Raw genomic sequence first — 125,405 nt, forward strand, 5'->3', positions numbered from 1 at the left:
TTCCATTTTAGTTTATGCCTGCAATGTAAAAGAGACAGAAGAATGCATGATGGAGAGGGGAGCAGTTGCTTCACGAGGTATCTCTACCTGAAAATACATGATCTAAATGACTGATAGTTAGTATTTAGCAGTCATAAAAGTATGCCTTATTTACTTTGAAGAACTACTAAAATAGGGATTTTGTCAGTCATAGCCAGCAACTCTATAGAAAGGAGGTGATTACTTGTAATTATATAATAAAGTAATCAAAGAAAACAAATGTAATATACACAATAACTGAAATGTTTTATTAAAGTAAATTATTGTGAATAGATGATAGTTAAGTGATAAGCAGTAATGGGCAGTCACTACCATCATGGGACTTTTATTAATTGTTATATTCTTGTAACGATCTTCATCTGAAGAACAGGAAAGATCGGACCAAAATGCAGCGTGGTACGTGTCCATGTTAAATGTATTATAACTGAACACTAAATACAAAATAACAAAAGTGAAACAACGAAAATCGAAACAGTCCTGAAAGGTGACACAACACAAAACAACTACCCACAAACACCAGGTGGGAAAAGGCTACCTAAGTATGGTTCTCAATCAGAGACAATGATTGACAGCTGCCTCTGATTGGGAACCATACCAGGCCAAACACATAGAACTAGAAAACATAGAATGCCCACCCCAACTCACGCCCTGACCAAACCAAAATAGAGACATAAAAAAGGAACTAAGGTCAGGACGTGACAATTCTGTGTTGTTACAGCATTCAACCCACATAATGCGTAGAGCATTTAATGTAAAAGATAATAATTGAAACCTAAATTGAAAACCTTGATATATTTTTTGAATAATCGTAACGAAACCGATCTCAAAAAGCACTAACTGCTCAGCACTATTAGCATTATAAGCTCTCTTTTTACACGAGGCAGTGTTGTTCAGTACAGTACAATTTCATGATCGTTTTGGCCGTAACGGGGCTTGCTAGTAGCACTTCAAGCTAAGCTAGCTAAGTTTAGCTAGCTAGCTTTGTTTGCTATACCTAAAATGTACTGTAGTCTAATGGAATAGCTAGCTAGCCTCAGTACATCTCATTAGGTGCAAAACTGGAGAAATGTTTTAATGACGATGACAAAGAATAAAGGAATGACTTTGGCTTTATGACTCATATTAGTCTTGGAGTGACTATACCTGTATGTTATAGCTAGAGTCACAGGTCCCAGTTTTGGGACTGGTGCAGCAGATAATAGTTCCTGTAACACAGGATAAATGATGAAACAGGAGAACGTGGCTTCTCTTTCAAAGGTTCTCTCAATTATGAGAACACACAGGTGCAGGATCGCATATAGTCCCAGTGCGAAGCTAACACGTCTCACTGCCCCTACTGGCCAACAGTAGTATAAATGCATCGCAATGGCGAGACCTTGGAGGACTGACATTTCAGTAAAAGCATTCTTCCCCAATACAAAGAAACAATACATAAACACAAATGTGACCATACATTATGTGTACGTCACACTGGCTAGCTATGTCTGTGAGATGTCTCATATTCTACATCATGCTGATACAGTAGGAATACAGACAGTACACAATGATTGCCCATGAATGTCTAATAGTTTTTTTGTCTTTCTCTCACAGACAATACAGCTTGGATACAAAGAAGTTGATGACTCTCAAGAGATGTGAAAGGTCCCATAACATCTTAGGGCTAGGCCCCTTTTTTCTCCTCTTCCTGTCTGAAAACATGCCCAAAGTAAACTGCCTGTTGCTCAGGCCCTGAAGCCAGGATATGCATATAATTGGTACCAGTCTTTCTCTCAGACAGTACAGTACAGTACTTGGATACAAAGAAGTTGATGACTCAGGGGAAGATGTGAAAGGTCCAATAACCGCAATAAAAATGACTCACTGCACCACTAAAAAACACCAAATATCAGTATTCCCTTTGCAGAACTGTAGTATTTATTATAGGCGTTAGTAGTATATTTTTCCGCTACTGTATATATGTCATACATTGCCGTAACTGTTCCTGCATACTACTGTGTAAACTCACCTCAGTCTCCAGAGCAAATACTTTGTCTTGAATACAAGCCATGTCTACTTCTTTGCTATATCGACAGACTAATCAACTGTTTTATTGAAACAAGTTTACTTACCAACAAATGAAAGTTTAAGTGATACCCTGCAACATTTGTTTTAGCAGTAAGATTGTAGCTAGTTTATCCAAATACATTTTGTGAATATCGCAATAAATTGATCCAGACGTTGAAGTCAACTCTTTACTGGTTTCTGATGCAGCTGGTATAATTTAGTCACTTGTCAGTAAACATAAAAAATTGATTATATAAAACACCATTATACATATGTACAAGAGTTAGCAATATCTATACCACAATGCAGTTGTGAATACTAGGCATACTAGGCATTCTATATTGTACTACAACATACAGTAAGTCTAACTGTATATGGATGTTGTGTTAGTTGTTTGTTCAAAGCAGGTTTCAGAATGGTTCAGCCTGTGAACCTTGTCTTATGTTGGTTAATAGCAGCTGGTTTAGAAGACTTTGGCGCAATGGCGATGTTGGCAAGGATTTTAGGTTTAGGGAGCTGTGACTCTGGCTCCTTGTAGGCAACCATCTGGTCCTTTCTGCACTCCACAGCTAGGTGGACAAGACTCTCGCTGAAGTGGTGGGTTCTGGGCTCGTACACTTTTTCACCACCAACTGCTTCGAGCTCTTGCAGAACATTTGTTTGTACTGCAAGTCTCCTCGAAAGACATTAAGACGGATCATTAGGATGTGTAACCATACAAAATACATGTTCATCTGTAAACAAAAAAATGGTACAGTAGACTGATATTTGTTTTGTTGCACTCAGTCAATAATGGGCCATTGAGATGAGCTGTTAGCAAAGGTGTGTAAAGTTGGAGGGGGGCTTGACTTGTTGACAGTCTAGTCGTGTATTGTTGTGTATGAGCACCAACAGCTGTGCTGTTGAGTAGACAAGCACTGCCAACCATAGAGTAAATAGGCTAGAAGCGTACACTAACAGCCGCTTTCCACCGTGCCAAAGAACTGACTGCAAGGGTGTGAAACGTTTTAGGAGCACTTGGCTTGTAGACAGTTTAGTGTATTGGTGATTTTGTTTTCTAAATAGGATATTGTGCTTTCATAAATACCTTTGGCTGTGCTGGATTGTTTCCGAGTCAGATGATGTTGAGCTTGAGCTTGTTCTCGGCTGAAGGCTTTCATCCAATGGGTCTACAGGCTCTGTACTACTGAAGCTGGTGTCAAGGTCGTCATCAGCAGCAGGGTTAGTCTGTAGGAAACACAGTAGTCAGTAATTAGCTAACATTTTACTACCTTATCCCCATCACTACACACTCAAACAAGGTACTATATCCACCCACCCCCCTCATGTCAATAAATCATGCCTACTAACCTTCACACACAATACCCACCCCCAACAGACATCAATCCATCACCCACACCATTCCCTTCTTACTAATACCTCCTTTTCTCCAATTTAGACTTTGTCTTGCATGAACAATACAGAGAAAACTACAGTAGACAATGTAGCCTACTTGTAAACACACTAACTATGACAACAAGACTTGGTGTGGCAGGGTAGCCTAGGTCTTGGAGCGTTGGACTAGTAACCGAAATCCCCGAGCTGACAAGGTGCAAATATGTCGTTCTGCCCGTGAACAGGCAGTTAACCCACTGTTCCTAGGCCGTCATTGAAAATAAGGATTTGTTCTTAACTGACTTGCCTAGTAAAATAAATGAAACACAGACTATGTTATTGCCTAGCTCCAGTATATGTATTTGCTCATTGTGGAAAGATTTAGCAAGGTGAATTAAACTAGTTGATGCCGCTGCAGATGTTGATGGGATCGAAATCCAAATAGAACACATAGCCACGTTAGCTTCTGCGGTAGTTAGTTAGCTAGCTAACGGTGAGATACGGTCCGGTAGGCTGTAACCTAACGAAGCTAACGTTAGCTTGCAAAGTTACAAATCACACCGCCAGATCGCAGCTGGCTAATTACATTGATTTGCTTTGGAATGTCTAGACAGCCTATTCTGAAAGCTAGCTAACTAGGTTTTGGTTTAGTTTTTAAAAATGTAGCTAGATCGCTAGCTCGTTAGCTAGGTAACATTAGTTATGTTACCTCAGCTATACTTATTTTCTGTTGGCTGATCAGATCCCTCCTCTTTGAAGTGAATAGGAAAATTGATGGAATAGCATCACTTTACAACGTTCGACCTGGCAACCCCATCAATTGAGATTACAGTTCCGTTTCGAAAATCCTCTTGCTGAAAGTGCTGGCTACAAATACAGACATTTTGATATTTCTCCACATCAACTGGATCCACCTTCACCGGGGCGGTACTATGTCCTGAAATCGCTATGAATTTAGGATATTGTGGTTTGCTTAAAACCAGGCAATGTAGATGGCCCGTTTCTACCGCTGTGATGCAGAAACGCTTCTATTTGCGTGTAGTGAAGAAATTCTCTAGTTTTATGACACAGCATATTTTAAGAACATATGAATGAACATATCCAGCGAAATAGAGCAGCAGTGAAATATCCCTTTAAGGAGTTTTACAACAATGTTTGTTTGATTTGAACGGTTTTAGAACAGTTTTAGAGCAGTTTGGTTTTAGTTTTAGAACATCTCACGTTGGGTGCTGGAGTTTCCAAGATTCAACATGTTTTTAGCTAAAGACGTGCAACGAGACAGAACTGTTTAGCCAATCAGAGAACAATGCGCTGACATTCTGTTTTAGCCAAGCAGCTAGCTAACTATTTTGCTGCACACAGCTAGCCTAGCTTGCTTATATTTATATGAGAAGTCACAAAGTGTGCCCAGTTTCTGTTGCATTTATTTCAGGACACTCGTTTGCTATAACACTTGACTACAGCAAGTGGCAACTTTGTTTCATCACGTCATTTTAAAGAGGCACCATAACCATGGAAACGGTCTCAACTGCACGTCTCATCTTTTTGATCTGAATGCCCCGTCTTTAAAGGCCCTGCCTGGTCAATCCGACTTCTGCATTGGCCGTGCAGCATTGACAGTGATACGGCCTCTGCAGAAGTCAGGACATTCATACTTCTTGCTCTTCGTGGAGCAGAGCTGTGAAGGAAGTTGTCAAGGAAGTGAGTTTGTGTTTATACAGGACCCACCGCCTATCGTCAACCAATCACGTAATGCGGATCTATACGGAGCCTTCCGCATTGTTTAAACATTTGGGAGGCGCACGGCGATGCGGAGGCTACGCAATTATGTCACACCATCCACAAGGCGCCTCCGACAACATTGTCGGATCAAGCATAAGTTGGCTCTTAGTCAGCTGTTGTACAACACAACATTCTAAAACGAGCTTGTTTTGTCTCGTCTCATGTCAGCTGTTCTATCTGAACTGGGCTTTAGAGGCATTAAGATGGAGTAGTGTGTTTATATGTGTGTCATTTGTATGTGTGCTTCTGATTATGCAAGTGAAAGTGTGACAAGGGGGCCATTTTGGCGTATGTGTGTCTAGGTGTAGGTGTGTGAATGTAATCCCCAGTGTAATAACAATGATTATTTTCCTCTGCAGGCACTAATCCCCTTTGCCTCCCCGTAGACCTTAGCCCTCACTCTGCAGACAGAGAGAACACAGGATTACAGCTTTCTTTCTGTGGGTCTGTCTGTCTCTGTGTCATCTCAGACCCGATGAAGGGTTGAAATGTTGTCAGTGAAGCACACATGAATATATTGCAGTGTACAAAGCCTCTTTTTACATTTTCACAATTTAGCTTTCACATTGATATGGTCAAAATATCCTTGTTTGAGTCGACAAGGCCCATTAAAAACCCCAGAGGTTAATGCCGCTGACCTGGTGTACCTAAGCCAGAGTTGGCAGGGGTTTGAATCCAACCCACTGCCCTTTTACGCAAACTTCTCCTACCTTTCCTCTTAACTCCACCGTCCAATAAAAATATGGGACTGCCCCATTTTTTACAGGGATAGCTCAGGATTTTGGAAACGAGGCCCTTTATCTACTTCCCTAGAGTCAGATTTACTAGTGGATAACATTTTTATGTATCTGCATCCTTTATAAAGCAACAACAACCCTCACCCACATATGCAAGACATTTTGCTGTAACAACACAACTGTTTCTACTAACCAAAGCCTTGATTGAAGACTACGATGAGATGATTAGTAGAATCAGTCATGCTGGGTTGTACATCAGTGGGATAAGGGGAGGGTGTGAGGCTTTTTATCTGCAGAACGTGAGGAAGAGGAGTAGCGCGTGACTCCTGGCTAATACTGGAGAGTGTGTCCTCGTGCCAGAGGGACCTCACACTATCTGTGTGTGTGTGTGTGTGTGTGTGTGTCTCTCTCTCTCTAATCCCACCCTGTGCTGAGCAAAGGGGAACCAATCCCAATCCGCTCAACTAGGTACAGTGGGCCCAGGAAGTCTGTGTGTGTACATACGTGTGTGCGTGAACATATCTGTGTGTGTGTCTAAGTGTCATTGTGAGGCAGAGAGACTCACCTGATTGGTCAGGGAATACATTGACGGACACAGGGTACAAATACAAGTCCCTCCACCACTGTTCTCCTCCGATTGTCTCCTGCTCTAGCAACACAGGTCTGTTTGTGTGTGTGTGTGTGTGTGTGTGTGTGCATTTTAAGTGTGTATGCAGTCACACTGGGCTACTGTAAATGAAACAGTTTGTTACAATGATGGATAGCAGTTAGGCAGGGAGGGGATCGATGGGAAACAATCGTATTGGATGCTTGTCAGGGCTGAGATGTCATTTATTTATTGTATCGTATTTATTAGGATATTCTTTACTTAACTGTAAATACCGGGTGGTTGTTCAAATTAATAATGGCATTAGTAAAGAAAGCATTGGGGATTTGTCTAATCAATTATTTCTCTCCCTCTCTTCTCTCTTTCTCCCTCTCTCTCCGTAAACCCATAGATCTCATACTCATACTTTTCCAGTTTGCCACCATGAGTCCCAAGAACGTCATCTTCAAGAAGATGGCCAAGGACAAGTCGGTGAGTGTGTGTGTGTGTGTGTGTGTGTGTGTGTGTGTGTGTGTGTGTGTGTGTGTGTGTGTGTGTGTGTGTGTGTGTGTGTGTGTGTGTGTGTGTGTGTGTGTGTGTGTGTGTGTGTGTGTGTGTGTGTGTGTGTGTGTGTGTGTGTGTTTGCAGGTATGCGTGCGCATGTGTGTCTGTGTCTGTGTGCTAAGCATTATTGTTAGAGTGGCATAATGCAATACTAACAAAATATGACTATTCTTGATATTTCACACATGGACTTGTATTCGACAAGGAAACCTAACAATAGTTCTGCTCACTTAGCACTTACATATCCCTCAGTAGTCTCTTTCCACGGTTGCTTGTGTCAAGCGGCTGTGGAAAGAGACTATTCACTTAGAAATGTCATGACTGTGTTGTCGTTGGCAAAGTGATGGCGCTAACGGGTGACACGGATGAAGCCATGCGTATGACAGATTACATTGAGATTAGATTAATGTATTACTCCTCTGAGGTGTGTGTGTGTGTGTGTTAAAGGATACGCAACACATTTCCCCCAAGGATAAACTGCTTGCAAGTGGGTTTAGAATGCTGTGAAAGTGTTTACATGTGTTTATGTGTTGTGTGCATGCATGCGCTAATGTGTTGACATAATTCCTAGTGAAGGACTCAGGTATGATTTTATGTTTTGTACTTGATCAGGTTGGAGTATACATGGCGAAGAGGGACTTTGTGGATCGTGTGGACTCTGTCGACCCAGTGGGTAAGCGCAGCTCGTGCTCTCTTCGTCAATTAAAACAACCCGGCCCGTGAACCAATCGGCAACTCAACAAGTCAGAAACGAACCAATCATTGCACATCAAACAATCTCACACGCAATTGATCAAATGCTGACAGATCTGGCTGAATCTACATAACAGATGACCTAGGATGTCGGATTTTCTCAAAGGTCACTTTTGAGGTCAGAAAACATCTGACAAACGTAGATATTGTAATGTCCCTTTAATTGAAACCCCTCATTCAAACGGCTTACTGGATTCACAGTATTGCTTTAGATAAGAGCCTTAGCAATAAACACTTACATCAATGTAATTAATTCTTCAGAGCCTTTGGCCAGGAATCAATCAAACGCAGATAAACTACCTGCAGATAAACAACCAATGTGATCTCCACAAACCTCTGAGAAATGGCCTTTAGAAGTCCATTGCTGTGCACCCGTTGCTAATCTGCATCGGTTTGAATCCTGGCCGCTGTCTTGTCTAATTCTGTCAATTCTAACCTATGCTGTTCTTCACTCACAATAGATGGTGTCATACTGGTTGACCCTGAGGTCCTCAAAGGAAAAAAAGGTCTGCATCTCACCAAACGTGTGCGTGTGTGTACATGGGCAAGTGTATGTGCTTGTGTGCGTGGAACAGGGTTGGGCTCCATTTTAATTGAAGGCAGAAAGTGATTTGAATTAAAAAATCATATAAAATGGAACAACTTTTAAAATAAATAGCTTTTACTTCAACTTTTATTGATAGGCCATTGAAAATAGCAGTACTTATTAATGTAATCATATATCTTTGACGCCCCCTAGCGTTCGTCCAGCTGTCCTGCACGTTCCGGTACGGTCGTGAAGATATGGACGTGATGGGAATTGCCTTCCGTAGGGAGATCTACATAGCCATCCGTCAGGTGTATCCGCCCATACAGGACAGGGAGCAGTCCACACACACCAAGATGCAGGGCAAACTGCTGCGCAAACTGGGAGACAATGCCTTCCCTTTCTTTTTCGAGGTGAGAGCCAAGGACCTCAAGAGATACCAACCTTTTATTGTACATGCACGTTGCAAATTAAAAACACATATACATGTCAAGGAAAACACAAAACTCACATAGGCCTACTCGCCTCATTACACACACACACACACACACACACACACACACACACACACACACACACACACACACACACACACACACACACACACACACACACACACACACACACACACACACACACACACACACACACACACACACACACACACACACACACGCCTCTCGTTCATCTTAATTACATTTTTCTGTGTCTGTGTGTGTGTTTCAGTTCCCTGATAACCTGCCTTGTTCAGTGGGTTTGCAGCCTGGCCCTAAGGATTCTGGGAAGGTAAGGATCGTGAACCTTGACCTGGTTGTCTCTTACATTGCTTCATTTTATTATGTGATATTTGTTCATTATATTTGAAATGCATATACTGTATTTTGTACTCTGAGAATCTTTACATTGTGACGATTGACGTATACAGTTCATATAATCTAAAATGTATCTCTGATTGTGAGCAAGCTCTGTTGTTGTCTTGGTAGCAATGTGTCGTGGAGTTTGAGGTCAAAGCCTTCAGTGCGGAGAGCCAGGAGGCCAAAGTACGCAAACGGTCAGTGGAGTTTTCTCTGTCCCAAATAACCCCCATTCCTAACCCCGAGTCTCCACCATCGGCCCTGGAGAGCTGCTTTAACAGAAATAGCCGGTTGTGGCTCTATATCACAACAAACTTTGATGGACGGTGTCACGAAACCAATAACTAGCCTACCAATGTTGTTGCACTTGCTTTGTTTAGGGGTCCTAGGCCTAGTTACATGGTCTGTAACTCGAATGAATGTGTGCATTTTTGTGAGAAATCAGCATTTGAGGACCATGTTGGATGCACATGTGCCCAGGGAGACAGCCCTTTAGGCAAAGGGCCAGCTCCTTCTTGATCTCTTGGTCGGCCAGTCCAAACTGATTATTATTTGTTCAGTTGGTGACAAAACAGAAATATGTAGAAAAGGAAAAATACAAAAGGCATGCCCAAACTAAAGACTCAAAAACAAACAAAAGGCCTCATGGACACCAAACTAAACCAGCAGCCTCACGGCTTTTCCAGCTGGGTCAGTGACAATCGCATAATTGGCAGCACCTGTCTCCTTATCAACCAGGCTCAGCACCTGGACACGGTTCCCTTGGGGAATGGAGTGTGGAATTGGTAGTGAGCTGTAGCGTGCTGTCTAAACTACCTAACATATTCCATAACAATGGTTCTTTCTCATCCATTCCCTCCCTTCCTCTCCCCTTCCCCCTTCTCTCCTTCCTCGATAGGAGTACAGTGCATCTGATGATCCGGAAGCTGCAGTATGCCCCGGAGAATAGCGGGACGGCTCCCTCTGCGAAGACCACCCGTGAGTTTGTCATGTCCGACAAGCCCCTGCACCTGGAGGCGAGTCTTGACAAGGAGGTGGGTAGGATACCATTAGAGTCAACAACACATCACTGGCCTTAGATTTTATGCATTTGCTCATAAATGATTAGTGAAGCATCTACAGCGCATTCAGAAAGTATTCAGACCCCTTCCCTTTTTACACATTTTCTTACATTACAGCCTTGTTCTAACATGGATTAAATCGTTTTTCCGCACACACCTGTCTATATAAGGTCCCACAGTTAACAGTGCATGTCAGAACAAAAACCAAGCCATGAGGTCGAAGGAATTGTCCGTAGAGCTCTGAGACAGGATTGTGTCGAGGGACAGATCTGGGGAAGGGTACCAAAACATTTATGCAGCTTTGAAGGTCCCCAAGAACACAGTGCCATCCATCATTCTTGAATGGAAGAAGTTTGGAATCACCAAGACTCTTCCTAGAGCTGGCCGCCCAGCCAAACTGAGCAATCGGGGGAGAAGGGCGTTGGTCAGGGAGGTGACCAAGAACCCGATGGTCACTCCAGATTTCTTCTGTGGAGATGGGAGAACCTTCCAGAAGGACAACCATCTCTGCAGCACTCCACCAATTAGGCCTTTATGGTAGAGTGGCCGGAAGTAAGCCACTCCTCAGTAAAAGGCACATGACAGCCCTCTTGGAGTTTACCAAAAGGCACCAAAGGACTCTCAGACAATGAGAAACACGATTCTCTGGTCTGATAAAACCATTGAATTATTTTGCCTGAATGCCAAGCATCACATCTGGAAGACACCTGGCACCATCCCTACGGTGAAGCATGGTGGTGGCAGCATCATGCTGTGGGGTTGTTTTTCAGCAGCAGGGACTGGGAGACTAGTCAGGATCGAGGGAATGATAAGTGGCGCAAAGTACAGAGAGATCCTTGATGAAAACTGACGCAAGAGCGCTCAGAATCTCAGACTGGGGCAAAGGTTCACCTTCCAACAGGACAATGACCCTAAGCACACAGCCAAGACAACGCAGGAGAGTGTTTGGGACAAGTCTCTGAATGTCCTTGAGTGACCCATCTAGAGCCTGGACTTGAACCCAATAGAACATCTCTGGAGAGACCTGAAAATAGCTGTGCAGCGATGCTCCCCATCCAACCTGACAGAGCTTGAGAGGATCTGCAAAGAAGAATGGGAGAAACTCCCCAAATACAGGTGTTCCAAGCTTGTAGCTTCAAACCCAAGAAGACTCAAGGCTGTAATCGCTGCCAAAGGTGCTTCAACAAAGTACTGAGTAAAGGGTCTGAATACTTATAAATGTGATATTGCATGTTTTTATTCGTAAAACATTTACACAAATTTCTAAAAAACAGTTTTTGCTTTGTCATTATGGGCTATTGTGTGTGGACTGATAAGGGAAAAAAACGATTTAATACATTTTAGTCAAGGGGTCTGAATATTTTTCGAATCCACTACATATAGTGTTTGTTGAAAGTGGGACCAGCGGTCGTATGTATTAAGAGTAGGATTTCCTATATAGGATCAGGTCCCTCCTGTCATGTTATCTTATTCACTGTGATCTAAAATGAAAAACTGATCCTAGATCAGCACTCCTACTCTGAGACGCTTGATACACACGACCCCAGCTTTTACATGTGCTGGGGCTTGTTCAATGGGGTCCAACATTTCAAACATTGCTGGTATAAATGTTATTTATAGACCTTGGACAAAGCCTGGGATTTTTTCAGAGTTCCATATGGTCATATGGCCACAACAAAAAATTGGCCGCCACAAGGAGCCCTCCTCTCTGACATGATTTCTTTCCCTTGCAGATCTACTACCATGGAGAGCCCATTAATGTGTGTGTCAACGTCACAAACAGCTCCAACAAGAATGTGAAGAACATCATTGTCTCTGGTAAGGAAAGACCAACACATGTGGCAAACTTTCAAAAAGGACACACATGCGAACGAACAAGATATCTACTCTATATTATATCAAAACTGTAACAAGCAATACCCCGCCATTTGCAAAGCACCAGATGTAAGAACACATCATGTTACCCTTATTATATTGCTGAATGATTTGTGAAGTGTCTATGTAGGCATTATAAAGACTTTATGGGTCCTGTGCAGCTCAGTTGGTAGAGCATGGCACTTGCAGCGCTAGGGTTATGTGTTTGATTCCCCACGCGGTACCAGTACGAAAAAACTTGAAAATGTAAGCACTAAGTCTGGATAAGAATGTCTGATAAAATGTAAAAATGTTATGAAGCCTGACTCGTGCCCTATAAGTTAGTCTTCAAAGTGTGACTGGAGATGTCATACTCATTCTATCTCTATATTTTATTTCTCAGTGGACCAGGTGGCCACTGTGGTCTTGTATTCCAATGACAGCTACGTGAGGGCAGTGGCCTTAGAGGAATCTGGGTAAGCATCCAGCCTTTGAGTGAATACATGTTTAATCTGCACTAAACCACAATGGGAAATGATATTTTAATCATTGGAATCAGCTATGCAGTGTGACTGCAATACATACAACCTGGAAAGCACCCCAAAATGTCTAACTCGGACTCTCCCATTGGTCTAGGGATGCTGTTGCTGCTGGTGCAAGCCTGAAGAAAGTGTACACCCTCACTCCCCTATTGGTCTGCAACCGGGAGAGGCGGGGCATAGCTCTTGATGGCAAGTTGAAGCATGAAGACACTAATCTGGCATCGTCGAGCATGTGAGTATCCCGTCAGTCATCGCCAGCTAGTTAAACAAGTGGTGATGCTGGAGGACAATCTGTGTCGTGTTCATTAGGACACTCCGTAGAAAACCATTTGGAAAACGAGAAACGCTTCTTACTGGACAAATTCAAATAGTACCTCCCCTTTACCTTTTCGCAACATTTTCATTCGTTTGTGCCTACTGAACACGACTATGGAACATTCAGATATATTGTGTAGAACAGACATCCCAGCAAACCAAAATTGTTAGGTCACTCGTTAGGTCATGTCAAATGTTCTCAAAACACAAAAAATGTCCAGTCGTGCTGATGATTATACACTGAACAAAAATATAAACGCAACATGTAAAGTGTTGGTCCCATGTTTCATGAGCTGAAATAAAAGATCCCAGAAATGTACCATATGCACAAAAAGCTTATTTCTCTCAAATTTTAGACAAATTTGTTTACATCCCTTTTAGTGAGTATTTCTCCTTTGCCAAGGTAAACCATCCACTTGACAGGTGTGGCATATCAAGAAGCTGATTAAACAGCATGATCATTACACAAGTGCAGCTTGTGGACAATAAAAGGCCACTCTAAAATGTGCAGTTTTTGCACACAACACAATGCCACAGAATTCTCATGTTTTGAGGGAGGGTGCAATCGAATAAGCCCCCACTTCCCGATTGAATAAACCCCCATTTCCCTCCATTTTGCTAGCAAACGTGCTATCTTTGGACAATAAAATCTACGAGTTACTGGGAAGATTAAACTACCAACGGGACATTAAAAACTGTAGCATCTTATGCTTCACGGAGTCGTGGATGAACGACGACAAAATCAACATACAGCTGGCTGGTTATACGCTGTACTGGCAGGATAGAACAGCGGTGTCTGGTAAGACAAGGGGTGGCGGGTCTATGTATTTTTGTAAACAGCTGGTGCACGATATCAAAGGAAGTCTCGAGCTATTGCTTGCCTGAGGTAGAGTATCTCATGATAAGCTGTAGACCACATTACCTACCGAGAGTTTTCATCTGTATTCTTTGTAGCTGTTTACATACCGCCACAGTCAGAGGCTGGCACTAAAACAGCATTGAATGAGCTGTATTCCGCCATAAGCAAACAAGAAAACGCTCACCCAGAGGCGGCGCTCCTAGTAGCCGAGAACTTTAATGCAGGGAAACTTACAGAAATTTGGTAAAACGGATATCAGCATGTTAACCAGAGGAAAAATAACTCTGGACCACCTATACTCCACACACAGAGACTCATACAAAGCTCTCCCTCGCCCTCCATTTGGAAAATCTAACCATAAATTTATCCTCCTGATTCCTGCTTACAAGCAAAAATTAAAGCAGGAAGCACCAGTGACTAGATCAATAAAAAGTGGTCAGATGAAGCAGATGCTAAGTTACAGGACAGTTTTGCTAGCACAGACTGGAATATGTTCCAGGATTCCTCCGATGGCATTGAGGAGTACACCAAATCAGTCATTGGCTTCATCAATAAGTGCATTGATGACGTCGTTCCCACAGTGACTGTACGTACATACCCCAACCAGAAGCCATGGATTACAGGCAGCATCCGCACTGAGCTAAAGGCTAGAGGTGCCGCTTTGAAGGAGAGGGAGACAGCCTATAGGGAGTAGGTCAGAGACCTGGCCGTGTGGTGCCAGGACAACAACCTCTCCATCAACGTGATCAAGACAAAGGAGATGATTGTGGACTACAGGAAAAAGATGACCGAGCACGTTCCCATTCTCATCGACGGGGCTGCAGTGGAGCAGGTTGAGAGCTCCAAGCACACCAAGACAGTTGTGAAAAGGGCACGACAAAACCTATTCCCCCTCAGGAGACTGAAAAGATTTGGCATTGGACCTCAGATCCTCAAAAGGTTCTACAGCTGCACCATCGAGAGCATCCTGACTAGTTGCATCACTGCCTGGAATGACAAGTGCTCGGCCTGTGACCGCAAGGCACAACAGAGGGTAGTACATTACTGGGGCCAAGCTTCCTGGGCCTCTATACCAGGCGGTGTCAAAAGAAGGTCCTAAAAATTGTCAAAGACTCCAGCCACCCTAGTCATAGACTGTTCTCTCTGCTACCGCAAAACAAGCGGTACCGGAGCGCCAAGTCTATGTCCAAGAGGCTTCTAAACAGCTTCTATCCCCAAGCCATAAGACTCCTGAACATCTAGTCAAATGGCTACCCAGACTATTTGCAGTGCCTCCCCCCTCAGCCCCTCTCACCCCCTCTTTACACCACTGCTACTCTCTGTTGTCATCTATGCATAGTCACTTTAATAACTATCTACATGTACATTCTACCTCAAAAAAACAGTGCCCCCGCACATTGACTCTGTTTTGGTACCCCCCTGTATACAGTGGCTTGCGAACGTATTCACCCCCCTTGGCATTTTTCCTATTTTGTTGACTTACAACCTGGAATTAAAATATATTTTGGGGGGGTTTGTATCATTGGATTTACACAACATTCCTACCATTTTGAAGATGCAAAATATTTTTTATTGTGAAACAAACAAGAAATAAGACAAAGAAACAGAAAACTTGAGCGTGCATAACTATTCACCCCCGCAAAGTCAATACATTGTAGAGCCACCTTTCTCAGCAATTACAGCTGCAAGTCTCTTCGGGTATGTCTCTATAAGCTTGGCACATCTAGCCACTGAGATTTTTGCCCATTCTTCAAGGCAAAACTGCTCCAGCTCCTTCAAGTTGGATGGGTTCTGCTGGTGTACAGCAATCTTTTTCGTCATACCACAGATTCTCAATTGGATTGAGGTCTGGGCTTTGACTAGGCCATTCCAAGACATTTAAATGTTTCCCCTTAAACCACTCGAGTGTTCCTTTAGCAGTATGCTTAGGGTCATTGTCCTGCTGGAAGGTAAACCTCTGTCCCAGTCTCCAATCTCTGGAAGACAGAAACAGGTTTCCCTCAAGAATGTCCCTGTATTTAGCGCCACCCATCATTCCTTCAATACTGACCAGCTTCCCTGTCCCTGCCGATGAAAAACATTCCCACAGCATGATGCTGCCTAACCATGCTTCACTGTGGGGATGGTGTTCTCTGGGTGATGAGAGGTGTTGGGTTTGCGCCAGACATAGCGTTTTCCTAGATGGCCAAAAAGCTACATTTTAGTCTCATCTGACCAGAGTAGCTTCTTCCATATGTTTCGGGAGTCTCCCACATGCCTTTTGGCGAACACCAAACATGTTTGCTTATTTTTTTCTTTAATCTTTCTGGCGCAGGCGTTCCACTAGCGACCCACCTCAACAACATATATATATATATATATATATATATATGGTATGGGCATAATGTGTCCAAACCTTTGACTAGTACTGTATATAGACATGATGTTGCATGAATGTTACCAGAACACATTTTTTCTGTTCTTTAAAAGGTTCCCAGAATGTTTCATTCAGGTGAGTTTTTGTGTTTTGGGAACATATAAACAGTATATTTTGTGATGTCCCCATAATGTTCTCACCAGACTGTTCCCACAACCTAATGAAACATTCTGGGAACCTTTTAAAGAACATAAAAAATGTCTTCTGGGAACATTCATGCAGCATCAGGCAAACGTTTTATAAAAACATTCTACACTGAAATATATATATATAAAAGCAGCATCCAACAATTTAAAAGATTTTACTGAGTTACATTTCATATAAGAAAATCAGTTATATATATATATTTTTTTTTTTAAATGGAAAACATTCTTTGAATGTTTATGGGATGTTATCCTAATGTTAGATAAAACCCTAACTAGAACTTAATGGGAACCTTATGGAATGTTCCCGGTTTGCTGGGATTTATCTCTAAACAAATAATCATGCAAGCTCTATTCTTGTCATTTCTATCTGCAACGTTCATGGCGTTGCTTCCTGAACACAAATGTTATCCCTTATTGAAACGTATTAAAGTGGCAACACTTTCGGGTGATACAAGTAGCCTTTTTATACTGGTGACTTAATTACACGTCTCCACTTTCTTCTTTCTTCATTTCCATTCCTTTCACCTCGTTCTCTCTCTCTCTCCCTCACCCTCTCTCTCTCTTTCTCTCTCTCGCTCTCTCTCTCTTTCTCTCTCTCTCTCTATCCTGCCCTACAGTGTTAAAGAAGGTGTGCTGAAGGAGGTTCTAGGAATCCTGGTGTCATACAGAGTCATGGTTAAGCTCATCATCGGCGGGTCAGTCCACTGTGTGTGGCGCGTTTGTGTTTGACGCTTGGGTTTGTTATTGGTTATGTTCATTATTTTGTATGTTTAATACGTTTTTTCCTCTTTTATGCTTTCGTAGAATAATGGGATCTAGGTATGAGGGCTTTATCTTCTTCAGCATTGCATTTCTAAGAGTGTGTGTGTGCAGTTGCGCGTGTTTGTGTGAGTGTTTGTTATGGTTGCTTATATTATATGTGCGGTTAATCTGTATCCTATTTGTTTTACTTCAGTGAGGTGGGAGTAGAGCTGCCACTCACACTGATGCACCCAAAACCTGACCTAGGTACAAATCTTTTTATTTCAAGATGTGGGCATGAGTGCATGTGTATGTTGCATTTTTCTGAAGCTTTCAAGGCTTCACTCCGTAGTCCAAAAGTACCTAACCCATGAAATCTAATCACTCGTGTTGTTATCTTTTGCCTTCTGAAGTGAGGGAAAGGTAAAATTGGATTATTTTTCCTCTATGTCTTGCTTCGAAGTCATATGTGATTACATGATTGATCAATTGCGATTCTGATCGCAAGTACAATTAATCCGTGGAGGGTGTCATATTCTGAACATGCACCTGGACACATTTAATCTCTCTATCTGTCTTTCTCTTGTTTCTCTCTGACCATGCCTCTGTGTCTTCCTCCTCTTATCTTTCTGTCTTTCATTTCTTTCTGTCTGTATTTCCGCTTATTTCCAATCACTGTTTGTCTGTCTTTCTGGCTGCCTACCTGACTCTGTGTGTGTGTGTGTGTGTGTGTGTGTGTGTGTGTGTGTGTGTGTGTGTGTGTGTGTGTGTGTGTGTGTGTGTGTGTGTGTGTGTGTGTGTGTGTGTGTGTGTGTGTGTGTGTGTGTGTGTGTGTGTGTGTGTGTGTGTGTGTGTGTGTGTGTGTGTGTGTGTGTGTGTGTGTGTGTGTGTGTCTAAACACCTGTCTTGTCTGTCTTTTCATACACCTACCTTCTTGCTTATCTGTCTGTCTATCTGTCTTCTTGTCTTGCCACCTCTCTGGCTTTACGTCTGTCTGTCTGTCTGTCTGTCTGTCTGTCTGTCTGTCTGTCTGTCTGTCTGTCTGTCTGTCTGTCTGTCTGTCTGTCTGTCTGTCTGTCTGTCTGTCTGTCTGTCTGTCTGTCTGTCTTCTTGTCTTGCCACCTCTCTGACTTTACATCTGTCCGGTTGTCCATCCACACATTTGTTGGGAGCAGCGAGCTGGAAGAGGAGATGGTGTTTGAGGAGTTCAAGCGCTCCTACCTGAAGGGGATGCCCGATGATGAAGAGGAGGGCAACGTGTCTACAGGAGACGCCGCTTCCTGAGCAGGGCCCCTCGTCGCTGGCCAGGCAGCCTCGGTCACAGCACCCCTTGTGGTTGCCTCCAGTACTCCATGCAATGAGGATGGAAAACGGAGATAGTATTGAGTAAAAAGTATAACGATAGCAGTCAGAACAATTGTGGTTAGGTGTTTGAGTCACCCTTAGAGGTAGTTTAGAACATTGCTGGTGGATGATTTATAGTTTATTCACAAAGCTTAGGGGGTCTGTATTTCAGCCTCACCATCAGTAGACTCTTTCAGCTTTGTAATCTGCAGGATTTCACTCACTCTCTTATGGTCACTGTGAGCACAGGGTAATGTAACATCCATCCCTGTCTTTAATAAAGAGTTTGGCAGCGATGTTGTGAGGTGAATGGTGGCCATTTTGAGTCATGTAAAAGATGCTCTGTTACATTGACTATTATTAGCGTTATCTAGTAGATAAAAGTGTAGTGCACTAGATAACTGGGCATATATTTGTGCTTGCAGTGAAGACCAACTGTCTTGTACTGGCGTTATGGTATTAAAAGCTAGAGATGTTCTCACAAAAGCTATAGTATTACATTTTCATAGCATCCTTTCATACAGGGAAGATACTTTGTCAACGCAGGCTTTACTCAGCGGGGGTTGGATTAAAATCTACCTGGGAGGCACACTTTTAGAAAAAAGGTACCATCTAGAACCTTATAGGGTTCTTCAGCTGTCCCCATAGGAGAACCCTTTGAATAAACCTTTTGAGTTCCATGTAGAACTCTTTCTACAGAGGGTTTTACATGGAACCCAAAAGGGTTATACCTAGAACCCAAAAATATTTGACCTGGACCCAAAAAGGTTTCTCCTATGGGGACAGCTAAATAACCTTTTTGGAACACTTTTTTTGTAAGAGTGTAGGGCTGCCTCACAGGTGTTGTTAAGGGCATATTTGTCCCTTGTGCTTCAACAAGTCACACACAAATAAGTATGAACGACACAGACGGACGCACGGTCAAACCAATCAAAAACAGACAAAGACCGAGAGTTTACATTTTATTTAGGCGAGGATGAGCAATATACAGAACAAAACACAAGCAACAACCGTAAAATCCATGTACTACAAATCACAAAACAACATACTGTATCGACCTGTATCACAATGCATCATCAATCACTTTAGATACTATTGAGGAGTATACATCTGTTCCAAAAACCACCTGTACCAAATTCCATAATAGCCCAATGTCTCCTAAATTGCAAGGAGCCTTTTTCAAGAAACTAATTATTTTGCCATTCAGGGACATGCAGTTTATTCTGAGGTCCATATGCCATCAAAACATGTTTCAATACCCTTTTGCTTTCACTGAGTCTCAATTCACCCAAATATAGTGTAAGTCAAATATAGTGTAAGGTTACTTCAAAATTCAGTCAATCAATATCCGAACTTAAACAACTAAGACGGATAATCATTTTGACTGTATGAATACATTTTTCTTATGTCGTCCACAAGATTAATACATTAATGAACAAAAATGGTGTGGGCATAGAGAGGAAGGTCTGCAACAGGATACGTGTGCTAGCTGTTTTTAAAGCAAAAGCTGTGTGACTATCTGACGTTACCTGACCATCGCTCCAGCTAGCTAGCTTTCGACCAGGTTAGTTATAAATAAGGGCCACCAACAAGTAATGTTAGTTAGCTAGCTAGCTGACTTCCTTCAATGCTTGGTGGCTTTACTGACAGACAACAGGGAGATTATATGTAAAGCCACAAAGCATCGAGCTAAAGGCTAAAGATAGCTAGCTATCATACCAAACAGGTGTGTGTGTGTGTGCTTGCGTGTGTCCGTCTGTACACTGTACAAGGATTGTTCAAGACTATCCAGCCCCAGCATACACAGCTTGGCACACCAAGTTTTGACCATTACACTGCAATCAAGTGAGTATTAATTAATTATCAACAATTGTCTATATGCTGTAGGTAGCTAGGTATAGGTAGTCCTTTCCTCCACTTAATAATGCCAGAGATGAAAGTCATTAAGATGGATCGGTCAATTGTTCAACCATTCAATTATTCTCAATGGTAATTAGTAAGTATAGGTGAGTATGTCTTCAGATAAATAGGTGGGTATACTGAGTATGCCTGCGTATAGCCACCGCTACACCTGCACCACTGGGTGAGATTGAAGTTGTCAGTGTTGACAGTGACACTACACATATAAGCAGGCACAGCACTTCTGCCATCCCCTGCCTTGCATGGTATGACGTTGTATATACTAGAGATCTCAAACTACACTCTGGACCTTGAAGCCAGTTCCACTGTCTTTTTTCCCTCTGAGTGACTGATTTATACCTGGGAAACCAGGAGGGTACAATGAATTATCAGGCAGAACAGAAAACCAACAAGCCCCGGACCTCATAGGGTAAGAGTTGAATACCCCTGTACTAGAGTATAATTACATATTTCCCTCTGTTTTTCTAGAGAAGGACCCGGACAGTATGTCATGTATTTGACTTTGTGTGTAGAATATTATTTCTCCATAGAGAAGCTGGATGCAGAATTACAGTACCTTACAATCCCTCACATCCTACACATGTTCAGTAGAGAAGAACATCAACAGACATGGAGCTGTTGCAGCAGCTAGACCACACCCTACAGGTAACACACACACACACACACAGGAATCGATGAGCACACAAACAAACACATGGTCATCATTTCCAGATAGAAAGGCTTAAAGTCTGCATCGAGAATCTTATGAGATTCATTTGTGTGTGGTGCGAGGTAAGGTGTGTCTACGTAAGGGTGTTTCCCAATGTGCTCGGTTAGAGGGTATGTATCTGAAGGCTCTAACCTGTGTATGTGTGCGTGTGTGTGTGTAGTAAGTGAAAAGGCAGACTGTGTTGTACCCTCTGTCCTCTCTGAAGGGGTTAGTGTGTGAGGGCTCTAGCCTGCTGCTTCTGATGCTACTCCCTCTGAGGAAGAGCATCCCGAAAAACATGACCTTGATCTCCTTTTACCAGGATACTCACATCTCAACCTCCACATACCAGTCAAAAGTTTGGACACAACTCATTCAATGGTTTTTCTTTATTTCAACTATTTTCTACATTGTAGAATAATAGTGAAGACAAAACTATGAAATAACACATATGGAATCATGTAGTAACCAAAAAAGTGCTAAACAAATCAAAATATATGTTATATTTGAGATTCTTCCAAGTATTGATGACAGCTTTGCACACTCTCAGCATTCTCTCAACCAGCAACATTAGGTAGTCACCTGGAATGCATTTCAATTAACAGGTGTGCCTTGGGTAAAAGTTAATTTGACCAATTTCTTTCCTTCTTAATGCATTTGAGACAATCAGTTGTTTTGTTACAAGGTAGGGTTTGCCACCCGGTACTGTTGCCCCACCTCTGGTTTACTGACCCCTGCCTGCCTTGACCAGTCTATTGCCTGCCCCTGTTGGGATATTAAACTATTGTTTATTTGACGTGGTCTGCATCTGGGTCTAACCTTCATACCTGATAGAAGTCTATCCTTTGGTCTGATGAGCCCGAATTTGAGAATTTTGGTTCCAACTGCCGTGTCTTTGTGAGATGCAGAGTAGGTGAACGGGTGATCTCTGCATGTGTGGTTCCCACCGTGAAGCATGGAGGAGGTGTTATGGTGTGAGGGTGCTTTGCTGGTGACACTGTCTGTGATTTATTTAGAATTCAAGGCACACTTAACCAGCATAGCTACCACAGCATTCTGCAGAGATACGCCATCCCATCTGGTTTGGGCTTAGTGTTACTATCATTTGTTTTTCAACAGGACAATGACCCAACACACCTCCAGGCTGTGTAAGGGCTATTTGACCAAGAAGGAGAGTGATGGAGTGCTGCATCAGATGACCTGGCCTCCACAATCACCCGACCTCAACCCAATTGAGATGGTTTGGGATGAGTTGGACTGCAGAGTGAAGAAAAAGCAGCCTACAAGAGCTCAGCATATGTGGGAACTCCTTAAATACTGTTGGAAAAGCATTCCAGGTGAAGCTGGTTGAGAGATTGCCAAGAGTGTGCAAAGCTGTCAAGGCAAAGGGTGGCTAGAGAAATGGTGGGTGTGAAGTGTTTTCACTGTTCTATGAAGTTGATGTGCATTCTCAGTTGTGTTGTGTTTGATTTGATCTCGTTCCCAGACACTCCTGCCCAAATGCACAAAGATTCTGGTAGGCTAACGCCTCAAACTGTGGTCAGAGGGAGCTGGGGTGCAGATGGGGTGCAGATGGCAGACAGCAAATGGTGGGGGTGGAAGTAGAGGTGTTTATGTATGGATTATTATGTACAGAGGCCCTCGATCATCAAATATGAACGCTTTAATGGAGGTTTTGTATTTCAATTGTGTGATAGTTTTTACCGTTATTGTATGACTGAGCTTCACTGAAAACAATTCCAATCAACTCTGTTGATATGGCAATCGCAAGAGTTAGTTATGTCTTGTATATTTCCATGGTTGATTTCTGTTAAGAACTTTATACTCAAGTGTGGTAATTTTAGTAACTGGTACTTTGCTTTTGCTCTGATGTGATCACCCCATAAATTTGTAAGAATAAAATTACTAATGCGATTGTTTGTTTAACTTCACTGCCCTTATTTCCTAGGGAAATGATCATGTCTACTCCTAACACATATTCATTCATTACAAAACGGACAGCTGGCGAATATGTACAATGATTCATAAATGTACAGAACCCGCTGCATTTACTAAAAAGTCAATGTTTTTATTGTAACATAACAAAAATATATTAACAACTTCACGCCAAGACAAAATATAATCAGTTCCAACAATTGACACCCTTGAAAAAGATTAGCAAAAAAAGGGGAAAAGCTTCAAGTTGCTCTGTGTACATATGAAATGGTACACCCACACAGACAGTGTGGTGAAGGTGCAACAGCGCCTCTTCAACCTATAGAGGCTGAAGAAATTTGGCTTGGCATCTAAGACCCTCACAAACTTCTACAGATGCACCACTGAGAGCATCCTGTCGGGATATGTATCGCTGCATGGTACAGCAACTGCACCATCTGCAACCGCAGGGCTCGCCAGAGGGTGGTGCTGTCTGCCCAATGCATCACTGCCTGCACACTGCCTGCCCTCCAGGACCTGCTGTCACAGGAAAGCCAAGAAGTTAATCTAGGACCTCAGCCACCCGAGCCACGGCCTGTTAATCCCGCTACTATCCAGAAGGGGAGATCAGTACAGGTGCATCAAAGCTGGGACCGAGAGACAGCTTCTATCAAGGCCATCAGACTGTTAAATAGTCACCACTAGCCGGCCTCTGCCCAGAACAGTACCCTGCCTTGAACTTTAGTCACTGTAACTAGCTGGCTACCACCCAGTTCCTCAACCCTGCACCTTAGAGGTTGCTGCCCCTAAGTACATAGTCATGGAACACTGGTCCCTTTAGTATTGTTTACATACTGTTTGACCCACATATGTATATACTGTATTCTAGTCATGTCCTATCCTATTTAACTCTTGCTGTACATATACCATTCTATCCTACGTATTCTACAGATATACTACATATTGTATCCATAAACTGTCCATAATGTCTATACATCCCATCACATACAGTGCCTTCGGAAAGTATTCAGACCCCTTGACTTTTTCCACATTTGTTATGTTACAGCCTTATTCTAAAATTGATTAAATAAAACAAATTATTCAGCAATCTACACACAAAACCCCATAATGACAAAGCGAAAACAGTTTTCTACATTTTTGCAAATGTAATAAAAAAAAAAATTAAATACCATATTTACATACAAGTATTCAGCCCCTTTGATATTAGACTTGAAATTGAGCTCAGGTGCATCCTGTTTCCATTGATCATCCTTGAGATGTTTCTACAACTTGATTGGAGTCCACCTGTGGTAAATTCAATTGATTGGACATGATTTGAAAAGGCACACACCTGTCTATATAAGGTCCCATAGTTGACAGTGAATGTCAGAGCAAAATCCAAGCCATGAGGTTGAAGGAATTGTCCGTAGAGCGCCAAGACAGGATTATGTTGAGGCACGATCTGGGGAAGGGTACCAAAACCTTTCTGCAACATTGAAGGTCCACAAGAACACAGTGGCCTCCATCATTCTTAATTAAATGGAAGAAGTTTGGAATCACCTAGACTCTTCCTAGAGCAATCGAGGGAGACTGAGTAAACGGGGGAGAAGGGAATTGGTCAGGGAGATGACCAACTACCCGATGGTCACTGACAGAGCTCTAGAGTTCCTCCTGTCTCAGTAGTTTGTGTCGGGGGGGGGCTATGGTCAGTCTATAATATCTGGTGTATTTTTCCTGTCTCATCCGGTGTCCTGTGTGAATTTAAGTATGCTCTCTCTAATTCTTTCTCTCTTTCTTTCTCTCTCTCGGAGGACCTGAGCCCTAGGACCATGCCTCAGGACAACCTGGCATGAGGACTCCTTGTTGTCCCCAGTCCACCTGGCTGTGCTGCTGCTCCAGTTTCAACTGTTCTGCCTGCGGCTATGGAACCCTGACCTGTTCACTGTGATTACTATTATTTGACCATGCTGGTCATTTATGAACATTTGAACATCTTGGCTATGTGCTGTTATAATCTCCACCCTGCACAGCCAGAAGAGGACTGGCCACCCGTCATAGCCTGGTTCCTTCTAGGTTTCTTCCAAGGTTTTGGCCTTTCTAGGGAGTTTTTCCTATCCACCTGCACCTGCATTGCTTGCTGTTTGGGATTTTAATATATATGTGTAGTGTCACTGTCAACACTGCCAGCTTCAATCTCACCCAGTGGTGCAGGGGTATTGGTGGTCATACGCTGGCATACTCAGTATTCCCACCTATTTTTCCTCTACAGATATACTCACCTATACTCACTAATTATTATTGAGAATGATTGAACGATCCATCCTAATTCCTTTCATCTCTGCCATTATTAGGTGGAGGGAATAACCACCTATAGCTAGCTACCTACAGCATATAGACAATTGTTGATACTTAATTAATACTCACCTCATGACAGAGAGATGGTGATGCTCAAAACTTGGTATGTCAAGCCTTGTTAGCTGGGGCTGGATTGTCTTGAATGAGCCGTGTACAGTCTACAGACACACACAATTGTTTGGTATGATAGCTCGCTAGCTTTAGCCTTTAGCTTGATGCTTTAAATATAAAGACACCAAGTATTGATGGAAAGCAGCTGGCTAGCTAACGAACGTTGCTTGTTGGTGGCCCTTGTTTATAACTAACCTGGTCGAAAGCTAGCTAGCTGGAGCGATGGTCAGGTAACGTCAGATAGTCACACAGCTTTTACTTTGAAAACAGCTAGCAGAAGTATCCTGTTGCAGCTCCTCCTCTACACCTATACCGTCTCTGTTCATTAATTAAATCTTGTGGACGACATGAAAATGTATTCATGCAGTCGAAAATATTAACCGTCTTATGCAGATTTTTTTTATTTTTACAATAGCTCTGATGTTGAATCCCAAAAATATAGCTCTTATTATCAGACCGCTAATATTGTAAACATGTGAGTAGCAACATGAAGTTGGATTTTTGTATCAAAAAGCAGATAAATTCAAAATAGTTAACTGAGATTTTGTTCTCATATATGGAGCTTATATGTGAATGTGGAGGTCACAAAGCTCCAGGAATAAAATGTCCTAAATCTGCACTATGCAAGAATAAGAGATTTTGCTAAACAATACAATCATGAGCACACTCTCACTCATTAAGATAAACAAATCAGTCAAACAAATAGGTCGTTTTGTAGGAAATTTTATTCATTCATGTTATAGAAAACTACCCAGAGCTAACAGGCCATTGGAAATGGCTTTTGATTTATAGAAGGTGCTCTGTTGGTGTTAACTTCGAGAACTTGTTAATGTATGTGTATGTGGATTGTGTGTCTTCAAATTCTATGTGTGTGTAACCTGTGTCTGTGTACCTGACTCTCACTGACTAAGGCGATGGGGTGGTGGATGGTTCCTCTATCTACCCCCAACTATAGATCCCCTCGTCACCACCTGGAGCGCCTGCTGGAGGAAAGTCTCGGAACAAGGGCAAGTCGCAGGAGTCGGGGTAGAGCAGGAAGCCAGAGAAGGTGCTTCTGCTCTCGTTGTCAGCATACATGCCGTTGGAGATGTTGTCCTTCACCTGCAGCCACACCCGGTCGCCCATGACCAGGTGGAGCACCACCTGGTGGCTAGCGGTGCCCAGTTGGGCTGGCTCTGTGGTCTTCACGATAGAGTTGAAATTATGGAACAGACCCACCTTCAGCACCTTGCTGAACACCATCAGGTGGTAGCTGAAGACATAGGTGCCGTTCACTGGTGCCCTGTAGATGCCCATGATGGGGTCGAAATGAAACTGCCGGTTGTTGATGACTTGGGTAAACGGCACGGGCTTGTCCGGTAGCGGGTAAATTGTGCCGAGCGCGGCGGTGAATGAGGACTGGATGGCTGGAGAGCATGGCCCGGGAATGCCCATCATACCGAGGTCACCCTGGTCTCCCTTTTTACCGTTGAGACCCACGGCACCCTGAGGGCCCAACTCACCTTGCACTCCCTTGGACCCAGGGATCCCTTGTTGACCGTCTGCCCCGTCTGCTCCATCTGTGCAGTTGCACTCGCCCTTCGCCCCTAGTTCACCTTTCTCACCATTCGTCCCAGGGACCCCAGGGGAACCCATGTACCCTGTTTCGCCCTTGGACCCCGTAGTCCCTGGAGGGCCTGCTACTCCAGGGAGACCCCTGGCTCCAGCCACTCCGGGTATCCCTGGTTGTCCTGCACGGCCCTGAACACTTTCACAGGACGCAGGACAGGTCCCTACCTCTCCCCGGGGCCCCATCTCTCCTTGTGCACCCTCCAGACCCTGGTCCCCTTTGTCCCCTGAAACACACAAAAATGCACACCGCGCACAACACACATACACACACACGCATACATACACATAGATGAGATCTAAAGTTCCAAAGTTGGATGACGGAGAGATGAGTTTAAGTTCTGCATCTGTTGTTTGACTGACCTTTGAAGCCGCGGGCCCCCTTGGTGCCGGTGAAACCCACTAGCCCACGTTCGCCCTTCTCATTTTCATCACCCTTCTGACCTGTAACAAATAGGTAGAAAGTAAGAGAAAGAGAGAACAAAGTTGCAAATCATTTTCTGCAAGCTTGTTTTACAGTCATTGCTCAGACACAGCTTTTTTGCTTTTTTTTGAGTCTTAACAGAATTGACAAGTATCACTTACCCTTCAGCCCTTGGCGGCCCACGAACCCAGGGTGACCTCTGAACCCTGTGAGTCCTCTTCTCCCAGGACTTCCTGGAATACCTTTGTGGGTTAAGAACAATGACGTAAACAATATGTAGCTAGCTAATGTACTGTATTTAATATCTTATATCTATGCTTGAGAGTGGCAGAGAGAGAACAGAGAATGAGGCAAAGACTGTGAATGCAGCTAGTTAAGGTCCACACTTCTAATTAGGTTGAAAAAAACGACATGTTTTTGATCCATTTCAGATAAACCATTTTAAGAGAGTGTACATCTCTTTTTCTACTTCTAATGGAACTACCTGGTAAAATAAAGGTGAAATAAAAATGTATACTATTCTATGCCTTTCTACATACCTGTCAGGCCCCTGTCTCCTCTGTCCCCTTTGGGTCCCATGCTGGCCTTGCAGCGGGAGCAGACACAGAACCAGGGCACCTGGTCCATGGGTGGTGGCACTGGCACCTCCAGTAGTGTCTGGCAGTACGACATGTCCGGCTCCGACCCGTCCTCAACTACCAGCAGTTCCCCAGTTCGCCGGTTCCCAGTCATGTTCATGTGAGGGCTTGGTGGCATGGGGAAGCCATGATTGGGGTAGTCGGAGGGGGGCATTGGACCACTGTGGGCATTCATGTTCTGGTTGTTGGTGGGCATAGGGTAGCCAGATCGCATTGGGTCCATGTGGAGGTCCGTAGGGGGGATGGGGCTGTCTTGGGAGCCTGTGAACGGGTGAGGGGGCATCTCGTTGTATTCCCCTTTGGGTGAAGTATGCATCGCAGAGGAGATGGTGGTGCATAGGATCAGTCCCAGCAGACTGGTAGTCTTCTAGACAGAGAGAGAGAGAGACAGAAAAAGAGACAGACATACACACACAGATCCAGAGAGACAAAAAGAGAGAGACAGATAGAGTGAGAGATTTGTCCAGCTGTTTTCATGATTTTTGTATAATATAATCATTCAAGAGAACTACTTAATCAATTTCATTTCTTCAAACAATGACCCAAAACGTATTTTTGCTACAAAATGGGAAGAAAAATACCGTGGTATCCCATCGGGCACAAACTGGTTAAATCAACATTGTTTCAACGTAATTTGTGACATGGCACCTACGTGAAAAATACATTGGATTTGAAAAAAGTCCTTAACGTAAACTGTTTTTTTGAGGGTGAAACTTCAACCACAGGATTATGTCATCATGGTAACCAATTTTCAACATAGACAAACCTTGTACAAAATATGTTGAACTTGTACCTTTGAAACAACGTCAGATCTTCAACGTTATATCCGTTATCAGAAAAAAACAATAGGCTGGGCAGCACCTCCTACTGGAAAGCTGTTCTATCTAGAGCTATCCATTTGGTCTCTCGTCCAGGATTTTAACCAATCCCAGCTTTGATATTTATCACTGACTACTACAAATGTTCTATCTATCTCAGCCAAAAATCTAACTCAGTACTATTCTTTCATTTAGATTTTTGGTTGAGATGGAGACATGTATCCAACATACAAATTATTCATTTGTAGACAAACTTGAATTAACACCAGACTAAGTCAGTGGCACAAAATATACATCTCCTTCAAATGTTGATATTAGGTTGCGTTGACAACCAAACACAATTCAATATCACTTTTGCAATACAGTAAATAGTGTAAAGGTAAGACTTTCTTACAAACTAATGTGCCAATATTTATTCAACCTTAAAAACGAGTAACACACCCATGGCCACATTTTAAGATTACAATAAATGTCTTCTTATGTAATCATAGAAAGCGTGCATGTTCAACATAGCATGCAAAGGTCACAGGTCTGTGGAGAGCTTCACAATTGCTATAGTAATCTATGCAGAATCTCGAACAGCATTGATGTAATCTCAACTGCAATCCAGGTGATTTGGTTGTGCTATTAAATGAAGCATGGTGATAACACATTAAGTTGTTGTAAATCTATCTGACATTGTATTCCCATTTTAACGTTGTTGTGTTTTTAAATGATTGAAACCCGCAATGACAACACATTTCGATGACAAATCAGACATGGTTTTTCCATAGAAATTTGGTTGTGCTTGATAAAACACTAGAATTCAACAAACTTCTGGCTGTCTTTTGTGTGAATAAAGCTTGAAATCTCATTGATCAACATCTCAACCAAATATTACCCACATTTCCATGCTGAAATTATGTGGTGTGCCCAGTGGGATGTTTTCAGTTAACCTATACCATACTTCATTTTGTTTATCGCAAAGTTATAATAGTGATTAGTGACTAATGTACTTGTTTCCTGAGAATTATCCACCAATCCCTTACCAATCACTGCACACTCATGTCTAACCAGTTTATTAAAGTTCACCATGAAGACTATCATCTACTACAGATAATGCAATAAAAGAAATGTGCTTCTTACTATAGGACCATGCAATCCCTACCAACCAATAACACATCAATCACCAAAACACTTATCAACACATCAATTGTACCACTCATCCATAAAACTGATCACTCATTCACGACTCACCAATCCCATTGGTCAATACTCATACAAGAACAGCCCAAACTATCAACGGTCCTAACCAACAGCCTTGACTCACTGGTAATAGTCTTTTGAAGTTTTCCATTACTCAAAAGACTGTTACCAGTGAGTGCTCCGTGCGGATTTTCAACCACCACAGATATCCTTTTCACACTACCTTGCCATTTCAAACCAAACTGTGCTGACTCTTTAATTTTTACATGGTCCTTTTCAGCAAAGTTCCAGCAGCTATGGTGGATGTATACAACTAGGCCAACTCAGTACAGCTTGGTTTGGCTCAGCTCAGTTCTGCTCAGTAGTGTGAAAAGCCCCAAAGAACACACTCACAATTTAAAGAGTTGCACTCACCATTCCTTTGGAGTCTTGTATCATCATGTGCAGGATGAGAGATGTTGGTGGAATGATGAGCAGGACAGAAGCATTGATCAATATATAGGCCTTGCCCAAAAAAACACTTCTTTCAATCCACCTCGCACCCTCTAGACCTGCAGACAAAGGATAGGAGGGAGGAATGGAGGGTGGGAGGGAGGAGGAAGAGATACTTCATTGTGCTGTGGACAGAGTAACTAGGACTTCTACCTGTAAGACGACCTCATTAGCGATCAACAGCATGGGCCACAGAATTATAATAAAAATAATAGACGGGTAAAAAAGTGAGAGAGAGGCGTCACCCGTGTTGCTACAGTATATTCCACCCTATTCCATGTCCCATGACTCCCTCCACCTTGCTATGTCTTCCCCTTTCCTCTCACTTCTCTCCCTTAATGTCACTTTTCAGTCTTCCTCTCTCTTTTCTCTCTCTCCTTTTCTATCACCTCTACTTTCTTCCCCTTTTTCACTATCTCTCCATCTCCCTTTCCCTCTCATTCTCTGCCTCTCTCTCTCCCCTCTACGAGGTTTCAGAGAAGGTGTTGATGGAGAGATAAGGAGCTCAGACAGAAAGCAGATCTATTTCAGACAACTGGGTCTGTTGTAACCAGCACTCCAGAGACACAAGGGGCTCCACTGGCCTACTTCAGCTCGTGTCTGTTTCTGGACTGGACTGCTGTAGGCCCCTAACAGGAAATGTCAGGACCCCCCAATATGGACCTGGGCCCATATTCATAAAGCATTTCAGAGTAGAATAACTCATCTAGGATCTGTTTAGCCTTTTAGATCATACTGAATCAGATTGGATGGACAGGGGGTGACCCTATCCGAGATCAGCACTCATACTTTGAGATGCTTTATGACTACAGGCTCTGATAAATCACATTGGAGCAAGTGCAGTGTGTGGAGTCTCTTGTATAATATTTATTTTATATCCAGGACTTGCTCAAAGACATTGGTATGTCTGTAATATTTTCCAATATCCCCCAATATAATAAAATATTGTATTGACACACTGCATTTTATTGAGGAAATATATGTTGAAGTCTTGTTTAAAGTAAAGGAAGGGTGACATGGTCTTGTCTTTGGGGTTTTCAGAGAAAAGGAAACTTTTGTAGAAATATGACCCAAAGGCAAATTTATTAAGGGCAATAGTTCAGATAATTTGTGTGACAATTATTTATAAAATGTCTATATGGATTAATAATGTTATGTTCATCAATAATGTTAATTCCATCATATAAGCATAATAAAAGATGCACTATGCAGAAATGTCTCCACTCTTTTCCTGGTTTGTCACGCCCTGACCTTAGAGATCCTTGATATTCTCTATGTTTGGTTAGGTCAGGGTGTGATTTGGGTGGGCATTCTATGTTCTCTATTTCTTTGTGTTTGGCCGAGTGTGGCTCCCAATCAGAGACAGCTGTCTTTCATTGTCTCTGATTGGGGATCATACTTAGGCAGCCCTTTTCCCTCCTTCAGTGTGGGATCTTGTCTTTGTTTGAGTGCAGGGAGTTTGCACGACGAAGCTTTTTGGTCGTTGTATTGTTTATTGTTTTTCTTGGTGGAACATTTAAATAAAAGAATGTACGCCTACCACGCTGCACCTTGGTCTCCTTCCGACGACAAACGTTACATGGTTGCTAAAATCCTGATGGTTTACCTCATTTCAGTTTATGTGACAAAACAAGCAAGTACTGTATAGTGTAGAGAATCATTGTACCATCTAAACTGCAGTGAAATATATTTTCAATCACAAAAAATATTGTATTTTCAGCTGTTTGAAGCTTGTGTACAAAACCGAAAGTAAAAGATGCAAAAACGAACACGCATAGAACAGATCTACCGCTTGAACAGATCTACCGACTTGCTTTCAATGAGAATGACAGATCTATAACCCACATTTCTATGTGAATTTTGTTGGGTCGCCCAAAAGTTACATAATTGGTAGCTTTAATATATTAAGTCAAAGTAAATCACGTATTTCACGAGTTGAGGATTTATGTCTTTACGATCAAATCTGCGCATACACATTTTTTGGGTACAAATGAAGCCTCACCAATGATGACTGTGCTTCTCACGTGTTTCAGGGAAAGAGGATTAGGGTGGACCGGTAAACTGGTCTGGGACACAAAACAGGCCCCTAGCGAACAAAACAAACCCCTGGCCCTGTTACGCGTGGGGGACCGTCTAGCGGGACGGCCAGTTCTGTACCCATTGTGTCCTGGGGAATAACCACAACCTTTGCTCCAAACACCTTTGTTCCTCCCGCAGAACTCTATTATCCAGGCCGGTTCTGTAATAAATCAACAGCGTGGATACAACAGAAACCTGAGCCATAGACACAAGGCTCAAGCACAATGAGGATAATGGAGGATGAATGGCTAACCCTAATAACTGTCCTCATTTCCACGCTCTCAGACACAAATACAGGCCAACCGAAGGTGGTGTGTTGTCAACGTGCCTCTGTTTTCTAGTACCCTCTGCTCTTTCTCATCTTTGTGCCCCTTTCAACAGTATATCGAAGGTGTAGTATGTCTGTGTGTGTGTGTGTGTGTGTGTGTGTGTGTGTGTGTGTGTGTGTGTGTGTGTGTGTGTGTGTGTGTGTGTGTGTGTGTGTGTGTGTGTGTGTGTGTGTGTGTGTGTGTGTGTGTGTGTGTGTGTGTGTATGTGCGTGTGTGTGTGTGTGTGTGTGTGTGTGTGTGTGGACGTGTTTAACTATTCTTGTGGGGACCAGATGTCCCTACAAGAATAGTAAACGAACAAAAAGTTGACCAGCTGGGGACATTTTGTTAGTCCCCACAAGGTCAAATGCTATTTCTAGGGGGTTTAGGGTTAAGGTTAGAATTAGTGTTAGGGTTAGAATTAAGTTAAATATTAAGGTTAGGAGCTAGGGTTAGTTGTAGGGTTAGCGTTCGGAGCTAGGTTTAGGGTTAGGATAAAGTTTAGGTTTTTGGGTTAGGGTTAGGGTTAAGGTTAGGGTTAGGGTTAGGGTTAGGGTTAGGGTAAGGGTAAGAGTACGGGTTAGGATTAGGGTTAGGTTTAGGGTTAGGGTTAGGGTTAGGGGTTAGGGAAAATAGGATTTTGAATGGGACTGAATTGTATGGTTAGCTGTACAAGACTGTGTGTGTGTGTGTGTGTGTGTGTGTGTGTGTGTGTGTGTGTGTGTGTGTGTGTGTGTGTGTGTGTGTGTGTGTGTGTGTGTGTGTGTGTGTGTGTGTGTGTGTGTGTGTGTGTGTGTGTGTGTATGTGTGCTCGTATGTGTGCTCGTATGCGTGTGTGAGCATGCGCGTGTGCGCACACATTTACTCATGCTTTTCTCTGTGCTCTATTCTTCGTCCATATGTAGTCCTATGTGTTTAAGTTTAGAGTATTTTGAGCTTTAAATTGAGGCTTCCCACGCTATTGTGTTGAGAAGGACAGTAGTATCTTAAGAAGGCTATTTGATGCCTTCCCTCTTTCTGAGTTGTGAATTTGCATGGGAGTGTGTGTTACATAATTGAAAAATGAGAAGAATCATTCATATCTTCATGCCTTTCATGGACAGGGATGATTTGAGTTTGTCCGTACAGCGTTGTAATCCACCGTTGACGCAACTTAACATAATTTTCAGAAAGTATTGGTAACCCTTCTTATGAATTCCTTCCCCATTATGCATTATAAGCACATTCACAATGCCTTATGAGCTATGCATAATGCACTATCAACGACAGAGTTGCTAATAGCTGCTCATAAGCATCTATAACTACACACATAAAGTATTATGAGCAGGGAGCATGCTTGTTTGTACTATTTTGCATGTCATGTATCTCTTATATGTTTCTTACTTAATAACTATTAATGATTTAACAGAATGTGGTACATTATATAACAACATGTATGCACACATTAATGATAACATTTGATTTTATGTATATGACCTTAATTAATGTGTATTCATGTGCGCGTGCCTGTGCTTTTGCTCATTTGTGCGTGCTCAGGTTAGAATGGGAGGTGAGTATTGTGTTAGGGAACACTGACTGAGATAGACAGTAGTAAAACAGACTGTGGACTCACAGTAAACATCTGTAGTTAGTCATTAACACAGTTTAAACAGCACATCCCGTCAGTCCTGTCCCGGCCTTGTTTCTGAAGATGTAAGTAAAAAAATATATATTTTATGAATGCTTTGTTTTGGCATTTCTCTTTTTCATTGGAAAATTGTCTGGTTTGATCAATGATATGTTTTTATTAGTTGATGGCAAGGTCATGATTCAATGCTAATTCACTCTATGGGCATGTGTCCCTCTTCCTATCATTTGGACAGGGCCATGTTTGTAGAGATTCCACGGTCGCTAGTCGTATCTTTATAAACGTTGCATGAGGAAAGATGCAACCGAAGTAACCCAAAGCATAGGGAATCAGCACACCAGTTTGATATTTGAATCTCTGTTTTCTTCGAGAAGAACATTGAAGTGGAGATAATTGAGTTTGTAGGTCTTTAACTATCTGTTATGGGACCTCTATTTTTATTGAGCAATAATTCATGTGGTTTAATGAAGATATAGATCTTATACCAATACAACGTGTTAATACTGAGTGTTCGGCTACTGTGTGAACATCAGATTGATGTCAACATAAATCTCCATGCTACCGTTCACAAATGCGTTCCCTGTTGACAGTTTCCATTGGCTGCAGGGTCTGTAGATATCATGGGCGAGCTTTTCCTCTGCGTGAGTGCGGCTCTCGCTTTGTGGTCGGCTTCTGCTCTCAGCACATCAGGTAAAAAAAATTATCATCTGAAGAACCAGTAGCACGTTTTTCAATGGCATTAAACATTTTGTCCACCACCAATACGATGCGATCACCAGTAAGGTCACAGCTGTACGGACAAACAAGTGTTTCTGTATTTTTGTCATGTTTCTATATAGTATATAATAGTACTGCATGTGCAATAGGAGAGACCGGTGATTGGGTTGTGTGTAGGTAGCGAAAGTGTTGTGATTCCAAATATCACAGGGCTACAGTAATGCACAGTTCTGGTGCTTAAAGAGTTACATTTCCTGAAAGTTTGTGTGCCATGTTGCACAAGCACATTGAATAACATTCGAACCTTACAAGACAGTTCATTGAGGTCTAATATAAGTTGCATTTTGCAATGCAACGCAAAAATGAAAGTTTCGCCATGACAAGTTGATGGCAGGGGTGGAAAATGTACCCAAATGTCTTACTGTAGTAAAAGTAAAGAAACCTTCATAGAAAAGGACTCAAGTAAAAGTGAAAGTCACTCATTGAAATACTACTTGAGTAAAAGTCTAAAAGTATTTGGTTTTAAATGTACTTAAGTATTGAAAGTAAATGGAATTGCTAAAATATACTTAAGTATCAAAAGTAAAAGTATTAATCATTTCAAATTCCTTATGTTATGCAAACCAGAAGGCACATTTTCTTGTGTTTTAATTTTCTTTACTGATAGCCAGGGGCACACTCCAACACTCAGACATTAATTTAAAAATTAAGCATTTGTGTTTAGTGAGTCCTCCAGATCAGAGGCAGTAGGGATGACCAGGGATGTTTTCTTTATAAGTGGGTAAATTGGACCATTTTCCTGTTAAAATGTAACAAGTACTTTTGGGTGTAAGGGAAAATGTATGGAGTAAAAAGTACATTCTTTTCTTTAGGAATGTAGTGAAGTAAAAGTAGTTGTCAAAAATCTAAATAGTAAAGTTTAGTACAGATACCCCCAAAAATCTACTTAAGTAGTACTTTAATGTATTTTTACTTAAGTACTTTACACCACTGGTCCATAGTAGTCCCTCCCTGTTATAGCCGGTTTTCCTCCTCTTAATGCCAAATGAACATACCTGGTTTTGTTGGTCAGTGTTTTCCAGCGGTCCTGAGGCCAACATGCTTCTGCGTTCCAAAAGGGCCAACACCTTCCTGGAGGAACTGAAGCCTCCATCAATGGAGCGGGAATGCGTGGAGGAGAGATGTGAGTTTGAGGAGGCAAGGGAGATTTTCATAGCCAGGGAAGCCACGGTAAGCTGTTTTTAATTAAATGAAATGTTACGTTTTTGTGTATACCATTTATCAATTCTGTATGGCTAAGGAATAATATACATTGACCGTTTTCTACTACTTTTCAGTTGGAATTCTGGACGGTTTATACAGGTCAGTGAAGTCTTTTGTTCCGAATAGACTCATATATCCTTCTAACTGTCTTGCATTTTATACTGTTTATGTTGTACACTTTGTAAGGACATTGGCAAACATGCATATTCGGGAATCAGTTGAATGAACAAACAGATATCTACACAACGGTTAAACTACAAGCAAATGTTTTCCACCAAAACAGCTTCACTGTCGGTCTCCCTGTGTCAATGTACTGTACCTCTCAGACACAGCGTACAAAGCTTCTGTCCTGTGATGGAGAGAAAATGTTGCCATGTTGTTTGGCCTGCTTATCGGAGTTCAGGGTTACATCTGTCTTTGGTGTGTGTCTTAGATGGAAATCAGTGCATTTCAAACCCATGTGTGAATGGGACCTGTGTGGACCTCTACCAGTCCTATGCCTGCCGCTGCAATCCAGGATTTGAGGGAAAACACTGCGACCAACGTGAGCCCCTTTACACCGCTGTGTTTGATACGTTTGCACCTGCGATGTTCTTGACTTTTGAGTGTTTGTCGTGTATCTTTTTTCTGTGATCAACTTTTTGTTTTCTAATATATGAGAAACAAACATTAACATGTGTTTGTTATGTCTGTGATGGGATGTGAAACGTCTTTTCTGATGTGTGTTTTGTCTGGGAGAGTACTTGTTACGTCTCTGGTTCTGATTCTGTTCCTTGTGTCGGTGCTTCTTTGTGTTTTGGCTTTGATACTGTCTGTTGTGTTTAGCTAGCACAGCCACTAACTGTGCAATAGCCAACGGTGGTTGTGACCATGAGTGCCAAAACGATAAGGATGGCCTGAGACGTACCTGCAGCTGTGTCCGGGGATACCGTCTCCACCAAAACTCTAGACACTGTGTCCCCGAAGGTAAGAATTACTCTGGGGCCCTGTCTAGAAACAACCCTGGCTAGGGTTGTTTCTGAACCATGCCTGGCTCTCTTCTGTGGTACAGGGAATTCTCCTCAAACGGGATAACATTTATGTAGGGGATTGTCTAATTTGTAAGTATGTGTTGTAAAAATGTGTACAAGAGTACACAGTGTTTTGGAAATGTTCATCCATGTGTGTCTTAAACGAAAAACTCGAGCAGGTGGAGAAAGCAGAATGAGGCAGGTGGAAAGGACGGGACAGCGATGTTGTGTTTCCATCTTTGCTGACAGCGACGTTGTGTTTCCATAAGTGGATAAATTGGTCTAATTTAGCATGTATGGTAAAGCCTCAACCCTTAGATACCTCTTCAATTTGAGCAACAAAAAAAAGTTAATAATGACAAAATGTTTTGTGTTTTGTGTGACTACGTTGCCCAAATAAGTAAAGATAGAGATACGTTCTAATTGAGCGAGGCGTCAAAGCGAACAACCCACCCACCGTGCTTCGGTTGGGTCATTATAATTAAGCAATAATGAACGAGGGGGTGTGGTATATGGCCAATATACCACGGCTAAGGGCTGTCCTCGACGCAATGCCGAGTGCCCTATCACAAATCCCAGAGGAGCCTTATTGCTATTCTAAACTGTTTACCAACGTAATTCCAGCAGTAAAAATAACAGTTTTGTCATACCTGTGGTATATGGTCTGATATACCACGGCTGTCAGCCGATCAGCATTCAGGGCTCGACCCACCCAGTTTATAATTCAAAACCATGCATTCTAAAATAAATCACACACACCAGTGGCGGTCAGTGCCATTAAAGGGTGGACAAAATAAATTCATGAGCATGGCCTTATTTCTATTACAGCATATTGGAAGACTCTCATTCATACTCTATTCACCCAGTTCAATGTAACAGCGATAGGTTTAGGCTACTACCTGATACTACAATTTTCCCTATACTCATCATGAGGTTGCTACAACCTAGCCTATGAATGAAAGTTTACAACGTAGGTGCCCACAGGTCGAGAGACAAATTTGAGGTAACAGAGAGTGATACATGGCACACAGTGACATTCAATACCGCCTTGCACACTCTTGCCTGCACCTAGCTGATATGGGGTGTAATCATTAGTCCAACAGTTGCAAACAAGAGTTTCTATTGGACAAATTCAGCTATGTTTATCCCTGTTTTGTTCCATTTGATTGCGTTTAAGAAACTTTTTCAACAGAATCGGCGGAATGAATACACCCCTGATCACGTGTAAACACAGTTCACTTTCATAGCAGGCACGTTGTATTCCTTCTCGCATCTATGCGCTCTCCTCCTCTCACCTCTTCCCTTTGCTTGTGGACCTCAATGCAAAATCAGCTGTATGTGACCAGGCCAAAAAAACTTTCCAAGCCAACCCGCTACACACAGCCTACATCGTTGTCACCATATTAGCTAAAGTAACGTCAAGGTCAGCATGGCTAATAGAACTAACGCATTAGTAAATCCGCTACAATCATGCAGTAACATTACAGTGTACAGTCAGTAAGCAGTTACACCGGTGGGCCCGATGGCAATAAATTAGTAATACCAAAAGCTTACCTTGAATTGGAAGAGTTCCAGTGTTGTGTTGAAAAGTCATAGCCAGGGCCTCCCGAGTGGCGCAGTGGTCTAAGGCTAGCTGTGCCACTAGAGATTCTGGGTTCAAGTCCAGGCTCTGTCGCAGCAGGCCGCGACCGGGAGGCCCATGGGGTGGCGCACAATTGGCCCAGCGTCATCCGGGTTAGGGAGATTTTGGCCAGCAGGGATATCCTTGTCTCATCGTGCACTAGCAACTCCTGTGGCGGGCCGGGCGCAGTGCACGCTGACACAGTCGCCAGGTGTACGGTGTTTCCTCCAACACATTGGTGCGGCTGGCTTCCGGATTGGATGGGCATTGTGTCAAGAAGCAGTGCGGCTTGGTTGGGTTGTGTTTCGGAGGACGCATGGCTCTCGACCTTCGCCTCTCCCGAGTCCGTACGGGAGTTTCAGCGGTGAGACAAGACTGTAACTACTACCAATTGGATATCATGAAATTGGGGAGAAAAAGGGGGTGAAAAATACAACAAAAAAATTATAATAAGTTATAGCCAGCTAGCTAACATAGCACCCCTCTCTTTGAGCGGGGTGTTTCAGTAGGCTAAACTAGCTAGCTGCATTTGCTAGCTGTGAACTGAAAGTTATATATTTTTTAAATTGTTATATTTATATTTATCTAAAAATGATAACTTTTTAAATGTTTTTTAACTTTATAAATCTTTATGAAATTCACTGAGGAGGATGACTGCTTGTGTTTTAGTGTACAGTACAGTCTCTCTCCATTCCTTTCTTACCTTTAGGTGCCCACTCCTGTGGGCAGATACGGGTGGCCAAGACCTCCTACAGTAAACCCATTCAAGGACTACTGCCCTGGCTGGTAGGGGGAGAAATGGGCAAGAAGGGGGAGAGCCCCTGGCAGGTACCATCCATACCTTGATCCATACGCTACCCATACATTGATTCTGTTTCAGTACCCATGCACTACAACTGACATCAAAAGTAGTCAAGTGTCAAGATGATTCCACTTCCCAGCCCATAAAGGGAAAAGATAGACATTTCCAGATTTGCAGGGCAATATTATATTTTTCATTCATTTGGGGTTGAAACATCTAGCTGGATCTATACAACCAATGACGTGGGATGTGGAATCATGTTGACATTAGACTACAGCGGAAATCTGAAAACATCTGACGAACATACATTTAGGAGTGTAATACGGCTTTAAAAATTCCTAAAGTTGTTTGTGTGTGTCTTAGGCTCTTGTGTTGAATGCAAAGGGAAAGTTTCACTGCGGAGGGGTCTTAATTGATGAAAACTGGGTCCTCACCGCAGCCCATTGCCTGACCGGTAGCCTTCGCTTCAGCGTCAGACTGGGTAAGTCACATTATACCTTCATCACTACCCCGATACAAGGTGAGTTGATTATTGTGATTATTATTATTATACACTCCAGCAGACCAATCCTTCTCACCTTCTTCTCCCTATACATGGCCAGATTAGGGTAGTGTTCAATGCAAAGGAAAGGTTTAAAACCTATTGCAATGAAAAATGAGTGTTTCTTATCAGTGACTGTAAAACACTTTATCCTATGTTGCTGCAACCAGCTCTTTATCACTGATTATCCATATTTAACTTTCACCCATCTACTATTTCAACAACAGGTGACTACGAGCGCTATAAGTTGGAGGGCACCGAAGTCACCCTGCAGGTGATCAAGACCTTCTCTCACCCGAACTATGACAAAGACACGGTGGACAACGACATCGCCCTGCTGCGCCTGGCCTCTCCTGTCTCCTTCTCCGAGTACATCCTCCCGGCATGCCTCCCTAGCCGTGCTCTGGCCGAGGGTGTGCTCCACCTCAACGGCACACGCACAGTGGTGACGGGTTGGGGCAAGGAGGAGCAGAACTCCCAGCGCTTCACCTCAGCTCTCAACTTCATCGAGGTGCCGCTGGTGGAGCATGAGCTGTGTGCCCGTCAGATGGTCAACAACGTGACAGGCAATGTTCTGTGCGCCGGTGTGCTAGGCCGGCGGGAGGACGCGTGCGAGGGTGACAGCGGCGGCCCAATGGTCACCTTGTACCGTGATACCTGGTTCCTCATCGGCCTGGTGTCCTGGGGCGAGGGCTGTGGTGACGAGGACAAACTGGGCATCTACACCAAGGTGTCCAACTACAATGAGTGGATTGAGAGTGTGCGGAAGGGGTGAGACAAGGCTCCTGAGCCCTAAGACAAGTCCCTCTACGCTTCCAATTCCTTCCCTCCATCCTCCCTACTGAGTCTATCCACCCGGCTACAGTTCAGATATGTAACATGCTTTGTGAAATAAATCAACACAATCTCAAGTTTCACAGTTTTTCTTTAATGTTACTTATTCATTATTTTGTCATCTTTACAAACAAAGGTACAGTAGAATACTGGCCTTTGGTATAATTCACATTCTTTTTTTATTTAACTTGGCAATTCAGTTAAGAACAAATTCTTATTTACAAAGACGGCCTACTACGGCCAAACTCTAACAATGCTGGGACGCCAACTGCCCTATGGGACTCCCTATCACAGCCAGTTGTGATACAGCCTGGAATAACACCAGGATCTGCAGCGCCGCCTCTAGCACTGAGATAGACTGCTGCACCACTCGGGAGCCCAAAGCTATTTATCCCCTGACTGGGAATTGAACCCGGGCCGCAATGGTGAAAGCGCCAAATCCTAACCCCTAGACCACCAGGGAGAGATTCTAATCACACTTTATTTGGATAGTCCCATAAAGATGATCTAGAGATGGTCATACTATAAAAAAAACTATCTGTTGATAAGCAATTGCTTGCTAAGGTTAGGGTTACAAGTTTAGAGTAAAGGGTAAGGATTAAGGTTAGGGTTAGGTTAAGGGTTAAGTTCAGGGTTAGGATAAGGGTTAAGGTTTTCCTATGAGATTTACAGTGATATACTTTATTAAAGGGATTGTAGTTGCCTAATATTCAGCCCTAGTTCATACAGAAGTATTTTTTCTATTGGCTATTTCTACCTTGTTGTAGCACATACAGTATCACAGTTAAAGGCCAGCACTTGTACAAACAGTTGTACAACACTCTTTTTGAAATTCACAGATATACAGTCTCAATTATCATATGGTTGATTTCTTCTCTCTCGTCTAGATTTTTTTTGTCTCTTGTCTTGATTTTTTTATGGCTTAAACATGTCAGACACATAGCTTCGGTAAAGTCTCAAATATTTTAGGCTACACAAGCAGCACCTGGAACATAATGCATGTAAACAAAATGCATGTAATACCAAAGACAGGTCATAGATTAACCTATAGCAATGAACAACATTAAACAACACTGACAAAGGGAATAGAGTGTTAAAAATGTCTGAAAGCACCCAAGATGTCCCCCGTGTATACATTCAGCAGACAGTGTCATCCAGAAGCAATTAGTGCAAAGTGCCTTCCTTAAGGGTACGTCGACCGATCTTTCACATAGTTGGCTTGGGGATTTGAACCAGTGACCTTTCAGTTACTGAACCAGTGACCTTTCAGCTACCACTTGCCCCATATCCATGGAAGGGGAACATCTGATCATGGTTGCAAACAGGTTTACATGAAATGGGTGCTGGGATGCACTCCCAATAACAAATCAGGGCACCGTGGCGCCAGGGCACCCTGAGTTCAAAATGTTAAAGTGGGCACCCATATAAGCGCCATATAAGAACCCCAACAGCCAAATCAAATCAAATTGTATTGGTCACGTACACATATTTTGCCGATTTTATCGCAGGTGCAGCAAAATGCTTATGTTTCTAGCTCCAACAGTGCAGTACACCGAACAATATAAAACCATACACAAATGAAAAAAATGTAATGAAAGAACTTAAGAAATATCAGAACAAGCAATGTCAGAATCCAGAATATATATATATATACAGTGCCTTTTACTTTTTTCACATCTTGTTACGTTACAGTCTTGTTCTAACATGTATTGTATTTTAAAAAATCAGCAGCAATCTACACACAATACCCCATAATGACAAAGCGAAAACAGGTTTTTAGACATTTTTTAGAGCTCCGAGACAGGATTGTGTCGAGGCACAGATCGCTGGAAGGGTACCAAAAAATGTGCAGCATTGAAAGTCCCCAAGAACACAGTGGCCTCCATCATTCTTAAATGAAAGAAGTTTGGAACCACCAAGACTCTTCCTAGAGCTGGCCGCCCGGCCAAACTGATCAATCGGGGAGAAGGGCCTTGGTCAGGGAGGTGACCAATGACTATGTACATAGGGCAGCAGTCTCTAAGGTACAGGGTAGAGTACCTGGTGGTAGCCGGCTAGTAACAGTGACTAAGTTCAATTCAGGTTACTTGGCAGAGGCCGGCTAGTGATAACTATTTAACTGTCTGATGGCCTGGAGATAAAAGCTGTCTTTCAACCTCTCGATCCCAGTTCTGATGCACCTGTACTGTCTCCTCCTTCTAGATGGTAGCAGGGTCAGACTGCTGCTCCACTTGGGAGCCCCCAGTAGGTGTGTCCAAACTTTTGACTGGTACTGTATATGTATATATCATCATTTACATTACTGTAAGTGTTTATTTAGTAAAACAACATTTAATGCATCTTCAAAGCTACAAATTATCCTAGCCGCGTCCTCAGAGCAATCTGTCGTCCCCACTTGCATCGAAGACCCACTACAATTTGCATACCGCCTCAACAGATCCACGGATGGCGCAATCACCATCGCACTGCACACCATCTGGACAAGAGGAATACCTATGTAAGAATGCTGTATATTGACTATGGCTCAGCCTTCATCACCATAGTGCCCTCCAAGCTCATCACTAAGGTCAGAGCCCTGGGTCTGAAACCCGCCAGGTGTAACTGGGTCCTGAATTTCCTGACGGGCCGACCCCAGTTAGGGAGTGAAGGTAGGCAACAACACCTCCGCTACGCTGATCCTCAAGACGGGGGCTCCACAAAGGTATGTGCTCAGCCTCCTCCTGTACTCCCTGTTCACCCATGACTGCGTGGCCATGCATGTCTCCAACTCAAACATCTAGTTTGCAGACGACACAACAGTGGTAGGCCTGATTACCAACAATGACTAGACAGCTTAGAGGGAGGAGATGAGGGCCTTGGCGGAGTTCTGCCAGTAAAATGAACCTCTCCCTCAATGTCAAGAAAGAGAAGGAGCTGATCGTGTACTTCAGGAGACAGCAGAGTGAGCACGCCCCTATCCATATCCATCGACCAGAGAGGGTGAAAAGCTTCAAGTTCCTTGGCGTGCACATCACTGACAACCTGAAATGGTCCATCCACATAGACAGTGTGGTGAAGAAGGTGCAAAAGCGCCTCTTCAACCTCAAGAGGCTGAAGAAATTTGGCTTGGCCCCCTAAGACCCTCACAACTTTCTTCAGATGCACCATTGAGAGCATCCTGTCCAGATGTATTACCGCCTGGTACAGTACGGCAACTGCACCGTCCGCAACCACAGGGCTCTCCAGAGGGTGGTGCGGTCAGCCAAACACATCACTGGGGACACACTGCCTGCCATCCAGGACATCTGCAGCACCCTGTGTCACAGGAAGGCCAAAAAGGTCATCAAGGACCTCATCCACCCAATCAACGGCATGTTCACCCCACTACCATCTAGAAGGCGGAGACAGTACATGTGCATCATACTGAAAAACTGCTTTTATCTCCAGGCCATCAGACTGTTAAATATTCACGACTAGCTGGCCTCCACCCAGTATCCTGGCTTGAATTTTTGTCACTGCTACTAGCCAGCTGCCAACCAGTACTCAACCCCGCACCTTAAAGAACACTGCCCTATGTACAATTGAACACTGGTCACTTTAATAATGTTTACATACTGTTTTACCCACTTCATATGTATATACTGTATTCTAGGCAAGGCTCATCCTATATAACTACTGCTGTACACACCTTTTCTATTCATATACTGTCCATAATGTCTATACACACCATCATGTTCATATATATATTTATATTCCGGACTCTGACATTGCTTGTTCTAATATTTCTATATTCCTTTCTTTTTATTTTGGGGATTTGCGTGTATTGTTTTGTATTGTCAGGCATTACTGCACTGTTGGAGCTAGGAGCATAAGCATTTCGCTACACCCGCGATAACATCTGCAAAATATGTGTACACGTGACCAATACGATTTGATTTGATTTGATGCTTTATCTAGTCAATAGCAGCCCTCTATTGTGACTTGTTGTATTACCTGAGCACAGGTCATTGCACCTGCTCTACATTAGCTGCTATAACTAACGTTTAACGGCTAAGACTCGTTAAATCCCTGCAGAGTTAAGATTCAGTATTGCTCAGATAAATATTTCATGTGCAGAGGAGAAAAGTTTCTGAGCTGTAGAGACTTCAACGCAAAAAGTCTGTGGTAGTACATCTCCACAAAGCAGCCCATCTGGTTTGTCATGTTTTTGACTCTATTCCATTGTAATACTTCCCTCTAGAGGTTAAAGGTGGCACTGCAACAGCCTCTTCAGTGTTTGTACAGGGGCACGTGCTGTCAATGACTATAGAGCCAGAGTAACACTCTCTATGCAACCCCATGGAAATATACATTATTGTGACATATAATTTAAGAGATTGGGTTGATTTATGAACCAACTGTACATAATGCATTATGATGGCACTTACATTGTCTATTATCACCCACTTGTGCATTATAATACCTTTTTTCCATTATATGACTTGCTATAAGCATTCATAGCAGTGCATGGCTCCTTTCAGCAGGCTTTTTAAATGCCTAAAGGCTACACATGTATTCATAACACATATACATAGACATATTTTTGCTAAAAGGACTCCATATGGCTTATTAGAAGAAATTATATAAATGCATACATGTAATGAATTTAGAATGCATTACAAAGCATGTGGCTTTGTAACGCATTGGCTTTGTAATGAACAAATGGAGGGTCATTTTGAGGGTAAAAAGTAGCGCTTCTCTTTGGTTCTCTAAGGGGTAGAGAAGGCCAGGATCGCACAGGGTGGAGTTCGATGTAGAAGTAGAAGTAGCCCCTAGCCTACCACCGATCTAGGATCAGATTACCCAACCTAAAATCATAACAACCATTAGGAGGATGGACAATATCGGACCCTGGCCCAGCGATTATAGGGGCAACTTCTACCAACTCCAGAGGTGGGGGCTCCATCCACCTTTTTAGATACAATGCTAGTTTCCCAGACACAGATGTCCTTTAAAAATGCTATGTAAAACGCATGTATCATTAAACCTAGTCCTGGATTTAAAATGGAGATGCTCTATTGACCACGGTTTTTAATCTAGGATTAGGCTTAATCTGTGTCCGGGAAATTGGCCCAAAGAGTTTCAGGACTGTCGGTTTACGGTGGAGAGCTGCAGGGTCCTAGAGGGCGAGGCATTTGGCACAACGTTAGGTTGGGGCGTTGTCCACCTCCCCCCGCCTCTTTTTCAGCTCTTGCTCATATCTTTCCAGCTGGGCCCAGAATCCCGAGTTGGGGTCCACCACTGAGCGTGAAGTCCTCACTTTCTGGAGAAGAAGGCGAAGAAAAGGAGTGTATAATGGTAATCAGTTACCTGATCAGCCCTGGTACATACATACTGTACCTGAATCACACAACACATTGGGTGCATCTCAATACTCTAATATGACTTCCTCTCCTCTCCTCCTGATGCAATGACAAAGAACTGGGCAGGTATTTCAAGCAAGCAAAGTCTTGGTAAGCATCCTTGATATAGCTTTAACTCAGCCGTGGTTAATTTCAGATCATTGAAGATGAAAGAGAGGAGACGAGGATAGGAGACTAAAGGCATGCTTCTCAGCTGAAACAGTTCGGAAGAGTTTGTGCATACAGTACCAGTCAAAAGTTTGGACACACCTACTCATTCAAGGGTTTTTCTTTATTTTTACTATTTTCTACAATGTGAAATAATAGTGAAGACATCAATGAAAAATAGTGAAGACATGAAAAAAGCCTAGCCAGCTCTGCTAGATGAGTAGAATGGAGAGTGAAGACGTATTCTCTTGTTTGTGTCGGGAAGTAGCGTTAGCTAGCAAGCTAGCCAACTTTAGCCAGTTAGCTTGGGTGTGAAGCAAGAAAAGTATTATATTTTATGAGAGTTGGATCAAGATCAACCTTGCTCCTTAGTAGATTTTGGGGTTGAATAATCCTTGTGAGAATCAAGGACAGTGGATAAGAGATAACATGTTAAAGTGGCCTCCCTATGAACAGAAGTTATCTTTGTTTTGACTATAATTGAAAGGCTAATTTAATAGCGAGGCGATTTCGATGTAATACGTTGTGTGGCCTAAATGGTCTGCTGGAATAACCTTGTGAGAATGGAGTCGTATTTGAATCACTGAATCATGAACTGAATGTATGCTTGTAAACAATTGCAAGTGTTTGTTTTCTTACTTGTAGCCTACTCAGGAGAGACAGTTGCCTAAATCTAATGAATTCTGATAATAGCGGATAGGCAATTGCAATAGAGCTGTGACCATGATCATGATAAAACAAGGCTACAACAGCAATGGATCGAAGTTTTGGGTGGTAAGAGGCTGTGATATTGTGCCCACCGAAATTTGTTTTTGCCTTATGAATTGGCTGATGTATTTTATACATTTGGCGCATTATCTTCTAGTAAGGAGAGAATAATCATGGTTTGGTTTCTTTTATTTTCTAAACCTTACGATGGGTGACAGTGACTAAGACATTGATAAAGAGGGTTGATATACACTTAATGAGTGTTGACAATATGTGAATGGTAATATGTTATTTGTGAGTTTTTTGATAGCACTCTAATGATGCAATGTTTTAGTAAAACAAGGTACAAGGTTAAATAATGAGTAGAGTGGTAATGGAGACTACTGCGCCCATTGCATTTGGGGGGGATGCTGCGATGCAAGCCTTAGCATCTTTTCAAAAGAGCAGCAACAAATCCTCTTGAAAGCAGCAGGACAGGAAAATGGTACATAGCGGTGTATGGCCTCAGTTAGATCAATAGTGGTTCATAAAGATTACGCTCTTTATGTTAAGGGAGACGTAGGAGACCACGTCTCAAACAACTTTTTAATAGATGCCTGTGATCAAATATCACTGATTCCTTATGCTAAATAAATTGACACTTTTTTCCAGGAGAATGTGGGCAGTCATTTTTTTTCTCTCTCTTTGAAACTTTTCCCAAGGCTATGGTTTTTGTGAAAGAGCAGTGAGTTCAATTCTGCAGTGTAGTTAGTATAAGAGTATCTGGATTAGGCTGTAAACTACCAAATTAAATAAAGCCTGGCCATTTTTGTTGCCATATGATTGTAACGGCACTCCTCGGATGAAGAAGGAGACCAAGGTGCAGCGTGGTAGGCATTCATGATTTTTAATAAACTGAACACCTCAACAAAATAACAAAGTAGAAAAAACGAAAGCACACAGTTCTGTCAGGCTACAAAAACAGCTAAACAGAAAATAACTCCCCACAAAACCCAAACAGAAAATGACAACCTATATATGATCCCCAATCAGAGACAACGATAGACAGCTGCCTCTGATTGGGAACCATACTCAGCCAAAAACACAAAGAAATAGAAAACATAGATTCTCCCACCTGAGTCACACCCTGACCTAACCAAACATAGAGAATAAATAAGGATCTCTAAGATCAGGGTGTGACAATGATTTACCTTACACACACCAGCAGGCACACAACCTACTGGTTATGAATATGGGTTAGTGCCAAGGTATCTTAAAAGGGCATACACATGGAATTTCCTGAAGTTTTTCTTTCCTGAGTTTTAATTGACCACATGTGAATTCTTCTGATAAGAAATGTACTGTAAACTTACTGTAAACCTGGGATACAAAATGTATGAAATTATTTATTGTTTTTCATGAATTAGTCTAAAATAGTAAGAAACACTTATTTAAAGGGTTTGAATGACCTCTAACCTCTGTCCTGACTTTCTAGTGTGGTTTGATCATCCTCACTGGAAAGCAAAAAGGTAATTTGTACTGATGTTAATTACGGAGGAGGTTATAATTAATTGTTCTATTTGTAATTCGGACCACGAGAAGGATAGTCCTGTCTCTAGTTTATTTTTCTATTCCTTGAATCAAGTTATGGGTACAAATTCTTCTTTATGTGTCACGTCTGCTCCTGCTCCTCCCTTCCGGCGTACGACGTCGCCAGATTACTAACCACCGATCCTGGGATTCATCACACCTGGACTCCATTACCTTCATCTCCTCCCCTTTATGTCACTCTCCCATGTTCACTCACCAGTTGGTATTGTTATTGTGTATCAGTGTTCTGCCTCATGTTAGTGTCGTGTTTTTGGTTTTGTTGTTTTATTAAAACGTTGCACCTGCTTCCGACTCACCGCCCCATTACATTATGGAGTTATTATGGGTAGTGATTCTAATTAGATTTTGTTATTTTAAATTGTTTTGTTTTATTTCTTAACCAGTAGTGTTGTTTTTACAGTCACTATGGTGAGTCATGTGTCAAGATGGGGAATTACCCATTCCAATTTATCATGGTATCTGGGAGACAACACCAGAGGCAGATGACCAGAAGATGAACCCAAAGTGGCTTATGGTGCCCCCAATCTATATGGGGGGTTGAACCAGCTATGACTGAGCAATCTTGGTATCAGGTATTTAAGCATGGTCTGTAAAGGGTAGGCTCTCGGCCCAACAGTCAAGACTTGAGTTGACGGTTTCATTATTACATCACCTCCAGGCTGTGTAAGGGCTATCTGACCAAGAAGGGGAGTGATGGAGTGCTGCATCAGATGACCTGGCCTCCACATTCACCCGACCTCAATCCAACTGAGATGGTTTGGGATGAGTTGAACCGCAGAGGGAAGGAAAAGCAGCCAACAAGTGCTCAGCATGTGGGAACTCCTTCAAGACTGTTGGAAAAACATTCCAGGTGAAGCTGGTTGAGAGAATGCCAAGCGTGTGCAAAGCTGTCATCAAGGCAAACGGTGTCTACTTTGAAGAATATAAAATATAAAATGTATTTAGATTTGTTTAAAACTTTTTTGGTTACTACATGATTCCATATGGGTTATTTGAAAGTGTAGAAAATAGTAAAAATAAAGAAAAACCCTTGAATGAGTAGGTGTGTCCAAACTTTTTACTGGTACTGTAAATATATATATTTTTCTATATATATTTTTACTATTTTCTACATAAGTCCAAAAATGGATGTAGCAACTACAGATTGCCCCTTTAAGTCTATCAAAAGTGTGTGAGTTTGACTTTGGATGACGACAGTAGTCACACCACACGCCTATTCCTACTCTTTTCCCACGATCCATCAAACCCATTTGGTGTGTCATCATAGTGTTCTCTGACTCGTGGTCAGACTCACTCAAGTGGAACAAACTTAAATTTGAGCCTTTTTTCAATGCTGATTTGAAGGTCATTGAGAAAACAGAGAACTGTCAAAGATTTTTTTTCGCAAACATCCTTTCTGAATTGAAAAGTAATACTTGAAGTAATCATCTAGTTTTTCAAAAGTATCTGTAATCTGATTACAATATTTTAGATGTAATCTGTTACTCCCCAACCCTGTCTGTAATCAAATCAAATCAAATTTTATTGGTCACATACACGTGTATAGCAGATGTTATTTCCGGTGTAGCAAAATGCTTGTGCTTCTAGCTTCGACAGTGCAGTAATATCTAACAAGTACTATCTAATAATTACACAACATATACCCAATACACACAAATCTAGAAAAGGAATGGAATTAAGAATATAAAAATACATGGACGAGCAATGTCATAGAATAAGCTACAGTAGAATAGTATAGGATACAGTATATACATATGAGATGGGTAATGCAAGATTTGTAGACATTATTGAAGGGACTGGTGTTCTGTATACCACCCCTACCTTGTCTTAACACAACTGATGTGTCCAGATGCATTATGAAGGAAAGAAATTCCACAAATTAACTTTTAACAAGGCACACCTGTTAATTGAAATGCATTCCAGGTGACTACGTCATGATGCTGGTTGAGAGAATGCCAAGAGTGTGCAAAGCTGTCATCAACTACTACATGTGTTATTTTATAGCTTTGATGTCTTCACTATTATTTTACAATTTAGAAAATAGTAAATATAAAGAAAACCCTGGAATGAGTAGGTGTGTCCAAACTTTTGACCGGTACTGTATATTGTTCGTTTTGGACTTCGGTCAAGGGTTTTTTCGTCTGTTTGGGCACACAACATTTTTTCTCTAGGCAAGCCAAAGTCTGTAGCAGAAGTCTATGCCCCTTCGTCTGTGATTGGTCAACAGTAGGGATTCTTCAATAAAGTATTTGTTGTCATTCAATGAGAGACGACTCATTTTCATGCACATTTTTCATTGTCAAATACTGCACCAAACATTTAAAATGCGCAACTAAGATCTCTTCAGCAAAAACTTCCAAAATGTATGTCAGGTTTCTTGAGTTATCTTATAAATGAATTCTGACTATTTTGAGGAAGCGTATACTGGCTACGGCATCTCAAATTGGACAAACAGTACCATTGCCGCTTTTTTCTCGTTGTTCACGTGAAGGTCTTTTAGGGGAGCATGCCAGCACACTTCGGTTCGGTTCGCCTATCAGAGTTCGGCTAGGTGCCGGGAGAACTGAAGAATGCTGAGGCCTTTGAGATGCACTCATACGTTTTACAACCAGAAAAACAAAGACAGACAGATAATCAGTTGATTATTCTACTTTGCATTAGAGGCTGAGTTTGGGTGAATTCAATTTAAATTCAGTCTATTCAGGAGGTCAATGGAAAAGTCCCAGTTATTGTCAATGAGGATTTTGAGTATTCACTTTGTGAATTGACAGAGCTATTAACCATCTAGCCCTGGAAAGAAGCACAATTACATTAAAATGACAATTAGACCAAAAGCCATCTTTAACCCATCACTCCCATCCACTCCTCCCTCCCTCTTGTTTATCACCTACCGTAAACGCCTCAGCCAATGAGAGCTTGCGGTACTTCATGAGGTAGGCCACACAGATGGTGGCCGAGCGGCTGCGGCCGTTCTTGCAATAGACGACGGTGTGGCCTCCCTTGGATGCCTCGTCCCGGATAGCGTCTGCACAGCTATCGAAGTAGCGGTAAAGGTCCTCACTGGGGTCGTCGTAGACGGGCACACGCAGCGCAGCGATGCGTGACGACTCGGGGAAGGGCTGCTGCTTGGACACGTTGATGCACAGCGTCACTGCCTCCTGCTGGATGAGGTCGTCAGTGCAGGCCGAGCGTGCGTTGCTGATGAACAGCGCGTTGGTGACCTTGCACAGCTGGAGCTGCGGCTGGAGCATTTTCGACGGATGACCTTTGACCCTGGTGACACGTCGACCTTTGCTAACTAACCCTGCGCTGCGCTCACACACTCACTCGCACCAATGTCAACTTTACTTTCTCCTATTTCACGTACATACATGCACTTGCGTACAACACTTTCGACTTGTATCTTTCCCACAAACACTTCACAGTGACATTCTCACACTACACACACTGCACACAAGTAGATTCACACTTTTCTCGTGCACCCCCTAATGACAATATAAACACATCCAATCACACTTAAGGTGACATTCATCCATTCCACAAACATACATACACTCACGAAAAACCGTCTACGCACTTGCTCTCTTACTGCAACACACACTCTTCATAGGGAAACTGTCTCTCCTTCAGGCTATGGCATGTGGGGGTTGTCATGTCGGTCAGCTCTGGCCATCTGACTCTGTCCCAATAGCAAGCTATATTTATTGTAGGGGGTAGGCAGGTCCACGGTCAGGCACTCCCTGGGTCCTAACACCAGTTTGATCACGTTCGAAGGATCCACAGTGATTGATATTCTATGTGAAGTGCTGGGGTTAGATTTAATAGAGTAGGTGGCCATTTTTAGTGTGGTGATCATGCAGTGTGCACCCACACACATATGCACAACACACACACATCTGAAGAGTAGATTAGAGAGGAGATTGAATTATATAAATTAAAAGAGTATAAATTCACACAGTGGGGGATATGAACTATACAAAAAAAGGACACATTTGAAGCTGGTTATGTGTGATGGAAAACACATGAGTAATACAATTCATTATGACCATAAACACACCAGTATTCCACAATCATAAATTCACTGAAATCCTATGAACTAATAAGAATCTCATTGATTCAGAGACATGCACACACACAGACTTGGTGCCAGTCTGTGCAGCTGTCCTGTTTGCTGTGTCACCACCACCCTATCCTCCTGCTTCATCATCACTGGACTTTGGAGGTGAAACTCTGACTGACTCAGCAATTGCCTGATGCCTACTCCAGCCCATCCATAGCTTACAGTATTTATCTGTCTTTCTTTCTTTCTTTCTTTCTTTCTGTCTATCTGTCTGTCTGTCTATGTGTATGAAGTGAGAAGGCGGACTGTGTTGTACCCTCTGTCCTCTCTGAAGGGGTTAGTGTGTGAGGGCTCTAGCCTGCTGCTCTCTCTGAGGAAGAACATCCCGAAAAACATAACCTTCCTCTCCTTTCACCAGGACACGCACATCTCAACCTCCATATATGTGTGTCTGTATGTGTGTCAGTTGTTTTAGTCTGCCCTACACATAAAACTGTTTTCACTGTTCTATGAAGTCTATGTGTGTTCTCAGTTGTGTTTGATTTAATTTAGTTCCCAGACACTTCCACCCAAATGCGCGAAGAGTCTGGTGGGCCAACACGTGTGGCGAGAGAGAGGAAAAGAGACGCACCGATCTCAGTTGTCTGTAGGTATATTTAGCTGAGGGCGAGGGAGCGAGAGAGAGAGAAAGAGATGAATGAAGAGGCTAGTAACCAAGCGCTGTAAAATTATATCTTCAAAGAGTACAGCTAGGTTGTTGTATAGGTTTATGCAAAAAAAATGGTTTCGGGTTTAAAAACATGGCCACAAAATAACCTTTATACATTGGGACATTTCTACTTTACAGTGGGCGGATTGGATTATGCTGAGCCGCGGGGCACTGGTCTATGGCTTGTGACATGAACAGCAAAAGCGATGAGGGAGGAATGCCCTTCCCTAATCAACAGTAACCTCTCTGCACCACTCAGTCATGTTGTCAACAAGGCATTATGGTGCATTGTCCAGAAACATACAAACACATAAAATATATTGAATTTGAATTTTTAAACTAGTTTTCATTGGGATGGCAGATTAAGCGTTTATATCAAAAGCAAACCCTTTTGCATGTGAAAACACAAAATCCTACTCATTACTCCACATGCTTACGTCATTTTTGTTTTGAGACGACTTCGCCATGGGCTTTGAACAGGGAACCTGGTTCCAAAACGAATGGAATCAACTTTTCCGCCTCGCGAAAATAGATTGCAGTCAGTGTGCAGTATAAATGCAGTTCGAGTGCATTATAACTGCAGTATGCTGCAAATACTTCATCCAAAATAACACTGTTTTTTTACTGCAGTAATTTTGCAGTCTAACTTCAGTTATTCTGCAATTACTGCGTCGAAAAAAACACAGTTGATTTGGCGTACACATCACTGACAAACTGAAATGGTCCACCCACACAGACAGGGTGGTGAAGAAGGCGCAACCTCATGAGGCTGAAGAAATTTGGCTTGCCAACGCTTCATTGGGGACAAACTACCTACCCTCCAGGACACCTACAGCACCCGATGTCACAGGAATGCCAAAAAGACCATCAAGGACAACAACCACCCGAGCCACTGCCTGTTCACCCCGCTACCATCCAGAAGGCGAGGTCAGTACAGGTGCATCAAAGCTGGGACCGAGAGACTGAAAAACAGCTTCTTTCTCCAGGCCATCAGACTGTTAAACAGCCATCACAGACTGGCTGCTGCCTACATACAGACTTGAAATCATTAGCCACTTTAATAAATGGAACACCAGTCACTTTAATAATGATTATATAAAACTCAGCAAAAAAAATAAACGTCCCTTTTTCAGGACCCTGTCTTTCAAAGATAATTCGTAAAAATCCCAATAACTTCACAGATCTTCATTGTAAAGGATTTAAACACTGTTTCCCATGCTTGTTCATTGAACCATAAACAATTAATGAACATGCACCTGTGGAACGGCCGTTAAGACACTAACAGCTTACAGACGGTAGACAATTAAGGTCACAGTTATGAAAACTTAGTACACTAAAGACTCTGAAAAACACCAAAAGAAAGATGCCCAGGGTCCCTGCTCATCTGCGTGAACGTGCCTTAGGCATGCTGCAAGGAGGCATGAGGACTGCAGATGTGCCCAGGGCAATAAATTGCAATGTCAGTACTGTGAGACGCCTAAGACAGCGCTACAGGGAGACAGGACGGACAGCTGATCGTCCTCGCAGTGGCAAACCACGTGTAACAACACCTGCACAGGATCGGTACATCCGAACATCACACCTGCGGGACAGGTACAGGATGGCAACAACAACTGCACGAGTTACACCAGGAACGCACAATCCCTCCATCAGTGCTCAGACTGTCCACAATAGGCTGAGAGAGGCTGGACTGAGGGCTTGTAGGGCTGTTGTAAGGCAGGTCCTCACCAGACATCCTATGGGGTGGACCAGACAGGACTGGTAAAAAGTGCTCTTCACTGACGAGTCGTGGTTTTGTCTCACCAGAGGGGATGGTCGGATTCGCGTTTATCGTCGAAGGAATGAGCGTTACACCGAGGCCTGTACTTGGGAGCGGGATCGATTTGGAGGTTGAATGTTAATACAAATATTTACACATGAAAAGTTTGCTGAAAATAAACGCACTTGACAGTGAGAGGACGTTTCTTTTTTTGCTGAGTTTATCTTGCATTACTCATCTCATATGTATATACTGTATTCCATACTATCTATTGCATCTTAGCCTATGCCGCTCTGCCATTGTTCATCCATGTATTTATATTAATATTTTCTTATTCCTTTCCTTTACTTAGATTTGTGTGTATTAGGTATTTGTTGTGGAATTGTTAGATATTACTTGTTAGATATTGCTGCACTGTCGGAACTAGAAGCACAAGCATTTCGCTACACTCGCAATAAATTGAATGCCCTTATTATTATTTGTAGTAGTAACAGTACCATAATTATGTGATGACATTAGGAATCTCTAACTGCAGGCTTAATGTAGTCAGTCATGTTGAAAAAAAATGTAATCAACTTTTTACCCTTGAGGAAAACGATTGCAATAAGAGTGCAGTATAACTGCAGTATGCTGCGTCCAAAATAACATTTTTTTTTACTTCAGTAATTTTGCAGTATAACTGCGGTTCAACTGCGATTAATGCGTCCAAAATATCACAGTTGACTGCCGTTACTGCAGATTTTAAAACTGCAATATTTTTTTGTAAGGGCGCCGGTGCAATAGACGCCTACCCGGGCGCCCGGTCCAGATGATCGAATCCCCTTATTGTTATTATTATTATTATTATTAGTTGTAGTAGTAGTACCAGTACCCTAATTACGTGATGACGTGTGAAACTCCCACCGCAGGCGTAATGTAGTCAGTCATGTTGAAAAAAAATAGAAGCTGAACGAGGAGAAAGCGCCGAAATGGAGGCCGGCGTAGGTGGCTAAACACGAGAAGTGACAAACCGATACATTTTCAATAAACTTTGAGGCGCTTATGATTCTCAAAAAGAGTATATCTGAGAAGAATCTAGTTATCCATAGCTAGATAACTCTGCATTGGATATTGTTGGTGAGTTTCTAAGCATCGCGTTGTTGTTGTAAAGACGACTTCCACCGGGCGCCATTTAATTACGTTGTCAAGTCAGGAACAAAACATCAATTTGAAGAGGAACGGATTGTGAAGTCTATTTTCGTGTTAGACACAAACCTTGAAATAGCTTACTATCCATCCATACGCCGTAAACTAATCCCTTAATAGTTTGGCAGCTAACTAACGTTTTTCTTTGTTATTCATATTGACCTACGTTAGCGTGTTAGCTAAGAATTGGCTAGCAAGCGTTAACGTTAGCTGGCTAGCCACCACCTCGTCCATTTCCAAGACTAGTAACGTTAATGGCTTGTTGACATCAACTTAACTAGTTAGCTAACTTTAGGCTTAGTTTCCCACAAATAAAATACTATTGGGGTCTTAACTATTGCAGTTGGTCAACAACTTGGATAACAACCAAACCAGCCAGTGTAACTTCACGTTAACTTAGCTAATCAACCGATCACTGGTTGCCAGGATCTACTGTGCGCTAGCTAGCATTAGCTGGTTAGCTAACTAGCATAGAAACCTCGTGTGCTGCTAGCTAGATAACGTTACCGCGGCAAGAAATTCAGACTCATAGAACAGAAACAGTAGCCAGCTAGCTTATACATTTAGCTAGCTGTCTTAGTAACCAATAGCTAACCAACCTTAGTTAACTACTGGTAATTAGCTACCTCTCTGACTCTGGACATAATAACGTTTCGGGTAACTTTAGTTAGCTAATCAATTAGCTTAAGTTGATTCCAGTTAACGTTAGCTAGCTACCTCCCAACCATGCTGGCTTTGGACACTCATCCCAGTAAGCTATATTTTGGACCCGGGCTAGGGGTACAAATAAAGTTGTTTGAATAGTTGCATATGTTGCCCTCACAAGGTAGCTAGTGAGTTATGTTTGTCAATTAAACTGTTTTATCGCTTACTTTTAAAGTTGTCAATTATACAAATCCAACAAGGAACAATTGCACACCGAATCACTGCATATTTCCTCACTAGTGTCCTGGTTATAATGGACTGTCCTTATGCACAAAATAAAGTGGATTATATTATGGACACATGTTGGGAAAATGTTGATGTATTGAAAAGAATGACATGAAACCATTTTGTCAACTGTAGCCTATTTGATACGAGTCATTTTGTGAAGTTTCTGAGCTTAACGTTTGATAAAGGGTATTACTGCCAGTGGGTTCTATTTTTATTACCACATTATGTAAAATGTCTGCTCATTTAGTTATTTACATGTGAAAGTGTAATGAAATGCATTTTGATTAGCCTTGTGATACAGTTTGTTTGTTCTTTAGGCAACTGTGTCATTGTCATGCCAAACACGTTTCATGCTAAACAGGTATGACATAACATGTATGACATTGATAAAGGAGTTGGCTACAGTGTGGGACCAGAGCATGTTGGGATATTGCTTCATTGCCCAATTAATATAAGTGGTCCCACTCTTTGATGATAAACATATTAGTATCACATCTAGTTGTAGGATATATTTGTGTTTTTATGTTTCTGGTCATTTTCCTTTATGTAAACCCAGCCTTCTGCCTATGCTGTGTGTAAAAGGCAGAAGGCAGCTGGGAGTGTTTTCTTTGACGTCATTGAGATGTTTTCTGCAAATGTGTGTACAGTACTGAATGTTGTTGCTCTAGTAGGCCTCTACATAGGCTAATTTGCCTAAACTGAGTTTGTGTGGAAAGTGGGGTGCTCAAAGCTCACTCAGGTACTGCTTACATGCGGCATACATGAATGTCACGGTGCAATAGCGTAGACTGACTGTTGCGTTCTTAGTTTGAATTGTGTTCATGGCAGGTTTGCTGTACACCTAGGTTCAATGTATAGATTAATACGCTTGTGCACGCTAGTATGCCAGAACAAAGTTTAAATGAAACCTATAATTGATGCTTGCAAGATGGTATGACTGAAGCCATGTTTTTTTTTTTTGTTTCCTATGTCTCTTGTTATGAGAGACGGGCAAAGAAAGTCTGGAAACCTGTTGCAACAACACCCCTTTTGCCACTCATTAATTTAGACTTGCCCATATTTGCAAGCTCACCAAACTAGAACTCATCTGAACTGATTTACATCAGTCACTGCTAGTCCAGGGTCAGATGTTTTTATTGACCTAAATAGTAGGCCCATGACAAAAGTGAAAACACGAAGCACACAACTCTTTGATTCTTTAAGAACCTGCTGTATGTGAAATATTGTGCTATAGCTTGGAAAATTTAAATAAATGTGACTCTGGATGACAACATGTTTGTTTCCAACATTAGGGCTGATTTCCTAAATAAGTTCATATCTGCTTTGTTTGTTTTCTTGCCACGATACTAATGGGTATCATCCCGGCCCCAGTAAATAGGCCTACTTTAAGGTTGTTAGAATTTGGGGTTGGATCGGCTGATCCTAGATTTGTCTAAAACTGTGATCACTTCCCACCTGTGGTGTATGTTCGCAGTTTCAGCTGTGCCTGTCCAGTCAGGGGAGGTGTCATGCCTTGTTTTTTGAAAAGACAGAACTCTGCAATTAGACAGCATCTACTTATAAGTTGACTGTTCTGAGAATTGTATATTGTGGGTGTTGGTGATGATAAAGCTTCTTGGTAGAGGAATGTTGCAAATTCCATGCCTAATCAGTTACATGGGCCAAAGCTGAATTTGTCATCTGTAGTTACAGTATAATTAATCTCCTAAATAATGGCTGCACAAACCTGTTAGACCCGATGAGATGGCTTTGATGCCCTTTCAAAATAGATTTAGTACGTTATATTTTGAAGAAGCACTGCCCAAGTGTTTTGTGAGAATATTGTGTTTAGCATTTTCTCTGTACTCATGACACATTACTTTTCAACCAACCGATCAATTGCCTCTCACCTCCGCCCCCATCTTCCATCTCTCCCCAGGTTTAAAGGAGCAGCAGATTGACCATGGCGACGGACACCAGCTCCCCGCCACGGTTCTTCCACATGCCGCGGTTCCAGCACCAGGCACCACGGCAGCTCTTCTACAAGCGCCCCGACTTCGCCCAGCAGCAGGCCATGCAGCAGCTCACCTTCGACGGCAAGCGCATGCGTAAGGCTGTCAACCGCAAGACCATCGACTACAACCCCTCGGTCATTAGACACCTGGAGGTAATGGACGTGACATGAAGCATCAGTTATTTTGTGACCAAACTTTTGGGTTCTCTTGTGACCCACTCAATGAACCTTTTTCCAGCTACCAAAGCACAGGCGTGTTTCTAGAGAAACTGGACTTTGTGCACAGATTAATGGCGCTGCATTGGATAGCAGCTCAGAGCTCAACATTAACGCTTGTCCTATTTTCCAAGACAAGTAAAATAACAATCAGACAAAAAATAAAATAAATACACATCACTATCAAACTATTTATTCTGATCAAAGGCCAATATTGGAATAATATTCAAATCTGTTTTTCATGTAGGCCTTATATATATATATAAATAAATAAAGCCTGGATGTCAAAGAATAGGTAATATGCAGGTGATATTGGCTTACAGCGTCATGTCCAAACCGATGCTGACATGAGGTAGGTGACAGAAAATGTAGCCTAACTTTAATAAGACTTTTAATTACATAAATATAGGCTAAATGCTGGTAATGTTTGACAAATATTATGAAAGATCGAATCCTGCTACAACTTCTCTGACGCTCTTTGGCTCATTGGATGTGGCAGGGCTTGCAAACTCACAAATTACAAAGGGAAACCCAGCCACAAGCTGCCCAGTGACGCGACCCTACCAGACGAGCTCAATTCCTTCTATGCTCGCTTCGAGGCAAACATGGAACCATGCATGAGAGCACCACCTGGTCCAGGGGACTAAGTGATCACGCTGTCCATAGCCGATGTGAGTAAGACCTTTAAACAGGTCGACATTCACAAGGTCGCAGGGCCAGACGGATTACCTGGACGCGTACTCGGAGCATGCGCTGACAACTGTCTTCATTGACGTTTCTCTTCCTCAATAGTGTGCAGCAAATTTTACTATATGAAAAGCCAAAATGAGTATGACATCCTGGCATTTAACGGATACTACATTTTCTAAATGTTATAAAAGCTTAATTTTTGCCCGTACCCAACATTACTACTATTTAGAATGCAAGTACGGCTATTCAGACACGGCCAGTTTCTAATATCCACACGCAGACATGACAATGAACGTGGAGAGCTGTACTTGAGCAATCACTCCCACGTATGTACAGTGCATTTGGAAAGTATTCAGATCCCTAGACTTGTTCCACGTTTTGTTACAGCCTTATTATTATTTTTTTTAAATATCCCCTAACCAATCTACACACAATACCCTATAATGACAAAGCAAGAACTGTTTATGTAAAAATAAAATCAGCTAATTTATAATAATTAATTTTTAAATTTACTTAGTATTGAGACCCTTCACTCAGTACTTTGTTGAAGCACCTTTGGCAGCTATTACAGCCTCGAGTCTTCTTGGCTATGACGCTACAGGCTTGGCACACCTGTATTTGGGGAGTTTTTCCCACTCTTCTCTGCAGATCCTCTCTAGCTCTGTCAGGTTGGATGGGGAGCGTTGCTGCACAGCTGTTTTTAGGTCTCCTGAAATGGTCGATCGGGTTCAAGTCTGGGCTCTGGCTTGGCCACTCAAGGACATTGAGACTTGTCCCAAAGCCACTCCTGCGTTGTCTTGGCTGTGTGCTTAGGGTCGCTGTCCTGTTGGAAGGCGAACCTTCGCCCCAGTCTGTCCTGAGTGCTCTGGAACAGGTTTTCATCAAGGATCTCTCTGTACTTTACTTTGTGCATCTTTCCCTCAAACCTGACTAGTCTCCCAGTCTCTGCCGCTGAAAAAAATCCCCACAGCATGATGCTGCCACCCCCATGCTTCACTAGGGATGGTGCCAGGTTTCCACTAGACGTGTCGTTGAGGCCAAAGAGTTCAGTCTTGGTTTCATCAGACCAGAGAATCTTATTTCTCATGGTCTGAGAGTCCAATAGGTGCCTTTTGGAAAACTCCAAGCAGGTTGTCATATGCCTTCTACTGAGGGGCTTCCGTCTGGCCACTTTCCCATAAAGGCCTGATTTTTGGAGTGCTGCAGAGATGGTTGTCCTTCTGGAAGGTTCTCCCATCTCCACAGAGAAACTCTGGAGCTCTGACAGTGACCATTCGGTTCTTGGTCATCTCCCAGACGAAGGCCCTTCTCCCCCGATTGCTCAGTTTGGCCGGGCGGCCAGCTCTAGGAAGGGTCTTGGTGGTTCCAAACTTCTTCTTTTTAAGAATGGTAGATGCCCCTGTGTTCTTGGGGACCTTCAATGTTACAGACATTTTCCTTACACAGATCTGTGCTTAGACACAATCATGTCTCGGAGATCTACCTTCGACATCATGGCTTGGTTTTAAATGTAACCTTTATTTAACTAGGCAAGTCAGATAGGAACAAATTCTTATTTTCAATGACGGCCTACCCTGGCCAAACCCGGACGACTCTGAGCCAATTGTACGCCGCCCTATGGGACTCCCAATTATGGCCAAATGCGATACAGCCTGGATTCGAACCAGGGACTGCCTCTTGCACTGAGATGCAGTGCCTTAGACTGCTGCGCCTCTCGGGAGCCGATTGCACCACTCAAATCATGTCCAATCAATTTAATTTACCTCAGGTGGACTCCAAGTTGTAGAAACATCTCAAGGACGATCAATGGAAACAGGATGCACCTGAGCTCAATTTCGAGTCTTATAGCAAAGGGGCTGAATACTTATGGAAAGGTATTTCTGTTATTTTTAATGCATTAGCAAAAATGTCTAAACCTGTTTTCGCTTTGTCGTTGTGTGTAGATTGAGGAAAATGTTTTATTTAATCCATTGTAGAATAAGGCTATAACATAACAAAATGTGGAAAAAGTAAAGGGGACTGAATACTTTCCGATTGAACTGTATGTATTTGGCTGAAATGTATTTAAATGCAAAGACCTTTGTCCATTTTTTTTCATGGTTCCTTAAATGCTCTCTTTTTCTTGACTGCAGAATCGTTTGTGGCAGCGAGACCACAGAGATTTCCGTGCCATCCAACCAGATGCAGGATGCTACAATGATGTAAGTATGGACAGATACTAGGCTTATGATTTACAGTTAAAACTGGGATTTTTGACCTCCTGGTGTCCGTAATCTAAGAAGAAAATATGCTATCAATGAATCTGTGTCCGCGTGTTAGCAAGTTCTTGTTCCTGCCTAGATCTGATAAATGTTGTACCCATTTGTAGACAATATGCTGAAATGTGTGTATTTTTCTCTGTCATCTCCCTTTATTCCTCTGGCTCTTGTAGCTGGTTCCTCCTGTGGGCATCTTGAGTAACCCCATGAATGCAGTTACCACAAAGTTTGTCCGAACTTCCACGAACAAAGTGAAGTGCCCTGTCTTTGTCATAAGGGTAAGTTTCTTTTCTCTCACACTTTCCTGCACTTGTTCAGGGCAGACTGCTCGTATTTTTCTGAGACCATGTGAAGCCCATAGTGCAGGGGTGTCACTCAATTCCTGGAGGGCTGTGTGTCATCTGGTTTTTATTTCTGTTCATTTTGTGTCCAATTTAAGACCTAGACAACCAGGTGAAGGGAGTTCCTAACCAATCATTAGGCAGGTTTCCATAGACAAAAGCAATGTTGCAAAAAAACATTGCGGCATGTGTAATGGAAAAGGCAGCTATAGGAGAAATGTTCTAAAGATGGACAAAGTTCTTCTGTTCAGCGGATGGATTTTATTTTGTCTGACTTTCTTCACTGCGACAAATGATGGAAACTGTTTTTAAAAAATAAATGATTGCCGAATAGTTTTGAAGGTACGCGCGGTATCTATAAAGCTCCAGTCCACATTTTAAATTAAATGCCTACTGCTTGCTAAATCAAATTATTTTTCAACTATAAAAATGTTTATTTGCTGGAGAAGGATTGTCCTCGCTTTCAAGAATGCCTGAATATCTTCGCCTTACTTTTCTGGTTGGCTGAATGCAAGTTTCACCTTCCAATGCAAGTTTCACCTCTGAATTAGGGCTGGGCTATAAGGCCTAAAAAGCTTTAATTTTAATTTAAAAAATATATATTTTTACTAATGGGAAATTCACAATATACAGTGCATTCGGAAAGTATTCAGTCCCCTTGCCTTTTTCCACATTTTGTTACGTTACATCCTTTTCTAAAATTGATTAATGTATATATTTTTTCATCAATCTACACACAATACCCATAATGACTAAGCACGAACAGGTTTTTAGAACAAAAAAATGATATCACGTTTACATAAGTATTCAGACTCTTTACGCAGTACTGTGTTGAAGCACCTTTGGCAATGACTACAGCCTCGAATCTTCTTGGGTATGACGCTACAAGCTTGTCACACTTGTATTTGGGGAGATTCTCCCACTCTTCTCTGCAGATCCTCTCAAGCTTTGTCAGGTTGGATGGGAAGTGTCGCTGCACAGCTATTTCCGGTCTCCAGAGATGTTCGATTGGGTTCATGCCCTGGCTCCGGCTGGGCCACTCAAGGACATTCAGAGACTTGTGCCGAAGCCACTCCTGTGTAGGGTCGTTTTCCTGTTGGAAGGTCAACTTTCGCTCCAGTCTGAGGTCCTGAGCAGGTTTTCATCAAGGATCTCTCTGTACTTCACTCTGTTCATCTTTCCCTCGATCTTGACTAGTCTCCCAGTCCCTGACAATGAAAAAAATCCCCACAGCGTGATGCTGCCACCACCATGCTTCACCATAGGGATGGTGCCAGGTTTCTTCCAGACGTGACGCTTGGCATTCAGACCAAAGAGTTCAATCTTGGTTTCATCAGACCAGAGAATCTTGTTTTTCATGGTTTGAGAGTCCTTCTGTTGCCTTTTGGCAAACTCCAAGCAGGCTGTCATGTGCCTCTTTCACTGAGGAGTGGCTTCTGTCTGGCCACTTTCCCATAAAGGCCTGATTGGTGGAGTGCTGCAGAGATGGTGGTCCTTCTGGAAGGTTCTCCCATCTCCACAGAGGAACATCATTTTAGAATGATTGAGGCCACTTTGTTCTTGGGGACCTTCAATGCTGCAGACATTTTTTGATACCCTTCCCCAGATCTGTGCCTCGACACAATCCTGTCTCGGAGCTCTACAGACAATTCCTCTGACCTCCTGGCTTGGTTTTTGCTCTGACATGCACTGTCAACTGTGGGATCTTACATAGACAGGTGTGTGCCTTTCCAAATCATGTTCAATCAATTGAATTTAGGTATCTTTTCTTTTTTTAAATATTTTATTTGCTAAGCTAAAAACCTTTTTTCGCTTTGTCATTATGGGGTATTGTGTGTAGATAAATGAGAGACAAATATTTAAATTTGAGAATAAGGCTGTAACGTAACAAAATGTTGTGAATGACCTGTAGAGCCCGATTTAAAGAAATTCGCTTTGTTGCACAAGTAAACATCAATACACTGCATTTCAAACAGTCTGGAATTATCCAATGAAGACTTGTAAAATTATACCTAAGCTAAATATAAGCCTTCAACCATTAGACCCACTAATCATTTAATTATTTGATCAAAATAGATGACCTGCTTTGTTGTAATAATCACTGATCTGGCTTTCAAGTCTGTCTATGAAAATGCCCTTTTTACAAATGTAAATAGAACCATGCACATTGCACATCCACTAATAATGACCAACTTCTGGTAGCAGGCATTGTAGAAAATGTATACAGGTCTCATAAACAATCTCTCAAGCACAAGCCCACTGCTAGTGAGTAGCCAGCTAATCCTTTATGTTTGAAGTCTAGCCAACTTGTATCTATTTGCGTGCTAACAAGGTAGAACAGTTGAACTGTTATGAATGCACCCTCCTGTCCGTCTCCAACTGTTTGAACAGCACAGCCCGTTCCCTTTTAGTCGTGAACTCAAGTGGCCTAGCTACATGGATAAGAAGATGCTTATTTCTCAGAATGTGAACGAGTTGCTAATTCCTTATACAAATGCATTTTTTAATGCTCAATGCGTGTTTATTTAAAACAGACTAGACGGCTTGCACATAAGCCTGTGGCTAAAGTGGTGCTACCAATGCGTGGTACCGCAATGCCGCAGGCGACAAACTGAGCGTTTATTTTCCACAATCGTGTTAATTCTTGATACTCATGTCTTAGTAGGGACTGCTCTGTTGTGCATTTTGGGAGTTGAGACATAAAAAGGGTATCGTTACAAAGGTTACATGTTGGGACATACCTTAAATGCAAATAGCGAGTTGAAACTGCTTGTTGTCAGAGAGGAAGAAGTGATCTTTCGTCCCTTTTTTGTGAGTGTCGGGGGGAGGGGCTTGGTGTCTGTGCGAGGGGGAAGGTGCACACAGCTCAGAAGGAGCGAAGGAAACGAGACCAAGAAGACACACAAAGAAAAATACCTTGATTCTTGCGATACAAGCATTTGGAACATCGTGCTAAAACATACACTACCGTTCAAAGTTGGGGGTCACTTAGAAATGTCCTTGTTTTTGAAAGAAAAGCAAAAAAAATCCCATTTAAAATAACATCAAATTGATCAGAAATACAGTGTGGACATTGTTAATGTTGTAAATGACTATTGTAGCTGGAAACGGCTGATTTTTAATGAAATATCTACATAGGTGTACAGAGGCCCATTATCAGCAACCATCACTCCTGTGTTCCAATGGCACGTTGTGTTAGCTAATCCAAGTTTATAATTTGAAAAGTCTAATTCATCATTAGAAAACCCTTTTGCAAATATGTTAGCATAGCTGAAAATTGTTGTTCTGATTTTAAAGAAGCAATAAAACTGTCCTTATTTAGAATAGTTGAGTATCTGGAGCATCAGAATTTGTGGGTTCTATTACAGGTTCAAAATGGCCAGAAACAAAGGATCTTTCTTCTGTAACTCGTCAGTCTATTTTTGTTCTGCGAAATGAAGGCTATTCCATGCGAGAAATTTCCAAGAAACTGAAGATCTCGTACAACGCTGTGTACTACTCCCTTCACAGAACAGCGCAAACTGGCTCTAACCAGAATAGAAAGTGGAGTGGGAGGCCCCAGTGCACAACTGAGCAAGAGGACAAGTACATTAGAATGTCTAGTTTTAGAAACAGACGCCTCAAGTCATCAACTGGCAGCTTCATTAAATAGTACCCGCAAACACCAGTCTCAACGTCAACAGTGAAGTGGCATATCTCAGACTGGCCAATAAAAAGAAAAGAAAAAGATGGGCAAAAGAACACAGACACTAGAAAGAGGAACTCTTCCTAGAAGGCCAGCATCCCGGAGTCGCCTCTTCACTGTTGACATTGATCCTGGTGTTCTGCGGATACTATTTAATGAACCTAGCTAGTTGAGGACTTGAGGCGTCTGTTTCTCAAACTAGACACTCTAATGTACTTGTCCTCTTGCTCAGTTGTGCCCCGGGGAGGGCAAGTTACACCGTGGTACGGACCGTGGCGATACGTTGGCACATGAGAATGATTAGAATATGGCAAATATTAGTCAATTCTTGCATTGTGTCCATGCTGGCTTTTGTGGGCTACCTGAGACATGAAACAGTTAGGTGGGAGGGCAGTCACTAATGTGCAAGTTTGGAAACACTTCAACCACTTCCTTTTTATTCGACACTCAAGGTTTTAGCTGACTTTTTTTGTGTGGGGTGTTTTGTCATTACGTTAAGCTGTTTTTATCGACACAACAGTTCAATGGAAATGCAACGTAGCAGCCATTTGTTGCATCTATTTTCTATGCAAACTTTTTAAATGTCGGCAAAAAAAAATTGGGATACGTTTATGGAAACATAGCTCTTGCACTTAATTGATCAATCAAGTACAAGGGATAAGCCAAAACCCACACCCTTGGCCCCAGCAGGAAATGAGTTTTCTGCAGAATATAAATGGGCACTTCAGAATATGATTACTAAGTTCAGTCTCACTCTCTTCCTTTTCTTACCTATTTTTGCCTCCCTTTCTCTCCATGTCTCCTCCATCCCTCGTTCATAGTGGACTCCTGAGGGGAGGCGACTTGTCACAGGAGCCTCCAGTGGAGAGTTCACCTTGTGGAACGGACTCACCTTCAACTTTGAGACCATCTTACAGGTGAACATTGAATCCACCCTCCTACAACACTTTACAATGAACTTAACCTTTTGGCTCCGCCGCCTGAATACACTTTCTTAAAAAAATAAGTTTAAGGTTAGGCATGGGGTTAGCGAATCACCTCTTGGAACCACAAGAAATGTCAGCTGTATATCCACCGTCTTCTAGAAATGTGTCTCCAGACCTGTGTTTTTTGGTCCTAGTGCTCTCTCTGACTGCGTCTGTCTCTCTACACCCCTCAGGCCCATGACAGCCCCGTGCGGGCCATGACCTGGTCTCACAACGACATGTGGATGCTGACGGCTGACCACGGCGGCTACGTCAAGTACTGGCAGTCCAACATGAACAACGTCAAGATGTTCCAGGCTCACAAGGAGGCGATTAGAGAGGCCAGGTCTATACACAATCTACCATTTTCTGTAGTTAACCCCAGCCTATTACTGTTGTTATTGCTGTTTCCCCTGAAAATGGTTGATAATTGTACGTCTGTGCTGTCGCAACACTGCACTGATCTCTTCTTCTTGCCATCATCATTGCCTGTGGCTCACGATGAGTTGTGTATCTTGATTTTTTCTATACATAACTACTATGTACAGAAAAGGTTGATTTTCACGGTGTTGTTAAATAAAGTGTTGATCTATATCTATATTCAAAAGGTATTGGCGCACGTTAAAAGACTACTGGTTTATATAGATGAGCCCAGAGGGACAGAGTAATACCGAATAAAGTTGGAGAGGTTGCACTTGACGTTGCTGCATAGGGAGTTTTGAATGTGGCGCACTTACACAAGGGGACAGTATTATCCCTCTTATGGACACACATAGGGTCTCCATACACACACTGTACCACAGTCCCATGGTTGGTTTGAAGTTTTTTGAGATGTAGGCAAATGCATATCTACAATTCCCACCTTTTGAATCCACCAATATTGCCACCCCCATGTTGTTTCCCGTTTTTAATTTATCCCAGTAACAAAACCCACATCCACAAGTGACCCCATAGCTTCTTGAATAAAGACTTTATTTCTGTTGAACACGCAACCAAATTTCCTCTGGGTTTAGAGCAGTTGGCTATCATCCTTCACTTATGCTACCCACAAGGTCGCTTTGACCACCCACCTTCCCACCACCCCAATAACCCTGGTATATTCAAAGTTAAAGATGCACTATGCAGAAATCGCTCTGCCATTGTTTCGTTGCTAAAATTCGAATAGTTAGACTAATTGTCAGTTTGTGACAAAACAAGCAAGTATAGTGTAGAGAATCATTGTACCATCTAAACCGCTGTGAAATATTGCATTTTCAGCTGTTTGAAGCTTGTGTACAAAACGAAACTTAAGAACGGGAAGTATAGAAATAGTGCACATAGAACAAATCTACCGCTTCTTAGACTTGCTTTCAATGAGTGACAGATCTATGACACACTTTTCTATGTGCATTTGGTTGGGTCAGCCAAAAAGTTACATATTCCAGCTTTAATATCTACATTGAATGGGGCGGTGGAGTTAGAGGGATTTATTGAATAAAAGGTTGCCATTGTGTATATTTCTACCTTTGGGGGTGGTTGCCTTCATGGAGCTTTACGAAAATATTCAATAAAGATCATGAATAGGGTTTTATGCTGGGTTTATCTCTGACCTAAAACAACTTAAAGCTTCACTGTTGAATACATCATTTCTCAATGCCACCACTTATTTTCTTTGACTGTTAATGTTTGTGAGACACTTTTACTGTCTTGTTAATGTTTAACGTGCATTGAATCTCCAGGACCAATTGAAAATAAAGCGTCTCAGGGCTGTGGCCATAGCCCTGAGGAAATTGTGACAGGAGGAAAAGGGCACTGCCATCATACAAGCATTGATGGCTATGCTCCGAAACTGAAGATTGCAATTAGGGAACTAGTCAAGAAGTTCCTCAGGTGTCTTATGTCAGGTGTAGGCTGTCTTTGCTGTTGGTATGAGTCAAGTTTGGGCCTATAGGCTGGGTGGTCAGGGGGGCTCTAGTATGTTAGTTCATCACCATGTTACAACTGTTGCTCCAACTACAGATGGAGCCATATTATCTGATTGACTAACAGGAATGCACTACCTCATGACGCTGTAAAAAATAAATCAGTTTGTCTGTTTTCAGACCTAGGCCTAAGCAAATCTGGAAATAATATGGTGCCACCGCTTATCATTTCCATCATTTTGTAAAGTGTATATTGCTTGATCCACAAAACATATCTCTACAGAAGTCCAGTTGGTCAAATACTACTGCTCTGTAATCTCACACTAGACATCCGAGTTACATTTCCCCCTAGCTTCTACTTGTTTGTGTGCACAAATCTGATTTAGTTCATGCGTTGTGGCCGTTTCACAAGGTCTAGTGGAGGGCAAGGCGGAGCGTTCGCCATATTGGCTTCACCTTTCTGATCACCTCCGTCTGTAAACACTGACGGGAATAGGAATAGAGGTGGGTAAGGACCGCAATGGGACTGACTAAGAGTTGTTGAAGATCATGAATCGCTTGCAGATATCGTGCATGTTGATAAGAAGGGTAGGTTTTAGATTTCATTTTGAATTTCAACAGAATTTGATTTTTAGCTGGCTTGCTTACTGTTGCTTTCGTGTAAGGCCTAGACAAATGCAGTTATTGTAGGTATTGGTAATTTGTGGTGGAGTATAGATGGTAATGCTTGTGTAAACTGAGAGAGATTAATTTAACTTGGGTCTAGTGTGAAGCTTGCTTTTGGGTTACAGTTGAGACCTGATTGTGTGTTTTTCATTTTTATTGTTATACATATTTATGTGGACACCTGCTCATCGAACATCTCATTCCAAAATCAAGCATTAATATGGAGTTGGTCTCCCCTTTGCTGCTATAACAGCCTTCACTCTTCTGGGAAGGCTTTCCAATAGACGTTGGAACCAATAGACGTTGCTTCCATTCAGCCACAAGACCATTAGTAAGGTCGAACACTGATGTTGGGCGATTAGGCCTGGCTCTGTCGGCATTCCAATTCATACCAAAGGTGTTCAATGGGGTTGAGGTCAGGGCTCTGTGCAGGCCAGTCAAGTTCTTCCACACCGATCTCAAAAAACCATTTCTGTATGGACCTTGCTTTGTGCACGAGGGCATTGTCATGCTGAAGCGGTAAAGGGCCTTCCCCCAAACTGTTGCCACAAAGTTGGAAGCACAGAATTGTCTAGAATGTCATTGTATAGCTTTAAGATTTCCCTTCACTAGAAATAAGGGGCCTAGCCCAAACCATGAAAAACAGCCCCAGATCATTATTCTTCCTCCACCAAACTTTACAGTTGGCACTATGCATTGGGGAAGGTAGCGCTCTCCTGGCATCTGCCAAACCCAGATTCGTCCGTCGGACTGCCAGATGGTGAAGCGTGATTCATCACTCCAGAGAAGGCGTTTCCACTGCTCCAGAGTCCATTGGCGGCAAACTTTACACCTCTCCAGCCGACGCTTGGCTCTGCACATGGTGTTCTTAGGCTTGTGTGCGGCTGCTCTGCCATGGAAACAAATTTCATGATGTTCCCGTCGAGCAGTTCTTGTGCAGACGTTGGTTCCAGAGGCAGTTTGGAAGTCGGTAGTGAGTGTTGCAACCGAGAACAGACGATTTTTACGCGCTTCAGCACTTGGCTTTCCTGTTCTGTGAGCTTGTGTGGTCTACCACTTCGTGGCTGATCCGTTGTTGCTCCAAGACGTTTCCACTTCACAATAACAGCACTTACAGTTGACCGGGACAGCTCTAGCAGGGCAGAAATATGATCAGCTGACTTGTTGGAAAGGTGGCATCTTATGACGGTGCCACGTTAAGTCACTGAGCTCTTAAGGCCATTCTACTGCCAATGTTTGTCTATAGAAATTGCATGGCTGTGTGCTCGATTTTATACACCGGTCAGCCACGGGCGTGGCTGAAATAGCCGAATCCACTCATTTGAAGGGGTGTCCACATACTTTTGTATATATAGTGTAGGTGTTTCATTTTGGGTAGATAGGTGCTAGTGTATTGACTCAACATGTTAGTTGTGGGGAAAGACTGTTGAATGAAATAGTATTTGTATTGAGTTTCCATTACTGGTCCGGTCAAGTTTTGTGAATTTTGTTAAATTGCCACTACACAGCTTGATGGGAGAGGTTGCTGTTGTGCCCGGGAGATGCCCCCCTAAGTGGTTGTACTGTACTAAGTTGTACTAGGATTTGACCCTGTTGTAAACCCTGGGAGCCCAACTGTCTTCCTGCATTGTTGATTCTCTTCCTGCCTCACTCTGTCTTCAGTTTCTCACCTACGGATAATAAATTTGCCACTTGCTCTGATGACGGAACCGTACGCATCTGGGACTTTCTACGCTGTCACGAGGAGAGAATTCTCAGAGGTATGTTTTCTGTTGAATACACATACAGCTGTACCTCATTGATACACGCCACTGAACACTGACTCATCCCCCCCCCCCCCCGAAAAAGACACTCCTGCAGACACTTTTAGGTGACTGCACCGCAACATGTACCTTTACTGTAACCATAAGTCTGAACCATCCATGAACACAAACCTTGGTGATTGTACAGGTAGGCCTAGCCTAACACCAACTAGGCACGTTGCATGAGCATTGACTTAATTGTATTTTATATAATGTAGCTATAAAGGCTAAAGCTAGTTCAGTTTCCAAACATATATGTCGTACACAATGTATTTTACGTGGTGACGTTGGTTAGTAACAGGTTATTATTCCAATCGTTTTTGAATTAGTGAAATACTTTGGGCTCTGCAGTACGGAAGCATTGACGTTTAGCATGCTATCATTAGCATATTTATTTCATGTTTATTATTTTTGATACACCATACTTATGGCGTTAGATAAACCATAGCTAGGTTTTTGAAGCTGCAGTTACAGTTCACACCACTATCTGCAGTAATGAACAGCTGCTTCTTTTCATCTAGCTAGCTAGAAGTTTAAAATGGAAGTTCATATTTTGCACCTTAATGTTAGATGGTTTCTTAATGTTTTCCTTAATATTGCTTTTTGTTTCATGGTTCTTCCCCTGAAGTAGTCTATGGGCCAGGAGAAACTAATCCATGGTTCATTTATTTATTTATATATATATATTTCTTTTAACAGCTACCACAAACTTGAGGTAACTTTTGCCACAGCCAGCTAAAAATCAATGGGAGTAATGGGGCCCCCGTTAAAAATGGAATGGCCAGATAGCTTAATAATTTGGTTTCATGTTACTTAAAGGTGATTTGAGAGAGAAAAAAAATATTTCCAGGAACCGCATGTAACCACTCCCATTTAGATTTTTAGATAACGATGGCTAAAGTTAGCTGAAGTTACTGTATAAAGAAACCGTGGATTACATTTTGTACTGGCCTATCGACTACTTTCATGAGCAACTATCTTACATTAAGGTGTACAATACTGAACTTCCCCTTTATTGTTCATCTTTCAACACCATTACATGCACTACTACAGTGCATACGGAAAGTATTCAGACCCCTTGACTTTTTCCACATTTTGTTACGCTGCAGCCTTATTCTAAAATGGATTAAATACTTTTTTCCATCAATCTCCACATAACACCCCATAATAACAAAGCGAAAATAGGTTTTTAGAAATGTTTGCAAATGTATAAAAATAAAAACTGACCTTATTTACGTAAGTATTCAGACCCTTTGCTATAAGACTTGAAATTGAGCTCACGTGCATTTTGTTTCCATTGATCATCCTTGGGATGTTTCTACAACTTGATTGGAGTCCACCTGTGGTAAATTAAATTGAATGGACATAATTTGGAAAGGCACACACCTGTCTATATAAAGTCCCACAGTTGACAGTGCATGTCAGATCAAAAACCAAGCCGTGAGGTCGAAGGAATTGTCCGTAGAGTTCGAGACTGGATTATGTCGAGGCACAGGTCTGGGGAAGGATACCAAAAAATTTCTGCAGCATTGAAGGTCCCCAAGAACACAGTGGCCTTCATCATTCTTAAATGGAAGAAGTTTGGAACCACCAAGACTCTTCCAAGAGCTGGCTGCCCGGCCGAACTGAGCAATCGGGGGAGAATCCCCTTGGTCAGGGAGGTGACCGAGAACCCGATGGTCACTCTGACGGAGCTCTAGAGTTCCTCTGCGGAGATTGGGAGAACCTTCTAGAAGGACAACCATCTCTGCAGCACTCCACCAATCAGGCCTTTATGGTAGAGTGGCCAGACAGAAGCCACTCCTCAGTAAAAGGCACATGACAGCCCGCTTGGCGTTTGCCAAACAAGATTCTCTGGTTTGATGAAACCAAGATTGAACTCTTTGGCCTCAATGCCAATCGTCACTTCTGGAGGAAACCTGGCACCATCCCTACGGTGAAGCATGGTGGTGGCAGTATCATGTTGTGGGGATGTTTTTCAGCAGCAGGGACTGGGAGACTAGTCAGGATCGAGGGAAAGAGGAACGGAGCAAAGTACAGAGAGATCCTTGATAAAAACCTGTTCCAGAGCACTCAGGACCTCAGACTGGGGCAAAGGTTCACCTTCCAACTATACAATGACCGTAAGCACACAGCCAAGACAACGCAGGAGTGGCTTCCGGGACAAGTCTTAATGTCCTTGAGTGGCCCGGACTTGAACCCAATCGAACATCCCTGGAGAGATCTAAATATAGCTGTGCAGCGTCGCTCCCCATCCAACCTGATCTGCAGAGAAGAATGGGAAAAGCTTGTAGCGTCATACCCCAGAAGATTCAAGGCTGTAATCGCTGCCAAAGGTGCTTCAACAAAGTACTGAGTAAAAGGTCTGAATACTTATGTAAATGTGATATTTCCGTTTTTTTATTTTGTATAAATTTGCAAACATTTCTCAAGACCTGTGTTTGCATTGTCATTATTGTGTGTAGGTTGATGAGCGGGAACCCCATTTAATGCATTTTAGAATAAGGCTGTATCGTAACAAAATGTGGAAAATCCTTTCCTAATGCACTGTAGGCTGAGCAGGATTTATTAGTGATGGTATACTATATCCACAGGAACTGGTTTTCAGCGTCCCACCTCCTTGTATATTAGTACATCATAAGAGTACACGGTTTGGTGTGTTTTCTGTAGTGTTTCCTATGTTAGGATCAGGATGGTTCAGCATGATTCACAGTCACATCAAGACATCAAGTCTTTGTTGCATAAACACCCTAGTCAGGAAAAAACAGTCCTCCTTGATAACATGCTTTGCTTTCTTTTAATAATTGCTGGGAAGGGATAGCCTTGTTGCCGGTCTGTGTTCAGCTATTACGTTCCACTCCTTGTACTCTGTGTAGTTTGTCTTTGTCACATGACACGGAGTACAAGGAGTGAGTGGAAGTTAGACAGGTACTCAGACTATCGAAGGGACTGGGGGTAATTCATTGTAGTGCATGTTTGCATCCTTGTGCGAATTGAATAAAATGCTTTCAGCCAAGTATGAATAAAGCAAACATCTTGTTTTAGTATTATGCTAATATGTTCACAGTTGCAGTCTGACAATTTGTGTACTTTAACTATTCACAGGCCATGCAGAATGTTTAGGCCTAATCTGCAATTGGCTTATTCACAGATTCTGTACCGTGTGTGCAAGTTTACTTGTCGTCCGACTTCGGTTAAGGCCCTTTTGCTTGCTTTATTTATTTTGAAACAAAATAATTTTTACTGTGCTCATTGAAGAATAATGCATAAATGATCACTTAGCCTACTTGAAACCAGTTTGTCTTGCTTTTGTTTTTTTTAGCCTTTCAATAAACTAAACTTTTCTGTGCTCATTGAAGAATAAATGCAGAGTTTTACTTTTACTTAACAAGTTTGCCGTTTCTTTTTCCTCTAGTAGACACCCTGATATTTTGAATATAACCTAATGCATTACCGTTGGTTGACAACGGTTGTGTTGATTTGTGGGTATTGAGAAGCCTTGTGTACCAAAACTAGAGAGACACTCAGATTTGTGCAAATCTTGAGTGAATTGACTTTTAATTTATATACACTCAGCAAAAAAAGAAACGTCCTCTCACTGTCAACTGCGTTTATTTTCAGCAAACTTAACATGTGTAAATATTTGTATGAACATAAGATTCAACAACTGAGACAAACTGAAATAGTTCCACAGACATGTGACTAACAGAAATGGAGTAATGTGTCCCTGAACAAAGGGGTGGTCAAAATCAAAAGTAACAGTCAGTATCTGGTGTGGCCACCAGCTGCAATAAGTACTGCGGTGCATCTCCTCCTCATGGATTGCACCAGATTTGGCAGTTCTTGCTGTGAGATGTTACCCCACTCTTCCACCAAGGCACCTGCAAGTTCCCGGACATTTCTGGGGGGAATGGCCCTCGCCGTCAGCCTCCGATCCAACAGGTCCCAGACGTGCTCAATGGGATTGAGATCCGGGCTCTTCGCTGACACTGACATTCCTGTCTTGGCGGAAATCGCGCACGGAACGAGCAGTATGGCTGGTGGCATTGTCATGCTGGAGGGTCATGTCAGGATGAGCCTGCAGGAAGGGTGCCACATGAGGGAGGAGGATGTCTTCCCTGTAATGCACAGCGTTGCGATTGCCTGCAATGACGACAAGCTCAGTCCGATGATGCTGTGACACACCGCCCCAGACCATGACGGACCCGCCACCTCCAAATCAATCCCGCTCCAAAGTACAGGCCTCGGTGTAACGCTCATTCCTTCGACGATAAACGTGAATCCGACCATCACCCCTAGTAAGACAAAACCACAACTCGTCAGTGAAGAGCACTTTTTACCAGTCCTGTCTGGTCCACCCCTGGTGGGTTTGTGCCCATAGGCAACGTTGTTGCCGGTGATGTCTGGTGAGGACCTGCCTTACAACAGGCCTACAAGCCCTCAGTCCAGCCTCTCTCAGCCTATTGCGGACAGTCTGAGCACTGATGGAGAGATTGTGCGTTCCTGGTGTAACTTGGGCAGTTGTTGTTGCCATCCCGTACCTGTCCCGCAGGTGTGATGTTCGGATGTACCGATCCTGTGCAGGTGTTGTTACACGTGGTCTGCCATAGCGAGGACGATCAGCTGTCCGTCCTGTCTCCCTGTAGCGCTGTCTTAGGCGTCTCACAGTACTGACATTGCAATTTATTGCCCTGGCCACATCTGCAGTCCTCATGCCTCCTTGCAGCATGCCTAAGGCACGTTCACACAGATGAGCAGGGACCCTGGGCAACTTTCTTTTGGTGTTTTTCAGAGTCAGTAGAAAGGCCTCTTTAGTGTCCTAAGTTTTTATAACTGTGACCTTAATTGCCTACCGTGTGTAAGCTGTTAGTGTCTTAACGGTCGTTCCACAGGTGCATGTTCATTAATTGTTTACGGTTCATTGAACAAGCATGGGAAACAGTGTTTAAAACCCTTTACAATGAAGATCTGTGAAGTTATTTGGATTTTTACGAATTATCTTCGAAAGACAGGGTCCTGAAAAAGGGACGTTTCTTTTTTTGCTGAGTTTATTTCACTACTCCCTTAGTTTTGTTTCCACTTTAATCAATTGATTGGTGATGTTGCTATCAATTTACCCATTTGTCTTATGTTCTTATTAAAATAATGTGCTTTTACAGCAGAAATGCCTTGCTGCACTTCTAGGTAAAAATGGATTTAGTACTATTTTACTATATAGTCAAAAGGCAAAATTAGCAGCTTTTAACTAAATTTAATCTAGCAAGTACCCCCCCCCCTCCCCTCCCCCTGATCTTATTCTGGTTTAGTAAGGGAACCACAAAGCATTTGTGTTATGTGAGATGGAGTTGATTCAAACATGAACACCGGTACGAAGGACCCAGCAGACTGAGGACATTATTTTCAATGTAACTTGTATTTGTATAATTTAGAGTTAAGTTGGAACATGTTTTTAAATGCTGTCAATCTAAGCTAGTTGGAATGTGGAATGTGTCAAGCCATGATTATCTAAGATGTGTCTTAGACTGTGAGGATGCTGAATCGCAGGGTATCCAATCTCTAGTGTGCAGATGATTTACACACACACACACACACACACAGTCAATCTGCACCCATTTTAAAGCCAGACAAAGTGAATTGTCTTCTCACTCCTTCACCATGTTTTGTTTTTACATGGTACATTATCACAAGCATATATCTACCTGTGCACATATTCTTGAAATGGAACCCCTGTGTGTGCTTTCACGTAAATATTTAGGCTGAAGGGGTTACACGCAAGAATGCACTGCTCAAAATCACTTGATGTAAACTGTCATAAATCCCAACATATTTGTTTGTAGAATGTTAAACTGCACATAGCAATATCAGGTAAAACAAAGGCAACGTTTATTTGGTGTCATGTAGTGCTTATGTAGACCTGAAGAAGGACTTACTTACTTACTACTTGTAGAATCAAAAGGTAAAATTGTTGAGTGCCTAACACCCAGAGGAATTGGCTTAGTTAATTTGTTCCAAATTTTTACAAGGTCAACCAGTCATGTTATCACCAATGGTTTGTACACTCATGTATCTCTTCACACACAAATGTACACATTGTTAAACCTTGTTGGTGTCTCAATTACGTTTGTTCACTTCTTTTGCTCTCTCTTGGCATACACACACACACTTTGCAATCTTCCGGTATGTGTAATTACTTTGGATTTGGTCTGCTACCACATCTACTATTTTAATAATAATGTATGTGCATTGGTACAAGTATATTGCCCAAGTTTTATGTTTACTCACCCCACAGTGAGCGAGGGTGGAATTGAGTGACTCCCCTAAGCACACAGTCTTTGTCACACACACCCGTAGACCGCACCATCTCTTACATTCACATACAAGTGAACGATTGTATATTTGTTCTGTCCTTTTGCCTCTGACACACACCTACAGATACTAAAGGTGTTCTTCCTCCACAGGTCACGGAGCTGACGTGAAGTGCGTGGACTGGCATCCCACTAAAGGCCTGGTGGTTTCTGGGAGCAAAGATAGCCAGCAGCCAATAAAATTCTGGGATCCCAAGACCGGACAGAGTTTGGCCACACTGTGAGTTTTACTCAAAGGCAGCGGAAAGTGGCATAAAGCACCTCATCCCCAAAACCCAGAGCCGCCTGAGAAATTATCTAACAAAATGTGGTACTTCTCCATAACAATTTGTGCTTTCTTGTTAAAATTGTTGTTACTGTGTAGTTTCTCAGTAGATGACTGATGGTAAAAAAGGGAGCTGTAAAATAGTTCAATCCGTTTTAAAATGCTTGAGGCAACTTGGAGGATAGAAAGACACGTATACCCTTTTTACACTACTGTGCCAAGCTGATCTGTACTGTGACGGCTCTGATATACACCCTACCTCTCCGTCAGTCACGCCCATAAGAACACGGTGATGGAGGTGAAGTGGAACCTGAACGGTAACTGGCTGCTGACAGCGTCCCGCGACCACCTGTGTAAACTCTTTGACATCCGCAACCTCAAGGAGGAGCTGCAGGTGTTCCGGGGCCACAAGAAAGAGGCCACAGGTATGCTTTGTCTTGACTGACTTGACTTGGCCTATTCCATTTAGCACCTAGTTCAGCAAATGGCCTCTGCTGTAGTTAGAGGAATGTTATGATGCCAAATGTTGCTTAGTTTATTTACCCTGTGTATGCATGTGTGTGTCCATGGATTGTTTCTGCTGTGCTCTGTCAAGGGTGTGAATACGTCCTCTATCGTTTTTACTGGTGCAGGAGAAACGCCTTGAGTTGACAGACCACTTTATTTTTGTGGTGATCCTGAGTTTGAGACACTAAACTTATGTTAGTGAAATATGTGTGTTAACCCTTTGTCTCCTGTCTCCAGCTGTAGCGTGGCACCCTGTCCACGAGGGCCTGTTCGCCAGCGGAGGCTCAGACGGATCCCTCCTCTTCTGGAACGTAGGGTAAGAGTGACAGCTCAACCCTCAAATCGACACACAGGATCTCGTTTCCTCTACCAATCACTTGCCAGAGTCTTGATTCCTTTGTCGGACTGTCATTTCAATGAACAAAGTAAAAAATGTATGATTGCAAGCATTAATCGTGTGTAAGAGGCAATGCTCATAAATGTAGTCAGGATACCTCTGAAAGTGAATAATTCCTACACAAAACCTGTATTCATGACATTAGACTTGTTACAAAGGACTGGGTTCATTACCAATTATGACCGTTTCATGTCACATCCCGCTCTTATGATTTATTCCTACTGTGCTTTCTGTCAGTGTGGAGAAGGAGGTGGGCGGAATGGAGATGGCCCATGAGGGCATGATATGGAGCCTGGCGTGGCACCCGCTCGGGCACATCCTCTGCTCGGGATCCAACGACCACACCAGGTAAGCCTACAAGTTGCATACAGTGCATTCGGAAAGTATTCAGTCCCCTTGACGTTTTCCACGTTTTGTTACATTAGAGCCTTATTATAAAATTGAATTAAATACAACATTTTTCCTCAATCTATACACAAAACCCCATAATGACAAAGCGAAAACAGGTTTTTATACATTTCTGTAAATGTATTAAAAATAGTAAATAGATACCTTATTTACATTAGTATTCAGACCCTTTGCTATGAGACTTGAAATTTGAGCTCAGGTGCATCCTGTTTCAATTGATCATCCTTGAGATGTTTGATAAGACATGATTTGCAAAGGCACACACCTGTCTATATAAGGTTCCACAGTTGACAGTGCATGTCAGGGCAAAAACCAAGCCATGTGGACGAAGGAATTGTCCGTAGAGCTCCGAGACAGGATTTTGTCGAGGCACAGACCTGGGGAAGGGTACCAAAACATGTCTGCAGCATTGAAGGTCCCCAAGAACACAATGGCCTCCATCATTCTTCAATGGAAGAAGTTTGGAGCCACCAGACCCTACCTAGAGCAGGCCGCCCAGGCCAAACTGAGCAGTTGGGGGAGAAGGGCCTTGGACAGGGAGGTGACCAAGAACCCAGTGGTTAATGGCTCCAGAGTGGAGATGGGAGAACCTTCCAGAAAGACAACCATCTCTGCAGCACTCCAACAATCATGTCTTTATGGTAGAGTGGCCAGACAGAAGCCACTCCTCAGTAAACATTTGCCAAAAGGCACCTAAAGGACTCTCAGACAATGAGAGACAAGATTCTCTGTTCAGATGAAACCAAGATTGAACTCTTTCGAGGGAATGAGGAACCGAGCAAAGTACAGAGATCCTTGATGGAAACCTGCTCCAGAGCACTCAGGATTTCAGACTGTGGCGAAGGTTCACCTTCCAACAGGACAACGACCCTCAGCACACAGCCAAGACAACGCAGGAGTGGCTTAGGGACAAGTCTCTGAATGTCCATGAGAAGCCCAGTTAGACCCCGGACTTGAACCCAATCGAACATCTCTGGAGAGACCAAAAATATCTGTGCAGCGACGCTCCCCATCAAACTTGACACAGTTTGAGAGGATCTGCAGAGAAGAATGGGAGAAACTCCCCAAATACAGGTGTGCCAAGCTTGTAGCGTCATACCCAAGAAGATTCAAGCATGTAATCGTTGCCAAAGGTGCTAAAACAAATTACTGAGTAAAGGGTCTGAATACTTACGTTAAAGTGATATTTCAGCTTTTTATTTTAAATACATTTGATAAAATTTCTAAACCTCCCAAACTTTTTGCTTTGTCATTTTGTAGTATCATTTTTGAGTAAGGCTGTAACATAATAAAGTATAGAAAACTCAAGGGGTCTGAATACTTTCCGAATGCACTGTATACACAAGACATAGAGAATCACAACAATGGGCGTACACTAACTCTCCACCCATACCAGAGTGTATACTGAACAAAAATATCAACGCAACAAATGGTATGACCACCATTTGCCTCATGAGGCGCGACACATCGCCTTGGCATACAGTTGATCAGGCTGTTGATTTTGGAATGTTGTCCAACTCCACTTCAATGGCTGTGCGAAGTTGCTGGATATTGGCGAGAACTGGAACACACTGTCGTACATGTCGATCCAGAGCATCCAAAACATTCTCAATGGGTGACATGTCTGTCTGGAAGTCTGGAAGCCATGGAATAACTAGGAAATGTTCAGCTTCCAGGAATTGTGCACAGATCTTTGCATCATGGGGCCGTACATTATCATGCTGAAAAATTAGGTGATGCCGGCAAATGAATGGCATTACAATGGGCCTCAGGATCTCATCACGTTATTTTTGTGCATTCAAATTGCCGTTGATAAAATGCAATTGTGTTTGTTGTCTGTAGCTTATGTCTGCCCATACCATAACCCCACCGCCACCACAACGTTGACATCAGAAAACCGCTCGCTCACATGACGCCATACACTTGGTCTGCGGTTATGAGGCTGGTTGGACATTTTCAAAATGACGTTGGAGGAGGCTTATAGTCGAGAAATGAACATTCAATTATCTGGCAACAGCTCCAATGGACATTCCTACAGTCAGGAGGCCAATTGCACGCTCCCTCAACTTGTTGTTTGACAAAACTGCACATTTTAGAGTGGCCTTTTATTGTCCCCAGCACAAGGTGCACCTGTCTAATGATCATGCTGTTTAATCAGCTTCTTTATATGCCACACCTGTCAGGTGGATGGATTACCCTTGTTGAAGAGAAATGCTCACTAACAGGGATGTAAACATTTGTGTACAACATTTTAGAGAAACAAGCTTTTTGTGAATATGGAACATTTCCCTGGATTTTCTATTTCAGCTCATGAAACATGGGACCAACACTTGTTGCGTTTTATATTTTTGTTCAGTGTAGACGGGGAACCAAGACTAAATGGAATTGTTCATAAGGTTGAAAGGTTGATGAGGGTTGATGAGGGTGTAACAATTCACTGATATAGATCGGAATCCGGTTCAAATGTTTAAGATACGAGCACGTTGGTCCGTGGGACTCTTAACTGATCCAAATGTGGCATGTATCGGTCAGAAAAACTATTAACTTTACAAACCACCGGTTCACTAATGTTTTTTACTCGCATTACTTTCTTTTCCCCTTCCAAAAATTATTTGAGTCTTTTCTGACTGAACTGGGGCGCCCTTTCCTATGTGTAACTGTGTATGACAGTAATGGATCTACAAGTCATCTTGCATGCCGAGCCACCCCCAATAGCTGTCATTATCCTTTGTAACATTTCTACGCGCGGTGCACAGCTTCCCGCGCTGTCCAGCGAGGGGTAGGCCTTCATTTAGAATGGAAAACTCATGTCTTAATGCAACAAATGTTAGTGCATCGAATCTCAACTAATCATTTTGAACTTAAACGTATCGTTCCTGTATCATATCGGAGCCGACATGATTCTTGAATTGTCTTGTCTTGCACACCCCTATTGATAGACCTTTCTCCCATATTTCTATTGTCCCATGGTTTGCTAAAGGCTCTGTTGGTAGGTTTTGGGTTTGATTTCCACATTGGCCGCATACTGAATGTGTTGCGAGAGTGGCAGATAGCCTAGGCTTAGAGCGTGGGGCCATTAACCTAAAGGTCTCTAGTTCAAAATCATGAGCCGACCAGGTGAAAAATTGTCTGTGCCCTTGTGCAAGGCACTTAATCCTAATTGCTCCAGGGTCGCCGTTGATAATAAACCATGCCCGGAACCCACTCTCCAAGGGTGTCTCACGGTAGTTGGGATATGCAAAAAAACACATTTCCAATTCACACATGAGTATAATACACACGTGTGAAATAGGACAAATTATTGTTATTTTGGATGTCTGTTCTGGTGTGCTTTGAAGTGTTTCCTGCGTGATTTATATCCCTTTCAGTAAATTCTGGACGAGGAATCGGCCAGGGGACAAGATGAGGGACAGATACAATCTGAATTTGTTACCTGGGATGTCAGAGGATGGAGTGGAATACGGTATGATGTGTAGGAATATTTTGTGTGAGGTGTAAGTATGTATGCTGTGTGTGTGTGTGTTTTGAATTTGTCTGTGTATAGAGCCCCACAGTGGATGTGTCATAACAGGGAAATTGTTCCAATCTTTTTTCCACAATTCATTTTTCCCGTAGGGAATTTTAGAATCACTTAAAATAAGGAATGTGTTTAGTGTAGGCTTACCATGGCATAATGTTTTGATAACCATGTAAATCTCTATAGGACAAGGTGACTTTTATCAATATGTTCGGCTCTATTTACAAAATGCTAATTAGCATCAAAGTAGACAACATGCAAGACTACAAATCCCTGCAAGCTCCTGCACGTCGTCTTTAGCAGACACCTTTGCTAACAGTTATTGTGTCAATTTAAAACTTGCACAAGACAGTTCACAGAATTGTCAATTGAATTAAATTTCACCAGTTTATTTATTACAATTTCGCTAACATTAGATAGTTAATCCAGACATTCTTACCTTTGCCTCGATTCGGCAGTCAAATGCCAGATCAACATGGCATTTGTAGTTCTTTGATGGCCACATTAGCAGCTAATTAGCGTTTGATTTTTGGGGGGTAAATACAGGCGAATATATTGATAACTCATCTTGTCCTAGAGAGATTTACACGGTTATCAAAACGTCACGCCAGGGTAAGCCTACACGTAACACAGCCCTTATTTTTAAGTGTTTCTAAAATCCCCTATGGGAAAAATGTATGGTGGGAAAATTATTGGAACAATTTCCTTGTTTGACCGCTAGGTTTTATGGATATTATGACTCATACTGTGGTACTCGATTACTGGGCTGCACAACTGTGTTCACTAAGCAATAGACAGCAGATTATCCTTGTGCATGGATGATTATCTAAGCCATAAATGTTACACCTTATGATCTAAAATAGATTCAATACTTCAGGTCCAAGGCGTGGAAGACAGAAACGGACAATCCAATGATTCTCAATTCCATTTGTGTTTGGGAGAATTCATATAAATTCATGAGGTGAAAATAACCAATATTGCCAGGCACCCCTATTTGGAATAACCCCACCTTACCTCTAGTGTTTTGTGACAAAACCTTTCAGTCCTGGCACCAAAGTGGCATCATGACTTTTGAACATGTACTATGATGGATCTCTACTGTCATTCAATCAATTACAAGAAAGAGTTGGCTTATCCAAGGCTGATTTCTTTAAGTACAATCGCTTCAACAGAATCTGGATGAACTGAAGGCATCTAGCATAGAAACAATCCTGAGAGAAGCTGCTACGCCAAAGAAGTTGATTGCCAAGTTATATCACGGGTTGATTGAAACTCTAGCTGATGGTTCAGAACCTAGAAGGAAACAATGGAAAACTGAGGAGAACCATTGGTCACAGATATGTGAAAATGCTCATACCTGCTCATAAGACATAAACTACTGCAATTTAAGATGATTCACAGGACATTTCATGCACTCCTGCCAGAATGCATGTAATGCACCCAGAAATGTCACATCTCTGTTGGAGATGCAAAAAGGAACTCTTATTGCATGGTCATTTTGGGATAATGTACAGTATTGTGCTATCATTTCATTTTTGTCTAGAAAGTTTTGTAATCTAGGTCTTATTGCTGCAAAGAAATGTATAGCTATCAATTGGAAAGCCTTGTATTCACCCTCAATAACAAACTGAAGGACTGAACTATCTAGTTAAAAACAGAAATATTTGGCAGAATTTGGAGGACACATGTTGATCACCTTAAAGAATGTTTTCTATAGTGGGTGTTTGAAGTCATGTAGAAAAAAAGTTTTTTAACGTGTCCGGTCAAGGTTACATGGTGTCACCATTTGACTTGTAGTTCTGGGTCTGTTTGTTTTCCAGATGACATGGAGCCAAACAGCTTAGCTGCCATTCCTGGCATGGGGATCCCCGATCAGCTCAAAGCTGCCATGGAACAAGAGGCAAGCGGTGAGGACACACACGTACACACATTCACACTTCTCAAACAATTCCTTGTCTCGTCTAAGTCAAAGAGATGGTTTGGGGGGGGGTTAAGGTTTAGTTTTGTAGTTGAATTAGCTCTAATAAAGTTGCAGCAATGGGCTGTGACTTCCACGGTCTATACAGTTCCAGCAAGGTTGGAGTGGTAGATTGGTGGACTATGGGTAACGTTGTCTGATTTTCTCAAGATAAAGAGACTGCAGCCGAGGAGGAGATGAGCATCCCAGGTCTGGATTGGGGGATTGAGGAGATTTTACAGAAAGACCAGAAGAAAGTGCCACAGAAGAAGGTCCCCTACGCCAAACCCATCCCTGCCCAATTCCAACAGGTAACTTAGTCTTGAGTCAGTTTTGTATACAAGAAGCAAGAAAAACGAAGCAAGACGGGTCTGTTGTGAGTAAATTAGAGTATTTGCTCCGTGACATTTCTCACTCTTTCTCCCTTCCTTTGTCTCCTCCCCCTTTCCTTCCTTCAGGCCTGGGCGGATAATAAGGTGCCTCTCGTGCCACCGGGAGGAGAGAAGAAAGAAAGGATGGATGAGAAGAAAATGGATGGGAAGACCAACACCAACCCGATGATGCTAGAGGTGAGAGGTCCTCTTTGAAACAACAAAAATGTGACAAAAGTGTCAGTGACAAAAATGTGTAACATGAATGAGCGATTGCAAGAGAAATGCATTTTAGGTCAATGGTCAACAAACCTAGCCCTGCAGTGCAGCTACAGGCATTTGTTTCAGATTAAAAGGATAGTTCATGCAAAATCTATATTTGGGCCTTGAGTTGTGTCTGAAGGCCCATGGTGACAAAATCCACAATAATCCATTATTTACTTCTGGCTAGCGTTGTCAGATTTCATGAACGGAACCGGCCGGACCGATGTTAGCAAAGCTGCACTACAAGCCGAAACTCCCTAAAAAACACTACAAACTAAGTTTGGCAGTTGGAGGTAGCAGGGATTTTTTTTATGTGCATACTGCTGAAATAATTGCTGGAATTTGGTTACTCAGAACTGGAACTATGTCCTCACGTAGCCACAGCACAGAGCATCTGTATGCATCTTCCAGTGAAGACGTCATCCCCTGGGTCAGGCTCTTAGACCTGTATTGCTTTCCAGATGTGAACAAAACTGACCCGTGAACATAAGAAGTATCAGAGCATTAAAAAATGTGAATTTTATTGCAAAAATAACATTCTCGTGGGAAAGAAAACATGGACAGGTTCTTGCGAGTATCGACGCTAGTGTTTTTGAGGACGTTCCAGCTCGGCTGTTTCCATTCATGAAATCTGACGAAAATAATAGATTATTAGAAATAAATAATAGAGTAGATTATTATGGATTATTTCAACATGGGCCTTCAGACACACAACTGAAGGGAAGTGTAATTTTACTCAGATATAGATTTAACGTGAACTATCCCTTTAAACGATACGCTGAATCAGGTATGATAGGCTGAATCATTTTCCCCAGCAAATGAAGATGGACCGTATGAATCAGATGGATGGGAACATGCCTCCCCCGGGAGGTCCACAAGGACCCATGCCACCTTTCCCTGGTCAGGGAGGAACCATGCCCCCACCTCCTCAGGGCTTCCCCCAGTCCATGCCCCCTCAGCAGATGCCCCACAACATGGGGCCCCCCATGGGCCCTGGCGTCATGCAGGCTCCGTTCATGCGTCCGGGCCAGATGGGCCCCCCTCCAGGGTCCCAGCACCACCAGGGGCCTCCTCAGGGCATGATGGGTCCCCCTGACCATGGGCCCCAAGGCATGCAGAGGCACCCCGGCCCCCACAGAAACATGGGCCCCCAGGGGCCTCACGGCATGCCTCCCGGACCCAGAGGGATGCAGGGCCCCCCCGGAAACATGCAGGGCCCCCCACCAGGAGGAATGATGGGGCCCCCTCCTCGAGGCCAGGGGCCTCCACCACAGGGGGGCATGATGCCCCCTCAGGGGAATATGATGGGCCCACAGGGGCCCATGCAGGGCGGGGTGGGGATGGGGCCTCCCATGCAGAACCCTCCCAGGACACACGGCAACATGCCAAGCATGGGGGGCATGCATGGGATGGGCAACATGCAGGGGCCACCCCCAGGTGGGATGCACGGGCCCCCACCGGGTAACATGCAAGGACCTCCCGGGAACATGCAGGGCCCCTCTGGAAACATGCAAGGACCCCCAGGCAATATGCAGGGCCCACCAGGCAACATGCAGGGGCCTCCATCCTACATGCAGCACCAGGTGAGATTGTCAAACTAGCTGTAAAACAAAATAAATGTCAGAAATATGAAGGTATGCTAATTTCATAAGAATGTGGCAAGAGCTTTTGTTGAATCTAAAGAGGTAAATGTTAATCTGGGGAAATTGTAGCAACATTGTCTTTTTGGTTAGCCAACTTGCTAGCTACATTGAGTTCAAATTCAATATTTAAGCAGTAGGGCTGTTTGTGTGCAATATGAAATGATCCAAGATGGTTCAATTCAATGCTTATTGAAACGCCCCTTTGTGTTGTTTACAAAAAGTCTCAAATCCTAAAAACAACACTTCACACAGGTGGGACAAAACACTGGCCCCATGATGCATGGGATGGGACAGCAAGGACCCAATGGCAAAGGTAGGTGAACACAAATTCTCATGAGTCTAAGATAAAATCAACGATTTTTGGTCGCTTACACAGATTTGCAGATGTTATAGGAGTTGCAGCGAAATGCTTGTGTTTCTATCTCCAACAGTGCAGTAATACCTAGCAGTAAAAAATAAACTATATACACATAATCCAGAAAAAAAATCTGAAATGAAGAAATATCAGAATGAGCAATGTCAGAAACCGGAATATAAATACACTACATGGCCAAAAGTATTTGAACAACCCTTGAAATTAATGGAATTTATTATTGAAATTATTTCAGCCACACCCGTTGCTGACAGGTTTATAAAATCGAGTGCACAGCCATGCAATCTCCATAGATAAACATTGGCAGTAGGATGGCCCGTACTGAAGAGCTCAGTGACATTCAACGTGGCAGCGTCATAGGATGCCACCAGTCAGTTTGTCAAATTTCTGCCCTGCTAGAGCTGCCCGGGTCAACTGTATGTGCTGTTATTGTGAAGTGGAAACGTTTAGGAGCAACAACGGCTCAGCCGTGAAGTGGCCTAGTCACACAAGCTCACAGAACGGGAACACCGTGTGCTGTAGCGCGTAAAAATTGTCTCTCCTCAGTTGCAACACTCACTACCAATTTCCAAACTGCCTCTGGAAGCAACATCGGCACAAGAACTGTTCTTTGTGAGCTTCATGAAATGGAGCCATGGCCGAGCAGCTGCACACAAGCCTAGCTCAGCCGTGAAGTGGCCTAGTCACACAAGCTCACAGAACGGGAACACCGTGTGCTGTAGCGCGTAAAAATTGTCTCTCCTCAGTTGCAACACTCACTACCAATTTCCAAACTGCCTCTGGAAGCAACATCGGCACAAGAACTGTTCTTTGTGAGCTTCATGAAATGGAGCCATGGCCGAGCAGCTGCACACAAGCCTAGCTCAGCCGTGAAGTGGCCTAGTCACACAAGCTCACAGAACGGGAACACCGTGTGCTGTAGCGCGTAAAAATTGTCTCTCCTCAGTTGCAACACTCACTACCAATTTCCAAACTGCCTCTGGAAGCAACATCGGCACAAGAACTGTTCTTTGTGAGCTTCATGAAATGGAGCCATGGCCGAGCAGCTGCACACAAGCCTAGCTCAGCCGTGAAGTGGCCTAGTCACACAAGCTCACAGAACGGGAACACCGTGTGCTGTAGCGCGTAAAAATTGTCTCTCCTCAGTTGCAACACTCACTACCAATTTCCAAACTGCCTCTGGAAGCAACATCGGCACAAGAACTGTTCTTTGTGAGCTTCATGAAATGGAGCCATGGCCGAGCAGCTGCACACAAGCCTAAGATCACGATGCACAATGCCAAGCGTTGGCTCTGGAGCAGTGGAAATGCGTTTTCTGGAGTGATGAATCACGCTTCACCATCTGGCAGTCCCACGGACAAATCTGGGTTTGGCAGATATCAGGAGAACGCTACCTGCCCCAATGCATAGTGCCAACTGTAAAGTTTGTTGGTGGAGGAATAATGGTCTGCGGGTGTTTTTTCATGGTTCGAGCTAGGCCCCTTAGTTCCAGTGAAGGGAAATTAGCATGCAATGACAGTTTGGGGAAGGCCCTTTTCTTTTTCAGCATGACAATGCCTCCTTGAAAAAAGTGAGGTCCATACAGAAATGGTTTGTTGAGATCTGTGTGGAAGAACTTGAATGGCCTGCACAGAGCCCTGACCTCAACTCCATCAAACACCTTTGGGGATGAATTGGAATGCTGACTGCGAGCCAGGCCTAATTGCCCAACATCAGTGCCCAACCTCTCTAATGGTCTTGTGGCTGAATGGAAGCACGTCCCCGCAGCAATGTTCCAACAACTAGTGGAAAGCTTTCCCAGAAGAGTGGAGGCAGAAGTATGTGGCGTTTGTATTTTATGTGTGTGTGTGTGTGTGTATGTATATATACACTACCGTTTAAAAGTTTGGGGTCACTTAGAAATGTAATTCTTTTTTTTGTCCATTAAAATAACATCAAATTGATCAGAAACACAGTGTAGACATTGTTAATGTTGTAAATGACTATTGTAGATGGAAACAACGCTGTGTACTACTCCCTTCACAGAACAGCGCAAACTGGCTCTAACCAGAATAGAAAGAGTGGGAGGCCCCGGTGCACAACAGAGCAAGAGGACAAGTACATTGGAGTGTCTAGTTTGAGAAACAGACGCCTCACAAGTCCTCAACTGGCAGCTTCATTAAATAGTAGCCGCAAAACACCAGTCTCAACGTCAACAGTGAAGAGGCGACTCCAGGATGCTGGACTTCTAGGCAGGTTTCCCATGCTTGTTCAATGAACCATAAACAATTAATGAACATGCACCTGTGGAACGGTCGTTAAGACACTAACAGCTTACAGACGGTAGGCAATTAAGGTCACAGTTATGAAAACTTAGGACACTAAAAGAGGCATTTCTACTGACTGAAAAACACCAAAAGAAAGACGCCCAGAGTCCCTGCTCATCTGCGTGAATGTGCCTTAGGCATGCTGCAAGGAGGCATGAGGACCGCAGATGTGGCCAGGGCAATAAATTGCAATAAATTGCAATAGACGCCTAAGACAGCGCTACAGGACGGACAGCTGATCGTCCTCGCAGTGGCAGACCACGTGTAACAACACTTGCACAGGATCGGTACATCCGAACATCACACCTGCGGGACAGGTACAGGATGGCAACAACAACTGCCCAAGTTACACCAGGAACGCACAATCCCTCCATCAGTGCTCAGACTGTCCGCAATAGGCTGAGAGAGGCTGGACTGAGGGCTTGTAGGCCTGTTGTAAAGGCAGGTCCTCACCAGACATCACCGGCAAAAACTTCGCCTATGGGCACAAACTCACCGTCGCCTATGGGCACAAACTCACAGTCGCCTATGGGCACAAACTCACCGTCGCCTATGGGCACAAACCCACCGTCGCCTATGGGCACAAACCCACCGTCGCTGGACCAGACAGGACTGGCAAAGTGCTCTTCACTGACGAGTCGCGGTTTTGTCTAGCCAGGGGTGATGGTCGGATTCGCGTTTATCGTCAAAGGAATGAGCGTTACACCGAGGCCTGTACTCTGAAGCAGGATTGATTTGGAAGTGGAGGGTCCGTCATGGTCTGGGGCAGTGTGTCACATCATCGGACTGAGCTTGTTGTCATTGCAGGCAATCTCAACGCTGTGCGTTACAGGGAAGACATCCTCCTCCCTCATGTGGTACCCTTCCTGCAGGCTCATCCTGACATGACCCTCCAGCATGACAATGCCACCAGCCATACTGCTCGTTCTGTGCGCGATTTCCTGCAAGACAGGAATGTCAGTGTTCTGCCATGGCCAGCGAAGACCCCGGATCTCAATCCCATTGTGCACGTCTGGTGCCTTTTGGATCGGAGGGTGAGGGCTAGGGCCATTCCCCCCAGAAATGTCCGGGAACTTGCAGGTGCCTTGGTGGAAGAGTGGGGTAACATCTCACAGCAAGAACTGGCAAATCTGGTGCAGTCCATGAGGAGGAGATGCATTGCAGTACTTAATGTAGCTGGTGGCCACACCAGATACTGACTGTCACTTTTGATTTTGACCCCCCCCCCCCCCCCCCCTTTGTTCAGGGACACATTATTCAATTTCTGTTAGTCACATGTCTGTGGAACTATTTCAGTTTGTCTCAGTTGTTGATTCTTATGTTAATAGAAATATTTACACATGTTAAGTTTGCTGAAAATAACAGGGAGAGGACAGTGAGAGGACGTTTCTATTTTTTTGCAAAGTTTACATATAATGGTGCGTAAAGACAGCATATGAATAGTAAAGGTGTGTACAGCAGTAGTTATAGAGGATGAGGCATGACTAAAATACAGTATATACATGTAAAGTGGATAAAACGGTATGTAAACATTACTGAAGTAACCAAGGATGATGACTTTTCAAACACATACTGTAGAAAAAAATACAGTTGATACTTACTGGCATAAACACTTGGGGCTGGTTTCCCAGACACAGATTAAGCCTAGTCCTGGACTAAAAAGCATTCTCAATGGCGTTTCCCCATTGAAAGAGCTTTATGTTTTGTCTGACTTACATTTCAGTATGTGCCCTCTGTTTTGATGTCTCCGATTCTCCCAAGGAGATACCCGAGGGCCTCCTAACCACCACATGGGTCCTCCACCTGGGGGCCAGGGGCAGGGTGGCCCTGGGGGCCCTGACCAGGGCTCTGGTTCTTACTGGGGAGACTCTCAGCAGGGGCGCCGATCCAACGACTTCAATGAAGGTGGCCAGGACTTCCACGGACGGGGGGAGGAGAGCTGGAGGAGAGGGTCCAGCCAGGAATACCAGGGAGGCCACAGAGGAGGAGGAGGGCAAGGGGGAGGAGGGGGGAATGGGGGAAACTGGGGCTCTTCTGAGGAAAGATTCCCCCGTGATGGGGGAGAGTTCCGAGGCCGCAGGGACGACAGGTGAGCTTACCTTGCTTTTCGGTTGTGACCTTTAACCTCGCGTCTGTCTTTACTTAACGTCTGTGCCGCCACCTCTACCGGCTCTCTAACCTACATCTTTATACTTACTTAAAATCTCACCTTAGCTCTCATAGTGTTTACCTGTACCTCTACACCTTAAATCTCACCTCTCACCTACTTTTTCATCATTCTCATCTTAACCCCAACTTTCGTCTTTCAAACCTACCTTTGCTCTGACCCTTAACTTACTATATTAGTGGATCTATAGGTTGCTTCTGCCTCGGGTTGCTCAAACTATCGGCTTATGTGCGTGTGTGCATGTCAGGTTTGGTGGTTATGTGAGTCCAGGAGAGGAGTTTGACCAGAGGCAGAGAGACAGACTGCCTCCACCAAGGCATGGCCAGGATTCAGACGACACGTGGGTCTAACTTTCCTACTAACTCACTGACTAACTTGCCTACCAGCTCGCCACCTAGCTTTCCTACTAACTCGCCAACCAGCTTTTCTACTAACTCACAAACTGTCCTAACTGGCAACCTAGCCTTCCTACAAACTCGTCTACAAACCCGCAGACCAACTTTCCTACTAACTACGTTACTGTCAAAATACACTGTGAAAGCTAGAACACAGACATTATGCATACCAAGGCCAGGATTCTATCCAAGTCACATTATAGAGCAGCGCATTATAACAGACTTTTTAAAGGTAATTTACGCTTGAGCCGACATGTGCATAGCTCACCCTGAATGCAATCTCTGCAAACGTCTGGGGAAAATGAATTTAAAAGGCGCATTGTCGGCTGTCTAGTGCACTGCTTTTTAACGCACGTTGGATTGCCCAAGTTATCTTCTTAGTGGATGTTTCCTCTAAAAACAGCAGCTGAGATTCTGTTTTGAATCATGTATTTGGACTGGCAGTTGCAGTATCACATATCACACTGCTGAGAGTAAGCACAATCGTATGTGATTTGTTTTATAGCCTTTACTTAGTGTCCTGAAGTGTGAACCTCTCCTTTTTTCGAAAGAAAGGGTAAAGCATGGACAGTGGAGCGTGGATGTTTCAACGGGCGTTCTGTATCGCCACTCAAACGGCGTCTCTTTTCTGTGCAGGTACAGAGGGGTTGGACAGGGTCGCCCTGGGGGGAGGGGGTTCCCTGATGAGTTTGGTGGGCCGGAAGAGAACTTTGACACCTCAAATGAGATGGCCGGAGGTTGGGACAGCGGTGGGAGGGGGAGACCCCCCCGAGGAGGGGGCCCACCCAGAGGAGGAGGTGAGACCAGCTGAGTTTGTGTTGTCTGTCCCTCTTTTATGATCTGTCTCTGTCCTCATCTAGTTCTCTCTTTACCTCTTTCTCGTCTGTCTGTATCTGTCCATCAATCTATGGGTCCTATCTTTCATTCATCCCTCGGTTGTTACCTCAGGAGGTGGTGGAGGTGGACGCCAGGGCTTGCTCCCCACCCCTGATGAGTTCCCCCCACACTATGAGGGAGGCAGAAGTCAGGAGGCCTGGGAGGGCGGGCAAGATCAAGGTAAAGGGGCTGTCTTATCGAACCAGGGTTGCGTGGCAGGCCAACAGCTCCCAACGCTAGCCATAAGGAAATAATAGCATAGTAGGCTAACCCTTACAGAAATCATGGCTAGCAGCCAGTCTCACTCCACGTAATGTACACGTTCAAGGTAGTGAAAGGACTAGTCAATGTATATGGCAGCCCCAGAGGATTTTTAGTGCGACACTACTAAGGAATTCATTTTTTAGGGGTTCATTTTGACAGCTCAGCGCCAGGTTATGAAATAAATAGTGCCACAAGTAGTGTGAGTAATAGTGTCCGTTTTATCCACATCTCCCCCATGTTGACCCTGTTGGGAAATTACTGTGTTCATGTAATTGCGTGTGTGTGCTTCTGTGTGTGTGTGTGTGTGTGTGTGTGTGTGTGTGTGTGCTCCTGTGTGTGTGTGTGCTCCTGTGTGTGCCTGTGTGCTCCCAGGTCACGAGGCTTACAGAGAAGGCCAGCGCTCCGAGCACGGCCCGCCGCACGACAGCCCGTCCCCTGCCAGCCGTGAGCGCTCCTCCTCCCTGCAGGGCATGGACATGGCCTCGCTGCCCCCACGCAAACGCCCGTGGCACGACGGCCCGGGCACCGGAGACCAAGACTCCCCGGGAGCAGGGGTAGAGGACAGGACAACAGGTATACAGGGGAGAGGGGTTGGGGGGTATTTGTGTTTGTGTGACAATGACTGATGCTAAGGCTGTGAGTCATATATCCATTACTTGTCATGTCATGGAGACTTTGAACTACTAGCCTAGCCCACCATGTCTCTTTATTTCTCTTACATTATACAGTGCATTCGGAAAGTATCCAGACCCCTTGAAATTTTCCACATTTATGTTATGCACATTCATCTTCTGTACATCTATCACTTCAGGGTTTAATTGCTAAATTGTAATTATTTCGCCACTATTGCTTACTCCCTAATCTTACCTCATTTGCACATACTGTATATAGACTTTTTCTATTGTGTTATTTTTTCTATGTTTGTTTATTCCATGTGTAACTCTGTGTTGTTTGTGTCGCACTGCTTTGCTTTATCTTGGCCAGGTCACAGTTGTAAATGAGAACTTGTTCTCAACTGGCCTACCTAGTTAAATAAAGGTGAAATAAAAAAACAAAAATGTTACAGCCTTATTCTAAAATGGATTAACTAAAGAAAAATCTACACACAATACCCCATAATGAAAGCTTTTTAGAAATGTATAAAAAATAAAATAATTATCTTATTTACATAAGTATTCAGACCCTTTACTATGAGACTTGAAATTGAGCTCAGGTGTATCCTGTTTCCATTGATCATCCTTGAGATGTTTCCACAACTTGATTGGAGTCCACCTGTGGTAAATTCAATTGATTGGACATGATTTGGAAAGGCACACACCTGTCTATATAAGGTCCCACAGTTAACAGTGCATGTCAGAGCAAAAACCAAGCCATGAAGTCGAAGGAAATGTCTAAAGAGCTCCGAGACCGGATTGTGTCGAGGTACAGATCTGGGGAAGGGTACCAACAAATGTCTGCAGCATTGAAGGTCCCCAAGAACACAGTGGCCTCCATCATTCTTAAATGGAAGAAATTCGGGACTTCCTAGAGCTGTCCACCTGGCCAAACTGAGCAATTGGACAGGAGGTGACCAAGAACCCGATGGTGACAGAGAGCTCGATTTCTTCTGTGGAGATGGGAGAACCTTCTAGAAGGACAACCATCTCTGCAGCACTCCACCAATCAGGCATTTATGGTAGTGGCCAGACGGAAGCCACTCCTCCAGTAAAAGGCACATGACAGCCCACTTGGAGTCCGCCTAAAGTAACCTAAAGGACTCTGACCATGAGAAACAACATTCTCTGGTCTGATGAAACCAAGATTGAACTCTTTTGCCTGAATGCCAAGTGTCACGTCTGGAGGATACCTGGCACCATCCCTACGATGAAGCGTGGTGGCAGCATCATGCTGTGGGCATGTTTTTCAGCGGCAGGGACTGGGAGACTAGTCAGGAGCAAGGAAAAGATTAACGGAGCAAAGTACAGAGAGATACTTGATGAAAAACTGCTCCAGAGCGCTCAGGACCTCAGACTAGGGTGAAGGTTCACCTTCCAACAGGACAACGACCCTAAGCACACAGCCAAGACAACGCAGGAGTGGCTTTGGGACAAGTCTCTGAATGTCCTTGAGTGGTCCAGCCAGAGCCCGGACTTGAACCCAATCTAACACCTTTGGAGAGACCTGAAAATAGCTCTGTAGCGATGCTCCCCATCCAACCTGACAGAGCTTGAGAGGATCTGCAGAGAATGAGAGAAACTCCCCAAATACAGGTCGCCAAGCTTGTAGCGTCATACCCAAGACTCGAAGCTGTAATCACTGCCAAAGGTGCTTCAACAAAGTACTGAGTAAAGGGTCTGAATACCTATGTATATTTCAGTTTAGTTTGGAAAAATGTATAACCTGTTTTTGCTTTATCATTATGGTGTATTGTGTGTAGATTGAGGGGGATAAAGAAAGAAAAAAAACATTTTAGAATAAGACTAACGTAACAAAATGTGGAAAAAGTCAAGGGGTCTGAATACTTTCTGAATGCACTGTATTGAGACTTCTATAATCTGTCTTTGCATGTCATTCTTTGTTGGTATTAGGGTTAAGTGGTTTTATGTCCTAATTTGAAATGGAACGGAGTCCAACCCTAGTCTTTTCCCTCTGCTCTCTCCAGGCCGACCGCCCCAGAGAGAGGAAGGCGGCTACGGCCCCTCGACCCGCGGCGGCAGAGGGGGCTGGAGGGGGGCGCCCCGCGGGGCCCCCAGGGGAGGAGGGCGTGGCCGGTAGGACCGAAGGAACAACTCACTACCAATCGACCTACCTGCTCCCCACCAAACCTCCACTCTCTTACCTCCCCATCCCCTTTTCCCTCCTATTCACCCCCCCCCCCCCCCTGCAAAGAGGACAGGGACCAAAAAGAGATACACAACCACTACCGCCACCTCCTGTCCCCCAGATCAGTGGATCATCTCTGGGCTCAGACTACACCTCTTCAGGCCTGCTTGTAAGGCTGGAGGATGGATTGTTTACTGTGTGTATAGGGGCCTCGTGGAGTGGGAAAGGGCCTTTATTGCTGTATGTGTCGAAAGCCTCAGGTCTCTCACTACGGGATGGACGAGTTGCTATCTTTACATTTGGATCCTTTAGACGACAGATTCCGCCCTATGGCTCTTTGCCATACTCATCCTGATTGGTCGCTGCAGGTGTTGTCTAGTGGCCTGATTGGACACGACAAGCTGAAGCAATCACTGATTGGTCAAGGTTTCCATTCCAAGTTCAGACATGGGCCACATAACAGAATGGTTTTTGTCAGTGTGGTTTGAACAAAGCATTGCAAGAAACCTGGGGTTTATTCAGGAGGGTGCAACATTTAGAACATTGCAGACAGGCATTGGTAGGATTCCTCATTCTGCATTAGAAAGAGTTGTCTGTTCTCAACATATTTCTGTCTTAATGTTTTGTAATGCTGCACCCTCCTGAATAAACCCCTGGACACACTTCATGTGATAATGTGAACTGCCCATAGTTTCTCTTTTCTACATGTACTGTACCAACCACACATAATAGAAAGAGTCCAGGATCTTACGCAGTTGGACACATTGAACTTTGCCGATAGGAATACAATGTACAGATCAGACAACTTTTGTTTGTTTTGGGGAGAATAGAGAACCATGTCCACTCTGTACATTACATTTATATCTGAAAATGTTCAGAGGCTGTTGCGCCACACTGAAAATGCCCACCGTTTCAAGATTCATTATTCCAGGAGAGGATTTGGTCCTCGGCTATACGAGTGCATCCCAAATGGCACCCTATTCCCTATATAGTGCACTACTTTTTAACACGGCCCATAGGGGTATGGTCAAAAGTAGTGCACTATATAGGGAATAGGGTGCCATTTGGGATGGTCGGCAGTCCTGTTTGTCACTGGTAGTTAACAAACAGAACAGGGCGTTGAATGTGTTATTCCCCCCAAGTCCTCGGCTCCATTTATTTAAGTTCATTTTTAAATGTCCAATAATGGAGAGAAGAAGAATCACTGTCTCATCGCCGGGCTCCCCTGAATATCGAGGCGGCCTTCCTCTCTTTCTAAATGTACAGTTTGTCATGAGATTGTCATATTGCTTTTGTCCATTTTTTTGTATGAGACTATAATAGAAATGTGTGCAAAATGTCACCCTCGTTTCTGGTCTTTCATTCTTTGTGCAATGACAGTGTGGGGAGGTGGAGGAAGAGTGTGTACTTGTACACCCTTAGCCTGGTCCTAGATCGGTCTTGCCATCTCCCTGGTTTGGAGTGGCAATGACCATAGAAGTCAAGACATTAAACACATCTGGGACCAGGCTAGTAGTATACACTGGTGTTCCGTAGACTTCAGCAGGTCACGTAGTGCCCACGTTATCACATTAACTGTTAATTCAGACACCATTGCAATGACTCGTAAGCATATTGCCAATCTAAAGGGCTATATTAAATCAGAACTTCATACATAGCTTTTTTGGATACTCTCAATAAGTGATTACCTAAAAAGGAGGAAGTCAGGATGCATTATCTGACATGTTTGGATAAGTAAAACCTCAAGGAAAGACAGGAAATATGCATTTGAAATTAGCCAGACCTGAATACAGACTTTCAAATAGCCTACGGTTTTAGAAATACGCTTGATTTAGCACTTTTGGTCCTGCACCAAGTATTTCATCCACTCTAGGCCAATAATCTATCCCTTGGTTCAGGATAGAGAAGACATTCCATGATAAGATTGTACATTTTATTAGTTGGGAAAAAAAGACACGAGGCTTCATAGTTCTCTGCTGGTCTGTTCCATTTGAGTCTTATTCTGATATTACTGGGCATGTTGGTCCATCAGAAGTAAATTACAAGAGAAAACAAGGAATTAACACCATTGTCATGGGCCACATTATGACTTGGTTTTGCTAGTGCACTCTAAGCAAGCTAGTCATTCAGTCCTATTCACAACAGAGGGCAAAAGTCCGTTCGGATTAATTGAAGTGGTGGTTAAATTGGCATCGTTTTACCCGTGACAGTCCTTTTGATAGCAGACACTGCCATCCCTCCCATGAATCGAATTCCTGCGCTACCGCCCGGCAGCAAAGAGACGATGTACCCAACGATTACGGCAACCTGGACAATGGCTCCGATGGCGGTGAGTATGGTGCTGTGAAGGCTGAGCGCTGCATAAAGTGTACATCCAATAGAGCACAGATACACCAACGCGCTGGGAGTCGGCCTCGCTATGAGCTTGCTGGGTCCCCGCAGTATCGCTGCTCCCAGAATCGCGAAAAGAGAGCCGAGCGACCAGAGAAGGGCAAATTTGCGCGCATACAACAGCAACAAGGGTGCGTACAGGGCGGACAGTCCAAAGCACAACGCTGAGAACCCAATACACACTCCGAAAGCGACCAGTCGTTGCGAGCGACTCATTCCCGGAAGACATGGGTCTGGCTCCGTAGACCACGGCCAGGAATAGCCGCTGCCCAACCCTTGGCCTGTCGAACCTCCGCCGCGACTGCTGGAGCCAGAGAACGGGCTCGACCAGCTACCGAACCAGCTCCCAGCTACTGAAGTGGATTCGATATCTATGGTCGTACTTGAGCTGGACTGAGATATCGTCTTGGCTCCACCTTTAGACTGAGCCAGATATTCTTGAAGACTTCGATTTAATTCCGCCATAACTTCTCGTCGACATGTATGTTGACAAATTTCCTTTATGTGCGACGAGTATTCTGCCTGCAGCACAAATGATGACGTCACGTTAGTATGATGAGACCTTACGTTTACATTGTGGATAACGCATTCAAAATATTACATTTTAATCAATGTCAATTTGTATTGTGCTTATATTCAAATACAAAAAGGAATTTACGAAAACAATTCGAATTATGTTTCAGAAACCACTCACCACTATATATTTTTTTTCACTATAGTTGTAGTCCTAAATCCCGGAAATGAGTTAGCTCTGGTTCGTTCAGCCATCCCTATTGGGAAAGAATAGGGTTTTGCAATACACACTGAACATAAGTTTCGAGGTTAACACAGGCTTAGGATATCCTATGCGTTTTTTCTGACATAAAAGTCTGTTAACATGACCTTAATGAATTATGAAGCCTTTGTGATTAGTTTTATTTTATTATTACATACATTCGTCAAAATGTACAATAAGTGACGTTAGCTGATGAATATGATGTCATAGAACAAAACGTGTAAGATATCCTAAGCCTGTTATTACCACAGAACTTATTTTCGGTGTTTATCCAAAACGCATACAGAAACCATTCATTTCCCTCATAGAGAGACACAGCGTGCACACATTTTGCGTAATCACGTTGCCGTATGGTACATATTACGCAATTGTCGCAATTCAAACCACACTCAGGGTTGTCTATTGATTTTGCAATCTTCCCCCATTAGTTTTCTCAGAGCGAGAGAGGGAGAGGGAGAGAGCTAAAGGAAGAAAGAGTGCTTCTATGCCTGTGTCGATGGAATAGAGTGAGGGCGTTCAAGACCTGACAAGCATACATGTCCGCAGTTTTCCTGAAATTGGGCTACTTTGAAAACGATGTCGGGGGTGTCTATTGAAAATCTATTGGTCGCGAGTTGCGGGTTTTTGTGCTACTTCTAAATTGCACCGCTATGGCAATTTCTTCAACATAAACAGTACCCGTCAAACGTTTAGACACACACTCATTCCAGCGTTTTTCTTTATTTTCACAATTTTATACATTGTTGAATAATAGTGAAGACATCAAAACTATGAAATAACACATGGAATCATGTAGTAACCAATATAGTGTTCAACAAATCAAAATATATATTTTTGTATTTGAGATTCTTGAAAGTAGCCACCCTTTGCTTCAATGACAGCTTTGCACACTCTTGGCATTCTATCAAATCAAATTGTATTGGTCACATTTAAATCAAATCAAATTGTATTAGTCACATGTGCCGAATACAACAGGTCTTACAGTGAAATGCTTACTTACGAGCCCCTAACCAACAATGCAGTTTAAAAAAATATGGATAAGAATAAGAAATAATAGTGTAATGACCTGACTAGATCATAAATGAACAATTGTCCAGACAGAGGCTTGAGTTTGCGAATTGACGGTTTATTAAACCAACTTTACACAGGCTACTGTTTGGGCCGTAGCACACGCCAAATAAATGACAGATAACCCACAAGCCAATCGTGACCTTCTCTTGTGAAGCCCAGACGTAAGAGGGAGAACAAAAGCGAAACCTGGTCTTAACTTCCAATGCTCCATCCCCCTGCCCAACCCCCCTCCACGCCACTCCGCCAACCGCCAGGATGCCCGGCATCAGAACATTCCAGGCATTCCCGTGATTGGCAGATAGCAGGTTGATTGACATGTCGGACCCTGCGAACACTGGGTACTGGTCAGTACAACACAACCACCTACTAGCCTAACACATAACACACAGCTGTCTGTGCGGGTCGCTACAATAGTAACAAGTAATTGAAGAGCAGCAGTAAAATAACAATAGCGATACTATATATAGGGGGGTACCAGTACAGGATCAATGTCCGGGGACACCGGTTAGTTGAGGTAATATGTAGGTAGACTTAATAAAGTGACTATGCATAGATGATAACAACAGAGAGTAGCAGTGGTGTAAAAGAGGGGAGGGGGGGTCAATGCAAATAGTCTGGGTAGCCATTTGATTAGGTGTTGGACTTCCTGACGGGCCACCCCCAGGTAGTAAGGGTAGGGAACAACACATCCGCCACGCTGATCCTCAACACGGGGGCCTTTCAGGGGTGCGTGCTCAGTCCCGTCCTGTACTCCCTGTTCACTCATGAATGCATGGCCAGGCACGACTCCACCACCATCATCAAGTTTGCCGACGACACAACAGCGGTAAGCCTGATCACCGACAACGATGAGACAGCCTATAGGGAGGAGGTCAGAGACCTGGCCGTGTGGTGTCATGACAACAACCTCTCCCTCAACGTGATCAAGACAAAGGAGATGATTGTGGACTACAGGAAAAGGAGGACCGAGCACGCCCCCATTCTCATCGACGTGGCTGTAGTGGAACAGGTTGACAGCTTCAAATTCCTTGGTGTCCACATCACCAACAAACTATCATGGTTCAAACACACTAAGACAGTCATGAAGAGGGCACGACAAAGCCTATTCCCCCTCAGGAGACTGAAATGATTTGGCATGGGTCCTCAGAAGGATCTACAGCTGCCCCATCGAGAGCATCCTGACTGGTTGCATCACTGCCCGGTATGGCAACTGCTCGACCTCCGACCACAAGGCACTACAGAGGGTAGTGCATAAGGCCCAGTACATCGTACGGCCCAGTAGTGCGTATGGCCCAGTACGTCCTGCCATCCAGGACCTACATACCAGGCGGTGTCAGAGGAAGGCCCTAAAAATTGTCAAAGACCCCAGCCACCCTAGTCATTGACTGTTCTCTCTGCTAAACGCACGGCAAGCGGTACCGGAGCGCCATGTCTAGGTCCAAAAGGCTTAACAGCTTCTACCCCCAAGCCATAAGACTCCTGAACAGGTAATCAAATGGCTACTCAGACCCCTCTTTTACGCTGCTGCTACTCTCTGTTTATAATCTATGCATAGTCACTTTAACTCTACCTACATGTACATATTACCTCAATTACCTCGACTAACCGGTACCCCCGCATATTGACTCTGTACTGGTACCCCCTGAATATAGCCTCGCTTGTTATTTTACTGCTACTGTTTAATTATTTGTTACTTTTATTTTCTATATCCTATATTTTACTTAAAAGGATCCGCCCTTTTTTTCTTTCAATTTTCACCTAAAATGAAATACCCAAATCTAACTGCTGGTAGCTCAGGCATTGAAGAAAGGATATGCATATTCTTGATACCATTTGAAAGGAAACACTTTGAAGTTTGTGGAAATGTGAAATGAATGTAGGAGAATATAACACTTCTGGTAAAAAAAAAAAATACAAAGAAAAAAACAACTGTTTAAAAATAAAATAATTGTACCATCATCTTTGAAATGCAAGCGAAAGGCCATAATGTATTATTCCAGCCCAGTTGCAATTTAGATTTTGGCCACTAGATGGCAGCAGTGTATGCGCAACATTTTAGACTGATCCAATGAATCATTGCATTTTTGTTCAAAATTTTGCTTCAAGACTGCCCAAATGTGCCTAATTGGTTTATTAATAACTTTTCAAGTTAATAACTGTACACTCTCCTCAAACAATAGCATGGTATTATTTCACTGTAATAACTACTGTAAATTGGACAGTGCAGTTAGATTAACAAGAATTTAAGCTTTCTGCCCATTACAGATATGTCTATGTCCTGGGAAATGTTCTTGTTACTTACAACCTCATGCTAATCGCATTAGGCTATGTTAGCTCAACCGTCCCGTGGGGGACCAACCGATCCTGAAGAAGTTTTAATACTTATTTCAATTTTCTTTCTTAAAACTTAAAGCATTGTTGGTTAAAGGCTTGTAAGTAAGCATTTCACTGTAAGGTCTACAACTGTTGGATTCGGCGCATGTGACAAATACAATTTGATTTGATTTGTAGTGCTAATGCAAAAACAAAAATGTGCACCCCTTTGAGTCCCCAGGACCAGGACCGAGAACCATCACTCTTCATTGGTACCTCTTCATGTGCAGACAGTCTTTCACAGCTCTCTGTGTCTGAGGACAGAAAACATGATACTTAAATTAGACAGCATTGGATATGATGTTACTATTATCTCTGGCCTCACTTCTAGGGACTGATATTACACAAAAGTACCTGGCCTATCCAGAATAGGCTACTCTGTCCCTTTGACAGTTGGGGCTCCTATCCTTTCACCCTCCTCCATGGCTGTTAGCTAGCTACCTACAAATGCATTTGGAGTTTGTTTTTTACAATGATAAATAGATCAAGATAGTTAGCTAATATGAAGTTAGGTAGCTGGTGATATTTAATTCACTTAGCTAGCTAGCTAGCTAGCTATACATTAGGTAAGGTTGGCTAGATAGCTAGCTAGCTATGTTAGCCACTCATTTGAGTTAGCCTGCACTGTAGTATTTACTTACTTGAATAGGTTTTCCCAGCCATGTGGACGATTGGAAACAAGTTTGTTTGTCACCAGATTGGTTTAGAGAATATTTACCAGTGAATAAATTCATGAAATAGAGAATGGATTAAACTATTTACCCATTTAATAACCAGACCTTCATTGAAACTTGCTATGCCAAATTCTTCACGCAAAATCGAACGTACTGCTATATGGTGCCAGCACACCCACAAGCGAGCCACTATGGGCGGCAGGAGCGACATGCTGCAATTTACCACGTACTTATGGGGAGTGATTCAGGCCAGAATTCAACCTAGTGAAGCTACTGATACCTCTCACTAAGTCACCTAACATCTTCCTAGCGACGTAAAATACCGTCATGAATTAACATGGACTGTCAATGGAGAAGTTTTGTTCTAAGGCGTCAAACTGCCGACGCGTTCACGCCACGTTCATGTCATGTTGACATAGTGTTCACGTCGTGTAACGTGGCACTGACACGTCAGTTTGTGTAAGTTTATTATGAAAGATATCACCATGAATGCCTTAACGTCTACATGACATCTACGTGTACATCAAGCTTTCACGTTGTGTAAACCCGACACATGTCATGTGTTAGTTTAAGTGTCTGTTTAATCCATGGAATCCATGCAACACTGGAAAAGTTGTGTGAGAAGGTAGCAGGGCTGAGGGGGAGTTTAGCCAGAGTGAAATTCTCACGCTCCAAGAAGAGAACAAGGCACTCGCAGCCAAGGTAAAAATCCACGATTCTAAAATGGATTGTCTACTCAGGGAAAACAGGTTGATGAAGGAGTCGCTAATAGACATACAAAGCCGTAGCATGCGTGAAAATCTAATATTTTCTGGGATTCCTGAGGAGGCATCCAATAATCCAGAGGGCGCGATCAGAGAGTTCATGCAATCCGCCTCAACTTCCTCTAGAGACTGTAAACAAGGTTGCATTCCACCGTGTACACAGACTTGGAGCTCGGAGCGACAAGACCAAGGGTCCCCGACCGATCATCGCAAAATGAGACAGCTCCATAACACCGTGGCTGTACTAAATTCTACAGGGACATCAGGTTACGAAAAAAAGAAATAGTAACACATTGTACAGGATACATTTGTACTGTAGTGAAGCTGTATCTATAGTAATGCAAAGTCTCTTTCATGATCATGTGAAATGTCAATTGCTGTGGAAATGCTGGGATGTGTTTTTCAATTATGTTAAATGTAATTATGATGCAACTATGATGGTGATACGATATGGATTACAATTATCATCATGAATATTAAGTCTATACGCACTACATGTTACACACATAGACACTCAACCATGCATATTGGCGGGGTTATTATTTTTTTGTACATCAGACATTATAGTCTTACTCTTATACAGATATCGTACACACACACTAAATCACATCCAATATCATACACATAAACTTACTCAGGTTTACTACACACATAATATCTTGTCTCAATTTTCTAACATCTGTGGCATTGGCTCACAGGCAAACAGGCAAGGGAATAAAACATATTGCAAGAACCTATTTCTTGAATCCAAAATATCGGACATTTGAAAGCTCTAGTTTTGACCGTCATAATACCTCTGATGGCAGTAACTTTACAAGCACTAATTATGGCAAATTTAGACTGAGAATATGATCTAGTTATGGTAAGGGGTGAATAAGTATAGCCAGCTATAATTGTAACGATTTAGCAGATTATAAAAAAAGATCAGTCTTTACGTGGCTAAAAGGAAAGGTATATAACATATCCTGTTTACAAGAAACTCACTCTACATCCTTAGATGAAGTTGCGTGGAAAAAATGTTGATCTGAATGTGCAAATAGTTAGGAATGATTCGCAAGGAAGGTGGATATTTTTGAATATGAAAGTGGATGAAAAAGAGATTTGGCTCATTAATCAAATCAAATGTATTTATATAGCCCTTCTTAGATCAGTTGATATCTCAAAGTGCAGTACCGAAACCAGCCTAAAACCCCAAACAGCAAGCAATGCAGGTGTAGAAGCATGGTGGCTAGGAAAAACTCCCTAGAAAGGCCGAAACCTAGAGAAGAACCAGGCTATGAGGGGTGGCCAGTCCTCTTCTGGCTGTGCCGGTTGGAGATTATAACAGAACATGGCCAAGATGTTCAAATGTTCATTAATGACCAGCATGGTCAAATAATAATAATCACAGTAGTTGTCGAGGGTGCAACAGGTCAGCACCTCAGGAGTAAATGTCAGTTGCCGCAGGCAGAACAGTTTAAACTGGAGCAGCAGCACGGCCAGGTGAACTGGGGACAGCAAGGAGTCATCATGCCAGGCAGTCCTGAGGCATGTTCCTAGGGTTCAGGTCCTCCGAGAGAGGGAAAGAGAGAATTAGAGAGAGCATACTTCAATTCACACAGGACACAGGATAAGACAGGAGAAATACTCCAGATATAACAGACTGACCCTAGCCCCCCCGACACAAACTACTGCAGCATAAATACTGGAGGCTGAGACAGGAGGGGTCAGGAGACACTGTGGCCCCATCCGGTGATACCCCCGGACAGGGCCAAACAGGCAGGATATAACCCCACCCACTTTGCCAAAGCACAGCCCCCACCCCACTATAAGGATATCTTCAACCACCAACTTACCATCCTGAGACAAGGCCGAGTATAGCTCACAAAGATCTCCGCCACGGCACAACCCAAGGGGGGGGGGCGTCAACCCAGACAGGAAGACCACGTCAGTGACTCAGCCCACTCAAGTGATGCACCCCTCCTAGGGACGGCATGGAAGAGCACCAGTAAGCCAGTGACTCAGCCCCTGTAATAGGGTTAGAGGCAGAGAATCCCAGTGGAGAGAGGGGAACCGGCCAGGCAGAGACAGCAAGGGCGGTTCGTTGCTCCAGAGCCTTTCCGTTCACCTTCACACTCCTGGGCCAGACTACACTCAATCATAGGACCTACTGAAGAGATGAGTCTTCAGTAAAGACTTAAAGGTTGAGACCGAGTCTGCTTCTCTCACATGGGTAGGCAGACCATTCCATAAAAATGGAACTCTATAGGAGAAAGCCCTGCCTCCAGCTGTTTGCTTAGAAATTCTAGGGACAATTAGGAGGCCTGCGTCTTGTGACCGTAGCGTACGTGTAGGTATGTACGGCAGGACGAAATCGTAAAGATAGGTAGGAGCAAGCCCATGTGTCACGACTTCTGCCGAAGTCGATGCCTCTCCTTGTTCGGGCAGTGTTCGGCGGTCGACGTCGACGGTCTTCTAGCCATCGCCGATCCATTTTTTATTTTCCATTTGTTTTGTCTCATTTTCCCACACACCTGGTTCTCATTTCCCTCATTATGTGTGGTGTATTTAACCCTCTATTCCCCCCATGTCTTTGTGTGGTATTGTTTATTGTAAGTGCTTGTGCACATTTTGTTTGACTGGTGCGCGTCGGGTTATTGTGCCCATACTTTGTATTTCTTATGCCGTTGGTTTTACTATTAAACTGCTCCAGCTATAATCAAGTTCTGCTCTCCTGCGTCTGACTTCCCTGCCACCAGATACGCACTTCTTACACCATGTAATGCTTTGTAGGTTAAAACCTTGAAATCAGCCCTTGCCTTAACAGGAAGCCAATGTAGGGAGGCTAGCACTGGAGTAATATGATCATTTTTTTTTGTTCTAGTCAGGATTCTAGCAGCCGTATTTAGCACTAACTGAAGCTTATTTAGTGCTTTATCCGGGTAGCCCGGAAAGTAGAGCATTGTGTAACGGATGTGAAATGGCTAGCTAGTTAGCGGGTACGCGCTAGTAGCGTTTCAATCAGTTACGTCACTTGCTCTGAAACCTAGAAGTAGTGTTGCCCCTTGCTCTGCAAGGGCCGCGGCTTTTGTGGAGCGATGGGTAACGACGCTTCGTGGGTGTCAGTTGTTGATGTGTGCAGAGGGTCCCTGGTTCGCGCCCGAGGTCGGGGCGAGGGGACGTACTAAAGTTATACTGTTACAATTGCAGTAGTCTAACCTAGAAGTAACAAAAGCATGGATTAATTTTTCTGCATCATTTTTTGACAGAAAATGTCTGATTTTTGCAATGTTGGGTTGATGGAAAAAAGCTGTCCTTGAAACAGTCTTGATATGTTCGTCAAAAGAGAGATCAGGGTCCAGAGTAACGCCGAGGTCCTTCACAGTTTTATTTGAGACGACAGTACAACCATCAAGATTAATTGTCAGATTCATCAGAAGATCTCTTTCTTTCTTGGGACCTAGAACAAGCATCTCTGTTTTGTACGAGTTTAAAAGTAGAACGTTTGCAGCCATCTACTTCCTTATGTCTGAAACACAGGCTTCCAGCGAGGGCAATTTTGGGGCTTCACCGTGAAAACAATAGTGGTCCTAAAACGGAACCTTGAGGAACACCGAAATTTACAGTTGATTTGTCAGAGGACAAACCATCCACAGAGACAAACTGATATCTTTCCGACAGATAAGATCTAAACCAGGCCAGAACTTGTCCGTGTAGACCAATTTGGGTTTCCAATCTCTCCAAAAAAATGTGGTGATCGATGGTATCAAAAGCAGCACGGAAGGTCTAGGAGCATGAGAACAGATGCAGAGCCTCGGTCTGACACAATTAAAAGGTAATTTACCACCTTCACAAGTGCAGTCTCAGTGCTATGATGGGGTCTAAAACCAGACCGAAGCATTTCGTATACATTGTTTGTCTTCCTTGAGAGGAATGGGAGATTCGATATAGGCCGATTCGTTTTTTAAATATTTTCTGGGTCAAGGTTTGACCTTTTCAAGAGAGGCTTTATTACTGCCACTTTTAGTGAGTTTGGTACACATCCGGTGGATAGAGAGCCATTTATTATGTTTAACATAGGAGGGCCAAGCACAGGAAGCAGCTCTTTCAGTAGTTTAGTTGGAATAGGGTCCAGTATGCAGCTTGAAGGTTTAGAGGCCATGATTATTTTCATCATTGTGTCAAGAGATATAGTACTAAAACACTTGAGTGTCTCCCTTGATCCTAGGTCCTGGCAGAGTTGCGCAGACTCAGGATAACTGAGCTTTGGAGGAATATTCAGATTTAAAGAGGAGTACGTAATTTGCTTTCTAATGATCATGGTCTTTTCCTCAAAGAAGTTCATGAATTTATTACTGCTGAAGTGAAAGCCATCTTCTCTTGGGGAATGCTGCTTTTTAGTTAGCTTTGCGACAGTATCAAAAATAAATTTCGGATTGTTCTTATTTTCCTCAATTAAGTTGGAAAAATAGGATGATCGAGTTGCAGTGAGGGCTCTTCGATACTGTACGGTACTGTCTTTCCAAGATAGTCGGAAGACTTCCAGTTTGGTGTGGCGCAAATTCCGTTCCAATTTTCTGGAAGCTTGCTTCAGAGCTCGGGTATTTTCTGTATACCAGGGAGCTAGTTTCTTATGACAAATGTTTTTAGTTTTTAGGGGTGCGACTGCATTGTGCAAGGTTAAATTGAGTTCCTCAGTTAGGTGGTTAACTGATTTTTGTCCTCTGACGTCCTTGGGTAGGCAGAGGGAGTCTGGAAGGGCATCAAGGAATCTTTGGGTTGTCTGAGAATTTATAGCATGACTTTTGATGATCCTTGGTTGGGGTCTGAGCAGATTATTTGTTGGGATTGCAAACATAATAGAATGGTTGTCCAATAGTCCAGGATTATGAGGAAAAACATTAAGATCCACAACATTTATTCCATGGGACAAAACTAGGTCCAGAGTATGACTGTGGCAGTGAGTAGGTCCGGAGACATGTTGGACAAAACCCACTGAGTCGATGATGGCTCCGAAAGCCTTTTGGAGTGGGTCTGTGGACTTTTCCATGTGAATATTAAAGTCACCAAAAATTAGAATAGTATCTGCTATGACTACAAGGTCCGATAGGAATTCAGGGAACTCAGTGAGGAACGCTGTATATGGTCCAGGAGGTCTGAGCAGGCTGCATAGATTTCATGACTAGAAGCTCAAAAGACGAAAACCTCTGGGTTTTTTTGTAAATTGAAATTTGCTATCGTAAATGTTAGCAACACCTCCGCATTTGCGGGATGCGCGGGGGATATGGTCACTAGTGTAACCAGGAGGTGAGGCCTCATTTAACACAGTAAATTCTACAGGCTTAAGCCATGTTTCAGTCAGGCCAATCACATCAAGATTATGATCAGGGATTAGTTCATTGACTATAACTGCCTTGGAAGTGAGGGATCTAACATTAAGTATTCCTATTTTGAGATGTGAGGTATCACAATCTCTTTAAATAATGGCAGAAATGGAGGAGGTCTTTATGCTAGTAAGATTGCTAAGGCGAACACCGCCATGTTTAGTTTTGCCCAACCTAGATCGAGGCACAGACACGGTCTCAATGGGGATAGCTGAGCTGACTACACTGACTGTGCTAGTGGTACACTCCACTAAGCTGGCAGGCTGGCTAACAGCCTGCTGCCTGGCCTGCACCCTATTTCATTGTGGAGCTAGGGGAGTTCGAGCCCTGTCTATGTTCATAGATAAGATGAGAGCACCCCTCCAGCTAGGATGGAGTCCGTCACTCCTCAACAGGTCAGGCTTGGTCCTGTTTGTGGGTGAGTCCCAGAAAGAGGGCCAATTATGTACAAATTCTATATTTTGGGAGGGGCAGAAAACAGTTTTCAACCAGCGATTGAGTTGTGAGACTCTGCTGTAGAGCTCATCACTCTCCCTAACTGGGAGGGGGCCAGAGACAATTACTTGATGCCGACACATTGTTCTCCTGTATATTATGAGTACAGCGACTGCAATTAGAAGGCATCATGTTAATGTTACTACTTAGCTTCGGCTGGTGGAGGTCCTGACGAACCATGTCCAGATAAAGCGTCCGGAGTGAAAAAGTTGAATGAAAAAAAAGTTGAGTGAGGGAAAAACTAAAAATATAAACGTAATTAAAAGTAAACACCGTAAAGTTGTCGTAGCAAAGTAAGGTTAGCAACAAAACGCACAGCAGCACGTGAACAAGTCTGCAAGTTTGACCGGAAATGACACGTGACACTAAACTCCCTGCTTCCTTAATCTACAGTATATGGTCAAAATCAGGATGATCCATACTTCTTCAAATATTTATACCAATTTATTGAACCTACAGGCAACAAATTATCAAATCATTATGGTAGGAGACTATAACACAGTGTTAAGTACTTCAATGGACTGTAAATGAAATCACTCTACAAACTATCATCACCGTGCCCTTTTAAGGAAATCAATCATCTTGACTACATTCTTGTCTCTTTCGCTCTTGCATCAAAGGTTAAAAAAGTTTCAATAGGAGACAGAATGCGATCGGATTATCATCTAATTGGCCTTCACATAACTCTTATAGAATTTCCTCGTGGACGGGGATATTGGAAATTTTATCAAAGTTTACTGGAGGACAACTTATTTTTCACTAAGACAAAATAATATATAACTGCATTTTCCCAGTATAATATAGGAACAGAAAATCCACTACTTGTTTGGGATACCTTTTAAATGTACCTTCAGAGGTCATTCAATTCAATATTCATCAATAATAAAAAATACGTTTCTGGCTAAAGAGACAAGACTAACAAGGGAAATCCATGAACTAATAGTACAGGTACGTAGCAAATAAACAATACTCCAGAGATACAAAATAAATAACTAAAAGAACTTGAGGAACTTATTCAAGAACGATCTAATGTAATCTATTACAAAAATAAAGCAAACTGGATGGAATATGGAGAAAAATGCACAAAATTCTTCCTGAATCTCCAACACAGGAATGCTAACAAAAATAATTAGCATATTTTAAGCAGATGTTCTCTTTTCCAACTCATCTTCTCCCACTGAATGTAGATTACAGTAAGGAATTCTTTCCAAATAATACAACAATTGGAAAATTAACAAATGTACAGAAAGATCAGTGCGAAGGCCAAATTATAGATAAATAACTTTTTGAGGCTATTAAATCCTTTCAGTCAGGGCTTGATGGCATACCGGTAGAGTTATATCAAGCCTTTTTTGATATACTAAAATCTCCATTATTAGATTGTTTTAAATACTCCTATAGAAATGGTAGTCTGTCAGGTAATCAGCAGGAAGGACTGATTTCACTATTAATTAAACAAGACCCAGATGGCAAATATAAAGATCCAGTCTATCTAAAAAACTGGAGGCCCCTTACACTTCAATGCAAAAATACTAGCGAAGTGCATAGCACTCAGAATTAAAAGGTTTTTTACCAGGTATTGTTCTTCCTGATCAGACTGTTTTTTTTACATGGATGATACATTGGAGATAATATACTATAACTACTAGAAATAATAGAACATCACGAAACATCTAAGAAGCCAGGCCTGGTATTTATAGAGATTTTGAAAAGGAATTTGATAAAGTAAGACTGGATTTTATTTATAAATGCCTGGATTTTTCACTTTCAGTGATTCTCTTATAAAATGGGTAAAAGTAATGTATATTGGGGAAAACGGTAAGTTTCTAACATTTATGGTTTAGATTGAATTAATATAAATATAAACTATGCACCTTATGACTTTAATTAACATGCAGGCGTCACGCAGACGTTAGTAAGGCGTTGGTATCATTTTATGTCAGTCAGATGTTCAATGGTAGGCAACAGCCACACGGTGGTACTGTTGCCTAGGCTGAATTTAGGCCTCTATCACCCCCCATACAGTACACGTAAGTGAGTCTAGTGAGTGAAAGGAGACAGAGCAGCATACAAGCATGTAGTAACAACTTTTTACCAGTTGTGGGTAGGTTATTAAGATTGTCATTATGGAGACACATATTTCCAACCCTTTTTCCATAAAACATATTAACGCTCTAGAACTCAAGAAATAATGGTGACAATGCACAGGAAAACGAATTTAGGCTAAATTCGCTTGGAGGGGGTTTAATTTGCATTCTAATGTCGACTTTGCTTATGGAAAACCATATCAAGCAAAAGGTTTTACGCATGAAATGGACATTTGAAATGGAAGTTATGGAACTCCCTCAAGTGCTTCTGTTATGGGGAAAAGTCCTCAATGAAACTGATATTAAATGTGGAGAATGATACATTTGCATCTGGTGGCCATCAATTAGCCTATAACTTCAGTGTATTGTTGTTTTAGCCTTGTGTTATTATGCAATTATTACTGGCTATGTTAAGTTAATGAAATGGGAAGTTATCAATTGTGATCATGGTCACAGTTCTATTGCAATTGCCGATCAGCTGTTGTTCGAATGCATTAGATTGAAGGTAACAGTCAATCAGATTAGGCTACAGGTAAAAAAACAACAACCTGGTTGTTGTTGACAAGCTTAGGCCGATTCAGTTCATATCCACATTTTAATATTTGATCCAGTGATTTGAAATTACGACCCCATCCTTAGTAGCCTATTCTAGTAGGCTGTTGGGCAACGGAAGTGTTTCTTACCTTGAAATCGCCTCGCTGTTCATGTTGAATAAATGAGTCCGTCAATTTGAACTAAGCAAGCTGCGAAATTGTTCATTTTACCAAGGCTACTTACTGTAGGCTATCTGAAATTACTTCGGAAAGTATTCAGACCAATTGACTTTTTCCACATTTTGTTCGGTTACAGCCTTATTCTAAAATGGATTAAAAAAATAAGAAATCTTTAGCAATTTACACACAATACCCCATATAATGACAAAGCAAAAACAGATATTGGAATTTTTGCCAAAAAATAAACAGAATAAATGAAATACCTTATTTACATAAGTATTCAGACCCTTTGCTATGAGACTCGAAATTGAGCTCGGGTGCATCTTGTTTCCATTGATCATCCTTTAGATGTTTCTACAACTTGATTGGAGTTCACCTGTGGTAAATTAAATTGATTGGACATGATTTGGAAAGGCAAACACCTGTCTATATAATGTCCCACAATTGAGAGTGCATGTCAGAGCAAAAACCAAGCCATGAGGTCGAAGGAATTGTCCGTACTCCTGTACTCCCTGTTCACCCATGACTTTGTGGCATGCACGCCTCCAACTCAATCATCACGTTTGCAGACGACACTACAGTGGTAGGCCTGATTATCAACGACGACGAGACGGCCTACAGGGAGGAGGTTAGGGCCCTCGGAGTGTGGTGTCGGGAAAATAACCTCACACTCAACATCAACAAAACAAAGGAGATGATCGTGGACTTCAGGAAACAGCAGAGGGAGCACCCCCCTAGAAGGTGGAAAGTTTTAAGTTCCTCGGCTTACACATCACGGACAAACTGAAATGGTCCACCCACACAGACAGCGTGGTGAAGAAGGCGCAACACCGCCTCTTCAACCTCAGGAGGCTGAAGAAATTCGGCTTGTCACCAAAATCACTCACAAACTTTTACAGATGCACAATCGAGAGCATCCTGTCGGGCTGTATCACCGCCTGGTACGGCAACTGCTCCGCCCACAACCGTAAGGCTCTCCAGAGGGTAGTGAGGTCTGCACAACGCATCACCGGGGGCAAGCTACCTGCTCTCCAGGACACCTACACCACCCGATGTCACAGGAAGGCCATAAAGATCATCAAGGACAACAACCACCCGAGCCACTGCCTGTTCACCCTGCTATCATCCAGAAGGCGAGGTCAGTACAGGTGCATCAAATCTGGGACCGAGAGACTGAAAAACAGCTTCTATCTCAAGGCCATCAGACTGTTAAACAGCCATCACTAACATTGAGTGGCTGCTGCGAACATACTGACTCAATCTCTAGCCACTTTAATAATTAAAGATTGGATGTAATAAATGTATCACTACTCACTTTAAACTATGTCACTTTATATAATGCTTACATCATCTCATATGTATATACTGTACTCTATACCATCTACTGCATCTTGCCTATGCCGTTCGGCCATCGCTCATCCATATATATTTTTCTGTACATGTTCTTATTCATTCCTTTACACTTGTGTGTATAAGGTAGTTGTTGTGAAATTGTTAGATTACTTGTTAGATATTACTGCATGGTCGGAACTAGAAGCACAAGCATTTCGCTACACTCGCATTAACATCTGCTAACCATGTGTATGTGACAAATAAAATTTGATTTGATTTAGAGCTCCGAGACAGGATTGTGTCGAGGCACAGATCTGGGGGAGGGTACCAAAACATTTTTGCAGCATTGAATGTCCCCAAGAACACAGTGGTCTCCATAATTCTTAAATGGAAGAAGTTTGGAACCACCAAGACTCTTCCTAGAGCTGGCCGCCCGGCCTAACTGAGCAATCGGAGGAGAAGGGCCTTGGTCAGGGAGGTGACCAAGAACCTGATGGTCTCTCTGATAGAGCTCCAGAGTTCCTCTGTGGAGATGGCAGAACCTTCCATAAGGACAACCATCTCTGCAGCAGTCCATCAATCAGGCCTTTATGGTAGAGTGGCCAGATGGAAGCCACTCCTCAGTAAAAGGCACATGGCAGCCCACTTGGAGTTTGCCAAAAGGCACCTAAAGACTCTCAGACCATGAGAAACAACATTCCAAGATTTTACTCTTTGGCCTGAATGCCAAGCATCACATCTGGAAGAAACCTGGTACCATCCCTAGGGTGAAGCATGGGGGTGGCAGCATCTTGCTTTGGGGATGTTTTTCAGCGGCATGGACTGGGAAACTAGTCAGGATCGAGAGAACGATGAACGGAGCAAAGTACAGAGAGATCCTTGATGAAAACCTGCTCCAGAGCACTCGGGACCTCAGACTGGTGCGAAGGATCACCTTCCGAAAGGACAACAACCATAAGCACACAGCCAAGACAATGCAGGAGTGGCTTCGGGACAAGTCTCTGAATGTCCTTGAGTGGCCCAGCCAGAGCCCAGACTTTAACCCAATCAAACATCTGTGGAGAGACCTAAAATTAGCTGTGCAGCAACACTCCCCATCCAACCTGACAGAGCTTGAGAGGATCTGCAGAGAAGAATGGGAGAAACTCTCCAAATACAGGTGTGCCAAGCTTGTGGCGTCATACCCAAGAAGACTCAAGTGTGTGTAGATTGATGAGGAAAACCATTTTTTAAAATCAATTTTATCATAAGGCTGTAACCTAACAAAATGTGTAAAAAGTCAAGGGGTCTGAATACTTTCCGAAGGCTACCTGCATCTAGTTAACCAAACCATGGCAAAGTTTAATTACAATCATAAACCCACATTTTAGTCTGTTGGCCTAGCCTATGCTTATTGAAACGACAATTCAATCTCGCAAATAGGCCTTTCATAACGGTTTGTAGACTTAACATCTTACACATAATAATGGCACAATTGCCAGAAAATAGCCTAACATTACTTAAGGGCGAATGATATTTTCTCTTACGACATATTCAAATTCCTTTATTAGGCACATTAGCCTGCAATAATTATTATTTTAATGGAAAACCGAATTTTGATTCTTAGGTCGTTAGAAGTTAAATCAAAATTCCTTCTTAATTCGCTCCATAACGTTATGGAAAAAAGGTTTATAGACCAAATGTTTCACACCCTGATCTGTTTCACCTGTCTTGTGCTTGTCTCAAATTAAATCAAAGTCTATTTGTCACGTGCGCCGAATACAACAGGTAGACCTTACAGTGAAATATTTACTTACAGGCTCTAACCAATGGTGCGGAAAAGAAGGTGTGTGTGTGTGTGTGTGTGTGTGTGTGTGTGTGTGTGTGTGTGTGTGTGTGTGTGTGTGTGTGTGTGTGTGTGTGTGTGTGTGTGTGTGTGTGTGTGTGTGTGTGTGTGTGTGTGTGTGTGTGTGTGTGTGTGTGTGTGTGTGTGTGTGTGTGTGTGTGTGTGTGTGTGTGTGTGTGTGTGTAAGTAAAGAAATAAAACAACAGTAAAAAGACATTTGAAAAAAGAGTAGCAAGGCTATATATAGACACCTGTTAGTCAGGCCTATTGAGGTAGTATGTACATGTAGGTATCGTTAAAGTGACTATGCATATATGATGAACAGTGAGTAGCAGAAGCGTAAAAAGAGGGGTTGGGGGGGCACACAATGCAAATAGTCCGGGTAACCGTTTGGTTACCTGTTCAGGAGTCTTATGGTTTGGGGGTAAAAACTGTTGAGAAGCCTTTTTGTCCTAGACTTGGCACTCCGGTACCGCTTGCCATGCGGTAGTAGAGAGAACAGTCGAAGACTGGGGTGGCTGGGGTCTGACAATTTTTAGGGCCTTCCTCTGACACCGCCTGGTGTAGAGGTCCTGGATGGCAGGCTACTTTGCCCCAGTGATGTACTGGGCCGTAAGCACTACCCTCTGAAGTGCCTTGTGGTCGGAGGCCGAGCAATTGCCGTACCAGGCAGTGATGCAACCGGTCAGGATGCTCTCGATGTTGCAGCTGTAGAACCTTTTGAGGATCTCAGGACCCATGCCAAATCTCCACCCCCTCTAGGTGTCGCCCATTTCCCCCATTATCCCCTGTGCATTTATACCTGTGTTTTCTGTATGTCTGTTGCCAGTTCGTCTCGTCTCGTCAAGCCTACCAGCGTGTTTTTTCCCCGTACTCCTGTTCGCGCTAGTCTCTGTTTTCTAGTTCTTTCAGTTTTGACCATTCTGTCTGCCCTGACCCTGCCTGCCGTTCGGTACCTTTCTGACACTGCCCTGGATTACTGATGTAATATTTGGCAAATAATTGTTTAATCCATTGTATTGTATTGTAGGCTATACCAAATTATAGGCTATTCAATTTCAGCTTCCAACATTGATAGTTTCATGTACTATGGGCAAAATATTGTTTCTTGCTGTATTGTTTGTATAGGCTATACCAAACTCATTATAGGCTGGTAGATTTCAGCTTCCAATGTCAATAGTTTCATTTACAATTGGCAATTTTGTAATCAGCAGCCAACTATTAATTAAGTAAATACATAATGAGTGTACACAATTTACCCAATGCTTGCTCCTATCTTGTTGAGTATGTCAAACTGGCCCTGGTCAAGTCAAAAGTACCTTTGTAATTCCTCTCCAAAAAGGCGTAGTTCCATGATCAGCCGATTTGACTCCCCATGCTGCTTTCTGGTCTGCAGCAGCAGCTGGACCCAGAAAGACCTAGGGCGCCGACGGGCGTTTTTGTCCTCAAACAAGGAGCAGTGGCTTCCTAAACTTCGGTCTCAACTAACCAAGTTTCCATCCAACCTTTTTATGTGAGTAAAGTAGGCCTACATGTCGGATAAAAAATGTCATGACAGGACCGATGGAAACATTTTCTTTCCAGATGTTGAAAAAAACAAAATACACTAGAAAAGGTGGGATTTTTTGGTCGGTAAAATTAAATAAATGTCAGTGGAAATGTTTTTAATGCCCATCTATTGACTGACAAGCTAAGTAAACTTGGAGACATGCGATGACATGTTGTGTGGTCCTCCCACTAAAGCATGCAGTTTATTAGGTTACAGATGAAATAAGTTATGAATGTATTTTCATGAGCACTACATCATCACGCAAGTCAGTGGAAACATCTCTGGTGGAAAATGTGCATATTATTTTTATGCAGTATTAGATTATTAGCATGAAAACCTGTCACCAATTGGATGGAAACCTAGCTACTGTGGTAGATGAATGAAAACTTTTCAGCGAAATAGCCTATATATACATTTCCTGTGAAAATGTCCTTCTCAAATATACCCTAAATACCGCAAAAAATATTCAATATTTACCTTTAAAAAAAATATTGTAGCCATCCCATAAACACAAAGCTGAAAGCTACACATAAGCACCTTCTTCAGTGGTTTATCTACTTCAGTTTCTGTGACCACATGGCAAAGCAACATACAGTGCCTGCGAAAAGTACTCAGAACCCCTAAGTTACAGCCTTATTCTAAAATGGATTAAATAATATAAAAAATAAATACCTTATTTACATAAGTATTCAGACCCTTTGCTATGAGACTACATGCTACAACTTGATTGGAGTCCACCTGTGGTAAATTGAAAGGCCACTGTACAAGTTGGAAATATCCAAAGCATGCACGCACGGCAGCCTAGTCCAGCAGATGTATGGCAGATGAGTTGCAGCAGTGCGGATTGTATCCCATTGAAATTAAAAACTTCTTAGGGATAGGGGGCAGTATTCGGAAGTTTGGATGACTGAGGTTCCCAAAGTAAACTGCCTGTTACTCAGGCCCAGAAGCTAGGATATGCATATAATTGGTAGTATTGGATAGAAAACACTATAAAGTTTCGAAAACTGTTAAAATAATGTCTGTGAGTATAACAGAACTGATATGGCAGGCGAAAATCTGAGAAAAATCCATCCAGGATTATTTATTTTTTTGATGTGGGTACTTTTCAATTGAATGCCTATAGAGTTTCCAATGGGTTAGGACCCAGATTGCAGTTCCTATGGCTTCCACTAGATGTCAAGAGTCTTTAAATCAAATCAAATCAAATTTTATTAGTCACATACACATGGTTAGCAGATGTTAATGCGAGTGTAGCGAAATGCTTGTGCTTCTAGTTCCGACAATGCAGTAATAACCAACAAGTAATCTAACCTAACAATTCCACAACTACTACCTTATACACACACACAAGTGTAAAGGGATAAAGAATATGTACATAAAGATATATGAATGAGTGGTGGTACAGAACGGCATGGCAAGATGCAGTAGATGGTATAGAGTACGGTATATACATATGAGATGAGTACTGTAGGGTATGTAAACATAAAGTGGCATAGTTTAAAGTGGCTAGTGGTACATGTATTACATAAAGATGGCAAGATGCAGTAGATGATATAGAGTACAGTATATACATATGAGATGGGTAATGTAGGGTATGTAAACATTATATTAAGTGGCATTGTTTAAAGTGGCTAGTGGTACATTTTTACATAATTTCCATCAATTCCCATTTTTAAAGTGGCTGGAGTTGAGTCAGTATGTTGGCAGCGGCCGCTAAATGTTAGTGGTGGCTGTTTAACAGTCTGATGGCCTTGAGATAGAAGCTGTTTTTCAGTCTCTCGGTCCCTGCTTTGATGCACCTGTACTGACCTCGCCTTCTGGATGATAGCGGGGTGAACAGGCAGTGGCTTGGGTGGTTGTTGTCCTTGATGATCTTTATGGCCTTCCTGTGACATCGGGTGGTGTAGGTGTCCTGGAGGGCAGGTAGTTTGCCCCCGGTGATGCGTTCTGCAGACCTCACTACCCTCTGGAGAGCCTTACGGTTGTGGGCGGAGCAGTTGCCGTACCAGGCGGTGATACAGCCCGACAGGATGCTCTCGATTGTGCATCTGTAGAAGTTTGTGAGTGCTTTTGGTGACAAGCCGAATTTCTTCAGCCTCCTGAGGTTGAAGAGGCGCTGCTGCGCCTTCTTCACAACGCTGTCTGTGTGGGTGGACCAATTCAGTTTGTCCGTGATGTGTACACCGAGGAACTTAAAACTTTCCACCTTCTCCACTACTGACCCGTCGATGTGGATAGGGGGGTGCTCCCTCTGCTGTTTCCTGAAGTCCACAATCATCTCCTTTGTTTTGTTGACGTTGAGTGTGAGGTTATTTTCCTGACACCACACTCCGAGGGCCCTCACCTCCTCCCTGTAGGCCGTCTCGTCGTTGTTGGTAATCAAGCCTACCACTGTAGTGTCATCCGCAAACTTGATGATTGAGTTGGAGGCGTGCATGGCCACGCAGTCGTGGGTGAACAGGGAGTACAGGAGAGGGCTCAGAACGCACCCTTGTGGGGCCCCAGTGTTGAGGATCAGCGGGGTGGAGATGTTGTTACCTACCCTCACCACCTGGGGGCGGCCCGTCAGGAAGTCCAGGACCCAGTTGCACAGGGCGGGGTCGAGACCCAGGGTCTCGAGCTTGATGACGAGTTTGGAGGGTACTATGGTGTTAAATGCTGAGCTGTAATCGATGAACAGCATTCTCACATGGGTATTCCTCTTGTCCAGATGGGTTAGGGCAGTGTGCAGTGTGGTTGCGATTGCGTCGTCTGTGGACCTATTGGGTCGGTAAGCAAATTGGAGTGGGTCTAGGGTGTCCGGTAGGGTGGAGGTGATATGGTCCTTGACTAGTCTCTCAAAGCACTTCATGATGACGGAAGTGAGTGCTACGGGGCGGTAGTCGTTTAGCTCAGTTACCTTAGCTTTCTTGGGAACAGGAACAATGGTGGCCCTCTTGAAGCATGTGGGAACAGCAGACTGGGATAAGGATTGATTGAATATGTCCGTAAACACACCAGCCAGCTGGTCTGCGCATGCTCTGAGGACGCGGCTGGGAATGCCGTCTGGGCCTGCAGCCTTGCGAGGGTTAACACGTTTAAATGTTTTACTCACCTCGGCTGCAGTGAAGGAGAGCCCGCAGGTTTTGGTAGGGGGCCGTGTCAGTGGCACTGTATTGTCCTCAAAGCGGGCAAAAAAGTTGTTTAGCCTGTCTGGGAGCAAGACATCCTGGTCCGCGACGGGGCTGGTTTTCTTTTTGTAATCCGTGATTGACTGTAGACCCTGCCACATACCTCTTGTGTCTGAGCTGTTGAATTGCGACTCGATTTTGTCTCTGTACTGGGACTTAGCCTGTTTGATTGCCTTGCGGAGAGAATAGCTACACTGTTTGTATTCGGTCATGCTTCCGGTCACCTTGCCCTGGTTAAAAGCAGTGGTTCGCGCTTTCAGTTTCACGCGAATGCTGCCGTCAATCCACGGTTTCTGGTTTGGGAATGTTTTAATCGTTGCTGTGGGTACGACATCGTCAATGCACTTCCTAATGAACTCGCTCACCGAATCAGCATATTCGTCAATATTGTTGTTGGACGCAATGCGGAACATATTCCAGTCCGCGTGATCGAAGCAGTCTTGAAGCGTGGATTCAGATTGGTCGGACCAGCGTTGAACAGACCTGAGCGCGGGAGCTTGTTGTTTTAGTTTCTGTTTGTAGGCTGGAATCAACAAAATGGAGTCGTGGTCAGCTTTTCCGAAAGGGGGGCGGGGGAGGGCCTTATATGCGTCGCGGAAATTAGTATAACAATGATCTAGGGTTTTTCCAGCCCTGGTAGCACAATCGATATGCTGATAGAATTTAGGGAGTTTTGTTTTTAGATTAGCCTTGTTAAAATCCCCAGCTACGATGAATGCAGCCTCAGGGTGTGTGGTTTCCAGTTTACAAAGAGTCAGATAAAGTTCGTTCAGGGCCATCGATGTGTCTGCTTGGGGGGGAATATATACGGCTGTGATTATGATTGAAGAGAATTCCCTTGGTAGATAATGCGGTCGACATTTGATTGTGAGGAGTTCTAGATCAGGTGAACAGAATGACTTGAGTTTTAGACATTGTTTCAGGATTGTTTTCTGAAAAATGAAGAAGAATGAGAATTTTCTCTCAGTGGACTGAGGAAGAACGCAGAGCTGGTTTGCGCACGTGACCGATTGCGCGCCCTTCGTTGTTTTTCCTTTCTATTGAATATGCTATTGTCCCGGTTAAAATATTATCGATTATTTAGACAATTGACAACCTGAGGATTAATTATAAACATCGTTTGACATGTTTCAACGAACTTTACCGGTACTATTAGGATGTATTCGTCTGCATGTTTTGACCGCCTTTGAGCCAGTGGATTACTGAACAAAACGCGCCAACAAAACTGAGTTTTTGGGATATAAAGAGGGACTTTATTGAACGAAACTAACATTTATTGTGTTGCTGGGACTCTTGTGACTGCAACCATATGAAGATCTTCAAAGGTAAGTGATTAATTTTATTGCTATTTCTGACTTTTGTAATTCCTTTACTTGGTTGTAAAATGTTTGTATGCTTTTGTAAGCGGGGTGCTGTCCTCAGATAATCGCATGGTATGCTTTCGCCGTAAAGCCTTTTTGAAATCTGACAAAGCGGCTGGATTAACAAGAAGTTCATCTTTAAGCCGATGTATAACACTTGTATTTGTTATGAATGTTTATTATGACTATTTCTGTATTTTGAATTTGGCGCTCTGCAATTTCACAGGATGTTGTCGAGGTGCGTCGCTAGCGTAACGCCTGCGCCAGACAGGTTAATTTTGCTGGACCCCAGGAAGAGTAGTTACTGCTTTGGCAGCAGCTAATGGGGATCCATAATGAATACAAATACCTCAGTCCCCTTCAAATAACACCCAATATATAAGACTTACAGAAATCTCTGGAACATGCTAACATCTCTGTTGACGAGTCTACGATTCGTAAAACACTAAACAAGAATGGTGTTCATGGGAGGACACCACGGAAGAAGCCACTGCTGTCCCAAAAAAACATTGCTGCACGTCTGAAGTTCGCAAAAGAGCACCTGGATGTCCACACAAAATATTCTGTGGACAGATGAATCTACAGTTGAGTTGTTTGGAAGGAACACATAACACTATGTGTGGGGGGAAAAAAGACACAGCACACCAACATCAAAACCTCATTCTCACTGTGAAGTATGGTGGAGGGAGCATCATGGTTTGAGGTTGCTTTTCTGCCTCAGTACCTGGACAGCTTGCTATCATTGATGGGAAAATGAATTCCCAAGTGTATCAAGACATTTTGCAGGAGAGTGTAACACTATGTGTGATGCAACAGGACAACAACCCAAAACACAGAAGTAAATCAACAACAGAATGGCTTCAACAGAAGAAAATACACCTTCTGGAGTGGATCCGTCATAGTCCCGACCTCAACCCGATTGAGATGCTGTGGCATGACCTCAAGAGAGAGGTTCACACCAAACATCCAAATAATATTGCTGAACTGAAACAGTTTTGTAAAGAGGAATGGCCCAAAATTCCTCCTGACTGTTGTGCAGGTCTGATCCGCAGCTAGAAAACATTTTTGGTTGAGGTTATTGCTGCAAAAAGGAGGGTCAACCAGTTATTAAATCAAAGGGTTCACATACTTTTCCCACCCTGCACTGTGAATGTTTACACGGTGTGTTCAATAAAGACATGAATATGTATAATTGTGTGTTATTAGTGTAAGCAGACTGTGTTCGTCTATTGTTGTGACAGATGAAGATTAGATCAAATTTTATGACACATTTATGCAGAAATCCAGGTAATTCCAAAGGGTTCACATACTCTTTCTTGCCACTGTAGATTCTACAGACCCTACTGAGTAATCCCAAACCCACTTTTACTTTGGCACATAGAATAGTTTTTTCTCTATAAACCAATATGTACTTCATATACAATGTATTGCATTGGATTGAATGGAATGGGTGGAGTAGAAGGTGCTGCTGGTTATTTAGACCACAGTCCCCATGAAATAACACCAAATTTAGATTCTACAGACCCTACAGAGAATTGTATTGATAGTGTATTTTTCTTTAAATATAGCTCACACAATAGCTTTCAACATACCAGTATTGGTATAAACTTTCTAAAGACATACTGGTATAAATAATACAACATTCAAAGTAAAAGTATGTCAAATTAACCACACATTTGTGTTTGCAATGCTGTGAAAACAGTTCTACTGCACTAGAGTGCAAAAAAAATGGATATTCCCAAAGTTCAAATCAAATTTTATTTGTCACATACACATGGTTAGCAGATGTTAATGCGAGTGTAGCGAAATGCTTGTGCTTCTAGTTCCGACAATGCAGTAATAACCAACGAGTAATCTAACCTAACAATTTCACAACAACTACCTTAAACACACACGTGTAAAGGGATGAAGAATATGTACATAAAAATATATGAATGAGTGATGGTACAGAACGGCACAGGCAAGATGCAGTAGATGGTATAGAGTACAGTATATACATATGAGATGAGTAATGTAGGCTATGTAAAAATTATATTAAGTGGCATTGTTTAAAGTGGCTAGTGATACATTTTTTACATACATTTTTCCATTATTAAAGTGGC

At 43.0% G+C, this 125,405-nt stretch overlaps 6 protein-coding genes and 1 long non-coding RNA gene across 14 annotated transcripts; 3 read left to right on the forward strand and 4 right to left on the reverse strand.

Moving 5' to 3' along the window:
- Nucleotides 1-324: 324 nt before the first annotated feature.
- Nucleotides 325-4,531, reverse strand: LOC139551187 (uncharacterized). The gene is made up of 3 exons (XR_011670218.1): nt 4,166-4,531; nt 3,170-3,309; nt 325-2,755 (listed from the first exon to the last, which is right to left on the reverse strand). It is a non-coding gene; the product is annotated as an uncharacterized lncRNA (long non-coding RNA).
- A 1,997-nt stretch (nt 4,532-6,528) lies between these two features.
- saga (S-antigen; retina and pineal gland (arrestin) a) lies at nt 6,529-18,832 on the forward strand. 3 transcript variants are annotated; one of them, XM_071362630.1, is made up of 16 exons: nt 6,530-6,636; nt 6,974-7,053; nt 7,738-7,798; nt 8,340-8,384; nt 8,618-8,817; nt 9,131-9,190; nt 9,388-9,455; nt 10,157-10,292; nt 12,053-12,137; nt 12,577-12,649; nt 12,810-12,947; nt 17,069-17,146; nt 17,256-17,270; nt 17,407-17,459; nt 17,606-17,615; nt 18,368-18,832. In XM_071362630.1, exons 2-16 carry the CDS (start codon nt 7,006-7,008, stop codon nt 18,474-18,476), a joined length of 1,179 nt encoding a protein of 392 aa, XP_071218731.1. In that variant the 5' UTR covers nt 6,530-6,636; nt 6,974-7,005; the 3' UTR covers nt 18,477-18,832. The 3 variants fall into 3 exon arrangements, with proteins under 3 accessions (XP_071218730.1, XP_071218731.1, XP_071218729.1); XM_071362628.1 differs by lacking the exon at nt 17,606-17,615 and having other exon boundaries at nt 6,531-6,636; XM_071362629.1 differs by lacking the exons at nt 17,256-17,270; nt 17,606-17,615 and having other exon boundaries at nt 6,529-6,636.
- A 7,420-nt stretch (nt 18,833-26,252) lies between these two features.
- Nucleotides 26,253-28,554, reverse strand: LOC139551363 (complement C1q and tumor necrosis factor-related protein 9-like). Its single transcript, XM_071362850.1, has 4 exons — nt 28,096-28,554; nt 27,718-27,798; nt 27,496-27,576; nt 26,253-27,359 (listed from the first exon to the last, which is right to left on the reverse strand). The coding sequence occupies exons 1-4, from the start codon at nt 28,508-28,510 to the stop codon at nt 26,464-26,466; spliced, it is 1,473 nt and encodes a 490-aa protein (XP_071218951.1). The 5' UTR covers nt 28,511-28,554; the 3' UTR covers nt 26,253-26,463.
- Nucleotides 28,555-34,627: 6,073 nt separating this feature from the next.
- On the forward strand, nt 34,628-41,568 carry proca (protein C (inactivator of coagulation factors Va and VIIIa), a). 2 transcript variants are annotated; one of them, XM_071362633.1, is made up of 9 exons: nt 34,628-34,768; nt 35,294-35,393; nt 36,493-36,650; nt 36,758-36,782; nt 37,117-37,227; nt 37,509-37,649; nt 40,024-40,142; nt 40,480-40,597; nt 40,885-41,568. In XM_071362633.1, the coding sequence occupies exons 2-9, from the start codon at nt 35,324-35,326 to the stop codon at nt 41,430-41,432; spliced, it is 1,290 nt and encodes a 429-aa protein (XP_071218734.1). In that variant the 5' UTR covers nt 34,628-34,768; nt 35,294-35,323; the 3' UTR covers nt 41,433-41,568. The 2 variants fall into 2 exon arrangements, with proteins under 2 accessions (XP_071218734.1, XP_071218735.1); XM_071362634.1 differs by lacking the exon at nt 34,628-34,768 and adding an exon at nt 34,798-35,104.
- A 4,956-nt stretch (nt 41,569-46,524) lies between these two features.
- Nucleotides 46,525-52,683, reverse strand: dusp28 (dual specificity phosphatase 28). The gene is made up of 2 exons (XM_071362635.1): nt 52,209-52,683; nt 46,525-46,772 (listed from the first exon to the last, which is right to left on the reverse strand). Exons 1-2 carry the CDS (start codon nt 52,566-52,568, stop codon nt 46,656-46,658), a joined length of 477 nt encoding a protein of 158 aa, XP_071218736.1. The 5' UTR covers nt 52,569-52,683; the 3' UTR covers nt 46,525-46,655.
- A 4,086-nt stretch (nt 52,684-56,769) lies between these two features.
- On the forward strand, nt 56,770-98,699 carry wdr33 (WD repeat domain 33). 5 transcript variants are annotated; one of them, XM_071362636.1, is made up of 23 exons: nt 56,770-56,961; nt 59,882-60,109; nt 62,995-63,063; nt 63,294-63,398; nt 67,968-68,063; nt 68,306-68,457; nt 72,341-72,438; nt 78,939-79,065; nt 79,381-79,535; nt 79,855-79,933; nt 80,252-80,362; nt 83,791-83,885; nt 85,760-85,846; nt 86,068-86,207; nt 86,355-86,465; nt 87,347-88,114; nt 88,427-88,487; nt 92,615-92,942; nt 93,268-93,360; nt 94,052-94,212; nt 94,364-94,471; nt 94,928-95,128; nt 97,197-98,699. In XM_071362636.1, the coding sequence occupies exons 2-23, from the start codon at nt 59,906-59,908 to the stop codon at nt 97,307-97,309; spliced, it is 3,462 nt and encodes a 1,153-aa protein (XP_071218737.1). In that variant the 5' UTR covers nt 56,770-56,961; nt 59,882-59,905; the 3' UTR covers nt 97,310-98,699. The 5 variants fall into 5 exon arrangements, with proteins under 5 accessions (XP_071218737.1, XP_071218738.1, XP_071218740.1 ...); XM_071362637.1 differs by having other exon boundaries at nt 92,618-92,942; XM_071362639.1 differs by having other exon boundaries at nt 86,074-86,207.
- A 577-nt stretch (nt 98,700-99,276) lies between these two features.
- Nucleotides 99,277-100,544, reverse strand: sft2d3 (SFT2 domain containing 3). The gene is made up of 2 exons (XM_071362642.1): nt 100,443-100,544; nt 99,277-100,270 (listed from the first exon to the last, which is right to left on the reverse strand). Exon 2 carries the CDS (start codon nt 100,211-100,213, stop codon nt 99,539-99,541), a length of 675 nt encoding a protein of 224 aa, XP_071218743.1. The 5' UTR covers nt 100,214-100,270; nt 100,443-100,544; the 3' UTR covers nt 99,277-99,538.
- Between the last annotated feature and the right edge of the window lie 24,861 nt (nt 100,545-125,405).

This window comes from Salvelinus alpinus, chromosome 23, assembly GCF_045679555.1.
Source record: "Salvelinus alpinus chromosome 23, SLU_Salpinus.1, whole genome shotgun sequence".
Lineage (NCBI taxonomy): Eukaryota > Metazoa > Chordata > Actinopteri > Salmoniformes > Salmonidae > Salvelinus > Salvelinus alpinus.

Excerpts from the sequence above, each read along its gene's own strand:
- saga (XM_071362630.1), top strand. The coding sequence starts at position 7,006 with ATGAGTCCCAAGAACGTCATCTTCAAGAAGATGGCCAAGGACAAGTCG. Across the intron at positions 9,191-9,387 it reads GCCCTAAGGATTCTGGGAAG|CAATGTGTCGTGGAGTTTGA; the intron begins GTAAGGATCGTG and ends TTGTCTTGGTAG. Across the intron at positions 10,293-12,052 it reads AGGCGAGTCTTGACAAGGAG|ATCTACTACCATGGAGAGCC; the intron begins GTGGGTAGGATA and ends TTTCCCTTGCAG.
- LOC139551363 (XM_071362850.1), bottom strand. The coding sequence starts at position 28,510 with ATGCATACTTCACCCAAAGGGGAATACAACGAGATGCCCCCTCACCCG. Across the intron at positions 27,577-27,717 it reads GGGCCGCCAAGGGCTGAAGG|GTCAGAAGGGTGATGAAAAT; the intron begins GTAAGTGATACT and ends TATTTGTTACAG. Across the intron at positions 27,360-27,495 it reads GGGGGCCCGCGGCTTCAAAG|GGGACAAAGGGGACCAGGGT; the intron begins GTCAGTCAAACA and ends TGTGTGTTTCAG.
- proca (XM_071362633.1), top strand. The coding sequence starts at position 35,324 with ATGGGCGAGCTTTTCCTCTGCGTGAGTGCGGCTCTCGCTTTGTGGTCG. Across the intron at positions 35,394-36,492 it reads TTCTGCTCTCAGCACATCAG|TGTTTTCCAGCGGTCCTGAG; the intron begins GTAAAAAAAATT and ends TTTGTTGGTCAG. Across the intron at positions 40,598-40,884 it reads TCGCTTCAGCGTCAGACTGG|GTGACTACGAGCGCTATAAG; the intron begins GTAAGTCACATT and ends TTTCAACAACAG.
- dusp28 (XM_071362635.1), bottom strand. The coding sequence starts at position 52,568 with ATGCTCCAGCCGCAGCTCCAGCTGTGCAAGGTCACCAACGCGCTGTTC. Across the intron at positions 46,773-52,208 it reads CATTGGCTGAGGCGTTTACG|AAAGTGAGGACTTCACGCTC; the intron begins GTAGGTGATAAA and ends CTTCTTCTCCAG.
- wdr33 (XM_071362636.1), top strand. The coding sequence starts at position 59,906 with ATGGCGACGGACACCAGCTCCCCGCCACGGTTCTTCCACATGCCGCGG. Across the intron at positions 86,208-86,354 it reads TCCCTGCCCAATTCCAACAG|GCCTGGGCGGATAATAAGGT; the intron begins GTAACTTAGTCT and ends TCCTTCCTTCAG. Across the intron at positions 92,943-93,267 it reads CGAGGCCGCAGGGACGACAG|GTTTGGTGGTTATGTGAGTC; the intron begins GTGAGCTTACCT and ends TGTGCATGTCAG.
- sft2d3 (XM_071362642.1), bottom strand. The coding sequence starts at position 100,213 with ATGGCGGAATTAAATCGAAGTCTTCAAGAATATCTGGCTCAGTCTAAA.